Source organism: Mustela lutreola, chromosome 14 (genome assembly GCF_030435805.1).
Source record: "Mustela lutreola isolate mMusLut2 chromosome 14, mMusLut2.pri, whole genome shotgun sequence".
NCBI lineage: Eukaryota > Metazoa > Chordata > Mammalia > Carnivora > Mustelidae > Mustela > Mustela lutreola.
Window position 1 is genome coordinate 16,064,293 of NC_081303.1, and position 121,896 is coordinate 16,186,188.

General features: G+C 40.5%; 3 protein-coding genes across 8 annotated transcripts; 1 reads left to right on the forward strand and 2 right to left on the reverse strand.

The window, feature by feature from the left end:
- Positions 1-38,684: 38,684 nt before the first annotated feature.
- Positions 38,685-79,505, reverse strand: LOC131814957 (torsin-1A-interacting protein 2-like). 5 transcript variants are annotated; one of them, XR_009347514.1, is made up of 6 exons: positions 61,703-61,842; positions 50,617-50,795; positions 47,870-48,349; positions 45,171-45,272; positions 39,987-42,448; positions 38,685-39,951 (listed from the first exon to the last, which is right to left on the reverse strand). XR_009347514.1 is itself a non-coding variant. In XM_059146471.1 (5 exons), the coding sequence occupies exons 2-5, from the start codon at positions 50,648-50,650 to the stop codon at positions 41,682-41,684; spliced, it is 1,383 nt and encodes a 460-aa protein (XP_059002454.1). In that variant the 5' UTR covers positions 50,651-50,795; positions 79,370-79,505; the 3' UTR covers positions 38,685-41,681. The 5 variants fall into 5 exon arrangements, 4 of the variants coding, with proteins under 4 accessions (XP_059002454.1, XP_059002452.1, XP_059002453.1 ...); XM_059146471.1 differs by lacking the exon at positions 61,703-61,842 and adding an exon at positions 79,370-79,505 and having other exon boundaries at positions 38,685-42,448; XM_059146469.1 differs by lacking the exon at positions 61,703-61,842 and adding an exon at positions 74,613-74,741 and having other exon boundaries at positions 38,685-42,448.
- On the reverse strand, positions 59,414-61,709 carry LOC131814958 (torsin-1A-interacting protein 2). The gene has a single exon (XM_059146472.1). The coding sequence runs from the start codon at positions 61,205-61,207 to the stop codon at positions 60,812-60,814; it is 396 nt and encodes a 131-aa protein (XP_059002455.1). The 5' UTR covers positions 61,208-61,709; the 3' UTR covers positions 59,414-60,811.
- TOR1AIP1 (torsin 1A interacting protein 1) lies at positions 79,052-121,403 on the forward strand. Of its 2 annotated transcripts, XM_059146465.1 has the most exons (12): positions 79,052-79,526; positions 81,173-81,250; positions 84,883-84,942; positions 85,841-85,885; positions 96,476-96,517; positions 97,342-97,428; positions 100,080-100,136; positions 103,240-103,281; positions 103,807-103,875; positions 115,186-115,230; positions 115,591-115,647; positions 118,969-121,403. In XM_059146465.1, the coding sequence occupies exons 1-12, from the start codon at positions 79,052-79,054 to the stop codon at positions 119,751-119,753; spliced, it is 1,842 nt and encodes a 613-aa protein (XP_059002448.1). In that variant the 3' UTR covers positions 119,754-121,403. The 2 variants fall into 2 exon arrangements, with proteins under 2 accessions (XP_059002448.1, XP_059002449.1); XM_059146466.1 differs by lacking the exon at positions 115,186-115,230.
- Positions 121,404-121,896: the final 493 nt, after the last annotated feature.

Below are 121,896 nucleotides of genomic sequence, written 5' to 3' on the forward strand. Positions count from 1 at the left end.
CACCCCCCTGGTCTATGCGCACCGGCATCTCCCACGCATGCGCAGTCCTCACCCTGACAGCTGGCTCCGGCTCTGGGCGTCCTACAGGCCCGTGGGGCTCGGGCTATTCCCAACTACCTGCTTAGGCCCCCGGGTGGGCAGGGCCCATCACCTGAAAATCTTTCTGAGGTAGTCATCAATCCCCATTGAGCCTCACTGCCTGAGGGGAGTCTGGGCTTCTCCAGGCACCAAGGCTCGCAGGTGTCTGTTATCCAAGGATACCTCAGCCATCGTCCTCCCAGCCCTGCCCTGGAATGGTATTCCAGATTCTTCTAGCATCACTTAAAAATAAAGTATGTGCCTCAGCGTAGGTTCAGGCTTGGAATTAGTTTGATGTCACGGACGCCAGGAGTCCACTCCTCTAAGGCCTGGATTCTCCAGATTGTACCCGTTTCTGGGTTTCTGGCTTCCCTGAATTGAGCAGCGGGTGCTTGTGCATTAAACAGGCCATCAGCCACCCTGGGGCTACCTAGACTGTCCAGGCCCGTGGAGCTCCGGCAGGTCCCCAGCCAACTGCATGGCCTCGAGCACAGGAGCTCAACCACGAAATCCATTCTGAAGCAGCAGCTTTTAACAGGGAGAGAGTCCATATGGGTCCCAGCTTACCGGTTCAAGGCTCCCAGGCTTCTCACAGATACTCTAGCCCTGTCTGCCCAGCAGTCTTGGTAAGGCAGTCCAAAACCCTCCAGCTTTGCCTTCAGGGGGAATGTGCTTATTGTTGTACCTTAGGGCTTGGAATCAGGCACAGGCTCTGCTGCCCACTGCCTCACCCTTTCCCAACACTTGCCCTATTTTACTTCCAGCCTAGCCTGACCTGCACCCCCATCCCCGCATGTTCAGAGTTTCCCCCATCAGCTAGCCTTAGGCTACAGGGGCAGCCAGGCCCCTGGAGCTCCAGCTGACTCCAACCAACCTGAGTGACCTCAGGCGAGAGCAAGCACTCCCCAGAAAATTCTTTCTGAGGCAGCAGCATCAAACAATCAACAGTCAGTCCCCATTTAGAGAAGCTGCTTGACGGGGTCCCAAGCTCCTCCAGAAACCAGACTTCTGGTGTCTCCCCGTGGAGGATCCCCTATCCTGCCCACCAGGCCCCTGCCTGGAAAAGCAGTTTAAAACTCTGCAGCACTCCCTGTAGGAGGAATATGCCCCAGTGCACCAGCAGGCCTTAGATCAGGCTGGCATTTGGTACCTCCAAGAGTTCCTCCCTGTGACCCAGACACTCCTGACGCTCAGCCTGGTGAAAGAAGATTCCGAAGTGAAGTAAGCATCGCTAAGAGAGTCATTCCAAACCGGGTCTGGAGAATATTGAGGGAGAAAGGCCTATGCGATGCCCATGTCCTTTTTCAAGTCTCAGAACACCCTGAACTTTTTGGCTTTTGTCAATTGCAGCTTGTCAGTTGCAACTCCACTACCTTCTGGATCCCATCCTTCTCCTTGGGGCTGAAATAGAGACTATGTAGCTCTTGTTAGCTAAAGAGCCAATTGTGTATTAGTTTAATCTTGCAGGCACCAGGCATTCTTTCAAAACAAGCTCTATACCTGCATGATTGGGCCTTGGTAAGCCTGCTGTCTCTACTCCCTGTTTAGGGCAGACTTTCAATACTGGTCACTTCAGTACCTCCCAGACTGCAATCCCTCAAACCCCAAATATATGTTTTGGTTGTTTTGCAGCCGTGTCTGGGTCAATACCCTGTTCTAGGAACCTGGCTACCCAAAATAGAAGCTCTCTGCCCACGCCCTGCATTTCCAGAGCCCCAGGCTTTTGAAGCATGGGCGGGTCCCCACCCACATAGCCTGTGCCCAGGGTGGAAGAAGTTCAACTCTGAATATTGAAAATCACTGGGAGGCACCAGCAGGTTGGGCGATCGTCTGCTTCCAGTGCAGCTGCTGTCTGCAGGGGTCCCAGGCTTCTGCTGTAACCCCAGGCTCCCAGAGGTCTCCTACTGGAGGGTGGCCCAGCCCACCCACCTAGCCCAGTCCTGCAAAGCTTTCAGATTACTCCAGCTCTGACTTCAGAGGTTACACACGCATTGGTGTAGCTTAGGGTTTGGAATTGGGCACATGCCAGGTTCTCCTTTAAATATGAGTAAAGGACACCAAATTTAAAAAAAAAAAAAAAAAAGAATCAGAGGGGTACACAGTCGGCTAAGTGGCCAACTCTTGATTTCTGCTCAGGTCATGATCTCAGGGTCCTGAGATAAAGCCCCTCGTCAGGGTCCACCTGAGCATGGAGCCTGCTTGGGATTCTCCCTCTCCCTCTCCCTTTGCCCCCAACCACCTCCCCACCCAACGCTGCCACATCTGCCCCCACCCCTACTCCTGCTCAACAAAACAAAACAAAACAAACAAAACACCAGCATCAGAAGCCCTGAAGAGGGAGCTGTCCTGTCCTTACAGGTGGAGAGAAGATAATTCTTCCCTGAAAAGTGAAAAAGTGTCCCTGAGAGGACATTTTTCACATTGAAATTTACTTCCTACTTTTAAGAAAAGAAGATCCCTCCCTGTCCCAGCAACAGGCACTGACCCCCATTTGCAGCTAATGGGACGCCACACCTCCAACTCTTCTCTGTTATTCAAAAAACCTTCCACAATTTCTTCCCAAAACTAAAAGCTGACCTTCCCTTTGCCTCTTCATACTTGACTATGGTTTGCCCTACTTTGCTTGTCCCAAATTGCAGCTCCTCAGCTATTCCCAAATAGACTCAATTTCCTAGGAAAATAACCGGCTATTTTATATTGAAGGTTGACTTTAAATGGTGTCACAGAAATGAGATCCAGAAAAAAACCCCAACAACTGCAAAGCTAGTGAGCAGACAGGTGCCCACAGAGATGCCCAGGGATCCTGTCTGACTCACTGCTTTGTTGCGGACCCTGGAGTTGGGTAAGTCCCTCACAGGCTTCAGCTTCTGGAGCTCTCAGGCTTTATACAGGATCTGTTTTTTAAGACGGCATCTCCCTTGCGGGTTTCTGTTGCTGAAGCTTACTGTAAGTCCCCCCTCCTGTTCAAGAGGTGGGAGGGACATAATTCCCAGGGTTTCAGCACGGCTGCTGGGCAACGGGGCCACTTGAAGTTAAGACATTTTAGGGACTTCAAAGGCAAAATAGGTCCCGGCTGCTCCTTGGACGAGGCTCTTGTGCTTTTATGGAAAATTGGGTGAACTTTCGGATATTTTGAAATTATAATGGCCATTCTGGAGAACCCCTGTTTTAGATAAGTCCATCTTAAGGGGTACCCTTAAAAAGAGAAGTCTAAGCCTCTCAGACACAATGGAATGCATTCTTTGATTGACATGTAGAATCTTCTAAAAGATAAAAATGACTCTAACAATTCTGAAAGAATCCTTACAGTATACAAACTTCTGTCATGGAGCTCATACCCTTAGCTTACTTAGACCATCTGTCAGAAATACAGCCTGGATGCAATTATTTTCTTCTGATTTATATACCTGAGACATGTTTTTTTGTTTTTTTTTTAAGATTTTATTTATTTATTTGAGAGATGTGGGGGGGCGAGGGGCAGAGGGACAAGCAGTCTCCCTGCTGAGCACAGAGGGCCCCCTCCCTGGGACCCTGCGCCAAAATCAAGAGCTGGTCACTTAACTGACCAAGCCACCCAGGCCCCCTGACATGGTTAACAAAAGCTATGAGATCTCTATGCCTACCTACATGTTACATATTTCTATACTATATGTGTTTTAGGTACATCATATTTTTCTATCTCTAGATGGTATGAAATTTAATTATTAAATTACTTTTAATTCGATTAATTTAATTAAAATTAAATTGAATTAATTAAATTAAAGAGCTCTAAGTAATTGGCCTAAAGAAAATTAAGAATTTATAGAAATCAGATATACTCTAAAGAACTATAGAAACCATCCCAAATCCTCCTCAGGTTCATATGATTTTAGATAATCTTTCATAAATAAAACCTAAATTTTAAATTGTTGCTTTAATAAAAACGGGCATGTCCTCAGGGTAATTTTATTAGTTTTATTACACTTAATGTAGATAAACAAATTTTTCTTCCTGGGTTTACAAATCAAATAAGCGAATACTACATGTTACAAAATTTGTCAGTAAGAGAAATAAGATGGTGGTTAGCTGTCTGATGAATAATCCAAGTATAAGAATTGAATGCAAATAATTCAAATAAGTGTAAGTAAGATCACAGTTTGTATTAAATTAAACTAAATAAAGGATAGCCATTGAATATCTAACTTGTTTCCAAATAAGACAAACATTAAAGGCTAAACGTAAGTTTATCTACTTTTGGCTCCATCATGAGCACACTATAAAGGCACACACGTGAGTTGTGCCTTTCCACAATGTCCGTTTTATTCGCTCATAAAGCAAAATGAATCACAATTATAAAGCAGGATCTGGACCCCAAATTCAGCAGCAGTTCACCATGTAATTAAACCTAACCTTTTTGGGTGTGGTTTTGTTTCGGGCACACCGGTCTGTGATTCATCCGTCTTACAGAATGCGCAGAGCTCATCCCAACGCACACCTTCCCCAGTGCCCATCACGCAGCCACCCCGTTCCTCCTGATGTGTGGAATTTGAGAAACAAGGCAGAGGAAGAGAGGGGAAAAAATGAAACAAGATTAAACCAGAGAGGGAGACAAAGTGTAAGAGAATCTCGGGAAACAAACTGAGGGTTGCTGGAGTGGAGGGATGTGGAAGGGGTGGGGGGGCTCGCGGATAAACTTGACTTCTCACACAGCACACAGAGCAGAACCTAAGACAAGCAAGGTAACAGAAGGGTGTAGGAAGTTAGGGAACCAAGTGCAAAGTCCGTCTGTGGGTGCGCAGTGGAGATGAGGCCTCGGTCCGGTCCAGGTCAGTGCTGGCCACTCAATGCTTCTGACGTTGAGGCAGTGAAGGTTCTCGGCTCTCTTGCAGATCAACGGGGCAGAGCCTTCAGGGGCAGCTGCTTTTTTTTTTTTTTTTAATGGTCAGGCATAGAGGGCTCAGTGTCTGGAGAGGCTGACAGTTTGTTGCAAAAACCTTCCCCTTTTCAAAGGGATTAAATGGGTCTGGGGCCCCTGCGGACCTCCTGTGCCTGTGCTCAAGATCAGCCCTGGGGTGTCGGCGGCTGGTGCTGGTCTCAGCGATATCTCGTGGCTGCAGTGCCGGTAACTGCTGCTTTCACGGCTTGACCCCGGCCCCTGCTAGACATCAGACACTCCAGCTTGCTCTCTACAGGCTTTTTAGGTTTTACAGAGATCAAAAATATTTGGATCTATTAATAAACATGTTTTATGCCACACTGAGAAAAATGTGTTGTAAGGAAAAATACGTTTCAAACAAAGGTGTAAGTGTCTTTAAAGTTTGCTAATCTACTACGGGATCCTAATATATGGTAGTTCATAACTGCCTGCTTCCTGATTTTCACAATATAAAGTGAACCTTTAAAAATTGTCAGAACACTTAGAATAATAAGCATTAACTAACCTTGCACAAACTCTGTATAGTAGTGCTGAAAGAAAGTAAGCAAAGCAGCAGGCGCCCCTTTGGGGAGTAAGAAATGAGGGTGCTCCTAAGAGAACTTTCTCCTACTATGGAAAGATTTACTGTAAACCCTTCATTTGCAGACTGTAGTCACAGACCACTGATGAATTACGATTAACATTTTTGGGAAAATAGAAAATACACATATAGGTAGGTTATGAAGAAGTACAGCTTCAGGGTTTTTTCTTTTTAAAGATCAGAGAGAGAGAGAGGGAGAGAACTCAAGCAGGGGGAGCAGCAGGCAGAGGAAGAGGGAGAACCAAGGGCGTGCTCCCAGGATCCTGGGATCATGACCTGAGCCAAAGGCAGACACTTACTGACTGAGCCACTCGGGCACCTGATATATCTTCAGTTTTATCTATAATCTATAAATGGATTTATTATCTGTAGATAAATTAAAGGGAATAATTTCATATTATGCAAAATAGAAGATACATGTCAGTTAAACGTTTATTTCAATGTTACACTTCTGGTTTCCCCTTTAGAGATATATGATGAGCCATGATACACGCTGTATTCTTGCTGAGGAATGATCCAGCGTGTTTGAAGGCCACTGTTCTTCTATCACAATCAGTTGAGCAACAAAGGTTCTGTGCAGCCAGCTGAAATGCGGAATGCAAACACCCAGTCTGCCCTGTATGAACACAGCGACCACAACTCAAGGCCAAGGTACATTCGCTCTGATAGCCTCGTACTTAGCTGCTTTGTCTTTTCAGATTCGCAGCCAGGCAACAGACATTACCTAAAAGGACTTGCCACGTTTCTTCAACAGCAGCTTGCAAGGCTGAGAATTCTGGTGGCGGCCCCCCAGACAAAGATCTGCCATCAGCATTAAAGTTGTCAAGTTTTGCAGATCTTGATTCTGCTGACTCAACTCAGGGCAACCTCTTCAACAATCACGTGGGGGCCCTGTTGCCCCTGCCTGTTCTGCCATTCTTGGTCCAACAGAACCCTGTGAGAATGAGACTGTGAACAAGTGAATCTCATCAGTCACTTCCATAAAGCAGGCAGGTTATCAGAACTGTGTAATGTTAAAGGAATTTACGTTCATTTAATGTGATCCATAAGCCATTTTGCTAATCTTTAACCTTTGTACTATAAAAATTGCCTTATATCCTTTCTAGATCAGTTGCACAAGATATTGGACATGACCTTTAAACTGATAAATGTGAAATTGTCAGCAAAAGAAGGGAGGAGCTTTTTTTAATGTATGGTGGTATTTATGTGTATATGAATTTTTTTAAGATTTTTTTTTTTTAAAGTTTATTCATTTGACAGAGAGAGCACAAGCAGAAGGAGCAGCTTCCCTGCTGGAGCCCAATACGGGGCTCGATCCCAGGGTTCTAGGTTCATGACCTGAGCTGAAGGCAGATGCTTAAGCCACCCAGGTGGCCTGTATGTATGTATTTATTTAATTTTAAGTAGTTCCATGTCCAACATGGGCCCTGAAACTACCCATCCCAAGGTCGAGTTTGGCTTGGGCTGTCCCTCTGGAGGGCCCTGCTGCCTCTGGCACCGGATGGGACCTGCAGTTCGTCTTTGCCTGGGAGCTAAAATCCTGCAAGTGTCGGGATAAGCCTAGTTCTGAGCATCGCCCTATGTTATCGTACATGTCCTCCCCCTCACCAGGCACTACCTACAATTGTGAGAGATTGCTCCAGAGTTCAAAGGTGGAGATTTTCCCATTCCCTTGGCAGGGGTACTCTGTAAATATAGGTCAGAGTCTCTTGCCAGTATGGGACTTTGCTCTTGACTGAAATATGTTACAATGAGGGACAACTAGGAGCCTGATCCTGACCCTGTTTTGGTATTCTGAGGGCTTTTTACAGCTCTGCCTTCACAGGTATAAGCTTACTTTTGAAGTTAGAACCTTGAAATGAGGAAGATGCTTTGTGACGCCAAGATCCTGCTTCCGTGACGTGACCTTCCCATATCCGTGCTGCTTTCCATGTTTCTGGCTGTCCAGAGCCCCATTTTCTAGGCATGCACTATTCATCTCCTTTAGCACACAATAGGCAGTGAGGCCCTCGGGCCCTCCAAGCCATGAGAGCTGTGCCTGGCATCTGTCACTTACAGACTCCAGTGTTGGGTGGGCTGACCATGAAACCCATCCTGAAGCCACACAGGCAGGTTACAGACAGTCCACCTTTGGAGTTAATTCCTGAGGGGCCTGGGGTTTCTTCTGCAACCTGGGCTCCCAGAAACCTCTTACTAGATGATACCACGCCAACCTTTTCTGCCAATTCAGTTCATTATTTTTAACTCTGCATTCAGAAGGAATACTGCCCACTGGTCAGATGGGGCTGATGAATATTCATTTGCCTTGTCCCCTAGAGACATTCCTCCAACCCAGCCTCTCAAGACCATTGCCAGATTCTAGGTCCCTCCTACCCTGAACTGGGCCATACCTCCAAGGACAGTTCGCACCTTCAGCTTGCCAGAGCAGCAAGGGCCCGATACACAGTGAGAGCTGGGACCTGTCCCCAGGCTCCTGCATAGCTTCTAGAATGGATTGGGTCAACCCTCTGGAAATCTGAGATGGCAGCATTCAACTGGCAACAGTTTATCCCTATCTAGACTGGTACTGGATGGGGTCCTGATTACTGGTAAACCCATGCTTCTCAGGTGTCCCTCAGTGAAGAGTACCCCAGCCAGCAGCCCCGCCCAGCCTCGTCCTGTCAAAGCAGGCCAGATTCCTCCAGCTTTACCTTTGTTCTGTGTTAATTGGCATGATTTCAAATCCACTTTTTTATGACAAAGACAAGAAGTGTTTTTAGAGGTTGTTTTCCTAGAGGAATGAAGTAAGTCGTGCCAAGATGTCATCATCTCCTCATTCTCACTCTTGAGAACTAAGTAGCTCAGCTGCTAAGAGACCCCTGTGAGGGTCTTACAGATAAACACCTAAGAAGAGGCAAATGTGGCAGGACGCTCCTGCTACAGATACTGAGATTTGGGAGAATTATCTAAGAGACTGCAGCCTGGGCAAGGCTACTCTTTGCTGATCAAAAATAGCTCTCCAGGGGCGCCTGGGTGGCTCAGTCGGTTAAACATCTGCCTTCGGCTCCGGTCGTGATCCTGGGGTCTTGGGATCGAGCCCCGCATCAGGCTCCCTGCTCTGTGGGAAGTCTGCTTTCTCCCTCTCTCTGCCCCTCGCCTTGCTCATGTTCTGTGCTCTCTCTCTCTCAAATAAACAAATAAAAGCTTTAAATATATATATATATATAATTTAGTCTTTTACCCCCCCAAAACATGACCAAGGCTAAAGTGCAGTTTTAAACTATCCCAAGCACGAGACCTTTTTTTTTTTTTTAAAGTAGGCTCCACACCCAATGCGGAGTCCAGCACAGGGTTTGAACCCAGAACCCGGAGATCAAGACCTGCACCAAGATCAAGGGTCCAACACTTAAAGTACGGAACCACCCAGGCACCCCAAGATGTGACCTTTTAAATATCAAACTGAAATTTGCTTATTAACACCGAGGGAGGTAATCTGCATGAGAGAAAAACCAAGATGTTCTCTTCCCCATGAAAGATGTCCTGAAACATTCTTTTCCTTTGTAAATAGCTTCCTTACAACCCCTCCTTCCTATAAACAAACAAACAATGAACCAACCAACCAACCAACCTTACAGGTGTGCAACGCTGCCCCCCAGCATCTCTCTACTTGCTGGATGGGATGCTATCTGAAATGTGAATTGCTTACTATAGACAATTAGATCTTCAAATTTACTCAGTTTAATTTTGTTTAACAACAGGTACAGCTCAACTAAATTTGAACTTTATTCCTTTCACTTCCCCTTTGCCTGAAACAATAGTGTGATTAATCTGTCATTTGTTTGGAATATGTTATTTCTTTGTTGGCTTATTAAAAGACATTATCCTTAATGCTATTGGCTCATGAAATTCCACAGTCAACCTGTGCTGACTATATTTTTGGCAAAGACAAAATCAGTCTCTGAGTGTTAATTTGCCTCCCGAAACAAAACATTTGGCGATGTCAGCAACCCAACCCAAAGTAATAATTAGCATTGGTCAGTGCCGTGGGATATATCGTACTTCACGCCAAATATGAAATTATAAATATAAATGATGAATTATCTTAAATTTGTAATTGACAAAAATCTACTAGAGCCCATTACTGGGGTTTAGGTTTGCTCTTTGGGTTTGGGTTTTGGGTGTGACAAACTTTAAATTTAATATACTGTTTACCATCTATAGCAACCTCCTGAAATTATAAACAGTTTTTTCTTTAAAAATTTAATTTATTATTTATTTGACAGACAGAGATCACAAGTAGGCAGATAGGCAGACAGGGAGAGAGGGGGAAGCAGGCTCCCTGCTGAGCAGAGAGCCCAATGTGGGGCTCCATCCCAGGACCCTGGGACCATGACCTGAGCCGAAAGCAGAGGCTTTAACCCACTGAGCCACCCAGGTGCCACTAAACATCTTTTCAATAGGCAAAACTGATAGAGCTGTTTTATAGTTTGGATGCTAATGTTGACCACAATAATTTTTTTTTTAACAAGACTACATCAGATTTAAAAGCATACAGACAGAAAATCCACACAGATGTGGAAATTCGAAAGACAGGCAAAATGAATTATTTATGTCATCTTGAATTAAGGAGAAGTTAAGGACCTGTGTCTTCAAAGGTAAGGAATGTCATCCTCAGAAAGAATTAAAAAGAGTAAATGGTAAATAAATGTTTACTGGGTGACCAGAAACAATGGGACAGAGAGAAGATCTCGATCTAACAGGCCCTGCTAGGTTCATCCCTGTCTGCCATACCTAGCTCATAATGTAATGTAGTTACCTATGGTGATAGCCCTCGTCCTGAAGTAGGTTCTCCATTTAATTTCTTTTTTAGGTAGTTATGGGGGAGGTAGAGCTTTTCCTGAATCTGCTGGGATTTGATTGCTTTTTATTTATTTATTTATTTGTAAATATTTTTATTTATTTATTTATTTGACAGAGAGAGAGAGACCCAGCGAGAGAGGGAACACAAGCAGGGGGAATGGGAGAGGGAGCCGCAGGCTTCCCACAAAGCCAGGAGCCCGATGTGGGGCTCTATCCCAGGATTCCAGGATCATGCCCTGATCTGAAGGCAGACGCTTAACGACTGAGCCACCCAGGTGGCCCTTGATTGCTTTTTAACTCAAAATAATCATCATGCCAAAATAATCTTCATGCCTATCTTAGGGTAGCCCACACTTGACCCCTGCAGTCCCTACTCCAAAGCATCCTTGAAGTTTCACAGATAACCGATTGAGGTGGTAGATAGCTTCATCTTGTTGAACCCACAGAAATTATTTAAATACTGCTTTAGTATATTATAAACTATTTGGAACTTTCTATTAAGCATCTCCGTAGGAGTGCCCACAATACTGACTCCATTTTTGGCCCTCCGTCTTGCTCATGTTCACATGATGACCTTTCTTTGGGCTATGCGTTCTGGGCCCCTTGGAGATTAGTAGACATACTTTAAAAATATGCACCAAGGCCAGGATAGGGAAGCTTGCTTTGATCTCCCATGAATCTGCTAGAGATAACATAATCTTTCCCCCTTCCTGATTCACAGATGCTGCCACAAGATCTAATTAAAGGTTAGCTGTCAATTAGGTGCGTGCAAACTCTTTAATCTCACTACAGTGTCCTTCTGCATGTCTCCTCACTCTGTAAAATTGTTACTGAATGATCTATCACAGCCACTAACTTAGGAAACAAATGGTAAGTCTTGGCATGCTGCCCTGGCCAACTGCTCCATCCTAGAGAATCCCAAAATTCTGGACAAATAAAAACAAAGTTCTTGGATGGGTTTGCCAACAATGTTACTGAACAAACTTGGAAAAACCATTGCAACAGAAGCCAGTGACTCAAGAGATGAGGGTTTGGAAAAAGAAAAAGGGAGCAATTTATTTCACGTGCCTCCAATCAGGGGAGGTGGCAGGCTCAGGCCTTAACAACCAATGCTTCCACCACCAAGATAGACACCTAGAGTTTTATAGAGATAAGTTTGGGGAGGGGGACTGATATATGCAAGACAGTAGCCAGAGAGCATGGGATCATGGGTGGGTATCAGTGTATGTTCAGCCCATAATCGTAGGCAGAGAAGGGATCATGTGGGATGTGGTTTCTAGGCATTCAATCATTGCTATCAGGGAATTTACAGTCTGGTGGGTGGAATGTTCTAGTCACTGCAAAACATCTTCATCAATGTCTTAAGGTCTTAAGTGCGATATGAAATATTCACAATGGGTTTTAGTTAGAACATGAGTTAAGTGGTCTTGTCTATTTGTGGTTCTAATTACTAGGGTCTATAGTTGAGTAAGAGGGTCCATTGACAAAATCTGTAGACTAAAGTCTGTACTTTGCAGAGAATATGCAGCTGCCACAGAGAGCCATCTGCCTGATTTCCTGTCCGTAAGTTACCTTGAATAAAACTCTGTGCTACGTGTATGGGGTTATCTGCTTCGTGTTCTGGTCTCAAAGTGCCTTCTCAGCTTGGGGGATACATTACTGTCTCTCCCCCACCTTCTAACAATCTTCATAAGAAAACGTATTTGGAGTACTATTCTAAAAGGCAAGAGGACAATACCCAATATGGCTTCCTCATTAACCCTACAAAATTACTCAAGAGGTGGTTAGAGATAGAACAGACTATTTATATTGATTTCTGAGCATCCCTGGAGTCTAAAATGTACAAAGCACATGACTTCATCATTCTTTCACTCTCAATTTCATTATTGAGTTCCCATGCACATATAACCAAATCTGGGGGGTTCTTCCTCCTATTAATCTCTTTCATGTCAATTTCTTAGACCAACTAGAAGAGCCTTGAAAAAATAGAAGAAATTTTCTCATCCCCAAAATCTGGAATCAAGATTCCCAGTAATCTTTTAATGAAGGGTACCCCAGCTAGCCTACTTGGCCCTGCCCTAGCAAGATGGTTCAGATTCCTCCAACTTTGCCTTCAGAGGAAATATGCACATTTGTTGAATTTAGGGCTTGAAATAAGAAATGCCATGGAACCCCATGGCCCATTCCTGAGATCTGGCCTCACCCTAAACTTGGTCTGTTCCATCCCCTGCCTACCATGACCTATATGACCTACCATGACATATGCACCCTGCACACCTTGTCAGCTGACCCTTGGCAGCCATGGTACATTTGTACATTTGTAGGCCTGGCAGAGATTTGTTATGTAAATGTAATGTCACTCTAAACTACAATGAAAAGAGTGTTTTTATTTCCTTGCCATCAGACCAAGCCCCAAATTTTGCTTTTACGGTGTTAAAAAGAAAACCACAGGCCTAAAATGACATTACTTAAGCCAAGTCCAAAAACCAAGACTTACTACCTAACTGAACTGCAGATTCACTCCCCAGGAGGGTAAACTTTCATCAGTCAGCAAGGAAAATCTGGGTCAATACCAGCATAGACCACTTCCACTCCACTTGAGGAGGACAACCTTTCCTACACAATGCATTCCTTGCTAACAAATTCCTTCTTTCTTCCTTCCCTTTCCCCTTTCTCCTTTCCTTTCTTTTCTTTTGCCTTGTCCAAGGAACATTTCTTTTAATAACTTTCTTGTCCCATCCTTCTTCTATAAAAACCTTCCATTCTGTACAACTCCCAGGAGCTCCCTTCTCCTTGCTAGATGGGATGCTGCCCAATTCAGGAATCATATAATAAAGACAATTAGATCTTCAAATTTATTCAGTTGTCATTTTGTCCTTTTAACATATTTGTGATGGTATTGGGAACCAAAGCGAACTTCTATAGCTGGGTTGGGAATAATGAGAAACACAGGAGTGGTGCCTCAAGAACACCTGTAAGTCCACTGTCTTTCTCACCATTTCTGAGAGCTGTTGGTAAGCCCCTCTCCATTTCAGCTCTGTTACTTTGCATTCAAGCTACCCATCTAATTGGCTTTCCGGTCTAGGTTAATGGGTGAGTCTAGATTGAAGGAGGCTCTAACAGAGCCCTGGTCCTTAGCTCTTGGTTCAGTCCACGATTCCACTTTGGAATCTTTGTCCCAATTTCCCATCTGCAGTCTCCCTGAAGGGAGTCCGCTGGTGTAGCCCATATTGGGAATTGCTCATGGTGCCTATGGCCTTCTCTTGGCCAGTCTGCCATGACATTTTAGTTACTGGTGGTATGTTGAGGTGTGCATGTTTGTCTTGTGTTGTGTAAATAAAGGCTAATGCTAGCTGAGATCTCAGAAGTGAAAAAGCCATAAAACTTGGGAGACACAGCTACCCATCTAACTGATAACAATTAGCTAACACTTAGGAGTTATTAGAGGGCCTACCACCTCCAGAAAACTCCCATGTTAGATTAAATTTATCACGACTGGATTAGATTGACATTAGGTCATCCACCAACTAAGAAAACTACTATGCAACAAGGCACACTATAAAACACGCGCGATCCCCAGCCCCACAGCAGCTGTCTCCTAGTTTTAGTTTGCCTCCGAGAAACCCAAAGACCTAGCTAAAGGAGATATGGGATTCTTTATATCCAGAAGTGAGGAAAGGGATTCTTTATATCCAGTACCTTTTGGCACACTTACTTGTTTTATGTCTCAGAATAGAAACGTTGTACTGAAAACAACATGGCATTACAATGGCCGTATGGGAAACATTCCAACTAGATAAGATCATTTAAAAAGTGCGGCTGAAAGCCATTCCCAAATTAAGTGGAATGGGACACCTGTTTTAACTGGCAAGCAGAAGCCTCCCAAAGGTTTCAAAATTCCAAAAGTTTCATTAAAAGATTCATTGCAAAAAGTGAATGAGAAAGGGAAAGGACACCTAAACAAGACTACAGGACTGACATAACTCCTCCCACTGCTCCCCTCTGTCCTTTGATACAGGCTTTCCTTCTCCTCCGGCGCCCACTTCGGAGAATGAAGAGGTAGACCAGACAGAGAGGAGGACAGCAAAGCAAGGTTTATTAAGAGATAGTGAAGTTTATGGAATGATAGGGTACAAAGCTCCCGAAGGGGGAGGGGACCTGAGAGGGCTGCCACTGGAGTTTTAAGTTTAGGGGTTTATAGTGGGCTGGTTGGCAGGTTATTTTAATCTGATTCATCCTCCATGTGCCTGTCCTCCAATTAGGTTTTTGTCATCTATTTGTCACGTGAGAGGATGGGGGGCTCCTTCCAGGGGGGTGTGAGAGCCTTGTAAGGGTGGTTTCCTCTTAGGGCAGGGGCCCCTTGATCCTGCCTGCCTTTCTTCCAACTCTCCTCATCAGTATTCATCCTAGGGATCCTGTCTGAATTGCTTTTCTACTCTTGAGAGGCTGGTAAAGTTAATGTTTGTTTGTTTGACTGTAAGTACGGTCCACACCAGCATGGAGCCCGACCTGGGGCTTGAGTTCATGACCCTGAAACTAAGTCAGATGCTTCCCAGACTGAGCCACCCAGATGTCCCAAAAGTTACCTTTTTTTTGTTGTTGTTTTAAAGATTTTATTTATTTATCGGGGTGGGGGGAGAGCGAGCACAGGCAGACAGAGTGGCAGCAGAGGCAGAGGGAGAAGCAGGCTCCCTGCTGAGTAAGGAGCCCGATGTGGGACTCGATCCCAGGACGCTGGGATCATGACCCGAGCCGAAGGCAGCTGCTTAACCAACCGAGCCACCCAGGCGTCCCCCAAAAGTTACCTTTTAAAATAAGATCCTGTGAAGAAAAAAAAGACAAATGAGAAAATTTATTAATTAATTTGTGGATTCATTAAAATAAGACCCCCTCAGGCTACAGGTGCTCTTCAGATCTATGTTGCTTAGTCAACTTAAAGAGTTTCTTAAACTTCAGGAGGATTTTCACAAGCTTGGGGGTGGGGGAGTGGTTAAGGCTTTTCTTTTTTAAGTAATCTCCACACCCAACATGGGGTTCAAACATATAACCTAGAGATCTAGAGTCACATGCTGTACTGACGGAGCCAGCCAGGCACACATAGCTGTTTGTCTTGCTTGTTTGTCTCATTTTACACCCTAAGAACATGGCTTGGTTTCTGCCTGCTTGGGATGGGTTCTGTCTGTGGTTGCCTTTGGGAGTGACTCTAGATCTTACAAAGATAGTAGCTTTCACACTCTCTTTAAGGACACCTCTTTGGTTCATGAGGTTGTTTGATACTGCCAGAAATATTAACTATTTGTCCTGGTTGAAAAACTATAAGATAGTTTAAAGGATTTAATAATTCTATAATCAGAAATCTGGCCAAATTGGAAGCGGATAGTCAAAGCCTTACAGGAGGTTTTATTTTGTTTTGTTTTGTTTTGTTTTGTTTTGTTAGGTCTTCTTCTCTAAATTGTATATACCCAGAGGGAAAGAAGGCATTTTCATAGATGGATGGGTAAGTCTATCCTTTGATACCATTTAGGTGGCTGTCCAGTTCTTTGAGGAATTAAAAAATAGTTGTCCTTGTTTTACAAATCTGGTGTTCAAGCAGGATCAGAGGTGTAGTTCCAGAAACAATTCAAAGACCACATATCCTTTTTACAGATTCAAAAACCTTGCCTTTTTTTAATCTCAAACAGCTTGGAAGTATAAAGATTCTGGTCCTAAGGGAACACAAGTCCTTCTAGGGAAAACTTGCATTATTTTCCCCTGTGCTTTTAAAATGTAAATGTTCAATATTCTGCCTGGTACTCTCCAGGAACTCAATCTAGTGCACCTCTTTTAAATGCAAATTACAAGGAGGTAAATCTTATCAAGAAAAAACAAACGGGGGGGGGGGGGATTATTTTGGAACTCGACTTGCCAAGGACAAATAAAACTCTTAAGTGTCTTCTCTACAAATGGAAAATTAAGAAAGCTTTAGCCATCTAAACAGATATTATCCCATCCACCAGAAAAACAAACTCAGATCCAACTTCTAGTAAATTTTGTACCTATTTCAATATGGCAATAATTTTAAAACAGAAGCTGTAAATTCTCTATATCTGTATGTTCATCTGTGTGTATATATATATATATATATATATATATATATATATATGCATTGTAGTTACGTGGTATTTTCTACCTCTAGATGGTATTGCTAAAATTAATTTGTAAAAGAGGTCTACTTAGTTGGTTTGGAGGCAAATGCTTGTAAGGATTGGGCATTCTGAAACTCTCAGGCAGTCACCTGGGTGGCTCAGTTGGTTAAGTGTCTGACTCTTGATTTGGGCTCAGATCACCCTCTCAGAGTGCTGGGATAGAGCCAAGAGTCAGGCTCCCCACTCAGCGGGGAGTCTTTCTCTCCTTCTTCCTCTGCCCCGCCCTCATTTGAAATCCCTCTCTCTCTCAAATAAATAAATAAATAAATAAATCTTCATTAAAAATAAAACTCCAGGGGCACCTGTGTGGCTGAGGTGGTTGAGCATCTGCCTTTGGCTCAGGTCATGATTACCAGGTCCCCACATCAGGCTCCCAACTCAGCGGAGAGTCTGCTTCTACCTCTCCCTCTGCCTCTCCCCCTGCTTGTGCTGTCGTCTCTCTCTCACTCAAATAATCAAAATCTTAAAAAAAAAAAAAAAAGAAGAAGAAGAAGAAGAAGAAAATACACTCCTTGTACTAAGAAGTAAAAAGACATCCTTCTCACCAGAGATAAGGACTATGAAGCTAAGAAAACTATAGAAAAAACTTTATCACCTTTTTTCTAATCTACGACCTCAGCCCAAATTCTGCTTAGAATTCCTTATGAATAAAAGCTTCCAAACACGCTTTCTTTATCCAGCCAATGTCTCACAAATTTATTGTCTGTTTGTCTAAAGTGCATAAATACTGCCTACCTTGGTCATTTCTTTAGTTCTCAATTTCATTATCTAGCTTCTGGGGGCTAGATAATAATAAATCTTTGGATTTTTTTTTTCTCCTATTAATCTTATATGCATTTCTTACTCCAACTGGAAGACCATGAAGGGTATAGAAAGAATTTTTCCTTCCCTGCGCCTTAAACTCATCAGCCACACACACACACACACACACACACACACATACACACACACACACTACTTTTTTTCTTTAGCCTTTAAATAGGCTCTAGGCCCAAAGTGGGGCTTAAATTCATGACCCCGAGATCCAGAGTTGCATGCTCTACTGACTGAGTGAGCCACGTGCCCCATCAACTAATCAGACATGATATGTAAATTACACGGAAAACATTGTCAAATAAGTGATACTAAGCCTTCTTTCTACTGTATTTTTGAGATGTGGCACATGTGGATAAAGTCATTCTGCTTCTGCAAAATACGGCCCCTTGTTCCCAGACTTTTGCCATCCTGATGTCCTGGTAACAGTCTCCTTCTAAATTAGAAAAAATAAGGTACATAATCAATAGCTACAAATTAAACAAATATTTGGAGCTATGGAAACCCCTAGGTGGTCACTTGGTTCTTCCCGGCTCCCTGGCAAATACCGTTTTCCAGTTTTTGCTTTACGTTACCTTCCACGGGGCATTAAGATGAACTCAAATTATGAATTGACGTTGGTAGACTTCTATAAAACTGTAGAAATAGTTTACCAGCAATGTCACATCTACCGGCCCATAGTACTAGAAAGATGATTTTTTTTTGTTCCCAGAGTCCTCCTCGCTCTCGACCCCTGAAATACCTATAGCGGGACTTCATTCCGTTGCCACTTAGCATGGGTTATCAATATGTTCCTGTTATGATGCGTGTGTTTTCTGGATAGATTAAAGCCTTCCCCTACTGCAAGGCTGATGCCCCCACAGTAGCAAAACAACAATAACTTAAAAAGTATATTTCCCACTTGGGGAAATGATCTCCTGTGATCTAACACCCACTCCCCTGGAAAAATTGTAACAAAAACCTTACAAACTTCTTGAAATTCTATCAGGGTATAACCTCCCGCTGACCCTTCTTTTTTTTCTTTCTTTTTTTTTTTTTTAACATTTTATTTCTTTATTTGACAGAGAGAGACACAGTGAGAGAGGGAACACATGCAGGGGGAGTGGGAGACTGAGAAGCCGACTCCCCACTGAGCAAAGAGCCCGATGCAGGGTTCAATCCCAGGACTCTCATGACCTGAGCGGAAGGCAGCCTCTTAAGCAACTGAGCCACCTAGGCACCCCACTGCTGACCCTTCTTGTCCCCTGCTCTGATGCCCAACTACCATAACTCTCTAATGTCTTATCCTCAAGTCAGTCATGCACAGGTCAGAGAGGCCTCTCTGGATCCCAGTTCAAAGCAACCTGTTGGTCACAGCCTGAGTCTGGTGACTGGGTATTCTAGAAACATCATCAAAGGAAGACAGCCTTGAAGCGCACTAAGAAGGGACCTTACCAAGCTCTCCTGACTACTGACACTGCAGCAAAATGTAAAGTTGCTGGAGACCTAAATCAAATTGATGAGGAAGAGAAGGAGTGGACTTCAAGGTCCACTCCTTTCAAGACAGGTCCAAAATGACATATCAAGACTTCATACTTTATTTTTTAAATTTGTATTTATTATTTATAATTTTATTATTTAAAAAAAATTTTTTTTGAAGTCTTCATACTTTAAACATAAAACCCTTTCTCTTTCTTTTCCTTTCTTTTACTCTGACGTTGCCCTGGGAAGATAACGCCCTTATCTTTATCTCCCAAGCCATTGCTGGGGGCAGCGCTGGGGTAGGGATTAGAAAGTGGGCGACCTCTGGAATTTAAAACAACCTTTTATTTTAGCCTAGGAGAAAATCTAACTGTGCCCCGAACTTTTCACAAGCAAATTAAGACATGTCATTGGTCACCTACCCTTAATTTACATTGTTGAGTTTAAAAGGACCTACCAGGAGGCTTTCCTGATTCAGGATTTCACTCCTTTTGGCAGGTCCTTTTGTCCCTAGTTAGAGACAAATGTAGATGAGGCTATGATTAAGAACTTCTCCTTAACTCCTGAAATTATTGCAAAATCTACCGCTAGAGCAATCGCAGCCCAGCAAAGAGCCTCACACTCTCTAGCCAAAGTCATCCTTGATAATCGAAGAGTCTTGCTTGTCTGTTAGCTAAGCAAGAAGTTATCTGTGCTATGGCTAGTACCTTCCAGGTCTGGATTAACACTTCAGAAGAAGCGAAAACTTGATTACATAAAACCAAAGAATAAATCACTTGGTCTAAAAGAGTGACTCCTTCTATAGAGAGCAAGATGGTGTGTCTGATGTCCAGCAGGGGCTGGGGTCAAGCCGTGACAGCAGCAGTTACCGGCACTGCAACCAGAGATATCGCTGAGACCAGCACCAGCCGCCGACACCCCAGGGCTGATCGCGAGCACAGGCACAGGAGGTCCGCAGGGGCCCCAGACCCATTCAATCCCTTTGAAAAGGGGAAGGTTTTTGCAACAAACTGTCAGCCTCTCCAGACACTGAGCCCTCTATGTCTGACCATTAAAAGAGAAGCAGCTGCCCCTGAAGGCTCTGCTCCATGGATCTGTTAAAGAGCCCAGAACTGCCTGAACATCAGAGGCAGTGAGTGCCCAGCGCTGACCCGGCCCGGACTGAAGCCTCATCTCCACTGCGCACCCACAGACGGACTTTGCACTTGGTTCCCTAACTTCCTACACCCTTCTGTTACCTTGCTTGTCTTAGGTTCTACTCTGTGTGCTGTGTAAGAACTCAAGTTTAATTTGAAATGTCATTGAGTTTGGAATCCTGAACCTGCTTTATAATTGTGGTTCAGTTTCCTTTACGAGTGAAAAAAGCTGCAGACATTGTAGAAAGACACAGCTCATGTGTGTACCTTCCTAGTGTGTGCACATGACACTTTCCATGAGTCTTTCTTTGATTATTTGATTTTGATTTGTTTGGGTCTTGAGACTATGGCTCTAAAGTGCAGCCCAGGGATACCTAGGTAGCTTAGTCAGTGAAGCGTGGACCTTCGGCTCAAGCCCTGATCCCAGGGTTCTGGGATCGAGCCCCACCTCCAGCTTCTTGTTCAGTGGAGAGCCTGCTGCTTCCTCTGCCTCCCCTCCCCCTGCTTGTGTTCTCTCTCTCTTTCCCTGACAAACAAGTAAATAAATAAATAAAATCTTTTTAACATTTTTTAAAAAGTAAAGTGCACTCCAAATATGAGGAGTAATCCTGTTTATAGTAATCATGATAATCCCGCTCGCACATTGCTTTCTCTCAAAAGATGTAACCACCTGATTGCTGTCGTTGACCACCAAGTAAATGATCTGAGACGGCAACTGTAAGGAACAAAGAGAATATGAAACTGAAGCCATGGAGTACCTGGGTGGCTCAGTGGGTTAAGCCTCTGCCTTCAGCTCAGGTCATGATCCCAGCCTCCTGGGATCTAGCCCCACATCAAGCTCAGCAGGGAGCCTGCTTCTCTCTCTGTCTGCCTGCCTCTCTCCCTAGTTGTGATCTCTGTCTGTCAAATAAATAAATAAAATCTTAAAAAAAAAAAAAAAGAAAGAAAGAAAAGAAACTGAAGCCATGACCTGTGAATATCAAGGAAAAAAAGTCATGATCCTGATGGGAGTTGATATTGGGGTCTGACAGTAAACTGTCAAGAAAGAATTCTTGAGATGGTTTTGGTGCAAAACGGTGGTTTCATTAAAGGACGGGGTGGGACCTGCAGGCAGAAACAGCTACACAGGGATTGTGAGGAATGACTGATTATATACTTTTTAGTTAGTGGAAGTTAGGGATAGGGTTAAGTCTAAGGAATTTGGAAGGAGGGCTCCCAGGACCTTGAAAGGCTAGCTGTTGCTGAGATAAGGTTATTTACTACTGTCTAGTAAAATATTCGGCATGAGACCCTTCGGAGTGTATCACTGGGTGGGCCATAAGCTTGGAGGATGACTCCTAATATATATCTTCATGGGGCGGGGGGCGGTTACGGTTATCAGAGTGAAGTTACATTAAGCAGAGCAAAGCCACAGTAGGTCAAACATGAAAGGAAGTCCTTGAGGAAGGTGTAGGAGTGTTAGAGTCCGAGTCCCTCCAGAATCCTGCTTGGAGACCATGCACCTCGGCTAAGTCTGGCCTTTGTTCCATTTTCCCCCATCAATACCACTCAAAAGAACAACAAAAACAGAAAGAACTTCAGTGGTAGCCAAGAGGGGCGCGCTATGCCTTAAATTTTGACCACGTCTTTCAGTTAAGCAGAGAGCTGATTGGAAGGGGTGAATTCCTAAAAAGAAAATCACAGACCCAAAATGGCATCACTTAGGCTGAGACTCCAAACTGGGGCTTAATACATCATCTCGTAGTCTCAACCTCCTCCAGAAAAGTAGTTTTAACTGGTTAGTCAGGAATTTTTTTTTTTTTAAGATTTTATTTATTTAACAGACGGAGATCGCAAGTAGGCAGAAAAGCAGGCAGAGAGGGGCGCCTGGGTGGCTCAGTGAGTTAAAGCCTCTGCCTTCGGCTCGGGTCATGATCCCGGGATCCTGGGATCGAGCCCCATGTCGGGCTCTCTGCTCCTCGGGGAGCCTGCTTCCTCCACTCTCTCTCTCTGCCTGCCTCTCTGCCTACTTGTGGTTTCTCTCTCTCTGTCAAATAAATAAAATCTTTAAAAAAAAAAAAAAAAAAAAAAAGCAGGCAGAGAGAGAGGAGGAAGCAGGCTGAGCAGAGAGCCCGATATAGGGCTCAATCCCAGGTTCCTGAGATCATGACCTGAGCCGAAGGCAGAGGCTTTAACCCACTGAGCCACCCAGGTGCCCTGGCACCATGGGTTCTTAAATTCCGCAGGTATTTCTATCACTAATGGGCATATAATTGCTATTTGCCTTCCTTCTAAAATCACTGTTGTTCACTGTTCGGCCCATACGAAGGAAATGGATGCTAAACCTTTAGGAAACAATAGAGCTGACAGCTGCTAAGTATGAACCCCAGATGGGCCCCCTTATCCTTTCTCCATTCAATTTTCAGACCTACCTTCGTCCCCAACTGATACTATTATTAGGCAGGTGCCCCACAATCTGAGAAAGACAGTTGGATACAAAAGGGTGTTGAACAGTTATCAGATGGCTCACACGCTGGGCCAAGCAGAGGCCCTATAGCCCTTCTTCTCTTAACCTATTGACTTGCCACCAAATGGGATACAAGTGCTGATAGGAAATAGTTAAGGAACTAAAAAAACAATTGGTTTTGTCTGTCCTACACGCGATTTCTGACCAAAATACTTGTCAAGTTGTGTACGATCTCACCAAAGTTCTGGAAGAAATCAGCATACCTCGGGAAAGTTTTCCAGCACTCCAAATGGATTTGATAGGTTTGCCACCAGTCTCAAGGCTATTCTTGCCTTCTGATATTGTCTGCCTGTTTAGTGGATGGTCTGACGCTAACCAATTGGAAATGCTCATGCCACAGCAATGGTAAAGAAATTAGTAACTGAGAGGCGCCTGGGTGGCTCAGTGGGTTAAAGCCTCTGTCTCCGGCTCAGGTCATGATCCCAGGGTCCTGGGATCGAGCCCCGCATCAGGCTCTCTGCTCGGCTGGAGCCTGCTTCCCCCTCTCTCTCTGCCTGCTTGTCTGCCTACTTGTGATCTCTGTCAAATAAATAAATAAAATCTTAAAAAAAAAAAAAAAGAAATTAGTAACCGAGATTATTCCTCATGTTGGCATTCCTTTATGGATTGAATTAGACCAAGAAACTCACTTTATGACAGAGATACACCACTTGCTTACAAAAACTTGGGGTCCTCATGAAAATTTCATACTCCGTATCATCCTCAATCATGATGGCAAGGAGAACATAAAAATCTAGACATAAAAGGGAACTCAGGAAAGTTCTGTCCAAAAAAATTGGACTAAAATGGCCAGAAACATTGCAATCGGCCCTTACTAAGACCCAGAATACTCCAAACAGGAGACACTATTTTGAAACAGTGCTTTGTTCCCCCAATACCTACTGACATGCTGAATCTGTCGATGTGACTACCTGGTGGATGAAATATAGAAGACGGATAAATGGCAAGGTATGATGTCCATGACCAGAAGAACATTTCCCCTGATGAGCTACTTGGGCTTTAGACAATCTCTACAGAAGCTCAAGGATTATCCCTTGTCTTAATAATGACAACAGTCAAATTTTTTTTCCCTTTGCATGGAAAAAAGACCCACCATTGGACTTCTCCTGAGTGATACACCAAGACTATATTGCAACCGAACTCTGTGGTTTGATGCTAAAAATGGCATCTTCATTTTTTTTTTAATTAGATTTTAAAACTTGGGTGTAGGTGACACACAATGTTACATTAGTTTTTGGTTACAACTTAGTGATCTGGCAAGTCTATACATTATGCTACATGAACCAAAGTATAGCTACTATCTGTCCCATTACATTGCTAATACGATATCATTGACTATATTTCTTATGCTCTGCTTTTTATTCCTGTGACTTACTACTCATTCCATAACCGGCGGCCGATACTGCCCTCTCCCTTTTATCCATTATGCCCAAAGTCTCATCCTCCTACCCCCGGCCATCATCAGTTTGTTCTCTGTATTTATAGTTCTGATTCTTCTTTTCACTTGTTTATTCATTTTTTAAATATTCCATTTATGAGGGGAATTATATGGTATTTGTTTTTCTCAGTTTGATTTATTTCACTTAACATAATACCTCTAGGTCCATCCATGTTGTCCCAAATGGCACAATCTCATTCTTTTTTATGACTATGTAATATTTATACAGACACACACACACACACATACACACACATACACACACAATTTCCTTACCTAATTATCTATTGATGGACACGTTGCTTCCATGTCTCGACCATTGAAAATAATGCTGCAATAAACATAAGGGTCCATTTATCTTTTTGAGTTAGTATTTTCGTTTTTCCTGCATAAATACCCAATAGAGCAATTACTGGATCATATATTTCTATTTTTAATATTTTGAGGAAGTGCCATACTGTTTTCCACAGTGACTATACCAATATACATTCCTACCAACAGTTCATGAGAGTTCCTTTTTCTCCACATTTTGCTTATAGTTATTGTTTTTTGTCTTTTTGATTTTAGCCATCCCCACTGATGCTGAACTAATAGCCATAAAATTGGCTACCAATCTATTAAGGAGAATAAGAATAAGATATTTCTTTTCTTAGACTCATGAGCAATCACTAATGAAATAACTCTTTGGTCAGGAACATGGTCAGAAATCAAGTGGAAAATAGGAAATAGGAAAATATAGGTAAGGACATATGGCAGAAAATATCACTGGCTGAATGCTCAGTTTCTTCACATGAATCTCTGCACATCAGAAGAACAAGTCTGAAGTAACCACGTTTAATAACCAGGTAGACAAACTCACTAGGAAAATGAGTGAAGGGAAGATTCCTAAAGTTTATGTTTAAAAAACACACTGAGGGATGCCTGGGTGGCTCAGTGGGTTGAGCTGCTGCCTTTGGCTCGGGTCATGATCCGGGGGTTTTGGGATTGAGTCCCACGTTGGGCTCCTTGCTCAGTGGGGAGCCTACTTCTTCCTCTCTCTGTCTGCCTCTCTGCCTACTTGTGCGCGCTCTCTATCTCTGACAAATCTTTAAAAAACAACAACAACAACACACTGCTTTGTGGCTGAAGAAACCAATTAAAAATGTAACCATGCATGGGGGCATCTGGGTGTTTCAGTCGCTTAAGCATCCGGCTCTAGATTTCAGCTCAGGTCATGATCTCAGGGTTGTGAAATTGAGCCCCTTGTGGGACTCTATGCTGGATATGGAGCCTGCTTGAGGTTCTCTTTCTCCCTCTCCCTCTGCCCCTTCCCCCGCTCACATATGCATGTGCACATGTACTCTATTTCTCTCAAAAAATACATTATATATAATGTATTTTATGTATACCTTACATAATATAATATATTATGTATATATAATATATTATGTATATATGTATAATATAATATGTATATTATAATATACATATTATAAACTGTATATTATATATATAGATAAAGCATACACAAGAGGGGCAAGGGATTATACAACCTGAACAGAGATATGCCAAATGATAGGGTCCTTGCGTGGGCACCTCAGCAAACAGCTCATGCTGGCACACGTACCACTAGAACATGATTAGAGAGAATATGTACATACCTACCAAATACTCCAAATTCAAATTAAGAAATGTAATCGCTACTGAAAATTTAAAGCTTGGAGTCCTTTAATGAATACTCCAGATGCCATGGAGCCGACAGATCCCTCCAAAATAAACAAACTGATTCTATAGGAGCCCTGCCTATATCGGGATAAAGTATACACGTGCTCCATTGTAGTCATGTGGTGAGGAATAGGATTACTCAATCCCTACAGGAAAAATGATCAAAAATGCACCATCAGGGGCACCTGGGTGGCTCAGTGGGTTAAGCCGCTGCCTTCGGCTCAGGTCATGATCTCAGGGTCCTGGAATCGAGTCCCGCATCGGGCTCTCTGCTCAGCGGGGAGCCTGCTTCCTTCTCTCTCTCTCTCTGCCTGCCTCTCTGCCTGCTGTGATCTCTCTCTGTCAAATAAATAAATAAAATCTTAAAAAAAAAAATGCACCATCAGAGCATCAGAAATCTAGATGCTTACTGTGGTATCCCAGCCGTCGAAAAATCAGACCACAGCACCCACTTCACAGGAAGGGGAATATAAGAAAGCGCTATGGAACCAGGCCTAATATGAAACTTCCTCTTATCCATAACCCAACTGCCTCTGGATCAACGGAACGGTATAATGGTTTATTTGAGAGGAAGTTCAGGTTGCTTACTGATAATCTAGATATGAGAGATTATATCAAAACAATCCGGGAGGTGGCAAGAGCTCTAAACCGCAGATATAGAAAGGATGGAAAAATTCCTATTGAATTAGTATTGCAGGCACCCAAGAGAAAAGAATTAGCACTAACTAATTAATCTAAATTAATACCCTAGAATCTAAATTAAAAGGTAAAGTACTGATTGTTATTAGCAGCATGCACGACTCATAACACCTTTAGGGAGATCAAAGGAGAAAGCATATTACATCAATTAATCACAATAATTTGATGCCACAATAAAAATTTCAGGCATGAAAAACCCCATCTTTGGGCGCCTGGGTGGCTCAGTTGGTTGGACAACTACCTTCAGCTCAGGTCATGATCCTGGAGTCCTGGGATCGAGTCCCACATCGGGCTCCCAGCTCCATGGGGAGTCTGCTTCTCCCTCTGACCTCCTCGCTCATGTTCTCTCTCACTGTCTCTCTCTCAAATAAATAAATAAAATCTTAAAAAAAAAAAAAGAAAACCATCTTTGACAGTAGATGCCTAATATTTAGCCTAGCACGATGCAGGGCAACTGTGCTTCGGCCATCATAACAACAGATTTTCTTGGGCAGCAAGAAGAATAACAATAAGGAATAAAAATGGACACAATTAAAATAGGACATTCCCTTGATGTTGCAGGCAGGAGACTACGCTGCATGGTTAGCTAAGCGGGTCGGCACAGCATGATGTCTACCGCTTGCTATTAGCTGCCGTGCCCACTGCGGCTACCGAGACTCTGGCCATGCCGGCAAGAGCTGTGCACCATGGTTCCAAAGTGCAATGCCACCTTCTGGTCCAGATTCAAGGCCACTGTCTGTGACATCCTCACTTCCTTAACAGATCACCGTCCTGGTCACCTGATTGCCAATGAGGGCTCAGCATTACCGACATCGCCAGCATCACCAAGCCCAACCTCCCCACTCCACCCTTCTTTACCAGCACCGCCGACTTGCTGGGGAACCTTTGCTCAGTGGAGAAACCAGGTACTTCGGGAAGCTGATGGAGCAGGGCAAACCTCCACTTTAATCTCTGCAAGAATCAACAGGGATCCCGAAAGTGGAAAAATGCCTACTGGATTAGTATCGCAGGCATCCACAGTGGTAAGAATGAGCACTAATTAGTTCATCTAAATGAATTCCCTGGAATCTAAATTAAAAAGAAAAGGGTTTTGTGGTTTTGTTTTCATGTTTGCGTTTGTTTTTGTTGAGAGAGGGAGAGTGCATGAGCATTAAGGGGCAGAGGGAAAAGGAGAGAAAGAATCGTAAGCAGGCTCCATGCTCAGCGTGGAGCCTGATGTGGGACTCAGTCTCAGGACATGATGTCATGACCTGAGCCGAAATCAGGAGTCAGAGGCTTAACCAACTGAGCCACCCAGGCACCCCCCAAAGGAGAAGTATTGATTAAAAAACATAATGATACATACAGTACTAGGGAAATTATAGCACCTGCTGCTATAGTATCCCCAAAGGATCCTGAGGTGTGGGATGAAGATTGGCCTGAAATACTAACTGGCTTTTGGTCGTATGACCCAGCCCAGATACCAAGACGACAGGCAGTGACCTTTGTACTTCTCCCTCATCTTGCTGAAGCAAGAGGAACACTGCACACATGGCAAGAGACTCCATAAAAATAACCCCAACTTAATTCCCAGTTTTCATTATGTTCTAGCATTTCGTTGGTGAAAGAGCAGCGGCTGATTTAGATCTTTAAATATAAATAGGCCAAAAAATGGCTCATATATGCACTTTTTAATCTATATCCACTGTTAGAAAAATAAGAATAGATCCTTAGTCACTATATCGAGACATTAAAAGAGCAGGGACACCCTGTAAAGTTTATGGAGGACTCATAGGAAATGCAGCATAGAACACATATCTGCTGTCATGGTACTTATCAGGCTCCTCACACCCCAGATTTCTACCCCAATACTTATTGTATTGGAACCTACAGTAGTAGCCTATACCTTGAAATTTAATATAAATTTCAAGCCAGATATCGATCTCCAAATGTTGCTCTGTTTCATCTACATTTGTTTATTGTCCAACTTATACTCTATGACCAAACCAGATTTGCTAAAAGGAAAGAAACACATGTGGGTGCCTGCATGGCTCAAATGGTTGAGTGCCTGCCTTCAGCTCAGGTTATGACTCCAGGGTTCTGTGATCGAGTCCTGCATCGGACTCCCCACTCAGCAGGGAGCCTGCTTCTCCCTCTCTCCCTGCCTCTCCCCTTGCTTGTGTTCTTCTCTCTCTCAAATGAATAAATAAAATCTTTAAAAAATAAACATAAAGGAAAGAAACACTTATAGTTCCTTACTGGACTTTAAAGAGGTTTAATTGGAGGAACAATGACAGCCACTTTTTCTCTATTTCAAATTGATCAAATCACATTTGATTTTTAAAATTTTGAAACCACACAATCTCAGTTGAACACATATGCATGGCAGCTTTGTCAACGTTGTGTACACAGATGGATAAAATTAGCACTACATCACAAAACAGAAATGAATACCACATGGAAGTAAATAGAGCAATGGAAATTTGACATAAAGCAGTTGGAGAAAATGCTAAAAATAATGAAACACTTCAAAAAGTTCATAAACTATATTTCTCCAAGTACGGATTGTCAATATGAAGGTTAAGCTTGGTTGACATATGAAATCTTAAAAAAAGCTATAATCTCAGGGCAGTATTGGTCACCCAACGAGAAGCAGAGTAGACACCACATATCCCTAGTGGTTCTGATTCCTTGGGCAACTGTGAAATCAGATATTGACACCTGAAGGATGAAACGTGACATTGGGTCCCACACATTTGCAGTTCCCCAGTATCGAAAGGGAAGGTGGAGTCTACAGGCTACGGAAAGATCCCTTATGAGAGAAGGAAAACACATTCCTGAAGGTATGTTGTTGGAATGGAACCAAAACACCTTTATGACTGTTGGACTTTTGGATATTCATACCTATGAAACAAGGACTGGTGATCATGGCCTTGGTGCCTCCTCCACCAGTTAATACATAACACAGAAACTAGACCAGGATAGGAGGCTCTAAGCCAAATCTCATGCTAGCCTATTGGGGTCAGGAAAAAATAAGGAACATAACATGATAGGATGTGTAAAAATAGAACAGGTAATGAATGCATCAGTAGAAGAAAAAAATATATTTGAGGTCAATGGGTGATAAAGGAACTATTAAAATAACCAGAGAAATATTTCACATTAGACCTCCTAAAATTAAGCTAATAAATATAGGGGTACCTGGCTGGCAGTTGGTGGCATATGTGGCTCTTGATCTCAGGGTCATGAGTTCGAGCCCCACATTGGGTATGGACATTAAGGAAGAAAGGAAAAAGGAAGAAACGAAGGAAAGAAGAAAGAAAGGGAGAAAGGAAGAAAGGGAGGTAGGAAGGGAAGAAGGAAGGAAGGAAAAAAGAAAGACATTTTGTTTTTAAAAATATCTTATAAAGGTAAATCATACATTAGAAGTCAAATTGTTTTGCTATTGATTAAGGAAAACTTCAACTTTTAAATTTTTATTTATTTTTAAGTTTTTATTTATTTACTTGACAGAGAGAGAGCACACAAGCAGGGGGAGTGGCAGGCACAGGGAGAAGCAGACACCCCACTGAGCAGGGAGCCTGATGAAGGGCTTGATCCCATGACCCTGAGAAGGTGATCTGAGCTGAAACCAAGTGTTAGACACGTAACAGACTACACCACCCAGGCACCCTGACATCTTCAACTTTTAATATTTGCAGGCTGTGTTCCTAGACTCCCAGGGAAGCTTTACTTCCACATTTAACAAGATCACAGTGACTTGGCAAAACCTCAAAGCATGGGCTCTCATGTCTCCCCTGAGCACACAGTGTTCATCTACCACGTTAAAGAAAGTAACCAAAAAGCAACATTCTGAACACAAAAGAAAAAGGAAGAAAGTTCTCTGGTTTCCCCACAACTGAAGTCATTCAGCCCCGACGTATACTAGAAACTTAAGGTCTGCAACTTTATGAAATGTCCTTTGTCTAATAGTTTGTAACTTTTTATGTAAAAAATGTGGATAACCCTACCCCCAAATCTTCCTTTCCTGGATCTTTGTGAAGATAGCCTGAGCAGCAGCTTGGCTGGGCTTGGGCTCCAACAAAACTCTCTTCTTCTTCTTCTTTTTTTTTTTTTTTTTTTAAGGCATTCTAGAAGGGTTGTTCTCTTGGCACTGGCAATACAAACACGAAGTAAATGGTGTCAGGATGTCCTCATCTCCTCTGTCCCCATGGATGAGATCTCAGAACAGCTGCTGAGGGGCCTGCCGGGGTTTGTCCAAAGAGGAAGAAGAAGTAACTACGGCAAGGGGGCATGTAGACGGCAAACACGGAGTTTATGAGGACCAACCGGCAGTGTTGGGTCTGGGCAAGCCTACCATTTGCTCATCTGAAATCGCGACCTGAAAACCATGGGTCCTGGGGAGTAAGGGCAGCTCTTTCACGAGCAGTGGCCAAAGCCATGCTGCGGCTCCCGGCAGATTCTCTCGCCCATCAACACCATCCCCCTTGTTCTCTAGCAACGTGCACCGAGCTTGGTCACAAGGGACATTTACTTCTGCACGGGCCACACCTGCTCCCCCAATGCCAACTCATGTAAAGGCGCATCTCAGCTAAAGCTGAACTTCATTCCTTTCATTTCCCTTTACAGGACTGTGATTAATTGATCATTGGTTTGGATTAGGTCTTCATGGTTTATGAGAAGACATCCAATGGGCTTGTGAAATGCACAAATACAGTGTGTGGTGTACATTAATTTGCCTCCCCAAAGAAAATAATCTTCAGCAGGAAAATGTGCATTTGTGTTTAGGGCCCAGGATTACTCGGATGCCCTGTGCCATCAGCTGTATCAGTGGCCTGCCCTCACTCAACACTTTCTCTGTAAATTGTTTTCTGGCTGGTGTGAACTGGGAGGCCCATTCATGTACCGGGCATGCTCCTTGGGCTGGCCAAGGGCAATCAGACCCTCCATGCCTGCGGAGCCTGGACCGTCCCCAGGCATCTGCATAACCTCCTGGACAAGGGATTCCCCCCCCCCCCAAAATCTTGCTGTGGTGGCACCTTTAAACTGGTGACAGTCCCATCTTGGACTGGCCGCCTGGTGGGGTCCCAGACTCACCAATAATCAAGATGCCCAAGTGTCTTTTTTTTTTTTTAAGATTTTATGTATTTATTTATTTGAGAGAGAATGGGGGAGGGGCAAGGAGAGAGAGACTCTGAAGCAGACTCCTCGCTGAGCTTGGAGCTCGACCCCACGACCCTGAGACCACGACCCAAGCCAGAATCAAGAGTGAGACACTCTGAGTCTCACAGGTGCCCCTAGACTCTCAGGTGTCTTTTGGTGAAGGACCCCCAGAGCAGCCCACGAGGCTCCACCCTGGCCAGGTGGTCCAGATTCTTCCAGCAGAGTCTTCTGAGAAAGATGGAACATCTGTGTAGATCAGGGCTGAGAATCAGGCAGGTGGCATGGACAACTGAGAACCCACTCGGAGTCCTAGATTCTCCATACACTTCCCCAGTTCCAAAATCCTGCCGGCCCTGTCCCGCATAGCCTGCCTATGAGCGACACACATCCCGTTAACCGGATGTGGGCAGCCAAGGCCCTCAGCCTGCAGAACTCAGGCAGTCCTGGCCCTCTGTAGAGGCTCCGTGGCAGAGTAGCCCACTCACTGAATGTCTTCCTAAAGCAGCAGAGAGAGAGCACACATGCAAGAGTGAGCGAGGGTACCATCAGGGGCAGAGGGACGTGGGACTCGATCCCAGGACCCTGGGATCATGACCTGAGCTAAAGGCAGATGCTCAACTGACTGAGCTGCCCAAGAGCCCCTAAAGCAACAGCTTTAAAGGGCCAGCGCTCAGGCCCCACATGGCCTGACTGCCAAATGAGGGTCCCAGGTTTCTGTTGCAATCAAGTTGCTAGGAGTCTCTGAGGTGCTCTCGGAATGCAGTTCTGGCCAGGCAGGCCAGATTCTCCCAGCTCTGCCTCCCACCCTATTCTAAATCCCCGGCTGTCCTGACCTGTGAAAACTGTGCGTGCACAGCCCACCCTGTGTCATTGGGCCTTGGGCTGCAGGGGGCTCTACCTGCCTGGTGGGCTACACCTGGACCCCAACCATCTGTTTGGCCTCATGGTAGAGGGAGCCTTTCTGTCGTCTTTCTGAGACGGCAGCTTTAAACTGGTGACAGTTGGTCCCCATATGAACTGGCTGCTTGAGGGGATCCCAAGCCTTAGGATTAATCGGATGCTGTGTTCTCCCAATACCCCCTCTTGTGACCTGGCCTCACCCGACATGGCCCTCTCCCAGGTCACCGGCTCTCCAGGCCTGCAAGGCCCGCTCATGTGCAGTCTGCACTCTGTCAGCATTTCTCTGGCTGCCGAGGCCCTCTGGCCCCTAGAGCTCAGGCAGGATGCCCACCATCCGAACAGACTTTACAGTGGAGGAAGCCACCTTCAGCAACCACTCTGAGCCCACAGCTGCAACTGGTGCCAGTGCGTATGTGGACCTGCTGCCCGATGCGGTTCCAAGCTTCTCTACAACCCAGGGTTCTCAGGTGTCCCCAAATGGAAAATAGACTTTCCTGCCAGCCTGGGCCCTGCCTGGCCCCGCTGAGAAACCTCCAGCTCTGCTTTCGAGGGAAATATTCCAGCATGGGAGGATGGGCCTTGTGGGTCAGGCCTCTGCCTTCTACCCCCCACAGCCTCCTCCTCTGACCTGGCCTCACCCAGCCCTGCCCTGCCTCAGATCACCGGCCCCACTGACTTCCATACACACACAGCATACATCCGGGAAGTTGGCCTCGGGCTGACCTGGTCCTGAGAGCTTATGAAACTACCACAAGGCCTCAACCTAGGGGGAAATTGTTTCAAGCAAACAGCTACAAATGAGAGACAGTGAATCTCAACATGCACTTGCCGCCTGATGAGGTCACAGGCTTCACAAGGAAACAGGCCTCCCGGCTGTCTCCCCGTCAAGAGCTTCTCTGTCCTGCCTACCCAGCCCCTCCTTCACGAGGCAGCTGTAAAACCTCCATATCGGCCTTTGGTAGGTAAGCCACGTGATTAGGCCAACATTGTGGGCCCCTATCAGCCCTCTCCTGGACCTCGGCCTCTCCTGATGCCTGCTATGTTCCAGGTTCCAGGCAAGCCTCACCTGTACGTCCCCTCAGCCACCACTGGGTAGCCAGGGCCCCCCAGGCCTGCGGAGCTAGGACCCAGGCCCAATCACCTGCATTGCCTCAGGGTGGAGGTAGACCACCTCCCATGAAAATGGAGGGGACTGAAATGGGCTACCGTCAGGCCCCTGGAGGACCGGCTGCCGATGGGGCCCCAGGCTACAGTGGCCACCAAGCTCCCAGATGTCTCTTATTGGCAGATGCCCCAGTCAGCCCACCAGATCCAGCCCTGGCAAGGCAGCCCAGATGAGCCCAGCTCTGCTTTCAGGGGACTATACCTGTTTGTGTAGCTTAGGGATCAGGGTCAGGAAGATGCCAGTTATCCGCCATAACGTCCAGGCCTGTCCCATCATTGCACTGTTTCAAGACTGGCTATCTGACCTTCAAGGTTTACTCACATGCAGTCTAACGTCTTTCAGCCGGCCTTGGCCTACAGGGCCGCTCCAGGCCTGCGGAGTTCCACCCCGACCTCAACCACCGGCTTGGCCTCAGGGTGCAGAAAGCCCACCACCCGAAAATCTTCGAGAGGCACCAGCTTTACACCAGCTGCAGTCAGTACCCGTCTAGACTGGCTGGCTGAGGAGGTGAGGCTCCCACAGCAAGTAGGGCCCCCAGGCGGCTCTGACTGGAAGGTATCCCAGCCCTCCTGCCCTGCCGCCTGGGCCCGCAGCACACATCCCTCCAGCTCGGCCTCCGGAGGGAACAGACACATTTGTGTAGTGGGACTTGGAATTAGGCGGAGGCCAGGTACCACCAATAACCTGGTCCTGTGACCAAGCCTCTCCCAACACTCGCCCTGCTCCAGGCCCTGGGCCAGCCTGCGCTGTGTGTCCCGTGCATGCGCCGTCCAAATCCGTCAGCCACTCTCCGGAAAACAGGGGTCTACACGCCGGTAGAGTAGGGCCCATCTCCAACCGCGTGCATAGCCACAAGGATGTTGAGAACCCACCCCCCAGGCCTCACCGAGGCAGCCGCTGAGATGGGTGAAAATCAATGTCATGTAGCCTGACCGTCCGCGCGGGGCCCTGGCTTCAGCAGCAGGCCGGGCTCCCAGCTGTTCCTCTTTGGAGGCGACCCCGGCTTGTACAACCCACTCCGGCCAGACAGCTCGGGTGACCCCGGTTAGGTCTTCAGTAGGAACATGCACGTTTGTGTAGGTTAGGGCTGAGCACCGGGCAGTTGCCCTGTCACCCCAGGAGCCCACCCCAGGTCTCTTGCCCTGTTCAGAGCCTTAGCTACCCTGATCTGCACCATCCGCATACTGCCGTGTGCACCTGTAAGACGCCCGGCAGCCCCGCCCTGTGAGCCTGTGCACCCCCGCCCGGCCTCACTCACCATCGCTCTGGGGTGGCTGCGGCAAGAAAATGGGTAACAGTCGGTCCCCGTGCGGTCTTGCTGCCTGACGGGGTCCCCGGCTTCACAGGTGACTCCTAATGGACCGATACCCTGTCCTGCCTCTTCCTCACAAGGGAGTCAACAGCCTCCAGCCGTGACTTGGGGCGGGGAAGGGGGCCATACTCCACAGTGGTAGGTAAGCCTTGCCCTAAGGCCGAAGTTCCGACCCCTAAGAGCCCTCTTTTGTGACCCGGCCTCTCCTGACAGGTGCCCTGTCCCAGGTCCCTCACAACAATAATCTACTCATCCTGGAGATGCACATTTCATATCCCATCAGCCACCCTTGGGCGGTCAGGGGCCCCCACACCTGTGGAGCTACAACCCGTCCCCAACTACTTGCTCAGCCTCAAGGATGGAAGGGGCCCACCACCCCCCTCAGGACATTGCTCTGTGGTGGCTACTTAAATGAGCGACAGTCAGGGCCCACATGGACTTCCTGTGACGCCCACATGGACTTCCTGTCTGCTGGCTCCCGGGCTTCTGCAGCAGCTGGGGCTCCCAGGTGGCTCTTAGTGGAGGCTACTCGGCCCGTTTGGTGGTTCCAACCCGACAAGGCATTACAGATGATGCCAGGGAATAGGGAATAGGGACATCTGCATCTGTTAGGCTGTGGAGTCAGGCAGTTGCTTTGTAACCCCAAGAGCTCTGAATACCTGAATTCTCCTCGCCCTGCCAGTTCACTGGCTACACCGACCACTGCGATCCACACACGTGCACACTTACACTGTCAGGGGTCTTGGGCAGCCTTGGTGCTCCAGGCCTGGGAGCTTAGGCTGGGCCCCCACTAATTGCATCGCATCTTGGGCGTCAGGAGCCCGCCCTCCAAAATCTTTCTGACTTGGGGCACCACACTGGCCACAGTAAGCCCCTATGTGCAATTTATTATGCCTTTTGGGTCCTGTGTGGACCCATTGTCAAGGTTCACAGGTGTCCCTTAGTGAAGGACACCAAGCCATCCCCCCCCCCTGCCACACCCTGGTAAAACCGTCCAGATTCGTCGAGCTCCGCCTTCAGGGGTCAGACTGGTCCCCAACCATGTATATAACGTCCTGGGTGTAGGGAGACCACCCTTTGAAAATCCTCGTGAGGCAGCAGCTTTATCCTGGCAACATTCTGTCCTCATTCATGCTGGCTGCAGAATGGAGTCTCTGGATTTTCCAGTTATCAAGGCTCCACGTGGCTCTCAGTGAAGGAGACCCCCAGTGGGTGGGCCAGGACCAATCCTGGAAGGGCAGTCCAGATTCCTATAGTTTCATCTTCAAGGGAAGTACGCCCATGTGTGTATGTTAGAGCTTGGAAGTAGGAAGAGACCACGGACTCCCAAGAGCCAGCTCTGGCCCCTTGATTCCCCTGATCTTGCCTAGTCCCAGCCCCTGGTTTTGCTGATCTGTATGATCTGCGTGTGTGCGGTGTCCAGCCCATCAGCCCCCCATCCGCATCACGGGCCTCCAGGACCCATGGCCCAGGCCAGCCACCATCATGTAGTGTCAGGTGTGGAGTGAGGCCGCCCTCCATTCTGTGCTCTGAGGCAGCTGCTGAAATGGGTGAGCCTGTCCCTTTCGGACTTCCTGCCGGCTGGGGCCCCAGCCTTCTGCAGCAATCAGGCTCCAGGTGTCTCTTACTGGAGGATATGTGGGCCAACCGCATTTTCCACTCCCTACCCTCCACAGCCCTGACAAAGCAGCCCAGAATCCTCAGTGTGGCCTTTGCAGAGAATATATACATCTGTGTAGGTTAGTTAGGGCTTAGAATCAGGCAGATGACTTAGACCCATGGTGGCCCGCTGCCGCACCTGGACTATCCTTACACTTACCCTGTGCAAGTGCCCGGTGACCTTGACTGCTGTGAACTGTGCGTGCACAGTATGTGCCCTGCCATCCAAACTTGGGCAGCCAGAACTCTCCAGAACTGTGGAGCTCAGGTTCATCCCTAGTCATCCGCATGGCCTGATGTGTGGAGGGAGCCCACCTGAAAATCACTCTGAGCCATCAGCTAAAATGTGTGGCAGTCCCCATGTGGACTGGCTGGCTGTCGGGTCCTGGGCCTCTGCTGTGATCAAGGCTCCCAGTTGTCTCTTACTGGAAGATACCCAAACCAGGCCTTGAAATCCAGCCTAGGCAAGGCAATCTACACTCCTCCAGCTTTGCTTTCGGGGGAAATATTCACATTAGATGCCACCGATCCCCAAGAGACCCTCATTGAGATCTTGCTCTTCTGACACTGCCCAGTTCCAGTGACCCTGGCTGCCCTAATGAGCACAGACCCTATCAGCAGTCCTTCCCAACCACCTGCACAGCCCCCGGGGCAGAGGAGAGTGGCCCCTCGGAATCTTTCAGAGGTGACAGCTTTAAACTGGCAATAGTCCCCATGTGGACTGGATGCCTACTGGTATCCTGGGTGTCTCTCAGTGAAAGCCATCCCAGCCAGTGTGCCCACCCCACCTTGGCAAGTCTGTCCAGGGTCCTTCAGCTGTGCCCACAGGGCAGTATGTGTGTGAGCGTAGATAAAGGCTCAGAATTAGGCAGAGGCTTTGTGCTCTCAACAGCCCACTCTGGGAGCAGCCATCACCCAGCACTGCGAGGAGCCCTCGTGAAGTCCGTTCACACCCCTGCAGCCTGCCTGGGGCAGTGGAGACCCTTCAGCTCTGCAGAATGCCTACTGTTCTTTAACCATCTGTATGGGCTCCATGGTGGAGGAAGCCTGCTCCCTAAAATCTTTCTTAGCCGTTTGGTTCATACTGGAGAAAGTCCCCATTTGCTAGCTGCCTGATGTGGTGTCCAGTTTCTCCAGCAAAGCTCCCAGGTGTCTCTTCGCGAAGGCTAACCCTACCAACAGCCCTCCTTGGCAAGGCAGGACTGAGTCCTCCAGCCTTATCTTCAGGGTAACTACTGAATTGCAATTGTGTAGCTTAGGGACTTAGAATCAGGCAGATGCCATAGTGCCCCAAGAGCCTGCATTTTAGACCCGGCCTCTCCCAACACTCGTGAGTGGCAAGTTCCGTGGTTTCCTTGACCTGCACCGCCCATACATGCACAGCACAAGCTGCTGGCCAGTCTTGGGCAACTAGAGCTCCTGGGCCTGTGGCGTTCAGGCCCATCCCCCACCACCAGCCTAACTTGATGTAACATCAAGTCCTTGTTTTGACTGCTTGATGGAATCCAGGGCTTATCGGGAATCTAAGCTCCCAGAAGTCTCTTGGAGGATCTCCCCGCTAGATTGCCCGGCCCTGCCCTGGCAAGATGGTTCAGATTCCTCCAGTTTTGCCTTCAGGGGAATATGCGTATCTGTCGAGGTTAGGTCTTGAAATAAGGCAAATGCTGTGGATGCAAATGCCCCATGGCCAGTGGGAGCCCACCTACAAAAATCGTTGAGGCTGCCACTTAAAACTGGCAACAGTCAGGGGCACCTGGGTGGCTCAGTGGGTTAAAGCCTCTGCCTTCGGCTCAGGTCATGATCCCAGAGTCCTGGGATCGAGCCCTGCGTCAGGCTCTCTGTTCAGCGGGGAGCCTGCTTCCTCCTCTCTCTCTCTGCCTGCCTCTCTGCTTACCTGTGATCTCCGTCTTTCAAATAAATCAAATAAATAAATAAATAAATAAATAAATAAACCAACCTGGCAACAGTCATTCCCCGTTGTGGTGGGCTCCCTGATGTGGTCCAGGCTTCTCCAGAAATCAAGCCCCTTAGGTGTCTGTAATCAGAACATACCCAGGCCAGCTCTGCAGGTTCAACAGGGTCATGAGCTGGAGGGGGATAGGTCCCAGGCTTGCTGAGCCTTACCACAAAGCTTGGAGGCTTTCAAAGGAAATATATTTAAACTATTTTATTAATTTTTAAAAAATACAAATAGAAACAATAGCGTTATTACTTTAGGGATAGGAAGTCCCTGGAACTTCTCTGCCAATCTTTGAAAACGAACTGGGAAATTTAAATTTACCACAAAGGTGAAAAACCTCCAAAGTTCCGAGACAGTGTCTAGTTCTACACCAGTTTCTTCTAGAAGTCTGGTATCACTCAAGAAGTAATTCATCTTAATGCAGAATGTAATTAGAGTTTTTCTGTGATAATAATTAAACAGTGATATATGGTATCATGTATGGTATCAGATGCCCACAAGTCCCTGTTCTAAGTCAAAAAAACAGACTCCAAAAGTAATAAAAGATTAACTACCAGATACACAAAAGAAAATATGGAAACTTGAAAAACAAAACAACTGAATAAAAATTAACTTAAGAGGACATTAGATAATAAATTTTAATTATTTCACATTTAAAAAATATAAAGTTTTGTTTTAAAAATAATCATTTTATTCATGAACAGAGCCAAAAGTAATATACTGCTTCTTTTTAAAAAGTAAGTTTTGAAATAGTATAGAAAACTGACAATAGTTTTAGTTGATTGCACTTATACAAGGAAGGAAAAGTGTTTTTTTAACAAAGCCTAAACATTAAAAAAAAAAAGTTCCATTTTAAAAGCTTTTGCTAAATTATATTGAAAGGAAGTGATGAAAAACCATATTCAACTGAATGAAGAAACAAAAATTTTTGTTTCATTGGTGATTTGAATCACTAATAGAGGAAATAGTTATACACATTTCATACTGGTTCGTCATAGATCTGAGGTAGCACAGGTCAGCAGGCCAACAGAACAATTCTACAAGGCACCATTGGTTTTGTGTGACAGAACACTAGCTGGCACCTGAGATCTAGAAATACAGAAAAAATTCAAACGTGGTATATAAATTTTTCTTCAATTTTCTCTGATTTTATATTGGATTGATACTGATATGATATTTACTTTGTCTTTTTGTTCAGGCAGGTCTTTCCTCAAATCTACTTGAGAGATTCCTTCACAAAGTTGCAAATGTAAATAGTTCTTTCAGGTATGTCCCTACACTCAACTGAACGCCACCTTAAGGCCCTGGTTAGAACAGATTTATATGTTTTTCCTATGACAGATATTTTCCAATAGGTTCCTCTCCCATGTCTCCGTAATCTGCTTTTCGGGATCAATAAAGATCCCTGTATCTTCCTAGTGTTTCAAAAACTCCTTCCATGTCTTAATCATGTGACTTCCTTCATGCTTTAAGCATCAAAATGCTGAGCCTTACCACAAAGCTTGGAGCATCAAAATGCTTAAAGCATGAAGGAAGTCACATGATTAAAGGATGGAAGCATTCTGGAAATACTAGGAAGACCTATATACATACACACACATATATATTATATATACATACATATTCTGCTCTCACAACAGCAGAGGCCAAAACCTAGTTGCAATATTCCAAGATCATGGTAATAGTCCCCAGGTATGCTGTGTCATGGAACAGACCTTTCCTTAGGTCAAGATAATTTTATTAGAGTTCTGCCTTCAGAGCTGCAAAGCCAATCAACTACTATCTCCATGAACACTGTTCTCAATCTTTCTTACTATCACAGAACACGGTTCAACAACTAATATTGGTCACTAAAACCTCTTGGAATCTATTTTACCATGTATGCTTCCTTTTACAAAGTATAACACCTCTTGCATTTCTTTAGATGTTAGCCTAATGGTATTTCTAACCATCTAGTCGAGAAATGAGCCGCATTATATAATGTTCCATCACTGTGCAACAAGTAAACAGCATGGTGCAGTTAGTTACTGTACCCATATAAAACCTACTGTTCAATTAGTTCCTAAAAATCTGTTCTGCTTAAATGGCACTCAAACTCTCATCCTAGACAATTATAAAATTCCATTCAGGGGAGACAGAAATGATGATCAAGAGAAATTAACAACAGCATCAGAAATATGCTTACCAAATACTAACTTATACATTCTTCTTTTCATCTGTACGTCTTTATCTTTCATAAATAGCATGTCTGTACAATAAACCTATATTTCATCTTCTTCCAACATATAAGATTTAATACATTCATTATCTTCCTATCTTCTAAGTTTTTTTTTTTTTTTTTCACTTAATCAGCAATTTTCAAATTTCGTTATCAGTGGAACTCTTTGTTCCAAGGAAGTCCTATGGAGGGAGACTCCCACTATATAAAGTGGTCAAAAGCAGAACTGCTCTGATCAGTAGGGGAGGGCTGTCAGTAGACACAGCTTAGAAACCACTGCTCTAAAACATTCCAGAAGCTGAAGAAAAGATATTGTCCACTGGAACTTCTTCATTTCCATGATTATAAACAATCTCCCCCTTGTTTCCACTTTTTAAAAACATTTCTTAAGGACAGCTACTTTTACCTCAGCCCGTTAATGGGATAAAAAGCATAGAGTCTTACATATAGCTGAGTATTTGAATTCTTATTTCTTTTCACACTATTCCAAAATGCAAATTAGTATAAGATGTAATCCCATGACTGGTTATTAAAATCAGTTTAAAATTATTTAAGATGTGATAGAAAAAGTTTTTAATTACCATTGCTTCATAACTGTAATTGTTCTAGTCCAAGTCCAACATTAGCCAAAAGGCTCGTTATCAAGAAAACAAAAATCACTTTGTAGTCATTCTGAGCAGGTTTTATCTTCTCATGTAATGATTCTGTGGCTATATTTTTTGATTAAAAAAAAAAGCTTCAGTTATATATTCTATGCATATTTTAAACATGATTGGCTTGAAAGGCCAGGAAAAGAGGTCACGTTTTGTCAAACTTAGAAAGATAATACAAAAGTTTAAAAATGAAAAATTTTTTTTTCTAAAATAAGCTCCTTTGTGCTTGCCAGGCTTTTCATCAACCTCCTTCCACAGAAACAGGTTTTTAAACTGACTTTTTAATAAATCCGTGCCTTCCGAAATCCGACTCGGTGCTTAGCTTATAAAAAAACACCCCTGTTCTTCTATGTTCCTCACAGGCTGGACGGGCAGCACCAGGTGTGAAATGCGGCTCCAGAGCCCACTCAGCTTGTCCGAGTCCATGTGGTTGAAGGAGCGGGGAGTGTCGGAGTTGGTAAACCTGGCCCAGAGTAAATCTCTCACTTTTTCCTCAGTTTCCCTTGGGCCAACACTTGCTTCTAATGTTTCCTCCTCCAGGAGAACAGTCAGCACCAGGGCCACATCTTTGAAGGCGGCATTCTCATGGTCACAATACTTGTAGAAGATCAGGGTAGAGCCCGCGGGAAAGGATTCGAAGTGGTGTACCACAGCAGCCTTCTGGCCATTCTCGAATCCCGAGCTCAGCTCCATGTCAACCAATTGCTTGACCGTGTCACTGTCCTCCAAGGTTCTTCCAGCCCCGTCGATCTGAATGGCGGAGACTTTTTGGAAGGAGGTGTAGGCGTCTGCGACGAGGTGACTCAGGCACTTCAGGGTCTCTCTTCCCTCTTGAGCTGCTGTAAATATGACGGTGGCCGGCTCGGTGGGGTTCGAAGCATTGAGGTGCTTCTGGAGAAATTTACGTCCTCTCTGCCACAAGAAGGAGCTCTGGCCTGGGAATTTATCCTTCAATTGGCTAAACTGAGCCAAAAAGGCCTCTAAAGCTGGATTTTTGGGCACTTGCTGGGCTGGAGAGGAACAGTAGCTATTAACAAAACTTACCAAAACAATAGTCATAACCATGAAGCAAAGAAAGATGGAGCCTGTCAGAAAATAGGATAATAAAATACAAAATTAGAACATCGACCAGAAACAAAACATGTGGTAAACTGAAATGCATTAGAGATACTGTCAGATTTTACTAATTGTGGAGAGTTTCTTTTGCCTATATCCTCTAAAGTTTGAGATATTAAGGTCTACCAAAAATACTTACTCTCTAATTTCTTAAATTATTTGAAGGTAAAATATTTTTGTTAAAAGGTGAAAGTGAAGTTTATGTATTTGTTGCTATAACTAATGATGTGACTTGGAACTATTGGGACAGTCTTCCACCTTCTCGAAGTACCATTACCCACAATAAGCTAATTCGTTCTTTATGGGTCAAAATGTGGAAATGCCACTTGAGAAGTTAAAGATACTCTGTAATAAAAAGCAGTTTTAGTTTCTTATTTTTGAAAATGGGAATTCCCATTTTGTTAAGGATGGTGAAATATCTGCCAGGGCCCCTAAAGGAAAAATCCTTAAAACTCTATTGCTCTATTTCACTATTAGTTATTATCAAACACTTTTTAAAAACATATTAAAACAAGCCACAGTAATTAGATACCAAAAAGAAATAAGAGGCTTCTAAATTGGTAAGGAAGATGTAAAACTTTCACTATTTGCAGATGACACAATATTCTATATAGAAAACCCTAAAGAAACCACCAGAAAACTACTAGAACTCATAACTGAATTCAGTAAAGTTGCTGGATACAAAATCAATGTGCAGAAATCTGGTGCATTTGTATACACTAATAATGAGGCCGCAGAAAGAGAAATCAAGAAAACAATCCCACTTGCACACCAAAAATAATAAGATACATTGGAATAAACCTAACCAATGAGGTGAAAGACCTGTACTCTGAAAACTAAGGAACACTGATGAAAGAAATTGAAGATGGCACCAAGAAATGGAAAGACATTTCATGCTCATGGACTGGAAGAACAAATATTATTAAAATGGCCAACTGCCCACAACAATCTACAGATTTAATGCAATCCCTATCATAACATCAACAGTATTTTTCACAGAACTAGAACAAATAATCCTAAAATATGTATGGAACCACAAAAGGTCCCAAAGAGCCAAAGCAATTTTGAAAAAGAAAAGCAAAGCTGGAGGTATTACCATTCCAGACTTGCAGGTATGTTATGAAGTGGTAGTGATCAAATAGGACGGTACTGGCATGAAAACAGCCACGCAGATCAATGGAGCAGAACCAAAAACCCAGATATAAACCCATGCTTATATGGTCAATTAGTCTTCGACAAAGAGGAAAGAAAATCCAATGGGGGAAAAAGATGATTTCTCCAACAAATGGTGATGGGAAAACTGGACAGCTACATGCAAAAGAATGAAACTAAATCGCTTTCTTACACCATACACAAAATCAAATTCAAAATGGATTAAAGACCTAAATAGGAGACCTGAAACCATAAAATCATAAAATCCTAGAAAAGAACACGGGAAAGTAAGACCTCTGATATCAACCATAGCCACACTTTTCTAGGTATGTCTCCTGATGCAAAGGATATAAAAGCAAAAATAAACTATTGGGACTACAACAAAATAAAAAGGCTTTGCATGGCAAAGGAAACAATCAACAAAACTAAAAGGCAACCTACCTAATGGGAGAAGGTATCTGCCAATGACATGTCCGATAAAGGATTAGTATCAAAAATTTATAAAGGGCTTACACCAATCAACACCCAATAAACAAATAATCAAATTAAACAGTGGGCAGAAGAAATGAAGAGACATTTCTCCAAAGACATCCAGATGGCCAACACACCCATGAAAAGATGTTCAACATCATTCCTCATCAGAGAAATGCAAATCAAAAGTACAAATAGGTATCACCTTACACCTGTTAGAATGGCAAAGGTCAACAACATAAGAAACAACAGGAAAAGATGGCGAAGAGGCGGAGAAAGGGGAAGGGTCTTACACTGTTGCTGGGACTGTCCTCTCCAGTGGTGCAGCATCCTCAAAAGTTAAAAACAGAGCTACCCTACTACTCAGCAACTGTGCTACTGAGTATTGACACAAAAAATACAAAAACACTAACTCAAAAAGATACACGCACCCCTATGCTTATTGCAGCATTGCCTACCACAGCCAAATTATGGAAGCAGCCTGAGTGTCCAGCAGCAGAGGAGTGGATATAGATATGGAGTGCGTGCATATGTACACACACATACTGGAATAATATTCAGCCAAAAAAAAAAAAACGAAGTCTCGTCATTTGCAACAACATGGATGGAGAAAGTATAAGGCTAAACGGAGTCAGTCAGAAAAAGGCAAATACCATGTGATTTCAGTCGTATGTGGAATTTAAGAAACGAGACAAATGAGCAAGGAAGAAAAGAAGAGACAAACCAAAATCACAGACTCTACAGAGAGAACAAACTGATGGTCATCAAAGGGGAGAGGCGAGAGGCGGGGGGGATGGGCACACAGGTGACGGGGATTAAGGAGGGCACGTGCCGTGTCGCACACCGAGTGATGGATGGAGTTGCGGAATCACTAGCCTGTACACCTGAGACTAACAGAACACTGTAAGTTAACTGTACTGGAATTGAGACAAAACAGAACAACACACTATAAAACAATGTTAAAACTGTTGGAATCTGTTAGTTTTCTAGTTCGAGTTTTCTCCTTTTCTCTGAGGATTTCTGAATGTGAATCAACACAACAAGAAGACCAATTTTTTTTTCTCCTACCATAACTCCAAAGATCCTTTTTATCCATCTTTTTTATGGTATCCGGTGCATTCTCTTTGTTTTCTTCCAACTCTTGTGTTTCTTGCTGATGACTCTCAGCCTCTGGGGAGAAAAGGAATATTATTTGCAGAAAATATACTAATGGGGTATCATATACTTTAAAACTCTTACCAAACCAAATTATTAGATTGAGAGGATTTCTGTACTTTGTAAAATCTTATACAAAGCTAACTTTTGTTCTGTCTTTTCCTTAAGGCTATTACTTTCACTCTACTTAGAAGAATAAAATCAAGTGCTGTAAATTCATGTAGGGTTACTGTTGCTACAGTCACTATTCCTCACTGGTCCTCATGTCAAGGACAAAGAAACAAGCATCCTAATATTACAGCCAAGCTTATCTACAATGTGTCTCGAGAAAATGTTCAAAATTAAAAAGGGATTTAAGAAGTGTTAGCTGCGGGCACCTGGCTAGCTCAGTTGGGAGAGCATGCACTGATCTCAGGGTCATGAGTTCAAGCCCTACACTGGGTATAGTAGAGCTTACTCAAATAAATAAAGCACAAATAAATAAATAAATAAAACACTTTAAAAAATTAAGTGTTAGCTGAACACAAGACTCATTATCACAGAGCAATGGTACTCTAACTCCAGGGTTCAAGTCATGTGGCAAGACTCCAAGTACACAAAAACAGAGACTCTTTTAAGTTTAGAGATAGGAGAGATTACTGTACAGTTACAAAACAGCTTACAAAAGCAAGTTTGAACTTCTTAGTGAAGGAAGGACAAAAAGCAAGGAATACAAAGTAAAGAAAATTGGTGAATTACATAAAAATGTAGGTGTGAGGCGAGATAGCAATCTTAAAATGTGAAAAGGAGGGCAGTATTTTGTAGCCCTCTCGGTCACTCTACAGCCGAGATGTGTGCTTACGGTGTACTCCATTAACATGAAGAAATAAGATCATCTCCACCTATAAAGGGTCGTGTATTTAGTCAAAGCCCACCCCAAAAAATGGACTTTAAAATATCATATCACAGACTATAAAAGGATCTTTACTGATACCCTCCTGTAGCCCCACCTTACCCATCATGGCAAAAGGTCTAGCAATGTTAAGGGCTTTGCCCAAGGTCACATAAAGAGATGTGGCTAAGCTGAGATTAGAACAAGGCTTCTCATCTGCTAGGTCAGCTCATTCCATTATATATATATATATATATATATATATATATATATATATATATATATAATGGAATGTATGGAATGTATGGAATATATATATATATAATGGAATGTATATATGTATGTAATATAATATATATTATGTATATTATATTATATTATATTATATTATATTAAGTTGCTTCCCATACATAGCCTGCATTTTTAAAACAATATTTTCTTCCTCTACTCAGTGAACCTGCATACTGGTGAAAATCTGATGGAAGATTAATAGTTCATACAAGTCACATTCATTCATTTATGTAACAACTATTCATAAAGTTGCTTCTCTGTGCCCAGTGCCACAGAAACACAATGAATGACAAAGACATAGTCCTTGCCTTCACTGAAGTTACAAACTATCCTAATGATTAGTGAATGAAACATATTATATTATTTGAGATCTGTCACTGACTTATTGTGAAACATGAATTTCCAGTCCTTAGTCGAGTCCCTGAGGCAGAATGTCTTACATTTTATATTCCTTTGCACTTGGCAAATAGGCGTTTTAGACTTAGCTCTTCTGTGTACTTACGAAATACAAATCTGTCCATGCAATTATGGACAGTGAGAGCTAGGAGAGACCAGCTTTTGGATAGCTCTTATCCAACCTTTTCATACTACAAATAGGAAACTGAAGTACCAAGGAGTTAAGAGACCTGCCCAGGGTCACCCAGGTTAGCAAGTGGTAGGGCCACAACTAAAACTCATGTGTCTTTTGTGTTCCAGTTAAGGACTTAGCTGCTGCAACTATTATCCTCATAGAAGATAGGATGTTTACTCTCCTTAATATACAAGTGGGGGAAATCATATAGAGAGAAATTAACCGACCTGCTCAAAGTCCTATAAAATATGACTGAGTTAAGGGCACTGGACCATTGATGCTGGTTTTTAAATATACCCATCTCTTGATTTATGCAGCATTTAGTTTCAAAAAAAAAAATTAAAAAATGTTAAGTAAAACTGTGTTCCTAAAATAAAAAAATAAATAAAAGCCAGAGGTGAAGTTTTAAAAAGTCAATCTCTTTTTAAAAATCATACTACATTACTACAAACAGTAAGTAAATAAAAATAGTTTAAGGGCATCTGGTGGCTCAGTCAGTTAAGCACCTGCCTTGGGCTCAGGTCATGATCCCAGGGTCCTGGGATCGAGCCCCACATCAGGCTCCCTGCTCAGCGGCGAGTCTGCCTCTTCCTCTGACCCTTCCCTCTTTCATGCTCTAAATCTCTCTCTCTGAAACAAATAAAAAATTTTTTTTAAAGTTTAAAAAGGCAGTTTATGTGTTGGAAGCTACTTAAGTAGTGCAATGAGCTAGTCAACGAGATGAGAAACCTCACTATAATCTCAGCTCAGTCGTGTCTCTTTAAGTGGCCTTGATCCTATAAAGAGAAGTTCTCTAAAAAGTTCTCTAAAAAGAAGGCCCCTGACCTATGCTGTGTCCTCAGCAACAGAGCAAGACAAAAGTCCGATGGGCTTCCTCACCTGGTGCCAGCCGTCGCCTCCTCACGGAAGGCTGGCTCTCCGGCGCTACAGGGGAATGCACAGGGCTCGGGGCACCCCGAGGGTCCGCGGCGGGTGGCTCCGGTGAAACTCCAGGTTCGCTGCTCACCTCTTCAGGCAGGGCTGCAGAGCCGCTCTGTAAGACTGCATCTTCTCTTTCTACCCTGTCACTTGGAGATCTGGTGGGTTCTGGTAGGTTCTGTTCTTCCTGAAAACTCTGGTTGTTCTCATGTTGTGTTTTAGCCTTTGGATAGTTCCCATAATTTGTCCCATCTGGACTGTCTGATTGATCATCTGTGTCTGCACTTCCTGTACCTATGGTTTCTACCCCTTGGTGGACGACGTCATTGAGACCAGAGGCAGAGTCTGGGGTCTGAGCTTCTTCAATGGTACTTTCGGGGACTGTGGTCTCCTGTGCCTGAGGACTTACTGATACGTCATTTTTCAAATCCTTTTGAGGGGCTATTGAGATAAAAATTTATAATTTTTATTGAAAAAAATTCCCTATTTTTTTGTAGTTTAACAAGGTCCCTGATTAATAAGGAATATGTGTATAGATTTGATGGTTTACAGGCACTCTTCCTAAACATTACTTCTCTTGATTTCTACTCCAGGTGGTTAAGACAGACTTACTATGTGTTAATAAATCTAATAACACTAATGTAGAACTATTTTGAATGACAGAACCAATTTCTGGTTTATTAAATACATCCTCTTCCCTAACAAAATAATGAAAATCGGCAATAGTCGTCAAGAACAATTAAAACCACTATGCAAAAAGCTGATGAGACATTTTATAATGAATGAACCAACTGATCAACCTTAACATCACAGAAAGAGGGAAAAAACAGACATCATTAACCTCCCAGGTCAGTGCAGTGGGAAGTGCACTATACCACCTATGAAGTATTCTTGCCAAATGAACCGGTATCTGATCAAGATTCTAGAGCTAATTACTGGCTTCCATGAAATATTTGGATAGAGGAACATATTAAATCATGCATCAAAAAATTAACATAATAATTACTATAATAATAAAATTGATTATTGATTAAATATTTTAAAAAATCATGCCTCAGACTTATATAAATAAGACTCAAATAAATAAATAAATTTATAATAAATAAATAAATAAATAATAAATAAAATCTTTAAAAAAAAAGAATTGCATATTTATGACTAAAATTACATGATGTCTAGAATTTGCCTCAATTCAAGAATGTGGGAGAAAGGAGCAAGACTACAGATGAAATAATGTGTTGACAGCAGATGAAGTCATTTGATGGGTATGTGGGATTCATCTCATCTCCGTCTCCATGCTTATGTATGTCTCACATTTTCTATAATAAAGCTTAAAAAGAAAGCAACCTAAAAGATATATCAATCAAATATAGTGAGTAGTCCACTAAAAAAAAAAATCCCAAACCCCAACTGTGGAGAAAAAAAAGATTAGGGAGAAAAAAAAAAGGTATGAGGTAAGCGGGGAAATGTACATACTGATTAAATGTTTTATGATATTAAGGAACAACTATTAATATCTTTTTCAGGTGTCATATGCTATTTTGGTTACTTTTTAAAAAAATTATCTGTAAGAGACGTAAACTGAAGTATGCACAAACAAAATGATATAATGCCTTGGATTTGCATTTAAATATTCCAAGGCAGGCAACATGATCAGCATTATAGGAATGCCTGGGTGGCTCAGCTAGTTAGTCATCTGCCTTTGGCTCAGGTCATGATTCTGGGGTCCTGAGATCGAGTCCTGCATCTGGCTCCTTGCTTGGCAGGGAGCCTGTTTCTCCCTCTGCCTGCAGCTTCTCCCCCTACTTGTGCGCACACACAGGCTCCCTCTGACAAATAAATTAAAAAAATGTTTTTAATCAGCATTATGTAGGTTATAATTGAAATTTAGATGTTGAGGGGCGCCTGGGTGGCTCAGTGGGTTAAAACCTCTGCCTTCATCTCAGGTCATGAAGCCAGGGTCCTGGGATCAAGCCCTGTGTTGGGCTCTCTGCTCGGCAGGGAGCCAGCTTCCTCCTCTCTCTCTCTGCCTGCCTCTCTGTCTACTTGTAATCTCTGTCTGTCAAATAAATAAATAAATCTTTAAAAAAAAAAAAAAGGAAAGAAAGGAATTTAGATGTTGAAATTACCATATTGTTTGCCTGAAACTAGTATTACACTGTATTTCAACTAACTGGAATTAAAATAAAAACTTGGAAAAAAAAAAAGGAATTAGATGTTGAGTATGTGGGAATTCATTATAGTACTAACTTTTTATATATTTTAAAATACCCTCAATAAAAGTTTTAAGTAAATATGCCCTCTTCCGAAATATCTACTTACTTTGCCTATTTTTATCTTCTACCTATACATACAAGCAAGATAAAGAATTTAAATTTCATCTTTCCCTATAACTGAAAGTAGATGGAACGTCAGTTTTCTTGATTTTTAAAAATATAACTCCAAAAATTAGTCTACTGTCCCTACTGTATTTTTCCTAGGTTTCTACTACTGGAATCTCTAAAACATTAATCTTCCTCATAATTCGGGTCAGATACTATGGTAGACTTCTAAATACAAAAGAATAAGAATAATCATACCAAACTATCAAACTAATCTTTTTTACTTCCAAACTTCAGGTTTCCATCATCTGAGATCCTCCCTTAGAAAAGATCTAGATTCCTACAGCACAGATCTGGACAAACCAGTGCTGTACAGACTAGTCTTACCCTCTGCAGGATCCCTAAGTCCTCTGTCCGCCATGTTTGTGTTCTAGCTCTTCAGACTTTGGGATACTTTTTGTTAGTGTCTGGTTTTTCTTGTGAAGATGTCTTGTTTTCTTCTTGTCCCAAGTCCCAACAGACTCATGCTTCCCGTGGACCCAGGAAACAAGGCATTTATACAGTGACTAAAATAAAATGAAAAAAATTAAATGACTTTTTATTCATACATGGAATAAATGCCAATTTTAGCTTTATTTATTCAATCTGTTTAGTTTGAGTAATAGTTCCTCTTTGAAACCTTTCTACTGAAGAAGAAATGTTTTCTGGCTTTGGTGAGGAGTCAAATCCTTGACAAGTAGAAAAAAGCTTCAGATTATTAAATTTTGCATAGATGCCATAATCTCCTAATACATTCCACTGAGTTGAAAGGATGGAAAATGCTAAATGACCAGAATCTTAAAGACAATGTCTTTGAAAATGGAATAAATAGTAATTCTAAGAGTAGACATTTAAGTCACCGCTCAGTTAATTGTCACTACAGATTTCCTTTATGTCTTCAATTTCTGTCCCATACAAATCTCTCAGCCCATCAGCAGCTTTCACTTATCATTACTAAATAACAATGCACAGGGAGTACACCTACAAACTAAGGTAGCTGCCTTAGGAAATACATATTAGGAGTTGTATCACTGCCTTTGCAGAGATTCCCTCACAGTATTCTTTTTAGATCTCTTTAATGCCTTTCCATATGGTGCTCAAAGAAGACTGATGTATAATTATGAGCTATATACAAAAGGAATCAAAATCAGAGGCAATTCATAATCAATAAAATATTTCTATTATCATATATATTATATATATATAGCATATATATAAATATTATATATAAAAATAACTTTTTTGGTCAGGAACAATAATACCAAAAATACTTAACTTGTCTTATCTGTAAAAATGATAAGGACTGCTATGAGGATTAAATACAAAAGTATATGTGAAATAGGTTTGGAAAGGGTTACATTTTTGATGGCCTAGTTGAGAGGCTAGCCAGCTAGCATCGTGTCTTTTTCACCAGCACTCCTCTGTAAAATTTTATTTTACGAGTTGAATACTTTAATCCCAAATGCCTGGTATAATGCCTAGGGTAAAGCAGACTCCCTATTTTAATTTAAAAGAATATGGATAAATAAATGTATGAATGTACAGAGTGGAGCCAATTATAAACGTGAAAGGAGGGGAGGAGTTAGAGACAGGCCTTCTTTCTGCTGGTGTAGACATCCAGAGAACATGTCTCAGATTTGGAGAGTTCGTGGTCACCCTTTTATCTTCTTCAATCTCCTAAGACTAGGCTTTCAACTCTACTTTTCATCAGCATGATATGTTGCAATGAGGGTTTCTCTCCTATCCTAGGTTCATAATAGAAATAAAAAGTCCCCAGTCTTTTTCTCGTTAAAACACTTTTTTCCTGTTAGCCCAAACCAGGAAAACGATGGGTAAAACTTTCTTATGCACCAGTGACAAAAATTTTAGAAAGCAAAGATGCTATTCATAATAACAATAAGGAATCTCATATTAAAAACTAAAAGATACCTGGTAATAAATCTAACAACAGCTATGCAAGAAATTTAGAATGGGGTGAATTTTATGGTATGTAAATTACACCTCAATAAAGCTGTATTTAAAAAAAAAAAGAACTTTAGGAAGAAAAGCATAAAACTTTATTGAAGGACATAAAAAAGACCTAAGTAGAGAGATACATCATGTGCATAGACAGTAAGACTAAACCATTGATGCCAATTCTTTCCAAATTAATCTGTATATTCACTGTAAATTGAAACAAAATTGTAAGACAATTTTTGGATTGTTGCATGTTTCTTAGAGAATGGACAGCTGACCCTAAAATTCACACAGAGCAGTAAAGGATTAAAAAGAGGTAAGATAATTCTGAGGGAGGGGAGCTATCTTTGCCCCATACATCAAGACTTATTATAAAACTTACAGTAAATAAAAATGATAGGGCAATGGTACAAGGAACAAATAGAACATACAGAATAGAGAGCCAGGAAATATATGCACACATAGATAAAGGAAACTGGCTATAAGCGACAAGAGGGAAAGAATGGATTAATGAATAGTTTGAGGACAAGTGACAGTTTAAATGGGAAAAAAATAGATTTCACCCTGCCACCCGACACAAAAATCAATTCCAGATTAGAGACCTACACATAAAGAGAAAAACTTTCAATTTCTTTATAATCTCAAGGTTTTCTTAAAACAAGATATAAAATACACAAACCATAAAGGGGAATTCTGATGTAATCACATATTAAATGCTCATTTCTATACAAATCATCAAAATCGAAGTTAAAACATAAATTCACTGACTAGAAAAATATCAGCAACACATATAATAATCAGCAGGGGATTAATATCCAGAACACATAAAGACTCCTAAGAGACAGATAATGCTATGAAAAAGTGGACAAAAGAGTTTAACAGTTTTAACAAATTGTTAAAACGAAGAGGAAACCTACCATTCTAATGAATCAATAAGAAGAGTGGTCAAGGAAATGCAAAACAAATTAATGACATACAACAGCTTTTTACAACCATTGACTGGCAAAAATTTCAAGTCAGGCAATACCAGGTGTTGGCAAGGATTTGGATATACAGAGTTCTTAAATGCTACTGGCAACAAGGCAAACTGTTACAACTTTGGAGAGCAATATGGCAATATCTGGTAAAGTTAAGATGTGCATGTTCTACAAATTGTCAACTGCACTTTTAGATTTATGCCTCAGAGAAACTTTCGAGGTTGGTGGCAGCATCGCTTAAAATGAGCAAAAATGAGAAAACCCCCTAAATGTCCATTAATAAGGAAGTGGATTTTAAAAAACTGTGGTATATTCTTACAATGTAGTAGCATATATGGCAATTAAAACAATGAATTATAGATCTCAAAAACTTGTAGAAGTACAGCATTATCATTTTTACATACAATTTAAAAAATAAATTTATACTACATCGTGTTTCAAAGAAGTATACAAATGGCATAAATAAGAACCACTGATACAAACCACAACCACGGATGTTATCTAAAAAGTGTAAGTTAAAGTCACACATAAAGGAGTATTATGCCAAATGATTTCATTTATATGAACTTCCAGAACAGGCCAATCATGGTCTATGGTGACAGAAGATCTATCAGTGGCTCCTGGGGAAGAGAACTGACTGGGAAAAGGCATAAGGAAACCTTTTGGGGTTAAGAAAGTATCTCATATCTTTATTGAGGTGGTGGTTACGTTTATCATCAAACTTAAAATCTGTACATTGCATGTACCCTCAATAAACTTTATTTCCAGAACTGAACATTATTTCCAAACAACTGAATGCTTTCAAAAATACATTGCCTGCTAGCTAGAATGCAGCCAATACACATTCTGTAGAAGGAACCATCACAGATCTTTCTATAATCTTACAAATGCTCAGCATATACCTTTCTTGTCACGAGGCACACATTCCTGCAGCCCATTTCATTCAGGCCCTTTGTAACAGATCACTGTTCATAGCTGAAATGGTATCCCCTCAAGGCTACAAGGAAGAAGTGGTATAAACATGGAGGTTCTCGACACATCCTTGCAAAAAGTCACATGGTGGGGCACCTGGGAGATCTTGAGGCCACTATTCCCAAAGCAGGTCACCTTTCGAGCGGTGTCCGATCCATATGAGGAAATGGAACCTCTGGACTGATTAATGAAAGTGAGGCAGAGCCTCATCCTGATGGAAAATGGCAATGTTGGAGACATTTTGCAGCGGCAGGAAAAACCTTTCCATAATCATGTCCACAAAAAGACTCCTCTGATGGTATCGTTTGCAAAAAGAACTGATGAAAACCCATGTGCTTCATATGGCACAATATTTACTTTCAGCAAATCCCTTACAAGTTTGTGAAATGTTGATTTTCAGTGCCCCATACATGGATGTTATGATTCATTTTGCCACTTAAGGAAAACACAGCCTCACCAATGGTGACTATCTGCACTTCCCTGTGACCCTGAATCCTGCAGCAAAAGTTGTATCATTTTATTTTAACAGTCTCTGCATGAGGGCTTTAAATAGGATAAAGCAATAAAGTTTTATTCTCCCTTAAGGAAGTACGCCATAGATGGTACCCTGAAGGATGCTTTCCTTCATTTCCACATCCTGGGACTTCTCTAAATAAGGACACAAATTTGCCTCCCTACTTTTCCTCTGCTGCTGTGATTGCCTTGGGCTCTTTTAAGATGTATCCTTTCTGTTCCATCCATTGTAACAATGGTAATGCTTTGACAACTTGGTTAAGTGTTCACAGACTAGTACACTGCCTGACCTTTGCATCTTTTAGTGGACTCCAACACACATGATGAAGTGTCGTAAAAGGAACTCGACAAACTGGTGCACATTACATCTTTATGCACAAATGTTACTGGTGTTACTGAGTAGTAACATATTTAAAGCAGTCGATTGTCTTATTGCTCTGAACCATTGTTTAAATACATATAAAATAAAAAATTAAACACAGGAACAGGAAGGATACACATCAGCTTCCATTTGATGCTTGCTTCTGCTGATGGAAGGACAGAAACAGGATAAGGACAAGAACGGGTTCCAACTCTATTTGTCAAGTATCTTTAAAAAAAAGAAACTTGAGGCAAATGTAGCAAAACATTAATGTATTTTAGATCTGGTTACCTGGTGAATGTTATTTTCTGGACTTTTCTATATGTTTGATATAGTTAATACTTTTTTAAAATGAGTAACACAATGCATCAGCCTCTGTAAGGAAAAGCATCAAAAGGCAGAGCCTATGATGCTTTTGCCTTTGAGCTCGCAAGCAATGAATTTATGCTACACAGGCCACTTCAACCACAGCCTTCCATGCATTTTGTCACAAGCAGCTGGGAGGAGAAAGGACAAGAAAAAGCTGCCTGTGAGAACAGTATCAGGGCTGGGAGAGCAGCAGGACTTCACCCAACTTCTACTCATTCTGAAAACCTCTGGTCCCACCATGGGGACCAGGCAGGAGGGAGGGCGGGAGGGGACAGAGACCGAGAGGAGACCTGGGGAATAAAGGGCAGGTACCAGGAAACACTGGAATCTGTAACACTTAAGCAATATTTTTTTTTTAAGGATTTTATTTATTTTAGAAAGAGGGAGAGCAAGAGGGAACATGAGTGAGCATGAGTGGGGGAGGGGCACAGGGAGAGAGAGAATCCCAAGGCGGGGATCAATCTCATGACTCCAAAATCATGACCTGAGCCAAAACTAAGAGTCAGACGCTTAACCAACTGAGCCATCCCAGGTGCTCCTACGTGGTATATTTAAAAAAAGAGAGAGAGAATCAGAAGCTCAGCAGCTAAGGACAAAAGAGAATCAGTCAATTCAAGACAGTAATTTAGATATAAATGCCATCATGACTAACATATGGCAGTCAGGGCCCAATAAATACATATTATCTTTCTTCTATTTTTAAACACTTTTTTTTTTTAAAGATTTTATTCATTTGAGGGACGCCTGGGTGGCTCAGTTGGTTAAGCAGCTGCCTTCGGCTCAGGTCATGATCCCAGCGTCCTGGGATCGAGTCCCACATCGGGCTCCTAGCTCAGCGGGGAGCCTGCTTCTCCCTCTGCCTCTGCCTGCCATTCTGTCTGCCTGTGCTTGCTCTCTCCCCCCCTCTCTCTCTGATAAATAAATAAAATTTAAAAAAAAAAAAAAGATTTTATTCATTTGAAAGAGAGAACAAGACAGCAAGAGCAGAAGCACAAGCAGGGGGTGTGGGAGAGGGAGAAGCAGACTTCCTGCCGAGAGAAGGGAGTCCTGTGTGGGGCTCCATCCCAGGACTCTGGGATCATGACCTGGGCCGAAGGCAGATACTTAATAGACTGAGCCACCCAGTCCCACCTGCTTTTGGTGTCATTTTAGGCTCTAGGGATAACAAGCAGGTATCCTGGCCCTCAAACGATTTATAATTCTGCTGTAGAGACAACATAAAAAACATACACAACAAAAATAATTGGTAACATTTATTGAGTGCCTTGTTTATGCCAACAGCATTCAAAGCACTTTATGTATTAATTCATTTAATCTTCACAACAGTCTTATGAGGTCTGGACCATTAATATTCTTACTATTTTACAGACAAGGAAACTGACAAACACAGAGCTTAAGAACCTTCCCCCAAAATACAACTAGTAAAGGCAGAGTCAGGATTGGAACACAATCTGACTGTGTGACCCAAGCTTTTACCCATGCCACAAAAAAAACAAAACCAAAACCAAAAACAAAAAACGAAACAAAAAATGCCTATTGTAAACATAGTATAAAGAGCCTGGTGTCTAGTTCTGAACTGTGACTCTGGATCCTATGACCTGGCTCAACCTACACGTAATCTTTTTTTTTTTTTTTTTTTTTAAGATTTTGTTTATTTATTTGACAGAGAGAAATCACAAGTAGATGGAGAGGCAGGCAGAGAGAGAGAGAGGGAAGCAGGCTCCCTGCCGAGCAGAGAGCCCGATGTGGGACTCGATCCCAGGACCCTGAGATCATGACCTGAGCCGAAGGCAGTGGCTTAACCCACTGAGCCACCCAGGCGCCCCACCTACACGTAATCTTAAAAGTTTTCTCAAACTGCTTGTTTTGGTGCTGCGGAAAGTCTCAGGTGATGTAGTAAATCACACAGCAATTACACCTCCTACAATAATGACTGTAAACGAGCCTGAGAAATGTGATAAGGATTTGCTTGGGGTCCTCCATCCCTGTAGACTTGTTTTTACACCTAAGACATACGGCTGGACTCAGCTACAGACTCCACCTCAGTTATCTTCCCTGAAAGGTACAGGTCCTTCGGTCCTTCATTGGAAGGGACTTAAGAAGTTTCCAGTAATTCAGCATCAAGCTCTAACAATTGGCTTGAATCCCTCTTTCTGCCTCATTCTCCTGTACCTTTTCTAGTTCTAAAGACTTACTACGCGTCCCAGGATTGGCATGAATTATCCCATTTCAAACCCCAGAGTAGGAGGTAGGTATTACTGCACTACCTATGTGGCAGATAAAGTAACTGGAGAGAGAGAGAGGTTAAAATGCCCAAAGTCATCTAACAGTACTAGAATTTGAAAATACACACAGGTCAGATGGCTGCAAGACCATTATTTTTCCTATATAATAAGGAGTTTTCAAGCTGTGTTCTCAGGACTTCGCAGACAATCCAGGGCATCGGGGAAGACTGAAGAAAACAGAAGGGGTATGGTTCATCTCACTCTTACAGATAAGTGTAACCTGCTGTTTGCCACACATTCTTTGGATTCCGTGGAATTCTTTTATGCCTCCCTGCTTGCGTGGGCTTCTTTCTCCTCCTATCACTTAAGAGATAATCTTAACTCAGTTACCCCCAATGCAGGAGAGCCTCCTCTTTAGTAAGGGTACTTCCTTCCCAGGTTACCCCAGCACATGTCTCTGAATATTCCACTCCCAGGTCTGCCATAAAATAACTGGAAGTGGTTTTAACAGTCATTTTAAAAATGGCCACCAATACATGTAAGTAATAGTATCAATTCTGCCATAGTATGAAGATGATTAATATAGCTCATATAATCTAAAATAGCGGATAACCCTCTACAACATTTGTTTTGAGACTTAATTTTAGGAATATATTTATACTTTATAATTCACTATCTGGAACCATGAATTGGAACATTGTGGAGTATTTTAAGCCAAGTAAAGTCATACTAAGAAGACCAAAGCGGAAGAGCTACAAAGTCCCCTGGATTTTCTGCTTTGCTCCATTTTATGAACTCTGCCACATTGTTATTTCTGAGAGCTGACTGTGTAACAGGTTATGCGATGATACAATCATGTCTGAAGGTATTCTTAAAGTAATTTCTAATATTTTTTACTCCTTTCTCCTGTCCATATACTCACAAAGCTCAGAATGACACCACAAGAACTACAGCAGTCCTGATTATTTTAATGAGAAACATGTGACTAATAATCTGAACTAGCACAGTCACCTACCGGCAGTCCTCCAGGAAACCTCTTTATGTGGTAGCAGCAAAGTACAAGAACTATCAACACCTTGTGGTATTAGGAGTACTCAGTTCCCATCCTTTGAAGCCAGATAACTAAACACCATGGAGGTGCTACTGTTGTACTTCTCGAAGTAGCCATAGAGCACCTGGGTAAGAATCTCCTGCACCACTACTTAGAAATGAAGATTCCAGGACCCTGTGAGCAACCTAAAGAATCAAAATTTCTCTAAGATCAAGAAATTTACATGTTTTGACAAACTCATCCAGGTACTGATTTGGAAATCAACAGGACAAATCCGTCTACTTTTTCTTAACTATTTAAAGGAAAGACTGGTTAAAACAATCTTTGGTTAAAACATTTTGCCGAGGGGCACCTGGGTGGCTCAATGGGTTAAGCCTCTGCCTTTAGCTCAGGTCATAATTTCAGGGTCTTGGGATCGAGCCAGGCCCGCATCAGGCTCTCTGCTCAGTGGGGAGCCTGCCTCCCCCCCCCCCCCCCGGCCTACTTGTGACCTGTCAAATAAATAAAAATCTTAAAAAAACAAAAAAACATTTTGCTGATACTTAAAACTGCACGCATGTAGAGTGTTTTGGTCAGTATGTGTTTGAAAAAAACGTAGGGACCAATAATATTGGTCAAAAGCATTACCTCTAAGTAAATTTTCACTTTTTACAAAGAGCTTTAGTACCGTAAAGGAGTTCTTAACCAAGGGTTAATGATAAACTAACTCGTCTTCACTCAATTTAGCAGTCCACACAGTTTATTCCGCAGTAACAGGAGAGAACGTCCATTGCAACAGACATAAGGCAGATACAGGGTAGATCTCTGGGATACATCCTTTATACAGATGAACAAATAACTTTGGGTTTCACAACATGTGGCAGGCATGATTTGTTGCATACCAACAGCCATTCATTCCTCCCTTCTCCCTTCCTAAAAGGGCCATGGTTTTATTAGGGGAGACTATGTGCCCTACCCACCCAAGCACTGCTAACCCCATTCCCCTTTGCCAGGTTCCCCCGGCTTATGAACCAGTACTTTCTAATGACACATAAGAAGAAATCTGTGAGGGACTTTTAAGATTTTTTTCCCAAATAAAAGACACAGACTTGAAAGGCAAAAGCTTTTGCTTCCTACTTCCAGCCTTTGGGAATGAAATGTCTGAATAGCAACAGCCACACTTAGGCTCACCCAGGAAACAACTATAAGGACAAAAAAGCCACCATGATAAGGATCCCAGTGGCGAAGAACAGAGCGAGCCTGGGACCTTAGAACATTGTTGAGCTGCTACACAAGCAACGGGTTATCTAGGATCTTGGGCGGAATTTAAAAATTGTTCAGTGGCCTCTGATATGTTTTCAACAGAAATTCTAAGTTTTCTCCTGTACTCTAAGTTCCATGATTCTCATCAAGTGAAGGCCAGCATGTGGTCAATGTCCAGCAAGACATTCTTAGTTCTCAGAAAAACGCTTCCTTTAGACTGTTCCTCTTGTCTGTGGAGTCAAGCTTGATAACCCCTTGCCACTTATCTCATAGCACAAATACTTTTCCATTTCCAGGGGAGTACATTCTAAGTTCACTCACCACTAAAACAGGACAGCCTTTGCTTATGTGGTGTCAAGTAAGTAAAGACAGTGGCATTTCTGCATGTTTTTGTGTATCTTATGTAGGTATTACCACTGGTTAATGTACAAGAGGTGGAATTTAGAACAATGCAGTTTCTAATCAAAGTATCTAGCTGTTTTATTGGAATCCTCTATAATCCAGCTTCAAAGTTGCTTTCCCACAAAAGTTACCACTAAAAGTATCATTATGGTACACACAGTACAGGGCCTCTCCTCCAAGACTATCCTGTCATATATCCATAGTAAGGCTGTGGAGCTTTTTAGGATGGGGAAGCTAATTCCAAAACATGGGGAACATAGATTAGACTGGTTCTAGATGAACAGCCCAACTGGAATACTGATTAAATTCATGCTGAACAAAGTATGTGTAGACAATGAGAATAGATCCAACAATTTAAGCAGTTCCCCAAGGTAGTGACAGTTTAGATCAGACTTAGAAAGGAGACATTTTCCCATTCTTCCTTGGGCTACTAGTACAAACTCTAGAGTCTCCATGATTTTGACTGCTTAAGAAGTTACTTGTTTTGGCCAAGTTTTTTGTTCAAGGTTTTGTCCGTTCTGGTCAAGATTAACTGCAATGCAGGGTTAAAGCCAGCTACTCTAGAGTCATGTATCCTTTTTCTAACCAGTGGAGGACCCAGAAGAAACGGGTGGCAAGCTTTTTCAAAGGTCCATCTGGTAAGATTTTGGGGAGCCCACTCAAGTGGGAAAGACCAAGGCAGAACAAGGCTTCTATTAGCAGGATTATCAGGGTAACATTCAGGGCAATAATCAGCTCTGTTAATGCGGTCTAAGAACACCTGGTAACATTCATTTTCAACAAGTTCAGTTTGGTACAACCAGTGGCCTAGTTCTAAACTAGGGAACCACTGTTGTCCACAGTCCGGGCAATGTGAATTATCTGAGAACATCTGGGCCTAGAGAGGTAACACAGAAACCAACGTAACAGTAAAAGGCAACAATGACAAAGAGAGATACCCGAATAACCAGTCCTAGTACAGGTCTGGTTGAGCAATTTCTCAGTCCAACCAACGATACTTGGCGACCAGAGTTAAATTTGGCTTGCACCTCCGTGCAATTCTTCAAGATTTCGTTGTCTATTTTTCACTCAACTGCAACTCAGTCTCTGAACTCACGGGCCGATCCGTCTACAGTGTGATCAGTCACTTACTAGCTGCACAGATTCAGAATAGCTCCTTCAAATCCCAGTTTCTCGAGAAAAGACAGGGCTCTAGTCTAAATTGGTTATTTTTTCTTGTGTGTTATCAGCTGGTGGTGTCATGCAGAGGCACTTGGCTTACTCTGCTTTGCTGGTAAGTTATTATATCTGCTTGGTGAAACAGAGCAGCTGACAGGTCCAATGGGTCTTTTGTGGGCGCTGGCACTTGCCGTTGTAATACACGTACCCAAGTCTTAAGGCCTTGGCACTTTACAGCGATGTAGGGGGGTCAGGAAAACCTGGTAGAGTCCTCTTGAATGTGGATCCAATGGAGTCTTTCTTGGGAAGACCTTAATCAGGACCCAGTCACAGAGAAGTAGCTGATGCTGAGTTGGTTGAAGCCTCTGGGAATGCTTCACATACCTGTAAATGATAAAACTTCAGACGACTCATATGGGCTTTGAGTTGCTCATATTATTATTAGAAACATGCATTTGGAAATCAATTGGACCAGTCAAGGTGGATGAAAATTGTCTTGTGGGTCTTTTTATGACAATTTCATAGGGGTTCACAACAATTTATCCATTGGCAGTTAATCTTATGCTTATTTTGGGCACTAGGAACGGTTTTTTGGTTCACTTAGGATTCATACTAGATTGGGTGGCTCAGTCAGTCGGTTAAGCATCTGACTTCAGCTTACGTCATGATCTCAGAGTCCTGGGATTGAGCCCCAGGTGGGGTTCCCTGCATCTCCCTCTCCCTGCTCACGTAAGCACTCACACTCTCTAAGCCTCTCTCTGTCAAATAAATAAAATCTTTTAAAAAACTTCTGTACTAGCTTAAAATTTTTAGGACTGTATTTCTTCTAAGTCCTTCTGCACTCCTGTAATCGTAAAGTCTGTATAATCATATTTTATCTAGTAAAACTTTGAGATTTCTCGTGTATCTTTTTTGTGAAATGGGTACCATATATGGTATTCCTGTAATGTGTGGACTAACATTAACAATGGTGACAGCTTTTCTATAATGTACTTTAATCCATCCAGGAAAATGCTTACAAAATCATCAGGAAATATTTTTAATAGCTAACTGTAGGAAGTTGGGAGGAAATCTTTCTGAAGGCTAAAAAAGAAACCAAGAGGGGTATGTCTCATTACCCTTATCTATCTTCATTATATATTTAAGAAAGAAAGTAAGGTATAATCTTGAGCAGTAGTTCTGAGCAATTTTTGGAAAATATTTAGAAAATCAGTTGGAATTTGGAGGTGCTATCATCATTTTTATACTCCTTCATGACACTTAATATAACAAGTAAAAAAAGGTGGGGTTCTAGATGCATGAACAACTACATAGCCACCTCGGGAATGCTATAGATCAGAAAATGACATAAACCTTGCTTTTCTCCAGTGCTCTTTCTTGTGAATTCTGAGGCTTGATCCTGTGAAAGCATGCAGAGACACTGGGGAAGGCATAAGTGCTAAAACTGTATAAAGATTTGGCCTGAAAACCAGCAGTGACAGCCTTAGTTGTGGTCAAAGCATTTTCCTTGCAGACCTTCAATAGTAGCTGTGACTGTCAGATTTTAAAATGAAAAAGTTTAAAAGGCAACCAAAGAGCCTCTGACAGTGCTGCAACACAGAGCTCCTATTCTGATGAGAGCCCAGGCTGAGGTGAGGCAGTCAGTGAAGGTACAGGAAGTATTTTCTGAGGTGAGATAACAATGCATGGGTGTGGGCCACCAACTCAGCTCCTCAGGCAAAGTGAACAGAAGGTGTGGCAGGGTTCCTGACTCGATACCTTTGTTAGTGACAATACGGGGCATAAAAGATTTCCCGAGGGCCTACTGACAAGAGCCACCACAGTAGAAGTTTCAGTTGCTGAATTGGGAAATCTTCCATGTTTAGTACCTGGCACAGACAGATGATGAATAAAACCCACACAACCATGGGGTTCAACATAAAAGTTAGTAGTAAAGTTATATGGCTAAGTCTAACGTTGAAAAGATAAAGAATTTTGGGTTTTTTGAGTGAAAAGGGGATATGCAATTGAAATCACAACAAGATACTATTTCACATCCACCAGACTGGCAAAAATTAACAAGGCTGACAACTGGGGCTGTGTATACTCTAGGCACAACCACCCTCAGGATTCCACATCTCCACTGGCAGTGGCAGAAGGGAGTCCTAAAGCTCCAAATACTCAGAATAAACCCACCTTTCCCCCAACTTTTATCTCTCCAACTTCAACAGTCAACAAAGCATTAGAGCTCCAAATACTCCTCAATTAAGAGAATTCTAGTGTTCCTACGTTTCAGACGAGACAGCCCCTAAAAACCACTATGGGCAAGTGTCAAAAGGGGACCCCAAAGCACTAAGCTCACATTAAGATTACTTGCCACCATCCTCCTTGCTCACTCTTAGCCTTACCACTAACGGATGAGTGAAGAGGGCCTCTTGAAAATGGTCCCCGCGTCATCCTCAAACCCCACCCCACGCCCACTCACAGCTTCACTACCCCTGATGGCCGACCAATCTCATCATACTGTATCTCTGTTTATACTGACCACTAAGCGAAGCCTAGGGCTTCCTGGTTGTACCTCATCCCCTTAATCTCTAATCCCCATATACGGCCAAGAGCAGCCAAGGTAACATCCCCTTTTCCTTGCCTTATGTTTTCCATTTTGATATATTAAATATTTCAGCTCTTTGTTTCTACGAAAATATACACTCCTTGAGAATAGCGCTTTTTGTCTTTATTTACTGTTGTACATGACCAATAAACATAGAAAGAACAAAAAATCGAATGTGAATCCTTATACCATAGAAGCATAAATTAGTACAACCATTTTTGGAATTAATTTGGCATTATCTAGTACAACTGAACATATACGTGCTTCCTGTAACTCAGTAATTCCACTCAAGTATATACCCTAGAAAATTTGCACATTTGTGCTTAAACATGTGAATGAAAATATTCATGGTAGTACTACGTGCAGTAACAAAACAGGCAAAATGGCCATGAACACTAAAATGGATAAATAAATCGAGGCACAGGCATACGTCATTTCATCGCACTTTCCTTTACTGTGCTTTCTAGATACTGTATTTTCAAAACATGAAGGTTTGTGGCAACCCTGCATCACCAAGTCTGTCTGCACCATTTCTCCAACAGTATTTGCTTGCTTTGTATCTCTGTGTTACATTTTGGAAATTCTCACAGTATTTCAAACTTTGCCATTATTAATTATATTTGCTACGGTAATCTATGATCAGTGATCTTTGATGTTATGACTGTTATTGTTTTAGGGTATCTGAGACCATACCCATAGAAGACTGTGAACTTAATAAACGTCTTGTGTTCTAACTCACTAACTTGCTCCCCTGACTCACTGTTCCCCCATCTCTCCCCCTCTCCTCGGACCTCCCTATCCAGAGACACAACAGTACTGAAATTAGGCCAATTAATAACACTACAATGGGCCCTAAATGTTCAAGTCAGAGAAAGAGCTGCATGCCTCTCACTTTAAATCAAAAGCTAGAAATGATTACACTTAGTGTGAAAAGCATGTCCAAAGCTGATAGGCTGAAAAATAAGGCCTATTGCCCCAAACAGCTGAGCTGTGAATGTGAAGGGAAAATTCTTGAGGGAAATTAAAAGGGCTGCTCCAGTGAACACACACATGATAACAAAGTGAAACAGAGCCTTCTTGCTGATATAGGGAAAGTTTAAATGGTTTGGTTTGAAGATCACACCAGCCACAACATTCCCCTAAGCCTAAACCTAATCCAGAGCAAAATCCTCTCTTGAATCCTACGCAGTCTGAGAGACGGGAGCAAGCATAGCAGAAAGCAGAAGTCTGAAGCCAGCAGAGGTTGGTTCATGAGGTTTAAAGAAAAGAAGCGGTCTCCGTAACATAGCAACAGTGCAAGGTAACACAGCAGGTGCTGAAGGAGAAGCTGCACATGGTCTGGAAGATCTAGCTAACTTACTGAATGAAGGTGGTTACACTAACAGCAGATTTGCAATGTAGATTAAAGCAGCCTTCTACTGGAATAAGATGCGATCTGGGACCTTCAGAGCTAGACCGAAGAAATCAATGCCTGTCTTTAAAGGACAGGCGACTCTAGTTAGAAGCTAATGCAAAGGCGACTTTTAAGTTGAAGCAGCCACTGCTCATTCCAAAAATCCTAAGGCCCTTACTAATGATGCTATATCTACTCTGCCTGTGCTCTAGAAATGGAAAACAAAGCCTGAATGACAGCACATCTGTTTACAACATAGTTTACTGAATATTTTAAACCCACTGTTGAGGTCTACTGCTCAGAAAGAGATTTCTTTCAAAATACTCCTGCTCCTTTAACAACGCACCTGGTCACCCAAGGGCTCTGAGGGAGGTGTACAAGGAGATTAATGTTGCTTTTGTGCCTTCTAACACAATGTCCATTCTGCAGCCCACGAATCAAGGAGTAACTTAGATTTTCAAGTCTTACTATTCTGAAATACGGCCATGGCTGCCACTGGAGAAGGATTCTTTTCATGGATCTGGGCCAAGTAAACTGAAAACTTTCAGGAAATGATTCACCATTTTAGATGCCATTAAAAATATTCCTGATTCACGGGAAAGGGCCGAAATCAACATTAATAGGATGCTGGTAGAAACAGATTCCAATCCTTATAGATGACTGAGGGGTTCAAAACGTCAGTCGGAGGAAGTAACTGCAGATACGATGGAAATTGCAAGAGAACTAGAATTAGGAGTCAAACTGAAGAGGTGAGTGAATTGCTTTCATTTCAATGGATGTGAAGTTGATTCTTATGGATGAGCAAAGAAAGCAGTTTCCTGAGATGGTATCTATTCTTGAAGATGCTGTGAAGACTGTTGAAATGACAACAAAAAAGTTAGAGTATTACATAACTTCGTTGATAAAGCAGTGGCCAGATTTAAGAGGATTGAGTCCAGTTTTAAAGAAGTTCTACTGTGGGTAAAGAAGTTCTACTGTGGGAAAGTGCTGTCAAACAGAATCACACGCCATATGGAAATCATTCATAAAAGGAAGACCCAACTGATGCCCCAAACTTCACTGTTGTTTTATTTTAGGAAATTGCCACAGCCGCCCCCCCAGCCTTCAGCAACCATCACCCTGGACAGTCAGTAGTATCAACATTAAGCTAAGACCCTCCACTCATTAAAAGCTCAAATAACGGTCAGCATTTTTTTAGCAATAAATTATTTTTTAAATTAAGGTGTATACATTTTTAGAAAACACAATGCTACTGCACAATTAACATACTACAGTACAGCGTAAACAGAATTTTTAGGTACTTTGACTTGACTCCCTTTACTGAGATACTTGCTTTACTGCAGTGATGAGGACAAAAAACCCTCATTATGGCTACACAGTGGAATACTGTACATACAGACACAGATGAAACTCACCCCACCCACCCACCCATACGCTTACACAGCTCGCATTTACATTAAATTTCAATGTATTATCTAGGAATACTCAATAAAACTATAAAAGAATGAACGATAAGCAAAGGACAACCATTACCTTTGATGGGAGAGGAAAGGGGATAGGGCTGGGGAGGGCATATTAAAAGCATTTCAAAGATAATAATTTCGGGGGATGGGCAGATGGTGTAACTGGGTGATGGACATTAAGAAGGGCACGTGATACAATGAGCACTGGGTGTTAGATGAGACTGATGAATCAGTAAACTCCACCTCTGAAACTCATAATACACTGTATGTTAGTTAACTGAATTTTTTAATTTTTTTAAATTTTTAAAAAAGATTAATTTTTTTTTAACTCAGTGGAGGTACGAGGTTCATTGTATCACAAGTTGTAATGGCTTACAGAATCTCTATTCAATATGTTATAATTTTAAAAAACTACTAGTAGAGTGGAAATAGCAATGGGCTAGAAAGAGAGATTTAGCAAAACCAGAATTCCATATTGTGGACAAGGAAGAGCAGCAGTAGTTACTTTGCCCAGAGGGTAAGATAAAAAGGATAAAAGCCTACAGAAGGATACAGATGTGGGCACCTGGGTGGCTTAGTTTGTTAAACATCTGCCTTCAGCTCAGGTCATGATCCCAAGGTCCTGGGATGGAGCCTGCTTCTACCTCCCTCTGCCACCCCCTCCTGGTTGTGTTCCCTCCCTCCCTCAAATAATTTTTTTTTTATAGGAAGGATACAGATCATCATTTTTCTCATAAAATTGTAAGCAACTACCTCTTCATAGAAATAAAAGAAGCCTACCTGGTGCTGGTGTGGAAAAGAAAGCTCATCTAAGCATATTCCCATAAAGGCATGCATCTGTGTGCAAGAATTTTCACATGGTGCCTTTGTGCTAAATTAGAAAAAAGAACTCTTCTTCCAAGTAATCTGTAGCCCAGAGAACCTCACGTAGCCCGGTATTCCACAGTAATCCTTTGTCAGTGAGATAATAAGGCTGACTAACAATAACTAACACCAAGTACCACTACCCATTCTAAGCACTTTACATATATTATCTCATGTAATCCTTACAATAATCAATTTTATAGTTAAGGAAACAGAGGTTGAGCAACTTGCAAAGGTCAGAGGTCACTGCAGAGAAATCAGTATCTGAATCCACGCAGACTGGTTCCAGAGCCTGTATATCTTAAATACCAAAGATAGTACCTTTTTTTTTAATTACATAAATGATGTTTATTTGATTTTTTAAAAATTAACATATAATGTATTATTTGCTTCAGGGGTACAGGTCTATGAATCATCAGTCTTACACAATTCATAGCACATACCCTCCCCAGTGTCCATCACCCAGCCACCCTATCCCTGCCCCCAACGCCCCCGCAACCTTCAGTTTGTTTCCTGAGATTAAGATTCTCTTAAGGTTTGTCTCCCTCCCGGGTCCCATCTTCTTTCATTTTTTTCCCTCCCTTCCCCCCATGACCTTTTTGAAGCAGAAACAGTTAAGCTTTAAAAAACCCCTTCACAAACTGTTTGCTACTCTTCAATGGTGCGGATGGAGAAAATCACCTACCACAATTTTCCGTTTCCAGACAAAAAGATCTAGGATAGGTTTAGGGAGTCCTGAATCCCGTGAAATTACATCAGGATTTTTTATGTACACTTGTGCTTTTTTTCTGGAAAGAGAACAGATACTTTTAAACTCCCCAAAACCATTAGGTTGTTGATGGTTCCTAATCATTTTACTACCAAATGTAATTTGTATTCCAGCACATCCCTCCTCAGATCTCATTTTGGAAGGATGTTTAAACAATGAGCATTCTTCCAATAATTTCATTTTCTCATTTTTTTAATTAATCAGATGTCTGCCAATGTCAATCTGCCAATCAAAACTTCAAAGAAGATAATTATTGTTACTAGCCCTAGTTTAGAAATTTTCAGTATTTTAAATTGCAGGTAAATATTCAAAATGCCTCTATCATAAAGTTGCAAAGAGTTACATATTCTGGGTTTGTTTCCTTCCTCAACATGTTATTAGCTTATGTTAAAAGGAGTTCATTTAAAGTAAATATATGATTACTACTTGGCTTGTAGAAATGCTGAAAATACCTTGACAACCACCATTTCTCTACTGATTAAACATAATTGTTTAAGTTACCGAGGGAACTAACCATGTAGTTGGCTCAACACCAACTACTATGGATATATAAAGAAAACTCTTACAGGACTTCCAGATGTCCAGGGAATCCAGATTGGAAACAATGCTTTGGGTAAAGGTTAAAAGTCTTCAGATGGATATTAAAAGACTGTACGTAGAGTTCATAGGAAATTCTGGAAGACCCACAGAAGCAGAAAGGTTTTCAAACCTTTTAACCAGCAACAGTGGGTAAAAACCAAAGTTTAAAGAGTTTCTCTACTACACAAATGCTATACAAGAGGAAAACAAAAAGCAGGTTTTTCTGTGTGTAAGGACTACAATAAAGTTAAGATCGATTCTTCGTGAAACTTTGGAGACAATTTAGAAAATAGCACTTTAACTGCAAAATGAAAATGCTATTCTAACCCACTGAAATCTGTATCTACTAATAACGGCACCTTAATACACATTAAATATTTATCTTCCCTAAATAGTCTATTTCATTCTTTGTTATTTCCTGAATGGCTGTTAGTAAGCAAGCTCAAATCTGCCTTTGTCAGACAAAAATTCTCTTGTTCTTTTTATGGTAGGATAATGTAAGTCTCAGACTGAGTCAGGATTGGGGTGACTTCTCCAGGCAAACATATTCCTTAGAATTCAGCCTCCACTAACTCTTTATATAATATGTAAAATCAGAAGACAAATATACAGAAAAAATATAAAAATAGAAATTAAACCATGAGTTCCCATTTTAATTATTTTCCTTCCATGGAGTATTACATTCTAAGGTTAACCAATTTAAAAAAAATACCTCTTTTTTATATGAGACAATTTCTCTGATAAGTTTCATACACAAATCCAAACCATTCAAGTTTCCTATTTTGTAAGTAATTTGGAATTTATAGGCAGGAGATTAAGGAGTATGGGGATAAACAGGAATATTCTTTTTAAATTCTCATAATCTAAAATAATTGTGTTAAATATATCATGAAAATAAATGCTCCTTAGAAAGTCTTCAGACTGTTTTGTGAGAAACTGTTTCTAATTTGGCAGAGCTGGAATCGGTGAGAAAAGACATATGGATGTCAATCTTCAGCACAACTTACCACATACACTGTTTCCTGTTATGAAGAACACATGAGCCAAACAAACAAACAAAAAAACGATCCTAAGTTAGAAAACAGCTGCCTCTCACTCCAGTAACTGACAGACAAAAACAGGTTTAAGTGGCCTGCAAGCATACCCTAAAACAGAACAGCTGCTTTAGACGTTTATGCGTACATTTCAATTGACCTTGCCGTAATGGCCCAAAAGTTATGGTTCAAATTCAAACACCAACAGTAAAATCTTTAAGGTTAATACACAACTTCCAATAGTGGGACCTAGGGCCAAGTTTGGGTATTTCTATTCTTATACGTATGCTATTTGTGTCTGTGTTTAAAACTAAATTTCTAAGTCTTGCCCACTCCTCTGGACCATATTTATTGTCATAATATGCCAGTATTATTCTCTATCTCGTAAAAAAACTAAAATCTTAAATAAAAAAACCAAGAAACTAACATTGATACAAGTCAGTTAACTAAACTACAGACTTTTCAAATTTCACCAGTTTCTCCACTGATGTCCTTTCTCTGTTCCAGATCCTTTCTGGGATCTCAAATCACATTTAGTTGTTAATTCTCCTGAATCTCTAAACTGTGACAGTCTCTTAGTCTTTACAGTTTCTTTTGTCTTTTGTGAACTTACTTAGTCTTTGGGACCTTGATACTTCTGAAAAGTAACTGTCACTTATTTTGTAGAATGATCCTCAATTTGGGTTTGTATAATGTTTTCTCGTAACATTTCTCATGCATTTTTGGCAGCAGTATCACCAAAGAAATGATGTTGTATCCTTCTAACTGCATCATATCACTGAGTTCATGATGTCCATGTCCTGCTACTGGTGATGTTAACTTCTATCATTGGGTTAATATGGTATCTCCAATGCCAAGTTACTACTTTTCCTTTCCAGCTGTAATTATCTTGAGAGAGTTTTTCAGAACATTCAGATATCCTGATTTTCCTCAAACTTCCATCCACTCGCATTAAAAGTGAATTCTGTCTGTAGTAATTACTACAAGGGCACCTGGGTGGCTCAGTGGGTTAAGCCTCTGCCTTCGGCTTGGATAATGATCTCGGGATCCTGGGATGAGCGCCCATACTGGGCTCTCTGCTCAGCGGGGAGCCTGCTTCCTCCACTCTCTCTCTGCCTGCCTCTCTTCCTGCTTGTGATCTCTCTCTGTCAAATAAATCTTAAAAAAAAAAAAAAATTACTCCAGTGCTGTATGCCTGATGATTTTCTACTTCCTGCTTTTCATTCATTTTATTCACTGGACTTCTTCAGTTAAGAAAGAGTTGTCCCTTTTCCTGTTTGTTTACTCAACTATACCCATTCAACATGGATACTTAACTTCGTTCCCTGCCTTAAAATTCAATACTACCATTATTCATTTTGTTGCTCAAATTGTTCCAACTTTGGCCAATTTGAAGCTCCTTCAAGTTGGTTCCCATGTCCTTCCAACAAGCATCTACATTTTTTTGAGCATTTCCTTAATTTCAAGCACAAGATGTTCCAGGCTCCCTGCTTCAGCCCTGGGATCAACAGTGTTTCAAAAAAAAAATCCTCCGTCCTTTTAGCAAAAGATAGTGCTTAAACCAAAGTTTCACTGTCAAATCAACAATTTGGATAGCCACCACTATTTGTTTCCTTACTAAATTCATTAGCTGGGAATCATTAGCGTCATCTTGGAGCCTATTAGAAATGCAAATTCTTGGACCTGACCCCAGACCTACTTTAACCAGAGTATTTGAGAGGCTGGTGCAGGCTATGTTTTAAGAGGTTTGCCAAAAGATTCTAATGCTTCACTATGAAGTTTGAGAAACACTACTTTGGAGAAGATTTCTTTTAGTGTAGACCCTATGTTTAATAAACAAAGGAAAATTTACTCTTAGTAACTCACCTTGTATATAAATCATACTTTTACTGACACAGCTAATAAAACCATAGGTGAATGCTTCACTTGTTCAGACAGTCTACACTTCCCTACTCTTCACTATTTTCCTATAAAAAGTTTTTTAAAGTGGTTACAGTAATTACAGATACTGTTATACTTTTATACAAAGAAGTTTTAAGTCAGCCTCCGGGATCAATTCCTGCTTACATATACGACCTAACTTCCATACACTGAAGGTACGAAGATAAAGCCCTTGCAGCACTGTACTCTAAAGTCAGACTGCCTGGGCCTGCACAGTTGTTGGTGAACTCCTCTCTATGTTTTCTGTTTTCTTAACCACGAAAAGGAGTAACACTACCTAGAAAGAAGAGGAACTGAGGGTTAAAAGGATAATGTACCACACTTGCCAAAACTATTGTTTTGAACTTGGGCTAAAATAAAGTTCTGCTGTTTCTTCACTAGTAGATCAGAATAAAGGCAGACCCAGAGAGCTCTATCCATATAAAACTCTCAGAAGTTAACAAACCGATCTTTCAAATTTGACTTTTTGTAAAAAGGTTATTATATTTACATTACGTATACCTATGGTGAAGGGCTAAAGGAATATATTAAAAAAAAAAAAAAAACAATTTGATCTGTTGAGGTAGTGGAATTATAGGTGAATTTTCTTCCTGTGTTGTTATCAAAATCATGGACCAACTCCCTTAGTGTTAGTAGCCCAATTAGTATTACCAGTTCCCATCTATTGAGTCCTTAAACTATCCTATTTAATACTCCAAATAACTCTATGAATCTCAATTTTGGAGATGAGGAAAAGAGCTCAGAGCAATACAGCAACCTGCCCAAGTCACACAGTGACAGAACAGGAATTCAAACTCAGCTCTGACTCCAAACTCAGTCATGATCAATGATGGGGACAATCATTCTTTATTCACAAAAAGCTTGAGGGGCGTCTGGGTGGCTCAGTGGGTTAAAGCCTCTGCCTTCTGCTCAGGTCATGATCCCAGGGTCTTGGGATCTAGCCCCACATCGGGCTCTCTGCTTAGCGGGAAGCCTGCTTCCCCCTCTCTCTGCCTACTTGTGATCTCTGTCTGTCAAGTAAATAAATAAAATCTTTAAAAAAAAAAAAAAAAGGCTTGATTTGCTGTGCAAAACTTAAAAGTGTAGTCACTGTATGGACTTACGTCTTGTGGGACACAATAGTAGTCATAAGATGTAAAACACTAATGAGATTTTAACACAAATTCTATATGCAAAATGAGACAAGCAAACTTCCCGTCAGGAAATTCAAATGGAGCTTCAGAGAAAGGTGGAGTTCCACGGTATACAGTTTAAAATTATGTCTCAGGCAAAAATGAATTACATACAAGACACAGGACATTACTAAAATACTCCAAAATCCTCAAGTATTATTAGCTAAATTTGTAAGTTACTCTATTCATAAGTTACAGGAGCTCTCTGGCTAGTATTTTCTCTATGGTAGCAAGGAAGATACGTGAAATAGAACTTAAGTGAGTCACTCATGGTTATGTGATGAACCAGCAGTGAAACTGGTAATCAGGTTGTGGACTCTGCCTTCAACATAATAAAAAAATTACTGAGGAGAGGATCTCAAAGTTTCCGTAGCAAGTACCAGTTTTTCAAACCGTTGTAATCCACAAAGGTGCTTCCAAGGGCATTTTTAGTTCTTCTACAATGAAGTTCCTTTTTTTCATTAAATGATTTTCCACTAGCCATGTATATGCTAATCATGTACTTAAAAAATAAAGCTTATAAATATGGGTAGATTCCATGGCCCTAAATATTTTCCCTGCCCCCCAACAGCCCCAATTCTTAAAAAAAAAAAAAAAAAAAAAAAAAAAAATAGGAACAAGTAAAGGGTTTCTCATACAGATCAAAAATAAAATGTTTTAAAACTCAGAGACAAGTAAAACTGAAACAAAAGCAGTATGTAGAATCAGATTAAGAAAACTCCATGTAGAAAGTCTAACAAGCCTGACTGGTAGAACACTATACAGTTTCCTGAAAGAAGAAAAAGGGGTAAACTTTCACAATGGGTATGAAATGCAACTGAGAAAAAATATGTATGTACATAAATAATATATAAACAAAATAATAAATGTAGGTTCTTACCAAAACTTCAAACTTAGCCTTTTTTTTTTTTAGCACCATTAAGGCTAAAAAAGGTGGTGGTGGGGGGAGAGTACTGTTTTATAGGATAAAGATGACGACGAATAATGAGACCCTGTTAGGCATGCAGGTAAAGAGTGTAATCTCCATCTGCACTGGCCGATTTCCCGTTTATATTTTGAGACTTACAGGAATTCTACTTCTCGTCTCAAAGTCCAAACCAAACAATTATCCCCACCTTAATTTGTTTAATGTTCGTAAGATCTGATTTCTCTTTACTCCAAAACAAAAATATGCCCCCAAACTGCTCCGCTTAAGGTTTTTTGCAGTACAGGGTGGGGGTGGGGAGGGATTATTTCAGAAAAATCTCTCCAAAGGAGATATCAGATCAAATATTAGCACACGGAAAAGTTGTATGTACATTTTACTTACTTACAAATTCTAGCTGGGTCTTAAACTGTGAACTGTCAACGTCAGGGGAGCCCTTCGGGTGTTCTTTCCGCTCCACGACGCCGCCGGGCTGCACCCCTGCTCCGACGCGGCCGATCAGAACGTCGTCCCAGCCCCGGTCCACGTGACACGACCTCCGTGGGGAGGGGAGGAGCCCGCGGAATGCTGGGACTGGTAGTCGGCCCGCCCCTCCTCCTTCTCAGGACGCGCCCCCCTTCCTCCATTCTCCTCCCACCCGCCAAAGCCCGGGGTAGAGGTGTGGCGAGTGCGCCCCACAGAGCCGCCCGGGACCAGCTCCCCTGCAATCCCACAGGAAGGCACCCATCTCTGCAAGACGAGCACAGACTCTAGCCCTTATAAATTTACAGGCTGGAACAACCCATGGCACCAACTCTGTGAGGAGCACTACCCAGTAATGGCAAGCACCAGGCAGACGTGACTTGGAACCTCTGCTAGGTGTGTGTCCGCAAACGAGAGCTTAATCCAAACCTCAGTTTGCTTGTGTCAAATGGGGGCAAGGCTCTTACATACATACCTCATAAGGTTATAGTGAGCAAACGTGCTAATTAACGAACGTAACGGTATTTGCTAAATGACAGTAGTAAATTTTTAAAAATAGCTATTATCTTGATTAATTATATAAATGTTAAGATTGAGAGACAGCAAGGAATTTACGCTAGAACACATGATCAGCCAGGGACAGCCAAGGAAGTCTAAAATTCCTGTTCCTGATCAACACCAATTCAAAACAACGCAAAAAAATCTTCCTTATTTTTTCCTCGTAACATTTCTGACCAAGACACTATTTTACTTACTTTGATTTTTATCTGACTCCCATAGAATATAAATTCCAACGCAGGGTTGGTTGTATTTTAGTCTAGTCTTTCACTGCTTTATCCCCAGAACCTAGAGCTAGGTTTGTCTAGTACAGAGCAGAAGCTCAAGTATTTATTTGGTTAATGATTCTTCATGTAGTGGTGATTTTGGGTGCCTTCATCTCTCATTCTTTCTGCTGAAATCACAGAAACACTGTGATTTGGGAACATTCCTAGACGCTGCAATTTCTAATTCAACAAAGAATAAGTATTATATCCCACTTACTTTAACTTTTTTAAATTTCAGTATAACATTTCCAGCTAGACACTTTCATTTGTATTGTCTTTAAAATATTTTTCCTTTTACTTGTGAGAATGGGGAATGAATGGAGTAAGCTACTATTTCTTTACTTTACTTTCTGAATATTTTAAATCTTTAACTTGTAACAATGTTGCTTTTTTAAGATACAAAGTTCTTTCCCTACTGACCAGAAATGTGATTATGCACAAAGAACTGATAGATGCTTTCTCAGTAAATAACTGGATTTCTGCTTACCCTAAACAAAACACTCTGGTACAAAAATTATATTATTTTAAAATGTTTCTTTTAGAACAGCTGCTTTAGAAATCCAGTGTCAACAACACTAGACTTCTAGACCTAGGCATGAGAGCTAGGTATATAAATAGATGCCAGTCATTTAATCTGAATTTTAATTTTTTGTGTATGTCTTTCTCCAAATAAATGGCAAATTCCCTAAGGATAGAGAATACACATTAATTTAACCCATACATTTACCAAACGTCTATTCTGTGACAATATGGATGTTTGATAAATATGTAAATTAAATTCTTTGTTAGAATCATTTCTTCTCTTACCTGTCTTTTCCTGTGATCCACTGAATTCCTCTATATATCTCAATATATTCCTCTATATTTTCCTGTGATCTCACTGAAGTAACTGTCTAACCTCCAGAGCTCAGGTTCCATCTTGGGATCAGTGACCCAGCAAATCCCTTACACTATTGGCTATGAATCTACTGCCTCTAATGTCACCTCTTATGGGCCAGCCTTGTAGTTTGGAAAATATCTACAGCAGCAAATCTGGTTTGACAAGAGCTTAGCTCTACCTCACAGTGACGAAAGCTGGTATTTGTAAGGTTGCTAGGTGTGGGAGACAGGTATGGCAGAGCTAGGAATATGTATGTTACGTAAACAAAAGAGAGAAAATCCTAAGCAAATATATGTGTTATCATCAAAGTTACCATACCTGTGACTTTGATTCCCTATTTGTTTCTTTGGAAAGCCAAAGCCATTAGTTTCTTTCTTAAGCCTTTACAAGCATCTAGTGTAACACAGTACTGATTATTCAATAATATGAAGATCATTTTCTTTGATTGTTCAGTAACATATAGAATCTCTCATCCTTTTTCTTAGTATGTCCCCAAACCTAAGTTTAAAAGGCTGTGTCCGAGTTCCTACATAGAAACTGTACTGGTAAGTGTTTGAAAGAGGTACTTACTATGCATTAATGTTCATAATATGAATTTTGTATATTAATACTATAAAGTTTTATATTATTTGATTACATTATGAAACTTTTATTATGTTAATAATGAGCGATATAATAGGCACCTTATAGAGAAATCATTACTTAAATAAAAGCCAAGTATTACCAAGTATCAATTTCTTCAGCATTTTATCAAAGAATTAAGTCCCACAAATTTTCTAAATACTGTATCATTTTATCCAAGCTGACAAAGGAGAATACACTTTTAATTTTCCCTTAAAAGATTAAAAAATAAGTAGCACCTCCTTTGTTACTCTTCCTCCGATTTCTTTGGCTATGTTGTATATTGTAAACAAAACTAAACTAAGCTCCTGACAGGCTAAAATCTAGGTAACTCTAAAGCATGTAACCAGGTCTGAAGCCGAAACTTATGAACTATTGGTGAAAACATAATAACACCTGAAGATTAAATTGAAATTTTTGCCCAGTTGCAACTGAGTCGCTGAAAAGCATTCTTTTTTTTTTTTTTAAGATTTTATTTATTTATTTATTTGACAGAGAGAAATCACAAGTAGACAGGGAAGCAGGCTCCCTCTCAACGCGGGACTCGATCCCAGGACTCTGGGATCATGACCTGAGCCGAAGGCAGCAGCTTAACCCACTGAGCCACCCAGGCGCCCCAGCTGAAAAGCATTCTAAGGTGATTTAAAGTACTTGAAATAAACATCTTCAGTTTTCAGAATCATTCATTGTAACTGGTGCCCGAAATTACAATTTTTAAAAAAAGATTTTATTTACTTATTACTTAAGAGATCACAAGTGGCTGAGGGACAAGCAGAGAGAGGAAGCAGGCTCCCTGCTGAATAGAGAGCCAGATGTGGGACTCGATCTCAGGATCCTGGGATTATGACCTGAGCCGAAGGCAGAGGCTTACCCCACTGCGCCAAGCAGGCGCCCCTGAAATTACATAATTTCTTTACTCACTAAAACCAATTCTGGAAAGCCCTCTAAGAAGACAAGTGTATATGTATGAAGTAACCTTACTCCTTCTCCCAAATACTGATCTTCTCTATGTCTAAATTTGGCTAAATATCTGCAGATTACCCGCGTCTGTAAACATGGTACAGAGAGGTGAAACACGTTAACTCTTACCAGGTTCTCTTACTCGGTAAACTAAGCCAAGTTCAGTAGATCACATCATACCCAGAATCAACATAACAACAACGGATCACAAGTTAAAATTATATTGCTCTTACTGAATCCGAGTATTTATTTCTCAATGTCCATAACGCGGCCCCACCTGGGTTTCTGAACAGTGCTACCGGCACAGAGCCTTCACAGGAAAGCCAGAAAGAAGACTGCGTAAACTCTGCAAATGGGAATCCACCCGAGTGTGTGCGCGCCTGCAGATACGATTTTGGGCTCTCAACAGGTGACTTAAACTTTAAAACTCGCTGCCTTCTTAAGGAGCTCAAAACTGAAAATTTTTCCAAGAAAAGACGGCACTTGCCGACGTACCCTTAAACCATTACTCCAGAAACACCTGGAAAGGCACGGCGCAGGTAGCAGTCGCTCAAAAACGTTCCAGGAAAACTGCGCAACAGCCGAGGGGCGAGGACAGAAACTTCTGCCCCCGACTTTCGCTCGGCCTTTCCCAGACCCTCGGAACCCGGTGCCAGGACCGGCGTCTGCCGCGTGCGGGTAACACTCGCCCCGAGCAGCTGGGTTCAGGAAAGGCGATCTGCCCGGCCAGTTGTCCCGTCTTCGTCGTCCCCTCCCTCCCTCCCCCAAGGCCAAGGACAGCGACGTCGTCCTCCCTCTCCTCCTCTTTGGTGCCTTCAGCCAGGAGGCGGGAGTGACCCGCAACAGCTGACCCGGCACAGGCACTGCCTCTCCCACAGCCCTCAGGACACACCATGGGCCCAGAGGCGGGTTTGCAGCACAGCAGCGACGACGCAGGCGGCGGCCCCGGCGACTCTCAACTGCCTTCCTGACCACCGCGACCACCGCCCAACACCACGCGAAGTCGTCGCCACCAACGACAGGACGATCTACGGACCCCCCAAACCACCTTCGCGATCGACTCAAGCTACGTCAACAACTATGGCGGGCGACGGGCGGCGGGCGGAGCCGGGGAGGGAAGGGTGGGGGATCTACGTCACACCCCGGGCCCCCCTACGGGAGGGGAGACGCCGGCTCGCCCCTCAAAATGGCGGTGGCAGTGACGCGCCTGCGTACGGAACTCCTTCGCCGTCGCGCCACGGCCGGCGGGAAGTGAGGTTCTCAGAGGAGCCGCCAGAAGTGTACGGCGACTTCGAGCCCCGGGCGGCCAAAGAAAAGTCCCCGGCGAGAAGACGAGTCCCGCTAGAAGAGTTCCGGCCTGATTCTGCAAAAGAGGAAGTGAGAGAAAGCGCCTACTACCTTCGGTCTCGGCAGCGGAGGCAGCCGCGCCGCCAGGGAGCCGAGGAGATGAACACGCGAAGGACTGTCCGCCAGCAGCAGCAGTCACAGCGGCCCCTGCTCCAGCCGTCTCCGGTTACCACCAGGAGAGGGTTACGGGACTCTCATTCCTCCGAAGGTGAGGCCGCGGGAGGGAACAGTCTCAGCCGCGAGCCGGGGAGCGCGCGCAGCGCGCGGGTGCGAGCGGCGCGGGTACGCGTGCCGGGCGGGCGGGCGTCCCCGCGCAGCTGATCCCCGCCGGGGCTCCCGTGGCTCCGCGGCGCGGATGGGCGGGCGCCCCCACGCGGGGTCTGCCTCGACCGCAGGCGGGGAAGAGGCGACGGCGGGAGGCTTGGAAAGGCGGTCGGGCGGAGCGACCTGAGCGGGCAGCTGCGCGCATCCCTGGGCATCACCTTGGGGGCTCCGAATCGCCTCTTTCCCGCAGGCCTTCACGGGCGCACGGCGGGTGGGGGAGCGGGCGGGACAGCGGAGCACTTCGGGCTCGGTTTCACTTCGGTCCCCTCTGTCCTGCGGATGTTGCTACCAAGACCACTTCCATTTCCTCTAACTCTCAGAGGCCACAAGTCCCCAGCCGAGAGTTAGGGTGCTGCTGTAACCCTCCAGTCCTTTCCCATCGCCACCCGGGTCGGGGGAGAGAGGGGGAAATTTGGTCAGTGGGCGTTTCGAGGGATAGCGTAGTGGGTGAATGGACTGGAGACACACCCCCCCCCCAATATTTACACCGAGGTGGGTTAAGGCAATTCTACGGAACTAGATCCCTAATGCCTGCTAAACTTGAACTCTTTCTCAAGTATGGTGGTCTGTGCAAAAATGCACCGCGTTGGGGGCCCTCGATGTAATCTCATTGGTTAAGTAGCTCGACAAAACGAAATTCTTAACTAGTTTTCCTCTAAATGGGCAGAAAGAATGTTGGCAAAGCGAGTGTGTGGTTTTAGGTAAGTCACAGGGGAAGCAACTCCCTTAAGCCATCTTCTCCCACCCACCACCTCTTCCCCATCCAACACTGTCACAGGTGAAGTTGGTGTTGGCCCCCAGTAAGGCACCTATGAGCTAAAATGCCCGGGGATTGAATCACAATGGAATTACATAGTTAGTGGTAGCCCATTGCCAGATACGAAGAGGAGGCTCAGAGCGGAGTCCTAGACAACGCCTGTACCTGCTGATGCATAAAGTGGGGACACATTTGAAGATGCGTTGATTTTGAAAACTTGACATTAAAGAGATGTAAGCTGTTGTTGGGTGGAGCTACTCAAGACAGTTTAGCCCGCTTAGTTTTCTCTTTCAAGATTAGAAACTTCCCGAAGACAAAGATCCCATCATCTTTGAAGTTAATTTTATCTCCTTCAATATCTGAAGACCCGCTTTGCACTGGGCCCGCAATAGATTACATTGTATTGACTCTGCCGCAGAGCCTACTGCAGTTGTACAAGCTAACTTTTTTTTAATACGTAAAGAATTTATTTCTATATTAGTCTTTGAGGATCTAAACATTCTTCACACTTCTGCTTTCATCCACATCATTTCTGAAACTCTGGCCCATCTTTTACATTTCTAAATTAATATACCTTTTTTGTAAAGCATCAGAGCTGAATAGTTGATTTTTATGCCGCGTTAAAGAGTAGTTATACCTGAGTTCCTTTGTTCTGGTACTTCTAATTACATATTTCTAAAGAAATGAATTACTTGCATTTCTGCTTATATATTGGGTAATCTCTACACACGTCATATGTTCTGAATATTGACAAATGTCATGTCTGTTTTTAGAGGATGAACCACCTTCACAAACTATTTTAAGCCAGACAGTCCCAAAGAAAACTATCCAGAGAACACCAGAAATTCCCGGTAAGAAAAGTGATTTTGTTTGTTGCCTTATCTGCCAGCTTCTTTGTATGTATACATTATAGCCTGGTTCATCCATGATCCCAAATCATAACTTAAAACTTAGAGGTTCAGCGAATCTTCTCTATAGATTGTTTCTTGGATTAAACCATACAGGCATATGTCAAGAAAAGATGGGATGGATACTGATTACCAGCCACTTTGCATATGGTCATTCATTCACATAACTCTGCGGGGTAGATGTACCCATTTTATAGGTGAGGGAACAGGAGCTCAGAGAAGCTAAGACTCTTCCCTACAATTACATGATGTATGATGAACCAGAATTCATGTTTACATTTGTCTTCTCCAAAGCCTTTTCATTTTCCCCCAAGTACCTCATTGTCACTCTTCTCTGTAACAATTAGCATCTCAGTGAAGTTCATTAAGTGTATCTTGCATGAATATGTCGCACTACTTTCCATTTAAAATGGACTAACTGGGGGGTGCCTGGCTGTCTCAGTAAAGCATGGGACTCTTGATCTCAGGGTTTTGAATTTAAGCCCCATGCTGGGCATGGTGCCTACTTAATAAAAAAATAAAATGGATTACATAGTCTGGATGATAAAATCATGACATGATATGGTCAGTATTTCATCAAATCTAAAATGTCATCAGTTGTAAAATTCACAGCATTGTTTTATGTACCACCTAGAAGGGAGAAATGCTGCCAGTTAAACTCCTAATATGTCATAGATGATATGATGCCTCCCAATTTCAGAGATGTTAAAGTGTAAGAATATTTGTGTCAATTAGTATCAATGTAACATAGAAGTGGGCTACATTGGTAGTCTACTTGAGTTTTAAAAAACTGTTTAAACTATTTTAAAAAGCGGGGGAAAGGATTTAGTTCAGTTATTAATGTTTAGTATCCTTTGGTTTTTAGTTCCATTTATTTTCAGTTTGCTTTTTTTGATATCAGGAAAGTCCCACAACCATAAATAATGGTAACTATGAAATTGACCATCCCTGACTTTTTTTTTTTTTTTAACTCATATCTTGACTTGTTTCCTTATCTATTGCTCTGATAAGATAATGCTTTGGGGTGCCTGGGTGGCTCGGTCAGTTGAGCGTGTCACACTCTTGATTTTAGCTCAGGTCATGATCTCAGGGTCTTGGGATTGAGCCCCACATCAGCCTCTGCACTCAGCGTGGAGTCTGTTTCAGAGTCTCTCCCTCTTCCTCTGCTCCCCCTCCTATGCATGCACATACTTTCTCTCTCTCAAATAAATAAATAAATAAATCTTTTTAAAAAAATTATGCTTTATAATTTATTCTCTTTAGAATAAGGTTCAAGTTTAGTTCCAAATAAACGTACCCTTTATATTTAATGCCTATGTTACTATGTTAAGATTATAAACTCTCTTGGGAAAATGCTTTGAGGGCACCTGGGTGGCTCAGTCAGTTAAGCATCCAATCTTGGTTTTAGCTTGGGTCATGATCTCTTGGGTGGTGAGATCAAGCCCCGTATAGGGCTCCCGGCTCAGCAGGGAGTCTGCTTAAAGATTCGCTCCCTCTGTCTCTTCCCTCATTTGCACACATGCATGCTCTCTCCCTCCTCCTCTCTCAAATAAATAAATAAGTCTTTAAAAAAAAAAAAAAAAAAGACTAAAGACCCAAACCAAGGGGCCACCTTCTAAAGCAGCCTAATAAAGACAACTACATCATTTGACATCCTGTTTTTGTAAGTTATGGTAAACATCAATTATATTAATTTAGAACATGTATAGAGTTTGAACTCTTCTTATTGTTCTAAGTTCCAGAATTGATTTATTTTCACATTAAAATAGCCATTGGGTTGTTCATTCAGATTAGTCCATGTATACTTATATAACTGTTCTGTAATCAGATCATTCTTTTCTGGAAATCATGAAGCTGGTGTTACAATGTGAAATTATATTAGAATTTCATTTTTTCTTACAGTTAAATAGATACTTTTGTTCTAACAGTTGGGGTTTCTAGCTAAACAATCATAGATAAATTTTTCTTAATGCCTACTATTTTGTCACAAACATTTGATTCTTTGGGTGCTGAACATTTGATTCTTTGGAACATTCTTTCATTCTTCAGATATTTGTTGAGCATCTACTTTATGCCAATCCCCATGCTAGGTGCTGCGGATGCAGTGGTGAGCAAAAGCCATCAAGGGACGAAGATTGCTACAAAAGAAGGATACTTGCTATTTTATTCTCCAATTCCTCTCTTTGGCACTCTTTCTCCTTTAAGTAACTTATATAAGGCTATGTATATCATAGAGCATAGGGAAATTGCTTCTTAAAAGATGGATCTGAAATAGTAATTGATGTCTGTAGATTAAATTGAGCTTTAGGTTTTAAACCTGAAAAGAGTGGGAATACAGAAGAGGAAAAGAGGAAAGTTGTAATGATGGGATTATGAACGTGTACAGGATTTATTTTTAAAGTTATTTCTTTAAGTTCCAATACCTGATGTGTGAAACACTAGCAACTAAGGTAGATAGTTCATAAAATCTTAAAGCTGGAAGATTGAGGGAAGTCATCTACTCAAAGTTTCTATCAGTGCAGGCTGTCAGCATCTGTACATATAGTCCCTGATCATTTTCACTGAAGTGGAAATCATTGCTTCACTATGTGTTCTGTTTTGGAGGCAACAGCAATAATTTATTTGTTTAAGTAATGAACTAAAATCTACTTCGTTGTAACTTCCTCTTATTGATCTTAGTTCTGCCTTTTTTGAGCTATGTAAAATGAGTGTAATCACTTCTCTACATCTCTGTCTTTAAGATGCATAGAAACATGCTCAGTAAGTATTTTTTGAACATATGAGCAGCTGACCCTTCAGAATCTCTTCTAGATACTTTAAAGGGGAAATTGGGTTAAGTCAGTTTTGTCAAAACAAATACAGGCAGTTAGTGTAACGGAGGGGACCAGTGATATCCAGTTCAGAATGGTTTTCACAATTATACCGAGACAAACAGAATGCCTTTTACAGAGAGAGATGAAACAAACATATTATAATCCAAATTTAGATATATATTGGACTTTAGTTTACGTTGTTTAGGGCTCTCTGATAAAACACACCTTGGTTTGCTAGGTTAACATTTTATCTAACGGGATTGGCTTTTCCATTAACCCTATGCCGTTGAACCTTAGTCTGAAACAAATCCTGGCTGGATTAACATTTCATTTAAAATTAGAGCTTGAATTTCTTGAGTATACCTAAGGTTAAAATTTCGACGGACTATATTAACTCTAAGGATGTTAACCCCAAAATTAAAATATGCCAGGAATAATCCCTAATGAGGATAAGCCCCAAATGGAATAAATAATTGAGTTGCTGTTGCAGTGCAAATTTTGGTTCTCAATTGGAACTATTAGAAGAATTTTATTTGGTATTCTTTTCTTTTTATATAACTGTGGTCTGTTCAGAAAAACTGCTTATTTTTCCATCATGTTCATAAACTTTTTATGGCAGGAAACTTGTCTGTAGTTCACTATTATATTCCCATACTTAAGGAAAGGCTCAGAAAAACCTTTGTGAAATAAATAGATGATTGTATAATAAATTTGTATGTTTGACATTTCGTATTTTTTTAAATGCGTTTTCTTCTATATTAGTGGTGAGTGAAGATCCTATAATCAGCCTGCGTAGACCCCCTCTAAGAAGTCCAAGATCTGGTAAGAGATTGTTTTGTCTATTAACTGTTTTATAAATATAGTTTTATTTTTAAATAGGTTAGTACTTGTATTCATATGGTTCAAAATTTTAAAGTTATTAAAATACACGATGAAAAGTCTCCCTACCTTCTCTGCCCTTTACTACTAAGTCTCCTCATCAGAGACAACCAATGTCTTCAGTTTCTTAGGTCTTTTTTAGAGATATTTTATGAAGATACAAAGAAATTCATATATTAATGATATTTTCCTCCCTTCTTAACACAAATGTTAGCCCAGTGAACACTCTTATGCACCTTCCTATTGTCTGTTTTTATTTTTACTTACTTTCCATATATAAAGGGCTTCCTCATTCTTTTTAAGAGTTGGTTCTTATATGTTGCTATGATTCTTTTTGCTAGCATGATGATTTTAAACTAGGATTGGGAACTTTTTATTCTTCCCAGCATAGTGCTACTAAAAAAATCAAGCTCAGGGCTATAAAATTTTTCTGCCTCATTTTTATTTCTTTTTGACTAAGACCTCTAAAAATGTTGCCCTTAAGTTGATTTCATGACTATGAAAGAAAACTAGTAAAGTTATTCCAGGCAGTTTACTTCTGCTTCATTTTCAGAGTTTATTAGTCAATAAGGGTGCTTTATCATGGGAACTAAAAAACAACCTTATTTATCTTCCCATTGGGTTTTTACTTCTCAGTCCTTTTCTTTAAGAAAAAGTTAGGATGGTTTGCATTTTTTTTGTTTGGTTTTTTGGGGTTTTTTTTTTGATGGATGGATAACTGTTATTTTAAGTATTATAATGATAAAGATCTGTTAAGGTTTTGATGATCTACCTGTGGTAAAGTACCATATGATGCATTTCCTTTTAAGCTCTAATCATTTTCTTGCTATCTCTCTTGCAGATTCGGCATACAAAACAAATGGAAATACTAAAATGAGTGAATTAGGTTTGTTTACCTCTAATTTTTATAGGTTTTTTTTTTTGAGGGTTTTGGTTATCAGAATACAGGAATATACACATTTAGTCACAGACTTGAGAATATTATTTTGTTCATTATCTTAGCTTGTGGGACACTGTCCCTATGGCCTTGATCTTTCTTAATTGCCCTGGTTTTTAGTCTCTGAAATTACATCATTTGTCATATTATTTAAATTCATAAATGAAGATGTAATAACATACATTTTAATTTTTATTAGACTTTGTTAAACTCAGACTCCTGGGAGAAAAGGGATATCAACTTTGGCGTTCACATTTTTTCTTGATTTTAGAAAGTAAATTCAAGATGTCTTTTGCAGTAAGTTCAGCATCCTTTCCGATGTTTGCTGAACTGGTTTAAATGCTTTTCAGTGTTTGCTTTGGTGTAGGACATGAGATACCAAGAGTGAACCTACATTGATTGTGGTTGGACTTAGTTTTAAATTTAGAGATGAGTCAAAAAGGAAGGAAGTCTCCCTTTTTTTTTTTTTTTTTTTTAGAACTAGTTGCAACTTCTTTGAAATTCATCTTTCACTTAGGCTCAGGCTGATTTCTTAAAGATTTCAGGATTTAGTGTCTGGCTACTGAAAACATTCTTTACATTATGCAACTTACCCACCAGAGTTTCTCAAATGCTTTATTTAACCCCCCCCAAATTTTTTTAAGTTATAATCTCTTAATTGGAAGAGAAGTTGGAGCTGAAATAATTCAGCACTTTTACTTTCTATTGTAGATTTTAAAATTATTTTTATAAATACTTTATAATAAGAACTAACTTTTTAAAAACTGCTTTCCGGTTTAAAGAAATATTTCTACAGGATTGCCAGAGAATGGCGTCTTCTGATTCTTTTTTATGGTAATATTCTTAGAGTATTAAAAGTGGCTATTCATGGAGCTTCAATATTATTGATATCCCCAAACTGTTTTTTATACTCTCCTGCTTGCTGCCCCATCCTGACCCTTTCTTCAAAAGCATGGTTGACATTGAATAATCTTAGAGGTACCTCTCTTAAAGGTATCTGTATGGGGAGTCAGCTTCTGAGTAAAATCTTACCTGCAATTCTGTTTTTGTAGAGTCTGTGAGCTAAGAAAAGAGACTTTGTGTGGCTGGCAGAGTCTCAAATATTTACTATTTGGCCCTTTATGGAAAAAGTTTACCACTTTCTGGTTTATATCAGTGGCAGGAATAGAGACCACAAATCAGCCAAAGTGACATTTGTTTAAGAGTAAATTCAGACAGTTACATACTTGCCTGGACGTAGATTTATTGTAGCACCCCATTATTAGCCTCTGTGGACACCACAAAAAGACAGGAGATACAACGGCTCCTGTATTCTAGCTCGTCTTCTCTTTGGGAAAGCATGAGAGTTTGATTTATGAAATCTATCTTTGTCCTCAGACAAAGCACAAAATAAAAGTTTTATTTCCTTGCATATCCTTCACTTCTCACACCAACACATTCTATAAGTCTCTAGGAATAGAAAGTCTGTAGTACAAATATACCTGGAACTTTGTATTTTCCTTAAAAACTGTAACCAAGCAAAAGAAGGTGATACAGTTAGTAGTTGGTTTCCACCAGAAGAGATGGTTGTAAGTGATCTATTCTTATAACAAGCAAGTTCCTAGGACTTCTGAAAGTACCTTTCCCTAATTGGTTGAGATTATTGGAAAAGTAGTACCTCCTTAACAGCTCCTTTAATTATTGCCATTTGTCTACTAAATGGCACAGCTTTTATGATTTTTTTCCCTCTTGGGCCCACTTTATTTGGAATTGGGGGTGGGGAAGGCTCTAGGCCTGCTGGGCCTGCAGCAGTGTTCACACTGGGCTGATGTGCCTATTGACCCTAGAGCCCACTGTGCCACTCAAGGCAGTATACTGCTCCATGCTGTGTCTGTAGTACCACAAGCAGCCCATGTGGCCCACGAACAATGACCCATTGGGCTAAGGGCCCATAGCTCCTTCGGTGATAACTGGTTGAGGGCAACCCCTTTGGTCTTGGCCATGAACACGCCTTCTTGGAGATCTTGTGGTCCTGATAGAATGGCATCCCTTTGCAGACCAGGTATTAGGTAATGTCAGTGGCCAGAATGTCTAGGCTAAGACCTGTACCATGTTCTCACAGTGGATCTGAGGGACACCGGTGGTAGGGAATGGTGAGTTCTGGAGATCCTGGGGGGTGAAGTTGCCAGCCCCAGGCCCAAGCTCTACTCCCCTCAGCCAGGATGTCCCCACCTATGGGCGGTTGTACTCAGACCTAGCCTATTCTCTCTGTTTTGCCACAACTTTATAATATTTTAACTATATTTTTTAAAATTAAGGGTATTACTGCTCCAAATAAGAGTTTAATTTCTCAAAGATTCCGTGTAAGCATAGTGAAGAATAATACCTTTAAAAAAAATAAATGTTTTTAACCTTCTACATGTAGAAGCCAAGGAGTTTAAAAAAGAAGAAGATGAATACAAAAGAGGGAAATGAAATTAAAACTTTTGTATAGTCCTAGATGCTGCTGATTCATCATCAGTTGTATTTAAATATTTATATATTCTTTGCAGCTTAGATTAAAAAGATGAAAACGGAATGTTTAAAACCTTGCATGAAACCTAATCATTAAGCACTAATTTCACAGTATTTTCTTGAGTTGTTAAGTAATGTTGTCATGGTGTGAGAAATATATATATTTTTTAAGATTTTATTTAGTTATTTGACAGAGATCACAAGTAGGCAGAGAGGCAGGCAGAGAGAGAGGAGGAAGCCGACTTCCCGCTGAGCAGAGCGCCCGATGGTGGGGCTTGATCCCAGGACCCTGGGATCATGACCCGAGCCAAAGGCAGATGCTTTTAAACCCACTGAGCCACCCAGGTGCCCCATGGTGTGAGAAATATTAACGAAAGCCTTAACTTAAAAATTTATTCTGTGATATAAAAATCTATTCATTTATTAAATATTTTATTTTTAATAACCTTCTCTATATCAGTGACTGGCCTAATAAATGCTAGAACCATAACGAGCCATGGGATTTTTTTTCTCTAGCTCTTATACTCATGATCTAATGGAAAAGAAAAACCTGTTGGGAAAATTATTGTAATTTTCTTTTCTTTTTTTTTTTTTTAATTTTTATTTATTTATTTGACAGACAGAGATCACAAGTAGGCAGAGAGGCAGGCAGAGAGAGAGAGAGGAGGAAGCAGGCTCCCCGCTGAGCAGAGAGCCCGATGCGGGACTCGATCCCAGGACCCTGGGATCATGACCTGAGCCGAAGGCAGCGGCTTAACCCACTGAGCCACCCAGGCGCCCAATTATTGTAATTTTCTAAGTGTTAAAATAGTGCTATGTGTATGTGATAGTGTGGAGGAGAGGTTGGGCAGGTTTCATGAAGGAAATAGCATTTGACCTGAATTTTGAAGGGTCAGTAGCAAGCAGAGTGGGGAAAGTGATTTGCAGGTACTTGTTAATGTCTTGTAATAGACATCTCTGTTTATCTTCAGAGTCTGTGCAGTATGAGAAATTAAACCCTTTTGCATTAGAGACAATAGTCTCAGATTAGCTGTGACTCTGAGATACGTTAAATAACTTCTAGGATGACAGTCTAACAGTAGACTTGGAATTCTTGACCTTCATTTACTAAAATGAAAACCATGTTAAGCATCTGCCTTTGGTTTGGATCCTGGTCCCGGGGTCCTGGGACCGCGCTCTGCATCAGGCTCCCTGCTCAATAGGAAGCCTGCTTCTCCTCCTCCCATTCCCTCTGCTTACATTCCCTCTCTCACTGTCTCTCTCTCTCTGTCAAATGAATGAATAGAATCTTAAAAATATAAAGTTAGGGAAACTTAGTTTTTAAAAAAATCGTAAATATAGTCAAGACAATGGGTAGACTGACATAGTGATGATTATTATCAAATCAAATAAATGTATAGGTTTTATTATTATTTAGAACATCTAATTCATGACATATCTTTGGATTATGCATAAGGCACAAGGATATTAGTGATATTATCAAGATATCCGTGTTTAGCAAGTTACTGTTCATGTCTTGAATACTATTGATAAATATTGTTAGAAACATAAAATTCTATAGAAAGGGCTTTTAAAGACTAGAATCAAAGATTTAAAAGTGTTCAAAAATCGATAAAATCCATGATATATTGAATACTTCAAATATAATGATAGAAAAAATGGGAGCTCCCTTATATAAATTGGTTAAAAAATTTCTTAAATTATCCCACAGACTGATTAGATAATACATACATAAACAAAACAAAGGAAATTGAATTTTCAGCAACCTGTATATGAGGGATTGATTATTAGGTGAATTGGCTCTAAAGAAATTGACCTGGAGTTTAAAAAGTACATGGAAATAAATTAGGATCGAAAAGGGAAGGATAACTGCACTATACATTCCCCTCACACACACACACTGGTAGCTCAGTGAAGGAATATACAGATTCTAAAATCAATTCAGCCTTAAATTTTGCTATACCAAATAATTTTTTAATTATATAAAACATAATGCCCTAATATAAATGTGACTTCAGCAAAACTGCTTTGTAAATGAGTTACACTTAGAGAAGTTCTTGGAACCTGAGAAGAGTTCAGCACTCTGTCTTTTCTTTATCATTAATTTATTTTAAAAATTGAGATACTTCTGGTTTCCCTCCTTGTCCACATGTAAGAAGCTTGGAAGTCACCATGCCAACCTAACAATAAATAAACACAACTGAAAAATCAAAAGCTCTTTTTGGATCTGTGAGAAAGGAGAGAACGCAGGGCAAATCCTTGCCTCCCAGAGTAGAGAGACAAATACAGGATATCTTGGCTTCCCAAGAGCAAAGACTGAAAAGTGGAGACCTCTGCAGGAACCAGTTCTGGGGTAGAAAAACCTGAGCTATAACTGATCAATTGTAGGAGGCTCCATGTGAAGTCTGAGAGTGAAAAATGCCAAGGGGACCCAGTCAGCATGGTGCCCCCACTGTACTGTGAGGTTTACCTCCAGGAGCTCAACCAAATCCCCATAGTAAGTACCAGAGAAAAATTCTCTCATGCTTTGGCAGGGAGAGGGGGGAAAGGAATCATTTGGAAATATGTCCGATTAACAAGGCCTGCCTTCAAGGCAGTCGAGTTAACCAAAGCCTGACCTACTGGAGTATTATCAGCATGCAGCTGGGGGGAAGGAAAATAACATACTGCAGGCCACTCTAGACAACCTGTCCCACCTAAGGAAGAAAGAAAAACAATGAGAACCACTTGTGAAGTTCACAGTTCAGAGGCGTAAACTCACTGAAAGACTAAGAATCACAGGACTCGGGAGCCCTTTCCCTCCCCCCAGACCTCATCACTGCATTTCTGAAGGCTTGTTTACAGCAGTTCCTTTTACCCAGTCCACCATGTTCAGATGTCAGGACAGAAGATTAAGATTTGGTGTCAAGACATACACAAAGATGGGTGCCTGATTTCGGCTCAGGTCGTAATCTCGGGGTGGTGAGATCAAGCCCTGCATCAGGCTCTGAACTGATTATGGAACCTGCTTCAAGATTCTCTCTCCCTCTCCCTCTTCCTCTGCCCCTCCCACATTCATGTGCGTGCATTTGTTCTCTCTCTCTCAAAGAAAAAAAAGGGAAAAGACCTATCAAAGGGCAAAAAATAATTTGAAGAACCCACCAACATCAGAACCAGATACGACAGTAATGTTAAGAGTTATAAGACCAGAAATCTAAAACAACTATGATTGATTTTGCTAGAGAGTCTAACGAGTAGAGTAGACAGCATGCACAAACGGACAGTGTAAAGAGAAACAAATCCTAAGAATCAGAAAGAATCGCTGGAGATAAACACTCTAATAGAAATGAAGACTGCCTTTGACGGACATCATAGATTGGATATGGCTGAGGAAAAGAAAGTTCTGTGCTAGAGGGCATATCGATAGACTACTCAAATAAATGATAATGTGATACGATAGAGGTGTTAACTATGCTGTGATCGTGGTAATGCAATATATAAATGTATTAAGTCAGTGTGTTGTAGACAGACTTACACAATGTTTATGTGTCAGTTACATCTTAATTTTAAAAACCAGAATTCTCAACCAAAAAGAAGTATCAAGGACTGAAAAAAACACCACCCAAGGACTATATAGCTATAAAATGTTCAACACACATAATGGGAGTGGCAAAAGAAGAAAAAAGGACACAAAAAATACTTGAGACAATAATGATTAAGAATTTCTTCAAGTTAATGTCAGATGCCAAATCACAGATTCAGGAAGCTAAGAGAACACCAAGCAGAATAAATGCCAAAAAAAAAAAAAAAAAAAAAAAAGAGAGAGAGAGAGAAATACACCTAGGTGTTTATCATTTTCAAACTACAGAAAATCAAAGACAAAACCTTAAAGAAGCTAGAAGAACTGACCTATAAAGGAAAAAATAGAAGAATGACATTCAAATTTTCTTCAGAAACCATACAAGCAAGGAAGGAGTAGAGTGAATGATTTCAAGTGTAGAGAGTAAAAGACCAAGCCTAGTACCTTGCAAAATTACCATCAAAGGTAAAGCCTTTAGCCAGGCTAACCAAGGAAAAAAGAAAAAAGAAGAGATAAAACTAAGAAAAAAAGTCACAAATTACTATATATAGAAGCAGAGGAATTGCTTCCCAGTTCATCCTGTGAGGCCAGTATTCCCCTAATACCAAGCCTAGACAGATACAAGAAAACAAAACTACAGATCAATATCTCATGAACATAGAAGCAATAGTCTTCCACAAAATATTAGCACAATGAGTCCAAACCAAAAAGAATTGGGCATGTGACTGGTTCAAGTCAGTAAAGCTTGTGACTGGATCTGGGGGTTGTGAATTTAAGCTCCACATTGGGTGTAGAGATACACTACAACAAAGTAGAATTTGTCCCAGGCTGGTTCCACATTTGAAAGTCTATCACATAAACTAAAAAAGAAAAATGATGTGATCCTGTTGATATATATAGAAAAAGCATGTGACAGAATCCAACACTCATTCATGATAAACAGGAATAGCGGGGATCTTTCTCAGTTTCACAGTACTACAAAAAATCTAAACAGCTAACATCAAAATGGTGAGAAACTGGAAGCTTTTGTATTATTACAAGTGCTAAAAAGAAATAAGCTGTCAAGCCATGAAAAGCCATAAAGGAACCTAAATGCATACTTAAGCAGAGATGGTCCTGTTCACCATTCCTTATCAACATTGTGCTGGAAGTTCTGGCAAATGTAAGACAAAAGGAAACAAAAGGTATACAGGTTGGGAAGAAAGAAAGAAAACTGTCTTTGTTCAATGGTAATAGAATCATCAATGTAGAAAATCTAAAAGAATGGACAAAAATAGGAACTAGTAAGTAATTATATAGCAAGGTTGCAGGATGCAAGGTTAATATACCAAAGCTAATCACTTCTACATACCAGCAAAGAACGAGAGAAATTTGAAATTGAAAACACTACAATTTACAATAGCATGCCCTCCCCAAATGACATACTTAGCTATAAATCCCAAGATTTGTACAAGATTTATATGAGAAAAACTATAAAACTGAATTAATAAAATCACAGAATTTTTTTTAAAAAATGGAAATATTCCACATTCACGAATGGGAAGACTCAGTGCTGTCAAGATATGGCTTCTTTTCTACTTAATCTATAGATTCAGTGTATTTGCAATGAAAATCTCAACAACTTATCTGAAGTTACAAACCTCTGCTCTGCAAAAGACGATAAGGAGACAATAAGAACAAAAGGCACAGACTGAGCGCAAATACTTGCAAATGACACATCTAATAAAGGACAACTATCCAAAATACACAAAGAACTGTTAGCACTCAACAATAAAAACACAACTTGATTGAAAAATGAGCCAAAGACTTAACAGACACCTCAATGGCAGATACACAGATGGCAAGTAAGCGTATGAAAAGATGCTCTACATTATATGTCATCAGGGAAATGCAGTTTAAAACAATATACCGCTACATATCTCTTACAATAGCCAACATCCAAAAAACTGGCAGTGCCAAATGCTAACAAGAATGTGGAGCAAGAAAAACACATTCATTCTTAGTGGGGATATGAAATGTACATACACTTTGAAGACAGTTGGATGGTTTCTTACAAAACCACATTCTTACTATATAATCCAGCAATTACATTCCTTGGTATTTACCCAGAGGAGTTGAAAACTTAATGTTTACACAAAAACCTGCACACATATATAGCATCTTTATTCATAATTGCCAAAACTTGGAATTAACCAACTTGTCTTTCAGTAGGTGAATGGATAAATGAACTGGCACGTCCAGACAATGGAGTGTCATTCAGTGCTAAAAAGAAATGAGTTATCAAGCCATGAAAAGACATGCAAGAACCAATTATGACTTTCTGGAAAAGGCAACACTATTGAGACAGTAAAAAGATTTGTGGTCATCAAGGATTTGGTGGTGGCGGCGGCGGTGGTGGTGGTAGTAGGGGAAGGATGAATAGAATGGAGCCCAGGATTTTTTTAGGGCATGAAAATACTCTGTATGATGCCGTAATGACAGATACATGCCATTATACATTTGTCTAAACCCACAGAATGTGCAACACCCAGGAGTGCACTGTAATGTAAATTAGGGCCTTTGGGAGATTATGGTGTATATATAGATCCATCAGTGGCACCACTTCTCAACAAATAGACTACTCTAAGGGGAGATGTTGATAATGGAGGAAGGAGGCTATTCATGTTGGGTCTGGACCATATAGGAAATCTAACTACCTTCCCCTCAGTTTTACTGTGAATCTTAAACTGCTCTTTAAAATAAAAGAATTAATTTAAAAAGTAATGATCATTGCTGACCGTATGCCATTATAAACTAGACTGATGCAGTGGTAGATGGGCAGTAGACTAGAAATCAAAAGAGCCCTGTGTTCAAGTCTTTTTTTCATCTATTCTGACACCCTTAGAAAAGTCATTTAATATCTATGAGCATTACCTAGGAAATTATTCCCTTATGACCTTGTGAGAATCCGATCGCAGACATGAAGGTTTTTAGAAAATTAACTAGCAGCATTTAAATATCAAGGGCTTAACTATTATGAAGATAATGATGTAAGACATAACCACTGATTTTTTTTTTTTTTAAGATTTTATTTATTTATCAGAGAGAGAGGGGGGGAGAGAGCGAGCACAGGCAGACAGAATGGCAGGCAGAGGCAGAGGGAGAAGCGGGCTCCCTGCTGAGCAAGGAGCCTGATGTGGGACTCGATCCCAGGACGCTGGGATCATGACCTGAGCCGAAGGCAGCTGCTTAACCAACTGAGCCACCCAGGCGTCCCCCACTGATTTTTTTTTTAAGAAAACCTCTGTTTGCATGCTGTGGGGTAAGTTATATGAATAAAGAAAGTAAACTGCTGTATAAAAGACAAGTACAGTAATACATGCCTAGAAAACTCCAAATGGGAATTCCCTCCAAAAGGGAATGATACCTTTTTATACAAATGGAAATATTCATTAAAAATTTTAAGAGAATAGCACTAAGGCATATTTGGCTTTCCATTTTTCGTCTTGGAAAAGAAAATTGAAAAGACAGTCTACCTAAAGATCTAGATTAAAGTGGAATCTAATATACCAGATTCTAGCTTTTTAAGAGTAACAGTTACTATGTGCAGTTACAGTTAGTTATACCAAAAATTTTACAAATATATTTCACATATTGATGTACATTTGCCACTCTTACAGTAGGAATAATTTGACCAGTGTTATATTAATATAATTAAACTGACCTGAACAGAAGATTCCTAAATTCACCATAAAATTTGTTGACACTTGTCTTTCACAGTAGTTTTCCCTTTTGGAAAGCAAATACAGGTTAAGATAATTAGAGGGAAAAGAAACAGATTTCGGCTTTGTGAGCAATCTGATTCATGCTACTTCTCAAATTGTCAAATGCAGTATTTTAGCCCAATTAATGCAAGGCCACATTTGGATTTATCTCCCTTCAATTAAAAACCTTTCAGAATACCCCATATAAAAATACTACATTTAAAATTTGTTTGATACATTGTGTCATTTGTCTTTGTCCAGATTATCTGCCTCTGAGAAATAGTGGTGTTCATGAACTTGCTGGAGCTACACAGTTTCTTTCCCTCTTTCTTTGTTTTTGGCTATATCAGTGCAATAAAGAACTGGTTTGTCAGTTCTGCCAGGATGGTGGGTGTCTTAAGAGTGTGTAGGGACTCTGGCAAATAGGAGAATGAGAATACAGTTAACCTATATAGGGACTGGAATATTTGTCCACAGAGAATTTAATGTTTCCTGCAACAGGTTACATTTTAGAGTTCAGATGGACCTGGCGGCTAAAGGAAAAATAAACTTTCTGATTCTAGTTTCTGTCAGACTTATTTCTCAGATAACCTAGAGGTAAATGATACATATATTTTTAAGATTTAATAGAAAAAAAGTTGGTTGGTCTGTCTTTGTGTTCCCTTTCCTAAATTACATGCTCTTACTTATTTCTGAGCTTTAGCTTTTGGTATTACATGTGACATGTCTGCTTTTCTTTTCTAGAAGCCACCAGTATCCAACAGAAAGTCAATTTTTCTGAAGGAGGTATTTTCTTCTAAAATATTCTAAATCTTTTTTTTTTTTTTTTTTTTTTTTTTGGCCCATTAACATGAGGTGCAGTTTTGATAGTACTTTAGAAAGAGTAGAAAATAGTGTTTTTCTTCGGGAAAAGAAAAAAATCCATGCTTATCTGAACTCATAATTGGGCAGGTAAAATAGGATAAGAGTGAGGGATGATAGTCTTTATATGCATTTTAAGCATCTTTTATCTGAGTTGTTAATTTTAAGCAAAGTTAATAAAAAAAGATTCTGGCATATGTTGGCCTCTGACTATGGTATTAAAATAATCATTTTTCCAAAATCAGCCTGTAAATAGTACAATAAATTTAGTCCTATTTTAGAACCCACATAATCTAAGGTTACCTGCTTACTAGATTTTGTATATAGATATATGTGTACATCCCCCTTTCAGAAACACAGAGGGACATATGTATACACGTGTGTGCCTATATAAATCTTATCTATATTTACACACTATATATAGTTCCCCCCCATAATGTAGAACTTTTCCACTACTTAATGCTCAATTGTTCACTCTTTGACTCTATAGTAAAGCCTCAGAATATAATCTTATAGATATTACTCTGAATATTTGTTTGAGAGATAATTATGTGCCTCAGAGAACATTAATGAGCCCAATTTTAGCTTGTAGGAAAATTTACGATCCAGAATAGTAAGCATAATAAATAACAATTCTATATCTGATAATTCGAGAGGTCTCATTTTAATGTTGAATTACTTGTTTTTTAATCTAGATCATTAAAGTATTGAGTAAAGACTCTACTAGTGTATGATTTACTTCTTTTTAGGAGAAACTGAACAGGATGATCAAGACAGCTCTGACAGTGATATTACTACTGTTAAGGTCAGATCCGGGGATTCTCTTGATTCTGGAGGTAACATTGCTTTATATACGTATGACTTTATCTTAGGAGCTGTCTTTTTAGTTAAAATATAAAGGTATTTGTGAATTTGCTTTTTAAAAAAATACTTCAAAGTGTTTTATTAAAAGTTGTGAACTTTTTTACTATTTATTAAAATTACTGATTTCATGTGTGCATCTAATTAGTACTGTAATGCCATGTAACAACTAAATAAATAAGTCACTTTTTAGCCTACTTTGATATTAATGGAATAGAAGATACTTTTTGTGCTGAAAAGTAGAGTTATTTGTAGTTTTTTAAAAACATATTATAGAGGGGAATGCCCGGGATGGCTTAGTGGGTTAAGCATCTGCCTTCAGCTCTGGTCGTGATCTCAGGGTCCTGGAATTGAGCCCCATGTCAGGTTTCCCTCTTAGCAGGGAGTCTGCTTGTCCCTCCACCTCTGGCCCTCCCTCCTCTTGCATACTCGTGTGTGTGTGTGTGTGTGTGTGTGTATGCACACATTCTCTCTCTCCCTCTCAAAGAAATCTTTAAAAAAATTTTTTTACATCTTATAGAGAAACTGATCTCATTGGCATTGGTACTCATTACACCAACAGGAATGTTAGTTAGCTTTTAGGAAGTTTTAATATACCTAGGTAATTGCTTTTATCTCTGGATTGTTCAAATTCACGCCAGGTCAATAATAACAGTTTATGATTGTTCACGTGAATTTGTGTAGTAAAGGAAAGAAGTGACTGAAGAGAAAAAATACCAATTGAGTTTTAAGAGGCTGCGGAACCAATTTGTAAACTCTGCAGATAATGAATTTATATTTTAGTCCTATGAAAGAGTCAGTTTTTACTTTCCCCTCACCACCTTTTGAGAATTTCTGTAATTCCTGTTTTACTTCATCGTTCCATTTTAAAAATAAGCTCCTAAGCCGGCATATGGGCATTTGGTATTCTCTCTGTTTTCCACCCTTCCTCATTTTCCCCCATTCTTTCTTGATACAGAAATCCCAAAGGAGATATGCACCATTCTAGCATAGTGGTTAAGAACATGGGCTCTGGAGCCTGAATCCCGGGGTTCCAGTCCTCCTCTACTAGGTTGGTGCCCTCGGGCCATTGTTTAACTTCTGTGTTCCTCAGTTTCCTCATCTGGGTTTTTAAGAGGTTAAATTAAGTCACATGTGCAAGCACCTAGAAAGTACCTGTCACATAGTAAGCACTGAAATTCATCGTTCTTATTAGTTTTGGTATAAGTATACACAAAGCTCTAAAAATTAGAGACTGATTAAGCCATTCATATAGCCAATAATTTGACGCCATTGCTACTAGCATATAGCTCTTCTAAACTACGTAAACCACAGGCTCTGTGATCCCTTTAGAATTCTAGTAAATTCTTAATGAAGCATATACCCGCATGTGGAAGAAAACTCTAGCTAAAGAACAAAAAGGGGAGCATATTAAGAAGAACACATATTTTCCTAGATTATTTCTTGGGCTAATTATCACAGAAGAGGTACAAGAAGAAACAAATGAGCCAAGGGGGAAAAAGAGAGAGAGAGGCAAAGAAACAGACTCTTAACTATAGAGGACAACCCGACCAGTAGGGGAAGGTAGGTGGGGAATGGGTAAAGCCGGTGATGGGATTAAGGAGTGCCTGTGCTGTGCTGAGCACCAGGGAGTATATGGAAGCATTAAGTAACTTAATCCTACGTCTGAAACTAGTAGTATACCATATGTTAATTAACTGGAATTTAAATAAAAACAAAACAAAACCAGATCCATTGGAGTGCAGGAAGAAAATACTAGAATTTCATGTATATTTATATTTCATCCATTTAAAATGTCTTTTTATTTTATAATAAATGCAACACATTAGTTAATATATTATTTTAGTAATATGTTTTAGAGATTGATGCTTGGAATTTTTTAGTAATAGAATATGGTAAGAAAGGGGTGCCTGGGTGGCTCAGTGGGTTAAGCCACTGCCTTCGGCTCAGGTCATGATCTCAGGGTCCTGGGATCAAGCGCCGCATGCGGCTCTCCGCTCAGCAGGGAGCCTGCTTCCTCCTCTCTCTTTGCCTGCCTCTCTGCTTGCCTCTCTGCCTGCTTGTCATCTCTCTCTGTCAAATAAATAAATAAAATCTTTAAAAAAAAAAAAAAGAACATGGTAAGAAAAATATTTAGCCACCACCTTGAATATGCTCCTGCTTCCTCAAATGCTCCTGCTTCCAAGATAACAATCTGATTGCTTTTGAACAGGTTTAGTTATGATTCCCCTCTTTATATGAAAACAAGAAGAGTAGACTAAAATATATAATGTATTGGCCACTTACAAGAAAAATTTGAGGCAAAATGTGTAGTAATGATTTCAAGAAGATCCATGATAAACTAAATGTTCCCAACTTAAAGCTTTTATTATCTCACTTACCTCATGCCATGTTCCATATCTTACATTTTTCTCTTTAGGAAGTGGTTAGGGAAAGTTAATTTTTTAGATCCAACATGACTCTTTAGAAACTTTTTAAAAATAAATTGTGTGCCCAAGTGTTGAATTCCCTGGGGTTTTATTGAATATCTTTGCTTCTTTATTACTCATTGTAATAAAATAAGCACTTAAAAAGTATACTATACTTTATAGTGTACTGTATTTATTTTTGTTGCTGTTTTTTTTAGATCAGACCACCAGATCATCAACTCAATATCCAGAATCATTTTGGCAGCCATCCCAAAGTAAGTAAAACCGTGTCTTCAGTTCTTAAAAGTCTATCTCAGTGTGTGGTCAAATGGCTGTTCTTTTTTAAAGATCCTCTTTTGCAGTTTAACATGCAGTGTTCAAAAAGAGATCTAGTGAATGCTAAAAAACTCATTCAGCATCTTGAATTTGCTTCAGTTATGTACTTAAGCTTGAATTTAAAAAACAAGCATCTAGATTCCGTGACTTGTTGAATGTCCTTGCTTCCCATATAAATTTCTTGACTATTTTCAGTTTAATTTAAATAATGTAGTTTGAGTCTCCTTAGGTGTACATATTGTAATAAGGATATAAAATTTTATATGTAGTATGATTTGAGCTCTGTTGCAAAAGTTTAGAAGATTGAATAAGTAATAAACCAAGGTATAATAAAAAGTTAATGATAAACTAGGTGGTAGGTATATAAAAATCTTTTAGCCTCACAGTCTTAAAAATTTTCACAATGTGTTGAGAAAATTTAACAAAAGAAAAGATTAGAAAGTAATACAGTAAAATGCTAATAACAGTGATTTGTTCAGGATGGTAGAGTAATTGGTGACATTTTTCTTTTCCTTCTGTATTTTGCAGATTATATACCATGGATATGTATTTCTTAGATTAAGCAGAAATGATAGTTTATTCCCTTCCATTTATAAATCAAGTCCCAGACTTTAATTATTAATCAACCTACAATATCCTTGTATATAAAATTTTCAAGGACTTTTTTTTCCTTTCCACATCACCTTTTTTTTTTAAGATTTTATTTATTTATTTGACAGAAATCACAAGTAGGCAGAGAGGCAGGCAGAGGTGGGGGTGAAGCAGGCTCCCTGCTGAGCAGAGAGCCTAATGTGGGGCTCAATCCCAGGACCCTGGGATCATGACCCAAGCCAAAGGCAGAGGCTATAATCCACTGAGCCACCCAGGCACCCCTCTCCATCACCTTTTTTTAAATACGAGACTGTCTTATTTATTTACTTACTAAATAAATAAATAAAGATTTTTATTTATTTATTTGTTGCAGAAAGAGAGGCAGGCTTCCTGCTGAGCAAGGAGCTAGATATGGGACTTGATCCCAGGACCCTGGGATCATGACCTGAGCCAAAGGCAGAGACACTTAACTGACTGAGCGACCCAGGTGTCCCATGAGACTGTTTTTAAAGAAAAAGTCTTTAGGAATCTCTTTTGTAATTACTGTGTTCATAGAATTCCATTTTATTTCACTTTTTATATATTTAGTTTTTGGAAGGTTTTGGGTTTGAACTTAAAACTGCAATAAAACAAGCCACTGAGACAGGAAAATAAATCATTTGTGTAAAATTACTTGCTGAATCATCTGGTATCTTTGCCCTTTGTTATTCTATATCTTTGATCTTTGGACGCTCTTAAAAGTATCTCCATATAGGGTCCCTGGTTGGCTCAGTGGTTTAAGCCTCTGCCTTCGGCTCAGGTCATGGTCTCAGGTTCCTGGAATCAAGTCCCACATTGGGCTCTCTGCTCAGCGGGGAGCCTGCTTTCCCCGCTCTCTCCTGTCTCTGTGCCTACTTGTGATCTCTCGCTCTCTCTCTCTCTGTGTCAAGTAAATAAATAAAGTCTTTAAAATAAAAAGTATGTCTGTATATAAATTATGCTACATGCATGCAGTGGAATACTTTTTAGTTATGAAAAATGAATACCTAGTATACTAATGAATAGGTGATTGAGATATATATCCTCAAATCTAAGATGCCATTATTTTATGTGTCACCAGTTAAACTGTGACATATCCTTGATTATAAGATACAGATCTAGGGATACCTGGGTGGCTCAGTCAGTTAAACGTCTGCCTTCAACTCAGGTCATGATCCCAGGGTCCTGGGATCGAGTCCTGCATCAGGCTTCTTGCTCGGCAGGGAGCCTGCTTCCCCCCCCCCCCCGCCTGCCTCTCTGCCTGCTTGTGATCTCTGTCTGTCAAATAAATAAAATCTTAAAAAAAAAAAAACAGATACAGATCTAAGTTAGAGACTTTTTTTTAAAAAGTACTTCTTGGGGTGCCTGGGTGGCTCAGTCGGTTAAGAGTCTGATCTTGGTTTCGGTTCAGGTCATTCTGGTTGTGGGAATGAGCACCGTGTTGGGCTCTGCACTCAGTGCAGAGTTTATTTGAGATTCTCTCCCTCTCCCTCCCCTTCTGCCCTCCCACTTCCCACGCTGCTCCCTCTCTGTTCCCTCACATGCACATAGGCTCTCTCAAATAAATAAGTCCTTAAAAGACGTTTTAAAAAGCATGTGTCTGCTTTTTTTAAAAAGCATTTTGTTGGTATAGACTGAAAATAAATCTGAAAGAATGTTCATACATCTTACTCACTATGGTATTCCTGCCCATAGTATGTACTTAATAAATATTTATGAATTTTTAAGTTCTACATTTCTAAAATGTTTTTCTTTTACAGCTAGTGTATATTGCTGAAAAAAATTGACATATTTACTGTGACATTTGTATCAATTGTAGAAATAACTCATTTCTTAAGGGCAGATTTGGATATTTATTTTGTTATAGTTGTTTGAAATACCATTTCTAGTTGTCCCATTGTATCATTTTACAGTTGTTTTTAGGTACCATCCCAAAACAAAAAAATAGCATCTTTCTCTCCATAACTGCTTTGCAATGCCCACAACATTGCTTATATAGTATATATTAACATATATGGACTGCCTGGGTTTATATCTCAGCTCTGCTCCCTCTAGATACGTAATCTTGGACAAATGATTAGTTTGTCCAAGTTTAGTTTAGTTTAGTTTAGTTTCAGTGTCCTGATTTGTAATTAGGAATAATGGGATCAACCACATAAAATGTGAAAATAAGTAAAATTATGCTTCATACCTGGTAAACATTCATTGCATACAGCCATTATTTCGTGGTATTGATCCAAAAGTTGACTCACTAATATTTAATTCTTGAATACTTTCAAGTTTAGAAAAGGGGGAAAATGGATATATCGCATGTTTGGGACTGATGAAAGAAAGGTTTGATTTTGGGGTGATTTTTTTGGTTTATGGTATCCATATTATATAATTAAAATGTCTGTGCAGTTCTTATGACCTTCTCTTTCTGTTCTGTTTCAGGTCGAGACTTCATAACTGTTGATAAGCATCCTTCTGTGCTAAGTATGTGGTTGGTTTGTCTGTCCTTTTATCAGTCAAGTAATTTTGAATAGCATTTTAGATTTAGATTTGAATAGCATTTTAAGTAATTTTATCTTCTTTGCCTTTTAATCCCACCACACATTGGTACCAAATGTGTAATTACTCTGTGATGCAGAAATGTGTTTAGGACTATTTTACCTGAAGTAACTTATTTACAAGAATAAATGGTGAACTTTTTCTTCTTAAGTAATACTGAAATCAAGTTCAGTTATTATTGAATTCAGTCATTCTCAGACCAGAACAAAGGACTTGTACATAGGTTTGTCTATTAGGTGATTATATATTTATTTGTTGCCTATTTTAAGTAGTGGTTCATCCTTCATGGTATGATCTTTTAACGTTATCTTTTACTTCTGAACCTATTGATTTTGTTATTTTCCTCCCCAAATTTGTTTTGCCTCGGTGATAAATTTACCTTGTAAATTTGTATGGTATATATTTTCAAAGTATGTGAAATGATAATCTTGATATATGTATTTGCTTCAGGCTCGGGATATCAAAAAAAACCTCAGGAGTGTTTTGAACAAGCTGCAAGAATAAGGGCTAGGACACAAAGTAAGTTGATAAATCTCTACCTATCCCTGAAGTAATTGTAAGTTTATTTGTTATCTTCATTATTCAACATACAAAAATACTTAGTTCTTCAGATAGGGATTTAGACTGTGATTTCATTAATAAAGAACAACTATGATTACTGGTTATTTCCATCTGCTTGGAGGAGCAGAAGATGATGTGGGAAAGCCGGTGGGTGATGGGTCCAGACTTCACAAGTTGTCAGTTCTGTCTACTCTCCTGACAGTACCTGGTTTTTATTTGTAGCGGACTTTGTTTACTTTTATATAAATAACCACTTAGAGCAACTCTGCCTGCCCATTGTATTAAGTAATAAAGATTGAAACCTACAAATAGTAAATTCATGTTTAGGTTTAAATGTCACAAAATTTGAGAAATACCATAGATAGATATGATGAAATAATCATGCTTTGAGTTCAGTGTCTTTCATAATTTCTATAGCTGTGTCTGGATTAAATCTTGACTGTGTTAAAAAAAAAAAATAAGTCCCCCTTAACCTTTTATACCTTCTTTATTCATCTAACCACAATAAATCTCAAGGTCATCAGGTACTCCCTTACTTTTTATTTAGATAATATGAAAATTCCCATCACATATTTCTTGCTCAAGAAATGACTAGCTGTAGCGGGGCATCTGGCTGGCTCAGTTGGTGTGACTCTTGATCTTGGGGTTGTGAGTTCAAGGCCTACACTGGATGTAGAAATTACTTAAAAATAAAGTCTTAAAAAAAAAAAATGAAAGGAAATGACAGACTGTAATAGGACAAGATTACCTTGTAGTAAACAAACCTCTGTGGCTTTGCTTTTCCCTCATCAGCAAAGTAGTGACAGTCACAGCTCAGTTTTTCCCACAAGTGAATTTATATCCCACATGTGAGTTCTTCAGCTGACTAAAATTAAAAAAGCATTCTATTCTTGCTTTATTATTGGCTGTCATTCCATATTGTATGTACCTTGCTATCAGAAAACCATTTCTTGGGGCGCCTGGATGGTTCAGTTTTAAAGTGTCTGCCTTTGACCCAGGTCATGATCCCAGGGTCTTGGGATCGAGCCCCACGTCAGGCTCCCTGCTCAGTGGGAAGCCTGCTTCTCCCTCTCCCACTCCTCCTGTTTGTGTTCCTGCTCTTGCTGTCTCTCTCTTTCTCTCTCTTTCTCAAATAAAATCTTAAAAACAAAAAACATTTCTTCTTACAGTTTGCTCTTTATGACCTATTATAATAAGAAAGATAAATATTAATTATTTAGCTTACTAGGATTATGTTCATAACGAGTATCAAAAATTAAAACTTAGGGGTGCCTGAGTGGCTCAGTTGGTTAAGTGTCTGATTCTTGACTTCAGCTCAGGTCATGATCTCAAGAGTTGTGAGATTGAGCTCCAGGTCAGGCTCTGTGTTGCGTGCGGAGCCTGCTTTAGATTCTCTCCTGATCCTCCTTTCCCTGCCTTCTCTAAAAAAAAAAAAAAAATTAAAACTTACTTTATAGATCTGAGAAATATATTCTTAGAAGTAAAAATGGTTGGGGCACCTAGGTGTCTCAGTGGGTTAAAGCCTCTGCCTTCAGCTCAGGTCATGATCCCAGGGTCCTGGGATCAAGCCCCGCATCGGCTCTCTGCTCAGCGGGGAGCCTACTTCCCCCTCTCTCTCTCTGCCTGCCTCTCTGCCTACTTGTGTTCTCTGTCTAACTTGTGATCTCTGTATGTGATATAAATAAAATAAAATCTTTAAAAAAAAAAAAAGTAAAAATGGTTGAGTTTAAATATATACACTATATAAATCTGGGAGATCTGGTGTGTTAGTTCTTTAACTGTATAGTCTGTATAATTTATAGCAGATACATTTCTTCCAAGTAAGTGAAGTATAGTACACATTGTTACCAAAAAATGTTTCTATAATTTTTATTTCCTCTGATAAGACACTGTGCAAATGCAGTGCAGAAAGAAAAATAATGATGTTGAAGATATGATTGGAATGTAGAAATAGATCTTTTTAGTTGCTAAATTGATAGCTAAGTCTTGGTACTTTATCTGTTTGCCTCCCTACTTTATCTTAACTTAGTGTACTTATTATGGCTTAAGTAACTGTATACTGATCAATAGCCATCTACCATATATAGTTTTGAGAGTTATATAGAAATTGTGTACCAGAAGTAGGATGCAGATACCAGAGTTTTTTAGACATTTAACCGCATGAGGACTTTAAGATAAGAACAGTGAACACGAAGAAAATATTTTCGATGAAAGTGGAAGACTGCAGTGATTGTCATACAGCCTTATAGACCCTTTCAGTCCAAAATCATTTTAAAAAATTGTTTGCTTAGCATTCTGAATTTCATATTTCATTAAGTTTACATTTCTGCCTGCTTTAGTGCTAAAAAAAATTAATTTTCAGATTTAGGTGTTCAGGAATCTAGGATTTTAAATTCTTTTTTTTTCTTTTTTTTTTTAAAGATCCCATTCATTTATTTGACAGAGATCACAAGTAGGCAGAGAGGCAGGCAGAGACAGAGGAGGAAGCAGGCTCCCTGCCGAGCAGAGAGCCCGATGCGGGGCTCCATCCCAGGATCCTGAGATCATGACCTGTGCTGAAGGCAGAGGCTTTAACCCACCCAGCCACCCAGACACCCTGGGGTTTTAAATCCTTATTGTCATCCTATGTTAGCACTACTTCCCTGGGTAGACAGGTCCCAGTTTGGGTTTCTGCCTATGTCCTACCCTTTTGGGGAAGATGAAAAGTAGTGCAGAGACAGGAAAGAGAGTTTGGAGTTAGAGCTCCAGTCCTAACTCTATTACTTACTAATAGAGAGATCTTGGTAAAGCTCCTTAACCTTCGTGAACCTCAATTTTCTTTCCTTTAGAGATAATAGTGCCTATAATTAGGTTATTCTAATTAGCTTAAGATGTATGTGAACACAATTTTTAAGTCTAAATAATAAATGAATAATTACTAGTGTTATTGTTAACAATATATTGTATAATAATAATAACAACTATAAAAGAGTCATGCCCTCTGCTCTTGACATTTATAGAGTGACTGATTGTTACTATACTGTTCAAACTGGAAAATCTTGAGCTTTATCCTTTGTGTGTGTGTTTTTAAGGAATTTCTGTCACTGTTTTTTTTTTTTTAATATTTCATTTATTTATTTGAGAGAGAGACAGAACACAAGCGAGGAGAAGGTCAGAGGGAGAAGCAGACTCCCCATGGAGCCCGATGCAGGACTTCATCCCGGGACTCCAGGATCATGACCTGAGCCGAAGGCAGTCGCCTACCCACCTGAGCCACCCAGGCACCCCTCTGTCACTGTTTCTAATAAATTTTTTTTTTTAAGATTTTATTTATTTATTTGATAGACAGAGATCACAAGCAGGCAGAGAGGCAGGCAGAGAGAGAGGAGGAAGCAGGCTCCCCGCCAAGTAGAGCTTGATGGCGGGGCTTGATCCCAGGACTCTGAGATCACAACCCGAGCCGAAGGCAGCGGCTCAACCCACTGAGCCACCCAGGCGCCCCTCTAATAATATTTTTTAATAAGAGGGATAGTGATGCTCTGCCTGAGCAGTAGGTACCTTATTAAGTTTGTCCCTGTTCTGTGAAGTTTATATTGCATGTTATATAATAACTGTTCTTTAGCTGTCCATCATTAAAATCATTATAGAGGACAACAATTTTCATACATTATCTCATTTGAACTTTGCAACCATGGAATAAGATATTCAAAATAAACATTTTTTTCTTAAGATTTTATTTATTTATTTGACAGACAAAGATCACAAGTAGGCAGAGAGGCAGGCAGAGAGAGAGAAGGAGGCAGGCTCCCCGCCAGGCAGAGAGCCCGATGTGGGGCTCGATCCCAGGACCCTGAGATCATGACCTGAGCCGAAGGCAGAGGCTTTAATCCACTGAGCCACCCAGACACCCCAAGATAAACATGTTCTTGATGGCTTTTTTTTCCTACAACAATTGTATTGTGTTTCACATGTCCTTTCCCTGCAGTTTCCTCTACTGCCATCCTCATAACGTTTTTAGTCATTTTACTAAAATATAATTGCATACATAAAGTACATAAGTACATAAAGTATGCATGCATAAAGTATGATTGTATACATTTAATGTATACAACTCAGTGAGCTTGGAGATAAGTATACATCTGGGAAACCGTGACCATCTGGGAAACTATGCCATAGTATATCATCTCCAAAAGTTTCCTCACACCCTCTTTATTTATTATTATGTGTGTGTGTGATAAGAGCACTTAACATAAGATCTACCCTCTTGGAAAATTTTAAATATACAGTACAGTATTGTTAACTATAGGTGCTCTGTTTTATAGTAGAGTTTTAGGACTTACTCATCTTGTATAACTGAAGCTTTGTACCCTTTAATACCTCCTCATTTTCTCCTTCCCCCAGAAACCACCGTTCTACTCTCTGCTTCTGTGTATTTGACTATTTTAGATTCCTCATAAAATGAATTGTCAGAACCTACCACTCTGTTGTTTTATATGATGCAAAACATTGTAGATTTAATATGTATTATTAACACTATTAAAAATTAGAGGATATGGGACACCTGGGTGGCTCAGTTGGTTAAGGTCATGGTCCCGAAGTCCTGGGATCGAGTCCCATATTCATGCTTCTCCTGCTTTGCGGGGAGCCTGCTTCTTCCTCTCCCTCTGCCTCTCCCCCTGCTTGTGTTCTCTCTCTCTGTCAAATAAATAAATAAAATCTTTTAAAAAAAAATAGAGGATAATGTGAAAAAGATATTTGTATTTACTTACAGGTATAATGATTCATACCAGGGCACCTGAGTGGCTCAGTGGGTTAAAGCCTCTGCCTTCGGCTCAGGTCATGATCCCAGGGTCCTGGGATCAAGCCCCACATCGGGCTCTCTGCCTGGCGGGGAGCCTGCTTCCTCCTCTCTCTCTGCCTGCCTCTCTGCCTACTTGTGGTCTCTGTCAAATAAATAAATAAAATCTTAAAAAAAAAAAAAGATTCAGGGACACCTGGGTGGCTCGGTGGGTTCATCCTCTGCCTTCAGCTCAGGTCATGATCCCAGGGTCCTGGGATCGAGCCCCGCATCAGGCTCTCTGCTTAGCAGGGAGCCTGCTTCCTTCTCTCTCTGCCTGTCTCTCTGCCTACTTGTGATCTCTCTCTGTCAAATAAATAAATAAAATAAAAATTTAAAAAAAAAAAAAAGATTCATACATTGATAATGAAGAAGCAGCAGTATGATTGTTTTATGGTAGCCTGGTGTAACTGATTCCTTCCTAGTAGCCTAACCTATATACTAATAAAGGGATCGTTATAACATTTTTATAGCATACAGTATTACAGTCATATTCATAATACAGTATTGGAAACATTGCTTTTTAAAAAACATTTACCTTTGATGATAGGCCAATAGACAGTTTCTCCAGTTACTAGAGAGAGAGGTATACGGTATCCTATTTTTTTGAAAACAAAGTTATGAAACAGTAAGAAAACTAACATTATGAATTTTATATGAAGTATCACTCCTTTTATGCCTATAAAAGGATAGGCTATCCTCTTTCATACAAGTCTTGCGCACATGTTCTACAGTGACTACTTAGGAGAAGACAATGACACAGAAACATCTCCCACAGTTCTTGTCATACAGTTAATTAGATTTTCACACCAAGACATTCATACACATAAAACAGATAAGCTCATTGACTGTGCAGCGTGTTGGTTATTTATTGTTCATTAGGTGGAAGTGCATCACCATAAAGGTCTTCAACCTCGTCTTTGTATCACGTAGGCTGAGGCAGAAAAGGAAGGGTTGATGCTGCTGTCTTCAGGGGGCAGAGGCTGAAAAGGTGGACAATGTAGAAGGGGAGGCAGAAAAGCAGGCACATACCGAAATACTTAATTTCTGTCTGATTTTTTTTTTTTTGCCTTCTCATATCTCAAGAAATGTGTCTATATGGCACCAACTTTCTTCCACCATTTTCTTTAGTTTCAGTGCCTCTATCATAAAAAAGAGTGCATGTTATAAAAGAAGTCAAAGGCAGTCTTGAATAATTGGAAGCCTTCTGCCAGATTATCTAACGTCAGTTTGTTTCCTGACAGTTCTCGGTCTTCTGCCTTCTTCCTCAGTGCAGGCCCACTCATCTCCATCAGGTCATCTTTTAATTCCTCTGATGTGCTGTTTGCTCATGAGTGTCTCCAAGATGCATATCTTTGTTTTTAATTCCAGTGTAATTAACATACAGTGTGATATTAGTTTCATATATACAGTATAGTGACTCAGCAGTTACTCAGAGCTTCTCACAAAAAGTGTACTCTTAAACCCCTGCACCTGTTTCCCCCTCCTCCCTCCTACCTCCCCTCTGGTAACCATCAGTTTGTTCTCTATATTTAAGAGTCTGGTTTTTTCTTTTGTTTCTTTTTTCTTTGTTTGCTTTCTTTGTTAAGTTCCACATATGAGTGAAGTCATATGGTAGTTGTCTTTCTCTGACTGGTTTATTTCACTTAGCATTATATCCTCTAGATTCGTCCATGTTGTGCACATCGCAAGATTTCATTTTTTATACACACACACACACACACACCCCAGATCTTCCTTATCCATTCATCTATCAGTGTACACTTGGGTTGCTTCCACAATTTGGCTATTGTAAATAATGCTGCAGTAAACATAATGATGAGTGTATCTTTTCAAATTAGTGTTTTCATATTCTTCGGTTAAACACCCCATAGTGGAATTACTGGATCATAGGGTAGTTCTCTTTTTAGTTTTTGGAGAAACCTCCATACTGTTTTGCACAGCAGCTGCACCAGTTTGATTCCCACCATTAATACAACGAGGATTATTTTCTCTCCTCATCTGTGCCAACACTTGCTTCTTGTGTTTTTTATTTTCTCCATTCCAACAGGTGCGAGGTGATATCTCATTGTGGTTTTGATTTGCATTTTCCTAATGATGCGTGATATTGAGCATCTTTTCATGTGTCTGTTGCCATCTGTGTCTTCTTTGTAGAAATATCTAGTTCATGTCTTGTGTCCATTTTTAATTGGGTTATTTGTTTTTGTGTGTGTTGAGTCATAGTTCTTTCTCTATTTTGGGGACTAATCCTTTATCAAATATGTCATTTGCAAATATTTTCTCCTATTATGTGGGTTGTCTTTTAGTTTTGTTCATGATTTCCTTTGCTGTATAGAATTTTTATTTTGGTGGAGTCCCAGTAATTTATTTTTGCTTTTGTTTCCCTTGCCTCAGGAGGCCTATCTAGAAAAGAAGTTGCAGCAGCCGATGTCAGAGACATTATCACCTGTGCTGTTTTTTAGGATTTTTGTGGTTTCAGCTCTTACATTTATTTAGGTCCTTAATTCATTTTGAGTTTCTTTTTGTAGATGGTTTAAGAGAGGAGTCTAGTTTTATTCTTTTGCATGTAGCTGTCCAGTTTTTCCAACACTATTCGTTGAAGAGACTGTCTTTTTACCATTGCATATTCTTTCCTCCTTTGCCGAAGATTGACTGTGTAATAATGAGTTTTTTTCTGGGCTCTTTATTCTGTTCCACTGACCTTTATATCTGTTTTTGTTTCAATACCATACTGTTTCGATTACGACAGCTTTTTAGTATAGCTTGAAATACAGGATCTATATCTTGAAACCCTTCACCCCTTACCTTTTCTGCCACATCCATGATTTCTTTCATGATTTCCTTGATTGGCTGTATTGTAAATCCTCTGAGGTCATACACATCTGGACAGTTTTCTCTGGCAGGAATTTATTGTTTTGGGTTTGATGGCTTTTTCTGTAACACCTATGGCATTATTAAAGAATATACTACTGTCAATTTTATGCAACTATTAATACTGCATCTTTATGTTCATTTACATTTCTTTCAGCTACAAATGGCACCATGTACAGTCTGTGTGCATAAATTCTGATAAATGTTGACTTTTGTCATTTGTGTGTATTTTATGATAGCAAATGATAGAAGAGTATCTACATATGTTATGTGTTCACAAAATATCTTTTTCTTAATATTTGAAAATACTTCTAGGCTATCCATTTCTACTGTAAGTTTTTTCAAATTGTTCTAAGCCATTAAAAAATTTTCCAATCTATTTATTTTTAAAAATAAACATATGGGGGCACCTGGGTGGCTCAGTTGGTTGAGCGTCTTCCTTCAGCTCAGGTCATGGTCCCAAGGTCCTGGGATCAAGCCCCGTATCAAGCTCCCTGTTCAGCAGGGAGCCTGCTTCTCCCTCTGTCCTTCCTCCTATTTGTGCTCTTTTTCTCTCTCTCTCAAATAAATAAAGTCTTTTTAAAAAATTCACATATAAGTGGACCTGCACAGTTCAAACCTATATTGTTCAAGAATTAAGTATGTATGCGACATTTTTTATCTATTCATCCATCAGTGGACATTTAGGTTGCTTCCATGGCTTGGCTATTGTGAATATTACTGCAGTGCACCTGGGCACACAGATATCTCTTCAAGACCCTAATTTCATTTCCTTTGGGTATACCAAAAGTGGGATTGCTGGATCATATGGGAATTTCATTCTTCAGTTTCTGAGGCACCTTTATATTCTTTTCCATAGTGGCTATAGCAATTTAAATTCCTACCTACAGTGTACAAGGGTTCCCTTTTCTCTACATCCTCTGTACATACCTTGCTCTTGTTTTTTGGATAATAGCCATCTTAACAGGCGTGAGGTGAATCTTACTGTGATTTTGATCACGTAGCTCATCCTGTTGTTGTTTTTTTTTTTTAAAGATTTTATTTATTTATTTGACAGAGATCACAAGTAGGCAGAGAGACAGGCAGAGAGAGAAGGGGAAGCAGGCTCCCTGCTGAGCGGAGAGCCTGATGCGGGGCTCGATCCCAGAACCCTGGGATCATGACCTGAGCTGAAAGCAGAGGCTTTAACCCACTGAGCCACCCAGGTGCCCCAGCTCACCCTGTTTTTTAAGTGTGCTATAATCCCATGGTCTGTTTTTGCTTTTGTTTCCTGTGTTTTGGTGTCATATATAGGAAATCATTGCCAAGACCAATGTCAGGAAGCTTTTTCCCTGTCTTTTTTTTCTGAGAGCTTTATGGTTTGGGGGTCTTTTTTTTTTTTTTTTCCTTAAGTTTTCTTTTTTTAAGCAATCTCCACACCCAACATGGGGCTCAAACTCACGAACCCAAGATCAGTTGTCACATCCTCCTCAACTGAGCCATCAAGGCTCAGTTATTTGATTCTTATGTTTAAGTCTTGAATCCATTTTGATTTTTTGTATATGGTGTAAAAGTCCAGTTCATTCTTTTGCTTGTGGATATCCAGTTTTCCCAGCACCATTTATTTTAGGAGACTGTCCTTTCCCCATCATTTATTGTTGGTACCCTTGTTAAAGATCTCTTGATCAGGGGCGCCTGGGTGGCTCAGTGGGTTAAGCTGCTGCCTTCGGCTCAGGTCATGATCTCAGGGTCCTGGGATCGAGCCCCGCATCGGGCTCTCTGCTCTGCAAGGAGCCTGCTTCCTCCTCTCTCTCTGCCTGCCTCTCTGCTTGCTTGTCATCTCTCTCTGTCAAATAAATAAATAAAATCTCTAAAAAAAAAAAAAATTTAATAAAAAAAAAAAAAAGATCTCTTGATCATATCTGCATGGTTTTATTTCTGTACTCTGCTCTCTGCTGTTGGTCTCTCTGTTTTTATGCCAGTGCCATACTGTTTTGATTACTCTGGCTTTATAATGTATTTTGAAGTCAGGAAGTGTGACACCCCCAGCTTTGTTGTTCTTTCTCAAAATTTCTTTAAACTATTTGGAATCTTTTGTGTTTCCATACAGATTTTAGGATTGTTTTTTATTTCTGTAAAAGATGTCATTGGAATTTTGATTGAAGTATCCTGAATCTGTATATTGCTTTGGGTAGTATAGACATTATGAGAATATTAATTCTCCAATCCACGAACATGTGGATTTAGTTGTGTCTACTTCAATTTTTACTTTAAGATTTACTTATTTGAAGAGAGAGCAGGAGAGGGGAAAGGGTCAAGGGAGAAGCAGACTCCCCGCTGAGCTGGGAATCTGATGTGGGACTCAAAATGGAGCTCTGGGATCATGACCTGAGCCAAAGGCAGTCACTTAACCAACTGAGCCACCCACGCGCCCCGTCTGCTTTAATTTTTTATTAGTGTTTTATAGTTTTCAGTGTACAAGTCTTTCACTACCTTGTTTAAGTTTATTCCCAAGTGTTTTATTCTTTTTGAAATAGGATTATTTTCTTTGTTTTTTTAATTTTAAAATTTAAAATATTCTGAGTTGTGTAACTATTATATTTGTTACATAATAACTGTATAACTAATGTTATAAGTATAGTATTATTATAGTTATATATTATATGGTAGTTAGGTATTACATAAAAATATATCTCATTTGATCTTTTTATATAATAATGTATAGTACAGTATTATAGTTTTATATTATTATAATTATGTATTATTATAATATCATACATTGTTTCATTTGATCTTTGCGACCATAAAGTAAGATATTCAAGAGAAACATCATTTCATGGAATTTGTTTGTTTTAGTAATAGAGTTCTTAACTATGGTGACCTAACTTGGAAGTTTCTGAATAATGTAATTTCTAAGGCTAAACCAGTAATTATAGAACAATATGCCTTTAGAATGCAGGTTGATGTCATTTTGTTTCATTTGAGGTTTTTTTGTCATATGACCAAAAATAAGACTATTTCTGTATCTTAGCAGTGCTAATTTTATACCTCTAGTTTAGTCCATTATTTCTCAAATGAAAGCTCTTGGCAAACACCTGGAAGGTCGTTTATAGATACATAAGTTATAAAACTCCAGGCAAATGATAGGTAACAGTATTGGTAAATATAGGTCATACAAATTAGTAACTCAGCTTCTTCACCTTCTGAACCCTGTCTTTCCATTTCTTCTTTCTTTTATGTTAAAATCTGTGGTCATACCAAGAAGTATGGAGGGGGAAAGTAAAGAGGATAGTTTTTGTTTGCTAAACTAATGATAGAAATAGAGATTTGGTGGAGTCATAATAAAATTATTTTTTAAATCTTTGGTTTAACCATAAACCTAAATAAAACTGAATTGTCTCTCAATAGAAATGGTGAAAGATTTTTAATATAATTTTTAAAAATATTTCTCATATTTGAAATGATCAGAGGCACCAGAGCAAATATTTGTATCAGTCTGAGGTAGAGAATAGAATTAACATTGCATTTTACCTAAAACTTAGCCTTGTTCAGTTAGCTCAGTAATCCATAATCCATATTTTGTCCTTTTTTCCCTCTTACAGCATCATCACCAGGCAAGAGCTCAATATATGGCAATTTTTCAGATGGTATAACATGTTTTTGTTTTAGTTGTCCTTATTTTCTTTGTTCTCTTAACTTTGTGCCATAAGTTTCACTACTTCCATTAAATAATTTGGGTCAAATACTTTAAGGCTTTCTAACAAAACAAATGTACTTTATGCTTTATACTAGACCCCATGGCATGCTGTGAATAATTATGAAAGAAATAACTCTTGAGTCTCAAGGAGCTGTCGGTCTAACAGGCATCTAGATCCTCCCACATTTTCTTCTATTTCTGGCTGATTTCTGCCTTATATTCTCTTGGTGAAATTTGTATTTTCTTTCTCTGTTGGAAATACTTAAATTATGAACCATAAATTGATAGTCTTTATTATTCCTATCATTAGATGACAGCATTCAGAAATCAGAGCTTGGAAACCAGTCTCCTTCAACCTCTAGCCAACGTAAGTTTGTGTATTCAGTTTCTATTAAATGAGTTTCTAAAATTGGTCATACATAATTGTTTTAAACTTTTTTGACAGCAAAAAATAATGCTATTTGAAGAGTTATATTTTAAGCACTTAGGAGGAAAAAGTGTGTATTTTACTAGCAGTGAAATTCTTTAAGGACAAACTATATGAAACAACATCTGGTTTTCCCTTTCACTTAATTAGCCATAAGATCAAAGTAAAAAAGCAAAACTAATACCAATAGCCAGGTGAACCTTGCTGTGTCAAAAGAAAGATGGCACATGGCATGATGTAATAGGATTACCACGGGTTTTAGAGTTCACAGACCTGTATTTGGATTAGATTGGACCCCTTAACCTTCTGTCACAGCCTTCCAGCAAGTTTCTTTAATTCTCTAAGCGTATTTATTATCCCGAAGAGACTAAGAAAGTAACAGTGACTCTCACTTTGGTCTCAGTACTACTTTCCACTAGCAAGATTAGTACCTTTAAGGAACTTTTCTTATGTAATATGGGCTATACCTATCCATATTTACCTAGAAATTAAAATTGAAAAACTTTAAAAATACCTACTTATTTTTAAATAATTTAGTAAGAATAATGACAGATTGCTTATATTTAGTAAGAATAATGACAGACATAGAGGAGATTTTCTAATCTCTTCAATGTCTGGGTTTATAAAATAGAGCTGGATTCTCATATCAGCTTCTGTATTCAGTTGTTAAATATATTGTTTTGGTTGCGGTATATAGAAAAATCCAGCTTTATACAGATAATGTAGATTTTTCTAATAGTTTAAATATAGTTTGGGATATTCTCTTTTCGATACTGTCCAAAACTCAAAAAGTTACTTAATATGTAAGATCTGAAGCCAAATTAATGATTTTTTTGTGTTCTATTACATTAAAATTGGCCTTTCTTGGGACGCCTGGGTGGCTCAGTTGGTTAAGCAGCTGCCTTCGGCTCAGGTTATGATCCCAGCGTCCTGGGATCGAGTCCCACATCGGGCTCCTTGCTCCGCAGGGAGCCCGCTTCTCCCTCTGCCTCTGCCTTCCACTCTGTCTGCCTGTGCTAGCTCTCGCTCGCTCTCTCTCTCTCTGACAAATAAATAAATAAAATCTTTAAAAAAAAAAAAATTGGCCTTTCTTGCACTTGGAATAGAATATCATGCACTGATCATTGGGAAAATACTGGGTCACTAAATTATGTCAATCTTGCGAATGTTGACACATTTATAAGACAGTATAAAAAGATCGCATTTGTTAATATCACCACCAATCTCGAGAGAAAAAGTCTTTAAGGGTTCAGGAGCTGTCGAGTTTATAGTGTTAGATACAGTATTTCCACAATCCTGATTTTCACTTTAAACTGTGAATTTTATAATTGGCAACAAATATTGTCAGTTGTTTTCCTAGAAACAGCAGACTCACTTTGTTCATTTTCAAGAAAATGTCTGGCAAATAAATACTCAAGTCTGACTAACCATAGTTTTTCCCTTGTTTTTGAAAGTACTAGTTCAGCTCAATTCAGTTGCACAAAATTATTTTCCCTGAGAAAACTACTGTACTGTGCCAGGTATCAGTAGCACTTTATGTACATTTCCCAGTTCTTTGCATACTTTATTGAGATTTGCATTCAAGGGTTGAATTTTAATATGATAAATAATTTTAACTGCTCTATGAAGCAGTTTCGCTGATAGCCCTAAATGCATGGCTGTGAGTACAAAGACTACATTAGCACTGCCCTGTGATCTATGCTAAGGTATCATTTGCTTTTCCCACCATGGCTTTGCACCATCAATGCAAACGTCAACATGGTGGGAAAAGTCAGAGAACATCTTAGTGTTACGAGACTAACTTTTTAACCTCAGGGACCCTCTTGGAAGGATCTAGAGGTACCCAGCAATCACAGTTTGACAACCATTGCTCTAAAAGGTTCATAGTACAAATAAAATAGAAGGTGTAAAAGTATTGTTCCTATTCTATTTAAATGAAGTGGCATATGAGAAAGTATTTATAAACTGAAAAGCGCTAGATAAATGTAAATTGATATTATTATTGCCAGTAATAATTAGGAATGAATTGCATAATCAGTTTTACTGGTATTAACTTGCATTCCACAAAAGGTGGGCATCGGTGCAATTAAAGGGACAGCTAGCTACTATAAAATATGGAAGACTTTCACTTACAGTGCATCCTTTTTTAACCCCTTTATATACTTCAGAAACATTGCATGTCTGGATAATAAGCTGTATGAATTTGGGGTGTCTAAATTTAAAACTATATTATCAAATGACTTTTATTATTGTTTGCCTCCCAAATATTAGCAGTAGTAATAATAATAGTTCTGCCTTAAAAATAATACTATTTCCGGGGCGCCTGGGTGGCTCAGTGGGTTAAAGCCTCTGCCTTCGGCTCAGGTCGTGATCCCAGGGTCCTGGGATTGAGCCCCGCATCGGGCTCTCTCCTCAGCGGGGAGCCTGCTTCCTTCTCTCTCTCTCTCTCTGCCTGCCTCTCTGCCTACTTGTGATCTCTGTCAAATAAATAAATAAAATCTTTAAAAAAATAATAATAAAAAATAATACTATTTCCGACTTGCTTATGCCATTTCGTATCTTTGAATTCTGCTTTTTCCTTTTAAGGCTTTTTATTATTTTGACATTGAAGAGACACATGCATACTTATATGCCTAAAACCTATGGGTGTGAAATTTTCTTAAATACATGTGAGGAACATTTCTTTTTTTTTTTTTTTAGATTTTATTTATTTATTTGACAGAGAGAGAGAGATCACAGGAAGGCAGAGGGGGGGGTGAAAGCAGGCTTCCTGGTGAGCAGAGAGCCCGATACAGGGCTTGATCCCAGGACCCTGACATCATGACCTGAGCTGATGGCCTCTGCCCAACCCACTGAGCCACCCAGGCACCCGAGGAACATTTCTTTAAGAAAGTAAATTCTGGGACATCTGGGTGGCTCAGGGGGTTGGGCCTCTGCCTTCAGCTCGGGTCATGATCTCAGGGTCCTGGGATCAAGCCCCGCATCGGGCTCTCTGCTCAGCAGGGAGCCTGCTTCCCCCTCTCTCTCTGCCTGCCTACTTGTGAGCTCTATCTCTCCGTCAAATAAATAAAATCTTAAAAAAAAAAAGAAAAGAAAAGAAAGTAAATTACTAGCTCCATTCTTTAAATTCCTTCCTCTTTTATCTAATGTTTATGAAGAGTAATACTGATTTTAAGTCACTTGTCCTTGAATCTAAGAAAATGGTATTTGAATCTGTCATTTCTTTCTTTTCTTTTTTTTCTTTTTTCCTGTCCTGAGCAGAAGTGACTGGACAACCCAAAAGTGCATCTTATAGCAAGATGTGGTGGTGGCTACTTGTTCTGATAGTTTCTTTGGCTCTTGGGAGTTACTTGTTCCCTCATCGTCCTGAGGCGGAAACCACTGCTGTTCAAGAGTTCCAGAACCAGATGAAACAACTTATGAATAAGTATCAAGGTCAAGATGAGAAGCTGTGGAAAAGGAGCCTCACATTCCTGGAGAAACATCTGAACAGCTCCCAGCCCCGGCCTCAGCCTGCTATCTTGCTGCTCACTGCTGCTCGGGATGCGGAAGAAGCGCTCAGATGTCTGAGTGAACAAATTGCCGATGCCTACTCTTCTTTCCGGAGTGTCCGTGCCATCCGGATTGATGGGACAGGCAAAGCTACTCAGGACAGTGATGTTGTCAAACAAGAGGTAGATTGGGAACTGAGCAATGGATTCCAGAACGGCCAGAATGCTGCCGTGGTACACCGCTTTGAGTCACTGCCTGCAGGCTCCACTTTGATCTTCTATAAATATTGTGACCATGAAAATGCAGCCTTCAAAGATGTAGCCTTAGTCCTGACTGTCTTGTTGGAGGAAGAGACACTGGGAACCAGTCTAGGCCTAAAGGAAATTGAAGAAAAAGTGAGAGATTTCCTCAAAGTCAAGTTCACCAGCTCGGACACACCCAACTCCTACAAACATATGGATCCAGACAAACTGAGCGGGCTCTGGAGCCGTATTTCTCACTTGGTCCTGCCTGTCCAACCTGAAAATGCCCTGAAAAGTGGCATCTGCTTATAAGTCTGACAGAAGACAAATCATGTCTCAAGTTCTGAGAATTTTTCAGACTTTCTAGCTAGAGACGGGATTCAGAGCTCTTTTTGAAGGAACTGGTTTCTTTTTAAAGGAAGTCAAATTCTTATGTAAACATGGAACATCTAAATCATTTATTCAACCTAATTATCTGTTACCTGAGAGAATCATTTCTCTGTTTCCTTTGAGATCTGTGTTAACGATCTCTGAGGACTATAAATCATATGGGATCCCATAGAGGATCTGTTTAGGTTCAGGGTTGCAACATTATTGCTATGGTATGACCAGACCAGGTTGCGGGGGTTGGGGGGGGGGGGATTGGGGTCCTTCCTATGAATCCTCTCAATTTTTTAAGTTAGATTTTTCACAGAGTTTGCTATTAGTAAGGCAGCTCTCTAAATGCAACTGTGGGTTTTCCCATTTTGTTCTCTTCTACATTATTAGGTGTGAGTTCCTTAGCTTCCCCTTGTAGGAACGAGAGTAATGAAAGGTCACCAGAGTTTGTTTTGGGATTTTTTTTTCTTTGTTTTTGGAGGGCAGGAGAAGGAGACAAGGCAAAAGAGAAATTGTCGAATGAGGAAGGAAAGGGGGGAAAAATCTTCAAGATGAAATTTAAAATAAGCCACTGAGACTTAGGTCTCTCAGACATAGCCATATGAACTCCATTCTCGGTGAATTCTGTTCGGGTTTATTTTTCACACAGCCTTTTCTTCCTTTAAGAAATTTTTGGTCCTCCAAAGGATTTTGAAGCATGTATATTCTAAGGTTTAGCATATTTGTTCATTTGTCTCTGAAGGGTGTGGTCAGTTCAGAGCAGTTTATTTTGGAAATATCCTGAAGCCTTTGTTTTGAACTCAGAAATGCAGTTGCAGGAATTGGTAAACCATTGGTCCACCAGCTTTCCTAGACTGCTGAAGAAGGACTTGATTCTCTGCGTGCAGTCCTAAGTCCTTTAATGACACTCTTATGACAAATGTAAAGATTTACTGTACACGTGATAAATTTTATTAAGAGTGCCTCAAGCCAAAATGAAAGTAAACTTGGCCATATGTGAAGAATGTTGAAATGTACTATTGTGCATTCCTGTGCTACTGTTGTGTTTCAGGTGTCACTTAGCTTCTGTAACTGAGATTTCTCAAAATTTGTCGACCGCTGTGCTTTTCTTAAAATCTTAAGATTCCGGATCCACCATGGTTTTGTTTAGTTTCTTATTGTCTACAAAACTTAAAATGAAAATAACTGTTTTTAGAATACTAGAGGCAGTCATTGACTTAACCATTTACCTGTTGAAGATCCCATGCCTGGTAGTGGGGTGTGGTCTGGTTTCCCCCAGCTACAGGACAACCAGTATTCCTAAATTTATACCCTTTATTGAAATTTGCTCCTGACTGTCAGAAGTCAGGCCATCTGATTTATAGAGGATTCTAAAACAAGAGTTTTTGAAAAGGCTTATTTATACACATATATTATATGGAGAAACAAATGTTTTTATTAAATGTTTCGCTGACCAAAATAATTTTAAAGAAATTAACGTTACTTATATCTTTCAGGAAAAATAATTGTAGCAGCTGATCTGTAAATGACTTTAGAAGCTATTTTAGTAATTTAAATAAATTTACTTTCTTGGTTTTTACTCTATGTCTTGTAAACTTAATGATTCATAAACTTTGGGGGTTTTTGTCAGTTAATCCTAGAGCTTTCTTGACACTTGAACAATTTTAGTAACTTCCGCTAACAGGAACAAAGGCCAAAGAACTGGAGCTATTCACAAGTGTATTGGTTTAAAGATGTAATCACCATGGTTTTCTGTTTCGTGCAGGTATTTGAAGTATCACTATGTTGGAATTAATTTAGGTTTTCCTGGCTTGGCAAAAGTATCTACAGCAGTGTTGCTCAAATTTTTTCTTCTTACCTTGGTAAAGAGCCTTAATAAGATACTGTTTTTTCTAATTGTCTACCCCCTAGAACCACACATATACCACACATATACACTGTACCTGTTCATGGACTATTTATTTTTGTCCTTTATACATAAGAAGATAAAATTTTTTGCCCTCCAAGAACCAATATTTGTCCCCACTGAGAATGTAAGCTCAAGAACACGTGTATTTGATTTAATTTATGTATGTAT

Bases quoted from the DNA above. Each gene is read 5' to 3' on its own strand.
- TOR1AIP1 (XM_059146465.1), top strand. From the start codon at position 79,052: ATGGCGGGCGACGGGCGGCGGGCGGAGCCGGGGAGGGAAGGGTGGGGG. The intron at 79,527-81,172 runs GTGAGGCCGCGG...GTCTGTTTTTAG, and splicing joins GGACTCTCATTCCTCCGAAG to AGGATGAACCACCTTCACAA. The intron at 115,648-118,968 runs GTAAGTTTGTGT...TGTCCTGAGCAG, and splicing joins TCCTTCAACCTCTAGCCAAC to AAGTGACTGGACAACCCAAA.
- LOC131814957 (XM_059146471.1), bottom strand. From the start codon at position 50,650: ATGGCGGACAGAGGACTTAGGGATCCTGCAGAGG. The intron at 48,350-50,616 runs GTAAGACTAGTC...TTATCTCAATAG, and splicing joins ACTTAGGGATCCTGCAGAGG to CCCCTCAAAAGGATTTGAAA. The intron at 45,273-47,869 runs GTGAGGAAGCCC...TTTTCTCCCCAG, and splicing joins GAGGCGACGGCTGGCACCAG to AGGCTGAGAGTCATCAGCAA.
- LOC131814958 (XM_059146472.1), bottom strand. From the start codon at position 61,207: ATGTTCTCAGATAATTCACATTGCCCGGACTGTGGACAACAGTGGTTC.